The sequence below is a fragment of the Eucyclogobius newberryi genome, unplaced genomic scaffold (genome assembly GCF_026437365.1).
Source record: "Eucyclogobius newberryi isolate DKJ021-1_F unplaced genomic scaffold, fEucNew1.0.hap1 SCAF_2, whole genome shotgun sequence".
Taxonomy (NCBI): domain Eukaryota; kingdom Metazoa; phylum Chordata; class Actinopteri; order Gobiiformes; family Gobiidae; genus Eucyclogobius; species Eucyclogobius newberryi.
In genome coordinates, this window is record NW_027315834.1 from 18,123,950 (window position 1) to 18,266,095 (window position 142,146).

The 142,146-nt window shown below is 42.2% G+C and overlaps 9 protein-coding genes across 19 annotated transcripts; 4 read left to right on the forward strand and 5 right to left on the reverse strand.

Annotated features, from left to right (window-relative positions):
- Window positions 1-4,484: 4,484 nt before the first annotated feature.
- On the forward strand, window positions 4,485-11,026 carry dusp16 (dual specificity phosphatase 16). Its single transcript, XM_072453935.1, has 7 exons — window positions 4,485-4,670; window positions 5,614-6,242; window positions 6,516-6,654; window positions 7,053-7,216; window positions 8,329-8,488; window positions 8,563-8,686; window positions 8,988-11,026. The coding sequence occupies exons 2-7, from the start codon at window positions 5,964-5,966 to the stop codon at window positions 9,970-9,972; spliced, it is 1,851 nt and encodes a 616-aa protein (XP_072310036.1). The 5' UTR covers window positions 4,485-4,670; window positions 5,614-5,963; the 3' UTR covers window positions 9,973-11,026.
- Window positions 11,027-11,098: 72 nt separating this feature from the next.
- Window positions 11,099-23,772, reverse strand: eps8a (EGFR pathway substrate 8a, signaling adaptor). Its single transcript, XM_072453934.1, is given in 25 exon segments — window positions 11,099-12,849; window positions 14,494-14,626; window positions 14,711-14,891; window positions 15,516-15,774; window positions 16,048-16,071; window positions 16,335-16,370; window positions 16,455-16,595; window positions 16,663-16,774; window positions 17,055-17,074; window positions 17,076-17,183; window positions 17,259-17,442; window positions 17,610-17,758; window positions 17,860-17,934; window positions 18,008-18,096; window positions 18,187-18,313; window positions 18,597-18,664; window positions 18,739-18,875; window positions 19,055-19,137; window positions 19,205-19,354; window positions 19,465-19,626; window positions 19,704-19,771; window positions 19,987-20,043; window positions 20,372-20,436; window positions 20,952-21,030; window positions 23,661-23,772. Coding segments are annotated over 24 exon segments (2,598 nt in total). The 5' UTR covers window positions 21,011-21,030; window positions 23,661-23,772; the 3' UTR covers window positions 11,099-12,738.
- Window positions 23,773-34,553: 10,781 nt separating this feature from the next.
- ptpro (protein tyrosine phosphatase receptor type O) lies at window positions 34,554-58,003 on the reverse strand. 3 transcript variants are annotated; one of them, XM_072453937.1, is made up of 27 exons: window positions 57,625-58,003; window positions 50,691-50,952; window positions 49,952-50,107; window positions 49,355-49,507; window positions 48,159-48,653; window positions 47,827-47,988; window positions 47,564-47,760; window positions 47,201-47,321; window positions 46,940-47,133; window positions 46,742-46,853; window positions 46,495-46,658; window positions 43,172-43,292; window positions 42,723-42,856; window positions 42,509-42,647; window positions 42,086-42,206; window positions 41,585-41,653; window positions 40,453-40,536; window positions 39,342-39,377; window positions 38,898-38,979; window positions 38,743-38,833; window positions 38,590-38,666; window positions 38,322-38,456; window positions 38,106-38,228; window positions 37,867-38,021; window positions 37,529-37,664; window positions 37,321-37,444; window positions 34,554-36,955 (listed from the first exon to the last, which is right to left on the reverse strand). In XM_072453937.1, exons 1-26 carry the CDS (start codon window positions 57,733-57,735, stop codon window positions 37,343-37,345), a joined length of 3,732 nt encoding a protein of 1,243 aa, XP_072310038.1. In that variant the 5' UTR covers window positions 57,736-58,003; the 3' UTR covers window positions 34,554-36,955; window positions 37,321-37,342. The 3 variants fall into 3 exon arrangements, with proteins under 3 accessions (XP_072310038.1, XP_072310039.1, XP_072310040.1); XM_072453938.1 differs by lacking the exon at window positions 40,453-40,536; XM_072453939.1 differs by lacking the exons at window positions 39,342-39,377; window positions 40,453-40,536.
- Window positions 58,004-62,473: 4,470 nt separating this feature from the next.
- Window positions 62,474-64,702, reverse strand: cradd (CASP2 and RIPK1 domain containing adaptor with death domain). The gene is made up of 2 exons (XM_072453973.1): window positions 64,346-64,702; window positions 62,474-62,965 (listed from the first exon to the last, which is right to left on the reverse strand). The coding sequence occupies exons 1-2, from the start codon at window positions 64,638-64,640 to the stop codon at window positions 62,652-62,654; spliced, it is 609 nt and encodes a 202-aa protein (XP_072310074.1). The 5' UTR covers window positions 64,641-64,702; the 3' UTR covers window positions 62,474-62,651.
- A 755-nt stretch (window positions 64,703-65,457) lies between these two features.
- On the reverse strand, window positions 65,458-70,058 carry socs2 (suppressor of cytokine signaling 2). The gene is made up of 3 exons (XM_072453974.1): window positions 69,575-70,058; window positions 69,087-69,289; window positions 65,458-68,989 (listed from the first exon to the last, which is right to left on the reverse strand). Exons 2-3 carry the CDS (start codon window positions 69,202-69,204, stop codon window positions 68,514-68,516), a joined length of 594 nt encoding a protein of 197 aa, XP_072310075.1. The 5' UTR covers window positions 69,205-69,289; window positions 69,575-70,058; the 3' UTR covers window positions 65,458-68,513.
- Window positions 70,059-71,131: 1,073 nt separating this feature from the next.
- Window positions 71,132-74,891, forward strand: ncaph2 (non-SMC condensin II complex, subunit H2). Its single transcript, XM_072453577.1, has 19 exons — window positions 71,132-71,287; window positions 71,366-71,467; window positions 71,548-71,609; window positions 71,698-71,770; window positions 71,855-71,911; window positions 71,984-72,063; window positions 72,144-72,310; window positions 72,385-72,497; window positions 72,554-72,634; window positions 72,704-72,767; window positions 72,842-72,940; window positions 73,015-73,059; window positions 73,148-73,218; window positions 73,298-73,412; window positions 73,941-74,027; window positions 74,122-74,171; window positions 74,282-74,383; window positions 74,452-74,601; window positions 74,699-74,891. The coding sequence occupies exons 1-19, from the start codon at window positions 71,180-71,182 to the stop codon at window positions 74,828-74,830; spliced, it is 1,758 nt and encodes a 585-aa protein (XP_072309678.1). The 5' UTR covers window positions 71,132-71,179; the 3' UTR covers window positions 74,831-74,891.
- A 517-nt stretch (window positions 74,892-75,408) lies between these two features.
- On the reverse strand, window positions 75,409-77,432 carry sco2 (synthesis of cytochrome C oxidase 2). Its single transcript, XM_072454273.1, has 2 exons — window positions 77,313-77,432; window positions 75,409-76,310 (listed from the first exon to the last, which is right to left on the reverse strand). The coding sequence occupies exon 2, from the start codon at window positions 76,296-76,298 to the stop codon at window positions 75,489-75,491; it is 810 nt and encodes a 269-aa protein (XP_072310374.1). The 5' UTR covers window positions 76,299-76,310; window positions 77,313-77,432; the 3' UTR covers window positions 75,409-75,488.
- Window positions 77,433-78,973: 1,541 nt separating this feature from the next.
- LOC140367457 (coiled-coil domain-containing protein 136-like) lies at window positions 78,974-85,789 on the forward strand. 3 transcript variants are annotated; one of them, XM_072453940.1, is made up of 10 exons: window positions 78,974-79,128; window positions 79,479-79,659; window positions 80,096-80,389; window positions 80,711-80,785; window positions 80,867-81,166; window positions 81,240-81,360; window positions 81,458-81,656; window positions 81,736-81,870; window positions 82,680-82,794; window positions 84,023-85,789. In XM_072453940.1, exons 2-9 carry the CDS (start codon window positions 79,608-79,610, stop codon window positions 82,782-82,784), a joined length of 1,281 nt encoding a protein of 426 aa, XP_072310041.1. In that variant the 5' UTR covers window positions 78,974-79,128; window positions 79,479-79,607; the 3' UTR covers window positions 82,785-82,794; window positions 84,023-85,789. The 3 variants fall into 3 exon arrangements, with proteins under 3 accessions (XP_072310041.1, XP_072310042.1, XP_072310043.1); XM_072453941.1 differs by having other exon boundaries at window positions 81,243-81,360; XM_072453942.1 differs by lacking the exon at window positions 82,680-82,794.
- A 511-nt stretch (window positions 85,790-86,300) lies between these two features.
- On the forward strand, window positions 86,301-113,247 carry flncb (filamin C, gamma b (actin binding protein 280)). Of its 7 annotated transcripts, none has more exons than XM_072453950.1 (49): window positions 86,301-86,986; window positions 94,778-95,026; window positions 95,120-95,217; window positions 95,299-95,449; window positions 95,523-95,641; window positions 95,759-95,836; window positions 95,912-96,074; window positions 96,147-96,347; window positions 96,805-96,927; window positions 97,738-97,875; window positions 97,956-98,082; window positions 98,171-98,307; window positions 98,393-98,586; window positions 98,655-98,768; window positions 98,854-98,997; window positions 99,652-99,775; window positions 99,850-100,010; window positions 100,083-100,173; window positions 100,247-100,416; window positions 100,509-100,626; window positions 100,707-100,969; window positions 101,056-101,653; window positions 101,772-101,945; window positions 103,144-103,306; window positions 103,499-103,659; window positions 103,727-103,894; window positions 103,973-104,096; window positions 104,174-104,330; window positions 105,186-105,375; window positions 105,449-105,472; window positions 105,562-105,809; window positions 105,973-106,065; window positions 106,449-106,548; window positions 106,667-106,807; window positions 106,906-107,034; window positions 107,107-107,280; window positions 107,362-107,523; window positions 107,643-107,846; window positions 107,920-108,072; window positions 108,153-108,275; window positions 108,394-108,504; window positions 108,945-109,214; window positions 109,307-109,444; window positions 109,754-109,869; window positions 110,001-110,133; window positions 110,277-110,453; window positions 111,675-111,893; window positions 111,967-112,173; window positions 112,410-113,247. In XM_072453950.1, exons 1-49 carry the CDS (start codon window positions 86,614-86,616, stop codon window positions 112,595-112,597), a joined length of 8,181 nt encoding a protein of 2,726 aa, XP_072310051.1. In that variant the 5' UTR covers window positions 86,301-86,613; the 3' UTR covers window positions 112,598-113,247. The 7 variants fall into 7 exon arrangements, with proteins under 7 accessions (XP_072310051.1, XP_072310053.1, XP_072310047.1 ...); XM_072453946.1 differs by having other exon boundaries at window positions 86,302-86,986; window positions 107,920-108,049; window positions 108,157-108,275; window positions 108,394-108,651; XM_072453945.1 differs by having other exon boundaries at window positions 86,303-86,986; window positions 108,394-108,651.
- Window positions 113,248-142,146: the final 28,899 nt, after the last annotated feature.

The following is a 142,146-nucleotide window of genomic DNA, read 5'->3' on the forward strand; positions in this document are numbered from 1 at the left end:
GCGCCATTTTTTAACGAAAAAAAAAATGGCCCAGAAAAAATAAAATTTTTCGCCGATTCTGAATTTTGGGCAAAGTTTGGTGAGTTTTTGAGCATGTTCAGGGGGTCAAATTAGAGATCAAAGCGCTGAAGAAGAACAAGAAAAATAATAATAATAATATTTTTAGCAAAAACAATATAGCCGTTTTTACTATAACAACAAATGATACATCGTTTGAAAGCTCTAAGCCTTCCCGATGCCGCCATGGGGTGGAATTATCATTACGAGCGCTTACGCGCTCGTCACTCCCTATTCCGTCGGGATGCCCCGCCCACTCCCCATAGACTTCCATTGATTTGAGCAGATACAAGCATGGCCCATGCCTGCGGCATGGATTCTCGCATACGGGACGATGCCAGGAGGGTTTTTGGAGGAATGCAGCGCTTCGCGCTGCTGTTGTCAACAATTAGTGAATGGGCTACGCCCATTCACTAATTGTTGACTATTTCTGTCATAGCAGGAGTAAGTATGCATGATCCATGCCTTCGGCATGGGCTAGTTCACTGTACTTGCCAGGGGCGACGGGGTACCAAACATGCGGGCTGCGCCCGCATGTTTGGTCAGACAGTTGCAACGCTGCCTTTGGCAGCGTTGCGGGAGCAATAGGCCCTCCGCCCTGCTGGGGCTCGGGCCTAATAATAATAATATTTTTAGCAAAAACAATATAGCCGTTTCCACTATAACAACAAATTATACATCGTTTGAAAGCTCTAAGCCTTCCCGATGCCGCCATGGGGTGGAATCATCATTACGAGCGCTTACGCGCTCGTCACTCCCTATTCCGTCGGGATGCCCCGCCCACTCCCCATAGACTTCCATTGATTTGAGCAGATACAAGCATGGCCCATGCCTGCGGCATGGATTCTCGCGTACAGGACGATGCCAGGAGGGTTTTTGAAGGAATGCAGCGCTTCGCGCTGCTGTTGTCAACAATTAGTGAATGGGCTACGCCCATTCACTAATTGTTGACTATTTCTGTCATAGCAGGAGTAAGTATGCATGATCCATGCCTTCGGCATGGGCTAGTTCACTGTACTTGCCAGGGGCGACGGGGCACCAAACATGCGGGCTGCGCCCGCATGTTTGGTAAGACAGTTGCAACGGGAGCAATAGGCCCTCCGCCCTGCTGGGGCTCGGGCCTAATAATAATAATAATATTTTTAGCAAAAACAATATAGCCGTTTTCACTATAACAACAAATTATACATCGTTTGAAAGCTCTAAGCCTTCCCGATGCCGCCATGGGGTGGAATCATCATTACGAGCGCTTACGCGCTCGTCAGTCCCTATTCCGTCGAGATGCCCCGCCCACTCCCCATAGACTTCCATTGATTTGAGCAGATACAAGCATGGCCCATGCCTGCGGCATGGATTCTCGCGTACGGGACGATGCCAGGAGGGTTTTTGGAGGAATGCAGCGCTTCGCGCTGCTGTTGTCAACAATTAGTGAATGGGCTACGCCCATTCACTAATTGTTGACTATTTCTGTCATAGCAGGAGTAAGTATGCATGATCCATGCCTTCGGCATGGGCTAGTTCACTGTACTTGCCAGGGGCGACGGGGCACCAAACATGCGGGCTGCGCATTCACTAATTGTTGACTATTTCTGTCATAGCAGGGCACCAAACATGCGGGCTGCGCATTCACTAATTGTTGACTATTTCTGTCATAGCAGGAGTAAGTATGCATGATCCATGCCTTCGGCATGGGCTAGTTCACTGTACTTGCCAGGGGCGACGGGGTACCAAACATGCGGGCTGCGCCAACAGCAGCGCGAAGCGCTGCATTCCTCCAAAAACCCTCCTGGCATCGTCCCGTACGCGAGAATCCATGCCGCAGGCATGGGCCATGCTTGTATCTGCTCAAATCAATGGAAGTCTATGGGGAGTGGGCGGGGCATCCCGACGGAATAGGGAGTGACGAGCGCGTAAGCGCTCGTAATGATGATTCCACCCCATGGCGGCATCGGGAAGGCTTAGAGCTTTCAAACGATGTATAATTTGTTGTTATAGCATGGATCATGCATACTTACTCCTGCTATGACAGAAATAGTCAACAATAGCAGGAGTAAGTATGCATGATCCATGCCTTCGGCATGGGCTAGTTCACTGTACTTGCCAGGGGCAACAGACAGTTGCAACGCTGCCTTTGGCAGCGTTGCGGGAGCAATAGGCCCTCCGCCCTGCTGGGGCTCGGGCCTAAATAATATTCCGATGCGAAAACAATGTTTCCCATTTTTCAAATATCATAAACTATACATTTTCGGAAAGCGCGAGCGCTTTCCTACCTCATGGTGTGGGTCCCTGGTCACTGACGGGTACTTTCGTTAATTTTGAGTAGGCTCCGCCCACTTTGTGTTTTTGGCCCTCTATACAGTAATAATGTTCAATTTTTGCATTACATGCTTATATGCACGGAACATGCAAGAGATGGGGAACGTATTCGTGAGCTACTTAGGGCAAATGAGTGCTTCGCGGTCGTCATCCCAATGTAAAGTGCTCGTTTAGTGCGCACTTTTGCACGGGCTTCGCCCGTTTACAACGGTAATGTTCCATTTTCCTACTACTAATTAGTATGCACGGGGCGTGCGTGAGTGAAGGAGTGCGTTAGTGAGTGTTTGGAAGTGGGCGAGCGCTTTGCGCTCGATTTCATGCGCACTACGTGCACACTTTCGCAGCCGTGCTTTGCACGGCCTTACGAGATTAATAGGCCTCTCGCCAGCTTGTGGCGCTCGGGCCTAATAATGATAATAGAATAAAATAAAAATAGAACAAAATAAAGTAAAAATAGCTAGCACAAGACTAGGTAATACTATTAGCAGGTAAGTAAACCGTATAAAAAACAAAATAGAACATTCTTGTTTACAGGTATTGCACATGGTTGATTCAGTATTGCACATGAATATGATGGTATTGCACATGGTTACATCAGTATTGCACATGTTCAGGGCTAGCAGTGTGAAGTAAACAAAATAAAACACTCTTATTTACATCAGTTGTATGCACATGAATATGGCCTTAATTGCTTGTGAGTACGACAGTAATTGCACATGAATATGACGGTATTGCACATGGTTAATTCAGTATTGCACACATTAGACACCATTGTATTGATCCACAGGAGAAATTTAGAGCTGATCAAAGTCACAATTTCACATACCTTAACTACACAGAATAAGTTATAGAATGGTAATTTTATCCTGGGTCATCTCTTTTCTCATGAACACGCAATTGGAGTGGACTGACTGCCTATTTAGCCCTGGTACAATGTGTGTGTTGCTAAGAATCAATAAGGGTTAACACAGCAACATAGTTAAGTCCGGCCTGCCTAAAGGGGTCTTAGAAAGATGAGTCCTCTGCACACAATCAGGACACAGTATCACACATGTAGTTTAAGGAGACATTAAGAAGAAAAAAACCTAGGACGAGCTGGGCCCTGTCCAGGGTGAACCCCGCCCAAAGCTCCAGTCACCTGTGACCCCTAAAGGACCAAGTGGTGGAAGATGAATTAATTATCTGCTAAATAAACTTTCATGACAGCTTGACCTTGTTTTAACGGTGTTCCCTCGTCATATTTTATCCATAGTTGTATTTCTGCATTTGAGGTTTGAGCGCTCTGAACATTCCTGTTTTCACTTACCCCCTCTCTCCTGAGAGCCTGCAGCTCTGGACTCACTTGTGACGAGCCAATCAAAAATCAGACTCCGGGTCATACATTTAGGATTTCAACAATTAAAAGAACTGCTGCGTGGTACGACGAAATTCCATCACGACGGTAACTGCAGACCCATAGTTGCCTATTTAGGACCCTTTTCTATTATTGACTTATTTCAGATCAGGTTCTAATGGGCACAATGTAAAGTCGTGATCTATTCTTTTGTCTCCTTTAGATCATTTGCCCCGGCTGCCCTCCCACATGCAGGAGGGCAGAGCGGCTCCTGTCTGGTGTTGTGAGCAGCTCCTGTCTGGTGTTGTGAGCTGCTCCTGTCTGGTGTTGTAAGCTGCTCCTGTCTGGTGTTGTGAGCAGCTCCTGTCTGGTGTTGTGAGCTGCTCCTGTCTGGTGTTGTGAGCAGCTCCTGTCTGGTGTTGTGAGCAGCTCCTGTCCGGTGTTGTGAGCAGCTCCTGTCCGGTGTTGTGAGCAGCTCCTGTCCGGTGTTGTGAGCAGCTCCTGTCCGGTGTTGTGAGCAGCTCCTGTCCGGTGTTGTGAGCAGCTCCTGTCCGGTGTTGTGAGCAGCTCCTGTCCGGTGTTGTGAGCAGCTCCTGTCCGGTGTTGTGAGCAGCTCCTGTCCGGTGTTGTGAGCAGCTCCTGTCTGGTGTTGTGAGCAGCTCCTGTCTGGTGTTGTGAGCAGCTCCGTGTGATCCATGTGCTCGCTCTGGGGGCGCCTGTCCCTTTAAGAGGCGCGCGCTCTGCCCCTGTGACTGTGGCTCCGATGACGACATCAGTATTTTTAAACAGTGACCTCATCTCTTATGGCAGCGACAGGACCCCACTAAACCGTCTCGTCTCTTCACTTTAGCTCTTATTTCAGCGCCGTGTCCTCCAAACACACTCGCACAAAGCGGCCCGTGGTGTTGTTCTGAAGCGGACGATTTAAATGTGCTTTGTCTGCTCTGACGGCGACTTTTGGACGGTGAGTTTTCGAAAGTATCAAAGTGTAAATCAAACTGCGGCCGTTTACGAGGCCTTTAGAGTCCAAGTTTTCCTCTGCTCCGTCCCTCGGTTAACTTGAAGTTGTCTACACGTTTTACTTTTAGTTTGGGCTAATTTTACGGCCTGGTCAGTTTCCTGTCGACACATTTAACCCAGCTAAGCCCACAAAATGTCAGAAATAACTCGAGCGAGCTTTATCGAAAACTTAAACTGATATTATGTCGGTCCATGTTGTCCAAGGACACGGACATTTGTGTTATACAATCTATTACAAACACATTATTATTAACTGACAGTATTTAAAACTTTGGGAGCAATGAGCAAGTACATTTCAGAACAAGTGTCCACGTTAAAACCGCATTCATGTGATGTAATAATGGCTTAGTTAATCGAATAAGGCTGTTATGTTGTTTTATTGTGTTTGCAGCTGGTAATGCACTTTAACTTGTGATCAAGTTGAGACTTGGCCAGAGGCAAACTGCTGTTAAACAGTTAAAAACACGTTTATTTAACAGCCACTGCATACTAGTCTGTAATGTAAAAAGAAAAGCAAGAAAGTTAGAAAAGTACTGGCACAAATAGGCATCTTGTGGTCATGATGATCACTGAACACTTAGTGATGTTCAGTTCAATCTGGACTGAATCTGTTTTGTGACTTTAGTTTTTACACTTCATGTGTGAGACTCAGCTTTACAGAAGGAAAGTGCTTATCTCAATGACATAAAAGCTTTGAATAGTTCTCTGATGAAAAATCCCTAAACATTTGGCAAATTACTCCAGAGGGACATTTTTCCCCCCAAAATGTTGCTTCCAAAACAATGACAAATGACCTGCCACTTGCTAACAACTGTTCACAAAGTGACTTGTGTAGACGACGTGTGAATGTCTGTCTAAGTCCATGACTATAGTTTTGTCTCTTTCAGAGCTAACACTATGAGACCCAAGACAAAGGCACAGAGTGATGTCATTGATCCCAGGTGTCTCAAGTGGGCCGCAGTGTGCCTGAGCCCCTGCCCGCTCCACTAACTCACTCTTGTCACAAATACACTGTGGTACCGGACTTTGTCTCGTCGCTGGGCCGTTGCCTCTCTGTCTTTGGACTGGATCTGAGACTGCCAAACACCATGACATCATCCCTGGCTCACATAATGGTGCTCTTCATCTCCTGAGGGCCCTCGCCAGTTTGTGTCACTGCACTGCACAACCAGCTGGGCCGTTTTTAAGGCTACTGCGTCAAGAGGGGCAGCCTTCTTGCCCCACAGGGCTGGGAGGCATGTCGGGGGGTCCCGTGGCAGCAGTGAGTAGGTGCACCATTGCAGTAGGGATGCAGAGGCCTAGGATGGTGCGGCCCATTGGGGCTGAAGCTCTAGTGGCCCTGCGTGAAGGTAGCCTGGATCGAGTGGTGCTGATCGACAGCAGGCCCTTTGTGGATTATAACGCGTCTCACATCCTGGAGGCCGTTAATGTCAACTGCTCAAAGCTCATGAAGAGGAGGCTGCAGCAGGACAAGGTTCAGATTGCTGAACTTCTGCAACACTCAGCCAAGAAAAAGGTATTTTCATCACATCACTGACTATTGTGTCCTCCATTAACTCTTAAACATGATATCACATTCCTCGTTTAGTGTGTGCACTTCACCACAGCGTTCAGTCTCATCGTGTTTAACCCCAAGAGAATTCTGATTTATGATTCACTCAAGTTATTAAAACTGTGTGAAAAGGACTGACCAAAGTGGAAAACCGAGATGTTAGATTGAATTAAAACTCATTTAGCATAAAGCCTCACAATAAGTTTTCTGTCTATACTGATGTTATATTTTGGATAGTTGGAGTGGCGGGGCAATCAAGAAGTTGTTGTTTACGATCAAAGTTCTTCAGACCTGGCAGCTCTCAGCCCTGACTCGTTCCTTTGTGTGCTGCTGGTCAAGTTAGAGAAGACCTTTCCTTCAGTCCATCTACTCTCAGGTGAGTCTTGCATTACCAGCTGAACATGTGCACTAACTACAGAATAATACCTTCATTGAGAAAATACTACGGTCCATTTTGTTTCGAGTCAGACATGAAAAAGTGTCTTGTGATGTGGGTTTGAAGATCTTTGACTGTGACTCTTTTCTCTCTTTTACACTGATGGTGCTGTTATGTAAGCATGATGTCATGCTCTTACAAAGACTCCACCCTTTTAACGTTAAGAAAACAACTCTGAGACCACTCCAATAGCTGCTTGTAAATCTGCCTGTACATGAAAATAAAAAATGTGCACGTATTATCTAGTCAAGTTATTACAAAAGTGTCTTTAATAGATCTGTGGTGGTAATTTTTAGGCCTTGTGAAAGTCATCCTGTGTGCTTTTATCACCTCCTCAGGGGGTTTCTCTGAGTTCTGCCACCTGTTCCCGGGTCTGTGTGAAGGGAAAGCCACATGTATGCCCTTGTGTGTGTCCCAGCCCTGTCTGCCAGCCACCGGGTTAGGACCCACTCGCATCCTGTCTCATCTGTATTTGGGCTGCCAGAGGGACGTCTTGAACAAGGTACAACAGAAAACTAGCACTCGCCTGTCTCTGTGTTTAATAGACCCCTGCTCGTACCCCACATCTTATTTAGCCTCTTACTTACAGCAGTTCTGTGTTTGTCTGCTTATATCACTTCAATTTGTTTGTTTTACATAAAGAAGACATTATGATCTACTATTGGACTACAACCTATGGAAATATTGTTTTTATGTTTGTTGTAACACATTATTTATTTAGTAATAAACAAAAACGTAGGTAATTGTTTTACATTTTGTTCATTTTAAACTGCAATCTTGATGTAAACAGTTTGATAACAGAAACTGGTCCATTGAGTTCCAGTTCTAAACAGCATTTCACTGTAACAAGCAGCAGAATAACATTCATGTGTTTTTAATTGTTGAAATTGTTTTAACTTTAGATGTATTACAGAGCTGTGGGCGGAGATAGGGGGTAGGTGAAAACTGAGAGTCAGAGTAAGCTCATGATGAGGGAACAGTGGGTACACACTAGAATCATCAGATAATCCAATAATTAGATAATTAAAATAAATCTGACATGTGTCAGTTAATTTTTAGAGCAACGGTTTTATTTGAAAGATAAAGGCTAACATTTTAAACATTTTGGTTTAACATTTTTGTTTTTGTTACTTTAGTTTACCTTTTTGCATAAGCTTCTTTGATGTAAGTAGGTTGTTCACAGACAGTTAACATAACTCCAGAAATCAGATAATGAGCATATTTTTGAATAGCCAGTGTCGATCCCTCAGTCTTCCAGGGGAGATCCATTGTAGAAAAAAACATTACCGGGCTGAAATACTGGTTTCAGTTGATACTCAGTGTAAACAAAAACAAAAACAGGACAGTCTATTATCAGGAGGCTCCGCCCTAGTGGGCAGGGCTTACTCAGAGTAGGATAAGTATCCGAGTTCTCAGACTCGATCCACAGATTGAGAATGACTCTTGGACGAAACTCGAAACATCTTGTTTTTCTAAAACAGAGTCCAGATGATACAACTGAAGCTTTTTCTACATAGCCAATGTTATAATATTGTTTAAAGCTCATACAAGTAGATTTTTCATACTATATCCTCTTTAAAATCACAAAAAGTATTTCATACTGTGCGTGTGCAGGAGCTGATGCAACAGAATGAAATAGCATATGTCCTGAATGCCAGCAACACGTGCCCCAAGCCTGACTTCATCCCAGACTCTCACTTTCTGCGAGTTCCTGTCAACGACAGTTTTTGTGAGAAGATCCTGCCTTGGTTGGACAGATCAGTGGAGTTTATTGGTCAGCAGCATTTGCAAAATCATTAGAATCTTCTCTGTATGCATAATAGTTGAGATAACATTTTTGTCTTTCAGAGAAGGCCAAAGCTTGCAACGCACGAGTCTTGGTGCATTGTCTGGCTGGAATATCCCGATCTGCTACTATCGCCATTGCCTACATCATGATGAGAATGAACATGTCTCTGGACGAGGCATACAGGTCGGCTTTATCCTCAATGTGAAAGAGTTGAAATGTACCCTATTGTAGAACTATTATATTATATATTTTTATCACATATCTTATATAATTATCTTGTATGAATGTGTGCTGTAGTATAGACATTTTCAGAAGTAACTGCCTCAGTAGTTCGTAGACATGTTTGTGATCGTTTACATTCCCCAGCTCCAAACAGAACATCTTCGTAATGAGAGTGTCATTTAGCTTTAATTTGACTGTCAAAACTCATTACGCTGATGAAGCACTCTAATGAGCTCCACATTCCTCTTGTGCTTTGTGGCAGGTTTGTGAAAGAAAAGAGGCCAACCATATCACCAAACTTTAACTTCCTGGGTCAGCTCTTGGACTTTGAGAAGAGAATCAAAAACGTCCATGGTTTAGAGAACGCTCATGAAGCTCATGTGCCCTCCAGACCTGTGTGTGACCAAACCTGCTCCTCTGGTTCTGGGACTGTTCCTGAAACACTCCCTCTGCCCTGTTCCCTCACTGAGCCGACTGAAGAGCACCTGCTGGAGCACCTCAGCAGTGTGCACCTCTTTGACTGCCCGGAGGAGTGCGTCCGACTCAAGCGCTCCTTCTCACTGGACATTAAGTCGTACGTTGAACCAGCAGGAGCCAGTGGACACAGAGCGGACGCAGGAAGAGCCTCTGGTTTCAAAGAGACCACCAGTAAACCCTGCCAGTTCTCCCCAGTAGAGGAGGTGTCAGAGCAGTCCACCCCAGAGCAGAGCCCTGACAAAGAGGAGGCCAGTGCCTCTGAAGCAGTGGTTAAACCAGCCAAAAGCAGTGCCTCCACGCTTCAGCGCAGCGGCAGTGTGGAGGACAGTGGCAGCCGCGTGCCCATGGAACTGTCCTGCAGCCAACAGTTTAAGGGCGGCCCGGGCGGCGCTCTGAAGGGCTGGCATTCAGACATTCTGCTGGGCCCTGTCACTGTGTCCACATCCTCTTTGGCCGGCAGTTGGTTTCTGTCCTCTGAGTCCACTCGCTTTTACTCCACGTCAGCCATTTTAACTGGCGGCGGCTTCACCTACAACTACAGCCACGGCCTGGAGGCGGTGCGGCGCCGCAGCCGCCAGAGAACTGGTGATTGTGGCGACTCCCGCCGCAGTTGGCACGAGGAGAGCAGCTTTGAGAAGCAGCTGAAACGGCGCAGCTGTCAGATGGAGTTTGGGGATGGGATGCCGGTCAGCCACTCTCGAGAGGAAATGGTCAAAGTGGGCAGTCAGTCGAGCTTCTCTGGAAGCATGGAGGTGATCCAAGTGTCCTGAAGCAATCACATGATTGACACTCGACCAACATAAGAGTTAGGACTTCTCACGAACAAGCAATTACACCAACTAGCTTCTCAACTTTTAGAGTTACAGCTGTTTGAGTAAAGCATCAGCAATTACAAATGAAGATATAAAAATGTATTGTATAATCATGATGTAGCCTCATAACAGCAGCATTCAAACTGCGGCGTTGTTCCAAATAATAGCAGTCCAACATTAATTACAGATAAACTACCAATTTTGGTAGAAATCATTTTCCAACAGCCACAACGTGTTTGATTTTAAAACTGTGGTAATTTTGTTTTGTACAAGCTGAAAAATGCACGGCTCAGCTAAATTTTTTTGGGAAATGCATCTGAACACTTCTGTGAACAGATTCCAGCCCGAGACAATTGGACTACAGGCCACAGCTGAAACTGCACCTGACACGTTTTTAAAAGCATTGAGGTCCAGAGATCTCTATTGTTTTGATGGTTTGGAAATCAAGAAGTCAATCATTAGTGTGTTTGTGGCTTAAGCGTTATGCAACATGACCTCCCCAATTATTAAAAAGTCTCATGGCCTGGTTTTAATGGCTTTCTTTCCAATTATTACTACTATTACTCGTTAGTCATCAGCCATTTGGACAAAATACTTCTCCCAAAAACAAGGGACTTATCTGCTTTTGATGTTGGACTGCAATCATTTTGGACAACACCGCTTATCCTGATGACCTCTGACCTTGTGAATGTGATGAAAGGAACAGTGGATGTGAAGAGCCTCTGAATGTTTTGAATCTAGAGTTTATTTAGATGGAGGTGGTCAGGTGGACAGGCTGGTTGAAGGAGGCTCTTATGTGTCGGAGATGTTCACAGTTGAATCTTTGCACTATTTGTGGGCTGAAGAACCTGGTTAAGAGTGTTTGTGTTGTTGTTGCAGCCATACTTCAGGTTTGAAGATGTGAATGGGCATAATGTAGACTATTTTTTTAGTGAAATCGTTGATTGAAGCAACAGATTTATTGATGTGTCTTATAAGAATGACAGTTTAATTAAACAAGAGTTTGTAAGAGCCCTTTCCTGGACATTCTTTTCATTTCATGCCCGTTTGACATCACCAGTCGCCATAAACACAATCTACACAATTTTTCTGTAAATGATTTATTGTAGAATGGGCAAATCCAAAAGGAAAAGGCACCATGAAAAGTCTACAAACGCTTCATCAAATTAACAACTCTGATTGGCATCTGTGGTTTTACTAAACAGTCGTGCCCCTGTCATTATTATTCTGTATTGATAAATACACATATTTGAGCTACTACAAAATGGCTAATGCATCAATACCAGTGTTACAATTGTCACAAATGGTGACATTTTATTCTATGCCCCACATGTCGTGCACAATTACATACAGTAGCATTTTATTAAATACACAATTATACAGTTGTGTTACTCATGAGACTGATCAGACACAGATCAAACAGCCCTAGTTCATGTTTTTGCACTTTTGGAACAGTTTGTGGTCTTTTGTTCAGACCTAAAAAAAACTAACCTTCCAGACAAATACATTTTGTGGCAACTGGCAGTACTAACACCTGAGTGAAAATGAGTAGTTCTGCAACCCCAACCAATGTTCATTTCATGGTTTGTATGCCATTTATAAAGGATGTTCAAAGTGACATTACTGGGCATAAATAGTAAAGCAATTACAATCCTACTGCTTAAAAATGTTCACACATTCTAATGTCTCGGGCAAATCAGGCAGACAACGTTACATGCTAACAGGGATAACGGTTGCTTTTGGTGGAACTTGTACAAGAAGCAACTACATTCACTCAAATTGCACAATTACTTAAAGTTAAGATCCACAGATGATTAGATCAGGTACTTTTCTGTGCAAAAATGCTAAACTTATCTAAGTCTAAGAGAAAGGCCATTCCTCTCAAGACATTCATTTCTTAACATTTCAAATCAAGATAAAAATTATTAGATATAGTTTTCCTAAGAGCAAATGGTACATAAATATTAATTTATTGGTGAATATTTCGACTGTAGTTGGATATTCCCAGGACAATTGTCAACAACTGCCTGTTAGCTGACCTGTGAATGTGTGAATGCAAAACTATCAGTTCCAGTTTGTGCCTTTCAATTTGTGAGTTAACTTATTTTTTCATAAAAATATACGTGATCAGTCAAATTTGACTCACAAAGCACAAGTTGCTCTCACAATCAGAGACAGTATTCACTCTAAATGAAAGTACAGACAGACAAATCTTGTCCATGCAAGATCTCTGACTAAACTGTTTTTTTTTTGTTTTTTCTAAAGAAGATACTTGAGTCCTCACTTACATTTTAACCAGCCTTGGCTCAGCTTTGAACAAACTGAAGTAAATAAGAGGCTGAAGAATGGACTGAAGACGTTTCCATCGACATACAGTTGTCTATACAATGCAGTGATTAGGACATGTTTAGTGAATACAACCCACACGTGGCGATTCAGAGCCTGTTCATTTTGAAAAGGACAGGCACAAAGTGGAGCTTGCAGCCGTAATACTAAGTTGATGACAACCCACTGAGTAGCTTTCCTGCATCCTGTAGATTTCTTGGTCAGGTAAAGTTGGCGAGTGTTAGAACATCCTGGACGCTCCTCGTGTCGTCCTCATGGAGAAGAGCTGAGCAGCTCCTGTCGCCGCCGCATGACCTCCACAAAATGAGCGTGATCCTCTGCTGCCTAAGAACGGACGGCATGAGACAAAACTGCAGCTTTAAAATGTGAAAGGACGACTCAGTGGGTGCTGCCTTCATCAAAAGACTCCACCCCAGAGTCCCAGGTGGAGGTCGCTAGCTTCTCCTGCCTCCTCCTCATGATCTCCAGCAGCTCAGCGCCAGAGCCCCTCTGCAACACAAAACAAAATACAGGCATTCCCAAACAACCAACAAGCAAAACCAAACGTTTTAGGCCAGCTGCAAGCGTATTTCCATGGTCTTGCTACAATTCACAATAAACTACTTCAGCTTCAGCCTGTTTGTAAAAGTAGCTGGGTTGGGAGGAGCAAATATCATAATATGTAATGTATAATATATATTATCATATAATATGTAATGTATAATATATATTATCATATAATATGTAATGTATAATATATATTATATTCAGATGAAACGCCTTTTCCAATTAAATGGGGCAAAAGGTGTTTCCGAGCTAAAGCTTCAAATGTGCAGAAAACATTTTGAGCAGAATCAGGGTGCATGCTGGGTAAATTCAAAGCTGCAGTATACAGTGTGAGTATTTGCATCTGGTGTCACAAAGGTGCCCTAGGTGTAGGACAATGTATCAAACCTCTGAATAAGTTTATTACTCGAGTTTACTTTTATATCTTAGAAATGTGTTAAGTCAACAAGTTAGTGAGAGCTGCTGTGGGTCAGAACTTCTGCCAAAGACACAAACCTGTATCAAAACGGTTTAATTTTACTTACCAAAGCCAATTATGGATTGATGAAAAGACAAAGTGCGTCGTCATTTTTGAATGACTTATGAAGCAGACAGTTGAAATAGTGTAGCACAATGTGTTTGTTTTCAAATTGGCATAAATGATAAAACATTTGATGATTCTATTAATCTGATGGGATTTTGCCCTCATAATGTACAGTAAATGGGAAAATATTTCAGCATAGAGGTGAAAAACACACACAAAAATATTTTGATACTCATCCACATCCTCAAAAAATGATATGACATCATATCATTGGTGGAGAGTGACACCAGCTATAAAATCAAATCTACATTAACTTAGGGGAATAGAGGAGGTCCTATTACAATCTGCAGATTGTTTTGATAAACAAACACATTATGGACTGTTTGCATGTGAACCCGGTCAAATGTAACGGGTAAAACATGCACTAGTCCAACACTACTAAACCCACACAAGTTTGTCTCTTGATGTCTCCATGCAAGATACCAGCGACACTCTACAGTATGGACACTAGGGGGCGCAGTTGCTCATAGACGGGGCCAAAGTGATCATTTGGGATGGGAAGGATCTCTTACAGCAGCAACTACTCTTATAAAACTGCATGCTGATGGCCAGATTTACACTCTCGGAGCCGATGTTTAAGTTTGAGCAATCAACCATTAGATTGAAATAAAAACATACTATCACAGTTGGATACATCTTTAATAATGATAATGATAATGATAATGATAATAATGATAATGATAATGATAATGATAGGTGCATTAAATCTGACCAGCAGCATGGAGCAGTGAAAATCAGATTATGGACACAATACCTTAATATATGTTGTAACACATTCAGAAGATCAAAGGAGAGTCAGAAGAAAACCTGCAGTTGGGAAATAGACACCACACACCAGACCTTGCCAGAGTTTGGGGATAGAAAATGTGAAGACAAAGACCTAGACCTAGAGATGATGGCCTCACCACAAATGTTCAGATATCTGCTCTATCTGGTTAATATTTTCCATTATTATTTAGTCTAACATAATATTGCTGACCATGCCATAAGCGGCGTGCACTCACCTCCAGCGCCGCCTTCTGCACCATCACTTGACTGTAGACTCGCGCTCCATCGTCAGGACAAACAGTCTTCAGCTCCTCCTTATTCAGCGAGAAGAGCTGGGCACCAGTCAGAACCCCCAGGCTTGAGATAGTCCTACACGTAAATATGAACCATAAACCTAGGAGGTACAAGTAGTAGCATGTGTTTTTTGGTTTTACAAAAGAAGGAATGACTTACACGGGACTGAAGCCTTTAGTCTCCAGCCAGCTCCTCACATCGTCTGGAGGAGAGTCGTACGAGATGTTCACAGTCTGGCCGTTGCCTCGACAGGGAACCTGAAACTTCTTCTGAGTACTTCGTCCCAGAGTCAGTCTGTGCATGAGCTCATCTTGCACCTCCTCCATGTTGGATTTCCTCCCTACATTAAGATAAACATTTGCCATCATACATAACAATTCATTATACTAATGACATCCTCGATCGTAAATAAACTCTGATGTCCAGTCTTTTACCAATCAAAAACATAAGACTAAATATAGCACACAAAAGTCAAAAGTTTAAACAAACCGTATGCAACGTGTTTTTTTTAAAATGTTTTGTGTTCTGAATTACAAAATATTGGTCTTGAAGTTTTTTGTTATAATTTGGTGTTTTGGTTCAAGGGAAGAACAATCAGCAAATTGTCAAGAGTCAGAATCAAACTCTCAATGTTGCACCTGAACAGAACCTGGCATGAGTGCACTGGGTTGCCAGTATCAATACTAATATCCTGTTGGTTTAAACTATAAAAGTCCTCTCTCTGATCTGAATAGTCACTACCTAAAGCCCGGCTCCTGCACCAATCATGAGTCAGTGCAGCCTCTGCAGCTCAGTGAGCCTGGCATTCTGGAGCTTCTGAGCTGAACATGACCCATGGCCTGTCCATAAACCTACATTATAACAGAAATTATTCTGTTTAACCTCATTGATTACTGCACATAAAATGCATGACATATTTCACTCATCCTTCATTGAATACAATTCAAATTTCAAAAGGACTCACGGTTTGCAGGTACGGCCTGCTGAGCCTGGCTGTGCTCCCTCATGGTGACGTTGCCCTCGCTCGACGTGGTGCTGTTGTGGCGACTCACGGAGTTAATGTAGCTGCTGGGTTTGGTGGTCACACTGGTTGGGGGGGGCAGAGGCGGAGTAGGCAGGCCGACATGGGCGGGAGGAGGGGACGTGGGGGACATGGGGGACGTGGGTGTAGGTGGCATCGAAGTCACCACTGGTTTAGTGTGCTCTGGTCTGTTCGCTTGTTTCTGAAATCCAACAGGGACATTTTTTATTCTAACTACTAGCAACAATCTATATTTGAACAACCAACAACGAAAAAAGACAACAAAAAACAGTGTATGTTTGTATTATTAATGTTTTAGTCTTAAGTCTTAGGTCATACAATCACATTAATGAGAGTTGACGTAGTTAGCAGCTAAACTTAGTAAACCTCACAACATATACAATTATATATTTACACAACACACTAGAGGTTTACTAGACAATAATCAGTGTCTATGTGAAACACACCACTTTACCTCATTCAATTCTCCCAATAATTGCTGCCAAAAGAAGCAAGAAACAAATGTAAAATGATACAACAAAACATTTACATTTCTTTGTCACTGCATACACACAGCAGTAGTCCACAACAGGCTAATTTGAAAAATCAAAGTCACATTTCAACACAATTCAAGTTCAAGGGTAGAAAAGTCACATAAGAAGACTAAAGTGAATTGTGTCCTTATGTGAGACTGTTCTTTAAGGGCACACAGAAACAATACCTAAACTAGTCCTCAATCTAGAGACCACTGCCCTACTTTACCTTAAACAATTCAAACTCCTTCTTTGGCATCATGAGCTTTGGTTGATGGAAAATGGACATAAGAGACAATGATTGAGTGGTACGGGATGAAAAACAGTAGGTTTGTTTAGGGTCCCATACTTGGATAGTGTGGCTGTAGACGGGCTCTCCTCTACCCGACATGTCCACCGCTTTGGTGATCTCCAAGATGTTGTTTGGCACATAGCCGCACGCTCCGCAACCATTACGGACTTTCCACCACTGCTTTCTGTCATCAAGAACCTGACAAAACATAAAATGAATAACGCATTTGTCATACTGAAAAACAGCAATTAGATCTTTTATTTACCTCTAAAACTTCATCCTTCAAGACTGAAAGTTCTGTGTTATTCCTTGCAACAAAGTCATATTTTGATTTGGCAATCAGCTTAGTTTGACCTCCGCCATCAGCTTCATACCCCCTGACAACAAACAAAAACTGTCATGATAATGGATTAAGTAACCCAAAAAACAGAAGTATATAATTTACCCCTTCTACTTCAATAAATCACGTTTATTTTACAAAATTATGTTTGTTTTAGCAATGAGCCATGGAGAAGTGTCCAAAGCGAGCCAAGAACAGAGATCAGTCAGATGAAGCATTTTAATATTTTAGAAAAAGGAAACGCTTATGGATCAAGTGGGAAATTGAGTTTGAAGGAGGAGCAGTTCTCCAGGGCTTGATTTTTGACCTAAAGTTACCGGTCTACACAGCGGGTGACAAGCTTGCCTAAAAGGGGCCACGGCCATGTTCGGGTCCAAAACCTGCATGCGTTTGTAGGTGCTGTTGACATACCCATCTCCAGGGGGAAACCTCTGCATCGCTGCGTGCTACGAGACAGGACGCACAGTTATAACGATAGTAGGCAGATTGGAGACAAGGTCAAACGGTTTGCGGTATCTCACCTCTTGGGCAACTTGAAGGTTCAGCTCCTCGTTCCTCTGGATTTCAGCATTAACCAGGCTCTCGGCCAACTGGGCAAGCTCTTGTTCACGTGATGGGGGGACCATAGGAACAGCTGGAGGTTCCCAGCCGTCACGAAACTTCAGAACACAAGGAGGGAAATAGTGCTCTTTAGGCCACTCCAATCTGGAAAGAACAGAAAAACAAAAGCTTATATTCATTTTTTAACATCTATTTTTACATTTCACACGTCTTAAAATAAGACTCAAGCTAAAAATTCAGTGTCTTTTTAACTTGAAGTTGTTAACAGAATGTAAGAAACACTTCAATCAGTACAGACTGTCACAGCCCACCTGCACTTGGTCCAGGCGTCCCCCAGTGCCACCCACATGTGCCTCTCCTCAGCTGTTCCTGCTGAATGGAGGAAGTCAATGGCTTCTCTTGTGAGAAGAGGTACAATGACACTTCGAGCCAAATCCACACTGCCTGAGGCCTGGATCACCTGCAAGACAAATGCACCTTTTATTTGATCCAACAACAAAAGTCTATATGCTAAAAGAGACATAAAAGTAAGTATAGACTGAAACAATATAAAGGGCTGACCATCTTTAGTGGCATGAACAGGAAGTGAACGAGATCCACAGCACTCGGGTTCTGGATCTGGTCCTTCAGTGCTCCCTGCAGTAAAACATACTGTCAAACATTGAAATAAAATGCCTTGTGTGTGAACAGACAGTGGAGAGCCACGCACCAACTGGTTGAAGGCATGTTTGAATTTCTGCAAACAATCAACAAACTCTTCTTCACTTGGAGGCTTGGAGCGCAGAGTGAGGACGCCCTCTAGAGGATGCCATTACACAAAAAAATGACTTGCAGTAAATACTATTTAACTGGGTGAAGCAATAGAAATTCAGATAAAAACTGGATTACCTCCTGGATGTCTCCTTTTTCCTTTTTTGGTCTTTTTCCTCTTGGAAAGCTCATTGAAAGCCTCTGCTGCCTTTTGCAGTTTTGTTACAAAGAACTCAATGTCATCCAAAAGGTGGTTCAATATTTGCTGTAGCAAAAAGTAAATGATTAATTATTGAGAGTTATTTTGGACTTTATTTGAATAACAATGTTTAATATTTTCCAAGATAAAACCCAGGCTGGCTAAACATTTAGTCTGCTTTCTTTATGTAACCAGATTTGAGCTCAAACTCTGATGATACTCAAAGTCCAATCATCTTAAATCCGTTGTTGTCTATTGTGCTGTAAACCCAGCTGACCCACCACTTTGTGCTCAGAGCTAGAGCAGAAGTACATAACGTTCAGTCAAAATAAGTCTGTTAAAGACTGACCACTTCTCTGTCGACCCGGGCTGCAGTCATCTCCACTGAACCGTCCAGCTCGTACACACGCTTCTCATCTGACACAAAAAACAATCAATGAAAATCGTGACATCCCAACAGAGCCACAGAAGAGTGAGCAGTGACTACTCACAGTCTTGCTGCTCACTGGTCCAAGCAGACCAGGCTGCCACTCGACTCTTCACATCCACCTGAGTGTCAGCAGCGGGGGGCTCTGGGGCGGGGGCCGCAGGGGGCGGAGGGATGATCCCATCACTTTTTAGGATCATTCTACACACACACATAATTCAACATATTTATACACAGAGACTGATACAAATGAAGGCATTACGTCCAACAGTCATTTCTGTAGAAAAGTGAAACAACTGAAATCCAATAAAAATGGTCAATCTAACAACATCTCTGTGTAAACAAAAGAAGTTTTGAACATATGTTTAGACGACGCTTACTTTAGTGCCTCTGGCCTCTTCTTTACTTTTCCACCTTTGGCATCACTGATGGCACTGTCGATGTCTGCATGGACCAGGTTTGCCTGAAGGAAAAGCATCTCTGAAGTCTCTGTGTTTCAAGTTTAGATCAGTCATGAGTCTTGTTGTTACCTTGATGTCATCGCACTGGAAAAGGTGCAGGTCAGGTTTGAGCTGCCCAGATTCTTTACAGACCAACGCCAGAATGGAGTCATAACTGCAGGCATTGATCACAGCCTGGCAGTGTTGTATCGTCCCAATAGGAAAGTTTTCCAACTCATTCTGAAAAATATTCATTTCTAAACCTTATGTTTGTACAAATGTAGCACAGAGTTTCAAATGAATGAAATGCCTGTAATGTGATGCTTGAATTGAAAATGGTGCCTGCTGACCTTGGTCTCCAGGTCTATGAGGCTCACGGCCTTGTCCTCCACCTGCAGCAGCATCTCCTGAGTCCACACTTTGCCTTTGGCGTCCAGCAGGCGCAGCCGTCGAATCCCGTCATCAACTGTGACCATCCCATCTTTACGGTCCAGAACAAATGTGGTCAGGTGCTGAGGACGGACCAAACACAAGATGCCATAAACAATGGAACAGACAAGCTTTGAGGATGTGTTGGGACACGCATCACCTCGACATGATACTGTGAAGTGTCCGTCAGGCTGTTGATGCTGTTTTTTGTGTAGTGCCTTCTTTGTTCTGCAAGAAACAAAACAACATCATTTTAAATGAAATAAAACATGAAGGAGTAGTCACACTGCCAAGAAACTCACACAGAAACAAAAACATTACAGACAATCTGCATCACATAAACACCTCGACAAACCTGGATTGAATTTCAGATATTTTTCAAAAGCCCATGCATTAATCTCATTATTAATCAAAAACACAGATCACACGGTTCACTCGCTCACTTTGACTTTGCTTTTTGTTTTTGGCAGACGAGCGAAAGAAATACATTTCTTCTCTTCCTGTAAATATAAGAAAATCACTGAACTAACATTGTCCAAATTATACTAATAAATACTAAAAGTATCAAACTAATTTGAATGAAAACATTTTTCAGTCACAGATACATTTGGACCTGAGTAGTTGTATGTGGTCTTTATGCTGTATATCAGAACTAATATAAGACTGTAGGAATATTAAACTACTAATATTTTGTCTAGAAAACTACTGTACATTCTATACTACAAACATTTTTAAAAATAATGATTATGTTGCTATCACCAAATCTGTACTGTAAACCCACAGACGTTAGAAACACCAGCAGTGAGCGACAATAGAGGACAAACTCACCGTAAAGAGCTTTGGCACTGGACTTGGCTTTAGACTTTGGAGGCTCTGGAGATGAGCCATGGCCACTGCAATAGAAATCAAACAGAGAGCTTTTTTTATGTTGCCTGTAGGCACAAGTTATTTTATTTGTCGTTGCTTAAGATAGAAATTTGCAAATGTTTTTTTTTTTTTTTTTAAATATGAATGCATCGTATGTGTGTGTTTGTAGTTAAATACAGTACATCATGTATTGTTTCGCAGGAATTTAGCAATTAAGACACATTTTCTAATACATACACATTATTTGAATTTATTTTTATTTGTATTACTTTTATTAGTTTTGGGTCTATTGAAACAAGTTGAGAGGTCCCTTTTACCTTTTGAGGTCTACTGGAGACAGAACGGCTGAGAGCAGCTCGAGTGTCTGTGAAACGGGATATTTTCACACATTGGCTTGATTCTGACTGCTGACAGCATCAATATTTAATCGGACTGCTTAATGCTACGGAGCGCATCAAACGACCTCACTACTCACTCCCTGACCCGCAGCCACACACTTGTTTCGAATAAACAAAACAACCTGTGATGAGCAAAGTCTTACTTGATTTGGGAGCTTTGGGAGCCCAAGACATTGGAGGTCGGGGTGTCATAGCCGTTCATCCTGCCTCAGTGACAGTCAGCTGAAACAACATTATGGCCATTCAATACAAATCCAAGTCAACTTAAAGTGACAGACAATGACACATCAAAATGTCTCATACTGCTACAGAAAATATCAAGACAAATGATCATATTAAAACTATAAAGGTAGTTTACTGACAATAAATCATAACTAAAGCAGAATAATCCCAATAAACACATTTGTTAAAAAAAAACAGCAGCATAAAAAGCCGAATGAAACAATTTAGAAGTTAGTTAGTATCCATAATTAGTCACACAAGTTACTTATTCAACTCTAAAGCGCAGATCTTATCGTACTCCAATAAATAAACTAAAATGTCCCACTAGTATAAACAGTATAAACTCGTCCAGGGTTAGAGTGTTCCATTGAGTCCAGATGACTACAACTGAATCTTTTTCTACACTAGTATAAAGAAAATGTACACAAAAGAAACATTGAGCCTCCAAAAATATTGTTCCATCTTCAAATTATTGAATGAAAACTCGATGTAGTAATTAACTATAATTAGTTCTTGAAAAACAAACTTTAGAAGAACCTGAATGTATTGCCATCACATCATTTTGAATAAATTGAAATGTCTAACAATGTATTCTTAACACTAGTTGCAGCTCTTCCATATATTTGAGCAACGAGAATAATTGAAATGTCTTCATCACAAGCAGACACAAAACGCATAACAAATCTTTCTAAATGAAACTCAATCTTCTGCTTGTTCCTGTGAATGGAAATGAGTCAAAAGCGGGCGACATCGTGTTTGCTGAATACGGACAGTGTTGCAGCATGTACAGCGTGTGATTGCTTTTCCCAGGACTCCACTCGCCCTTATGTTTTATTCATCGGGGACTCTCTCTAATGTCCGACTCTGTAGCCACGGCAACGGGCATGAACAACGCAACAGTAAAATACCATTGTTAAATACAACACTTCAGATCTGTGATTGGCGACCGCCTTATTCTCTTATGTCCCCATCTGAAACTAAACAGACTTTATCTTGAAGAAAGGTTTGCTCAGGCCGTTTAAAGAGAATGTAACGTCCTACAGAGCGTGGCAGTAAATGTCAGACAAACGTATCAGTGCCAAACAGATGCTGGACATCACACTTTTGTTTGTTCTGCACATGTGGTGCTCAAACTGTGATGGAGTGGCACATCTAAGTAGTGACCTCTGCTACATCCTGGTTGAGGAGGAGTTTGACTCAGGCATTTTTAAAAACATAGATTTTAGTTTATTATATCCTTCTGGAGACTGTTCAAGCCAGAAGACAAAATATTTATCAACCCCAGCCAGGTACCAATATTGATACCAATATTTGCAATTGTAGCTCGTCATCTATTGTCTGTAAAGCTTCAGAAAGAGCCGGTATTTAGTTTGAGCTGAACACCTGAGAACAATCGATGTCGTCCCTCAATCGTCCGGAGTGAAGAACTGACTAAAGAAAATACATAATGAGGGACATTATCACAAAATAGTAACAGGGACAGATCAAGATCGATTCTCATTGTCATATCGCCCAGTCCAACGGTTTAAGCAGTAACTGAGTTAAGTCATTTTACATTATAACCTAAAAATGACAAAAAATGGCCCTACAAACAAGAACTTGATGAATTCTTCATGGTCTTTTCATAATGTCGAGGAAAAAGTCTCGATCCAAGTTTAGTCCATGTTCAGTTATAAGAATCCTAAATATTTTCTGATATGAAGACCACACAATATAATAATCCATGGGACCACAGCCCAATATAGTCTGGCTTTGGCTCTCAGGGTCCTAATGCCCTAGTCTTAGACCTCACACATGTATCAAGTCAAACGCTTGAGGGGAAGAACAGACTGTACAGACAGAAGGTCTCTTATCATCATTAGCATGTAGCAATACAAGGACCCGGTCCTTTGAGTCAAGTTCCTATTATTTGATATAGATAAAGATAGTTGTATAAATACTTTCAAGTCTTTATACAAAATTACCAAATACAGAAGAATCAGAGAATCAGCTCATAGGTTTGCAATGCATGTGATCCTTCTTTAAAAAAAAAGTATGGCACAACCTTCAATTTGTTCCTGTAAAATTAAACATTGAAGGTACATCAAACTAGCAACTGTAAAGAGAAAACAGATTTATTTTTTAAGGAAAAACATCAAGTCATCTCAAGTTCCAAGTCAAGTCCCGAGTTACAGGTCTTTAAGTCCAAGTCCAGTCTCAAGTCGTTGTCCATTTGAGTTTCTAGTTCAATTCTCAAGTCATCCAAACAGTGACTCCAATCTGACTGGAGTCCACAGCGCTGGTCTGTAGTATTTAAGGTGAGCATGAGGCCTACGACAGGGACACCGGGCTGCATCTGGTTGCTATGACAACAGCACATGGCATGCAGCTGACTGTGCACCCCACAAACGAGGAGCAGGGCAGTAAAGTGTTTCCACAACAGCAGAGTGGCTATATTTCTTTGGACTTTCTTTGGACATAACCTCAAACATCACAGAGCAAGAGCAAGAGCAGCAGCACGGGTACACAACCATGAAAATGATACAAGCAGACGACAAATTAATTATTTCCCGTCACTGTCCCTAATGTTTTATCAGCCTGAAAACTGTTTAAATATTAACCCGTGTCCAAATACACTGTTGTTGACTCACCAAAGAGGAACTGCTCCGTCATTGTTGCTCCACTTTAATAATGTGCACGTGAAAAAAAGCTGAAACTGTGTCAAACTAAGCCAGTCGTTTCCGTTCGTGTCGGACAAAGCCAGTCATCTCTGTTAGTGTCTGGCAGAAGAAAGTAAAGAGGATTTGTAAGAAGATTTACATCCATGCTGCCTGCGCACATAATCCTTCCTCTCATTGAGGGCTGGGGCTGTTGTCCATGACGACTTTCTTGTTTCATGTATGGAAATTAGGTTATGTATATTTGCACCACACAAGTTAAGTTCACAAACACCAGCTAAATCAGTGTCGAAAAGCCAGGCATCGAAAAGACTTCCCACAGAAGTCATTTGGTTTCTTACAGGAAGACAGCTAAATGTATGACACTTTAGCATCACATATCTAAGAGAAGGCTAATCCGCACGCAGTGGAGAGGAGCGCTTCATGTGGACAATTGTGCCGATGTTGATTGAGTGACCTCAGGGCACCGAGCGACTAATCAGGCGGCAGAATGAAAACACTGCTGCGGTTGGATTGATTCATTCGTGATCAGGAGGTCCAGGACAGTGAGCTCTGCCGGGAGTTTACACTAACCTATATACAACCAGCTCTGTGAACGTGAAGGGCCGAGGACACGCTGTGGACCACCAGCAACGCAGAGACACGCTGTACACCATCTGTCCAGACCACGCTTTCTGGTTTCTGACTAGAATTAGAATTAGAATGAATTGACTTCGAATTAGGGCTGCAAACAACCATTATTTTGGTAATCGATTAGCCTAGGAATTATTCTTTAATTTAATTATTGTAAGGCCTGCGAATACGAACCCTGGTTGAGAATAGTTAGACGAAAAAACACTAAATTTAGACATTTCCCCTTCTGTGCGAGTCCTGCCCTGTCGGAGTAATATATCCTCTTCTCTCAGCTCATGTTTCTGAGTCTGTGTATAGACTAGTTAACGATTATTAGCTGACGACCGTATTTCTATAATCGATTAGTTGCGATTAAATCACTTGTTGCAGCCCTTTACATGTAAAGCATCTCTACTAATGATCTACAGGTATTTTAATCTGGATCAAGCATCTTTAAACTGATGTAGTTTGTACTTTTAACTACTTTAAAAACAACACAGAGAACCTGCTGAGTTCTGATACTGGGAAAGCTTTGGATTGGTTTCCAGACACCATTGCACTTTCCTGCTTGTTATTTTAGTAATTTAACCAGAGTGTGTAAATAACAACAATGCCTAAAGGAGCACTCGTGAAACAGTCATCATCTCGCAGCTAGAAGATGAGAAGACCTACCTGGAACATGCGTTGTGCTTCATGTCTGGCAGATTACTGCAGCTAGTGGATTTGCGGTTGCAGGTTTTCCAGCATTGACGAGCTTACATGGCTAATTAATGAGTCATTTGGAGCAGTGGGCGGGGCCTCAGAGGCGGACAGGTGGCAGCGGAGAAAACACTGACAGGATTTAAAGATTGCACTTTACAACTCCATCTGTAGCTTGTTATGCCACTCGTGTCGTGGACGCACTTTCTATTGTACAATACGACTGAAAGGAGTGATCTATAATGTTCTTTTTCTTTAAGTAGTATTAACTGGCAATAAAATTAATGTTTCAACTTGAGTGGCAAAGAAAAGCAGCCCAATAGTTCAATTGTGTCAAAAAAATCCTAAAAATATTTTACCTACACAAACTAGGGATTAGATCAGGCCCAAACAATCTGGCCAGACCAATTAACTATAAATAACAGGCCTAAGCGCAAAGTAAACCAGACATAATTTGGGCCTAAATCATTATTTTTTTGTTGGTTATTTTACGTACAAATTGCAAAACTCTTTGTAGTATTACACAGGTGAGACTAACCAGCCACTACACAAAACTATCAACACAGAAGGCACATTCAGGGCCACAGAGCCCGTGCACCTTCATCTTAAAGCCACAAACCACTCGTTTGAAGACAGTCAGGTGAAGATTCTAAGCAGGAGAAATTACATTACAGGTTAGTTAGGTAACAAAGAAGATTAGTTTCAGGGGACACTTGAAACAATGCAAACAAATGGATAAACAGGACAGGCCATTATCAGGAGTTTCCGCTCGGTGGCCCACAGCCCACAGTAGGATACATATCCCAGTTCTCAGACAAGATCCTCAGATTGAGAATGACTCTTTGATGAGAGTCGAAACATCTTGTTCTTCAAAAACAGAGTCCAGATGATATAACTGAATCTTTTTCTACAATGTAACACTCCTGGGCGAATGAGGGACGACACGACTCTTTGTAAACTCTGCAGCCAAACCTCGTATCTCACAAGACCTCTTGACTGCCATTATTGTTTCCCTTATTTCTGGATAATTTTGCACAAGAGTCTTGGTATTCTGTCCATGACAAAGGACTGTATTAATAAGTTGATCAATGCAGGAAAGTCTCCAATAAGGCTCCAGAGCTTTAATAATGTTTCTCGCTTGATCTGTCACCCAAACTATTTTGAGAAGAGTGATGGGGTCCAGACTATAATATGCGCAGCAGCTCCTTCAGGATATTCTCGCCTCCTCTGCTAGAAAAATGGTAGTCGAGTGTTTATTTCAAGGAGTTGTAAATTATCATCAACAAAATGGCATGTTATTGCTGTGCAACTCATTTTTCTGTAATTGTTGGTCCACATGGCTGTGCTCTTTCCAACGTGACCATCCATAGGCTCGTTTAAGCCTTTCCTCCGCCCTTCTGTGGTGTGACAGGACTGACGCGCTGATATACGGCCGTAGGTTGAGCTAACATTGACTAGCTCTTGCGCGAGTCCCCTGAAGCCTTCCTCGATAACCAAACCACATGAAAAGGCCGTATGTCAAAAGTCAACACACTCATCAGTGATGGCCTGCTTTGCACTTTGTGGCACGTTTGAAGATTAACCAACGATGTCACAGAACTCTGACTTGTGTCTTTAGCTCTATTCACCTTCCCATGTGTGTGGAAAGTGTAGCTGTGCCAGTTTTTGCCGCAATATTCTAGCACTAAGCTACAGTTGCTACACTAAGTTATCGGTCCTTTCCCCCTCTATCTGCCTGCGTTGTAACACCAAAATTTCCCCATGTGTGGACAATAAAGGCCATCTTATCTTATCTTATCCTACACTGCGCGAAGCCGGTGCACGAGTTTCCCTCGTCAACCACCAGTTGAAATGTCTCCTATACCATTGAAGTTCTGTTAAAGCTGATGAACGAAAACGTTGCACTTTTAAGTTTTTGTTTAACATCGCTTCATTCTGTTGCTGTTACAGTCATTGACGCGGTCGTTGAGTGTTGACCATCACGTATCTATGGGTTACTCAGAGGACGAAAGGTGTGGTGTGCTCACTCAGATGACCAAACAGAAGACTGCCGTCTCTGCTCCTCTCCAGGGTAAAGAGCAGACTACAGCCCATAGACCTGCCTAAGCCAAAGCTGCTGAATATGTTCAGCTTCACTGTGTGTTTCAGGTCGAGCATGAGACTGTGTTTGATCAGTGTCAATCACAGGGCCAAGAAACACAGACATCATTAAGTCAAGAGTGTCCTATCTGCCATTGAACTCTGACCCTCATAGATAAACTATTGATTTAACATGCAAACTTAATCAAAGAAGAACATTCCATTTCAAAAAGTCACAATAACAATACTGAAAACATTCAATCCAATCATATTCTGACACTTAGATCTTTTGACCTTTATTTAACAAACTCTTCCTATGGTCAGTCTCCATTAAGCTTTGAGTGACAGATGCATTAAACCAATAACTGACATGTTAAGAAGAAGCTTCTTTTATAGCTCGAGTCACAACATAAATTTTTAGTGTTACAATTATTGTAGCGATTATTTACAATTGACTAAAGTAAAAGCGAAATCCTTAATTTTCTTTTGTTCCAATAGTTTGTGACCAGCTTTATAAACTCAAATGTTCTGAAGACAAAAGTTATTGTGACATTAACGGCTACTGTGCTTTTTTGGAGTATATATATTGAATTGAAATTACTTAATTTTGCCTTTGGTTTTTAGTCTCTACGATTATGTGACCTGAATATTCACCATAATCTCGACAAACCGAATGATCTGGAGTCACTTCTTAAAGCTAAGATTAACTCGTATCAAACCCAAGGCTCTATAAAAACAGTAGTTTGTTCATGCTTTTTACATAGATACATAAAAGACTGTTTGGTGTGGATATGAAGAACAAACAATAAAAACTGTCAACTGTCCATTTCACAGATGAAGCAGACAAGCTTTAGGGCTTTTAGAAGTCGACCTAGTCAGCGATTATGTTTTCCATTAGATGACTAGTCAAATATTAATTTCAATGAACAATGACATTTTATAAATACATTATCAACCAAATACATAATGATTTGTAGTGACTAAAGTCTTTTGGATAGAAAATATTTCTACCCCCCAGAATGTGACCCTTGCAATCCTTTAAATGGCCGTGAGCTCTTGTTCCACGGGCAAACCGGAGTGACACCCGGCAGATCTGGTTACATCAGTGTGTCATCAACAAGAGTCAGGAAACACCCTCCCCGAGAAACCCACCGCCCAAGCCAAGACGTGGAGTCTCTTTAGAGTCACCTAGAACCAAAAACAGGTGATAAAACCTCTTCACATGAACCTACGCCTTTCACAATCATCACTACATCGACTTAGGGTTTCAAAATGAGAGATGGAACAATATTGCTTATCTTCATATTGAGCGTGTGCACATTTTCATGGCATCGTCAGAGGAGAACTTTTTCTTATCAAATCTGAGCTGAAGAGAGTTGAACTTCTATGACACAGAACAGATAAAAGTGTTTCATTCTGCTGTTTATCTCTTGCTGCTGATGATGTTTTTGTGAACATTGTTTACTGGGATTATGCCGCTTTAGTCATATCAAGTCGGTGACATAAACTAGTCCCATTATTGTAGTTTCTCTCGTGATATATTCTGTGGCAGCGTATCACACTTCAAAATGTGTTATTGTGACAGGCCAATGTTAAGTCATGAGATCGTTCTGTGATATCTGTGTTTATTTTGTATTCTATTGCGTTCAAAATGAAGTCAAGAGTAAACATTTTGCACTATTACTACGTTCTATGAAGACTGGACACGGAAAACTCTGGAGGTTGGGAAAAGATGCTAAAAAAAAAAAAAAACAGGGCGAGGTCCCAAGACGCTCAGCAAGAGACATTTCCCATGAAGAGCCCAAAAAAAGAAAGAAGCGAAAAGAAATACAGAGGAGCAGCTGTGGACTTTAATCTGTCCTTATCAGACTAAAGCTGCAAGCGCCTTTCTTCAGCAAACACATGGAAAATCTTCAAATTGCACAACTTTCTGCTCAAAGGTCCTTCAAGTGTTCTGCATCAGTAAACTCGTTTCCACTAACATGCATTTTCAAAGAGAGATGCTGTGTATATAATTCAAAGTTTCAAAAGAAGCAGATTAAAAACGAAAAATAGTGTTTCAAATAAAAGCTGCACATCTGTGACTCATTTTAGAGACATTTCACATGCGTCTGACAGTAAAAAGGTCAACTAACAAGACTGACGAAATATATCATGGAGAAACTAGATTGTTGACAGGATCGGCCGTCCCTTTCTCAAACTGCCTCCCAACTCTTCACAATCGTGGACCCAGCGTGTTGTATTATGGGCCAAGGACAAGGTCACATTCATTTTTAGATCAACTTGACTGGAGGAAATGTAGAAACAAGGAGCAGAGCGAGAGAGGGAGAGTTAGTGCAGATGCTGAACCAAACCTATAAGAGAGCAGAGGTTTGTGCTGCTGCTGTTATTCTGGAGGTGACAGGGACAGCCGCCACCTGAGACCTGGCCTGTTCATAATAACACCAATTACAGGAGCACGGACTAATGAGAACTCTATAAATATCCGCAGGAGGAAGGAACACACTGTGCAAACTCTGCCTCTGGCCCGGCTGTGGATCCAGTGCAACATCGTGGTGCAGATAAGAGCCTGTTTTTAAAAAGAAGGCTGTGATAAAAACACCGCCGTGAACCAGACCCTGCGCTCACCCGGGGCCAAAAGGTGCGATCGCATCTCCATGGCAACAGCGCCTGGCTCTTTCAGCGGCTTCACCAAACAAAGCGCAGCGCGGCACGAGGGGCGGGGCCACGTGGGACACACCTACAGACCACCGGTGTGGACTGGGACCACTGCTGGGGACGGGGACTGGGACCACTGCTGGGGACGGGGACCACTGCAGGGGACTGGGACCACTGCTGGGGACGGGGACCACTGCTGGGGACTGGGACTGGGACCACTGCTGGGGACGGGGACCACTGCTGGGGACGGGGACCACTGCTGGGGACGGGGACCACTGCAGGGGACTGGGACTGGGACCACTGCTGGGGACGGGGACCACTGCAGGGTACTGGGACCACTGCTGGGGACGGGGACGGGGACCACTGCTGGGGACGGGGACCACTGCTGGGGACGGGGACTGGGACCACTGCTGGGGACAAGTTTTGTTCTATAATCACACATTTAACACATATTGTTTCTAAACCAAAAGCATGTGTAGGAGCAGGAGAGGAAACGGTGTCAAAAGGCATATTGTGACAGATAAACACACATGCTGAGCCAAACATCAGTGTGTTGTGGGCATTAAATGTTATATTTGAATAACTATATAAATGCAGCCTGCAGAGACAGACAGACACAGTCTCCACAACACGCATAAGCAGCGTAGTATTTGATTTATGGAGCAGCCTAATATTTCCAAACCTCGTGCAGTCCGGGCTCTGCTTACACCAGCTTCTCCTCCAACTGCACAAGGACAGATCACGTTGCCACGGGTTGAATTGACATCGGTGCGCGATGATGAACAATGGACCGGCTGTAACTCACCGCTTTCATCGTGCTACAAGAGACTATTTTCCATCAGGAACAATAAGCCACAAAGTCATTAAACAGAGCTGACCTGCAGGTGTGCGCCGTTTCAAACACTCCATGTCACACCGCTACCACATGGCGCGTCCTCCCTTTCACACGCTGTGTTCTTCCCATGCGAACAGCGGCGAGAGCAGCAGAGTGGAGCTGTTCAGTGTGAGCAGCTGGAGCTGGAGCTGGAGCTTCTGTGCACCGGACCTGACTTTGACTGGTGAGTGAGAGAACAGCGCCACGAGCTGAGCACGCACACAGACGCCCCGCCCCTTCAGGCTCAGAGGCCGCTGCTGCTCAGAGCTGCTGCTGCTCAGAGCTGCTGCTGCTCAGAGCTGCTGCTGCTCAGAGCTGCTGCTGCTCAGAGCTGCTGCTGCTCAGAGCTGCTGCTCAGAGGCCGCTGCTGCTCAGAGCTGCTGCTCAGAGGCTGAGGCCGCTGCTGCTCAGAGCTGCTGCTGCTCAGAGCTGCTGCTCAGAGGCCGCTGCTGCTCAGAGCTGCTGCTCAGAGGCCGCTGCTGCTCAGAGCTGCTGCTCAGAGGCCGCTGCTGCTCCGAGCTGCTGCTCAGGGGCTGAGGCCGCTGCTGCTCAGAGCTGCTGCTCAGGGGCTGAAGCCGCTGCTGCTCAGAGGCTGAGGCCGCTGCTCAGGGGCTGAGGCCGCTGCTGCTCAGGGGCTGAAGCCGCTGCTGCTCAGAGGCTGAGGCCGCTGCTCAGGGGCTGAGGCCGCTGCTGCTCAGGGGCTGAAGCCGCTGCTGCTCAGAGGCTGAGGCCGCTGCTCAGGGGCTGAGGCCGCTGCTGCTCAGGGGTTGAAGCCGCTGCTGCTCAGGGGCTGAAGCCGCTGCTGCTCAGAGGCTGAGGCCGCTGCTGCTCAGGGGTTGAAGCCGCTGCTGCTCAGGGGCTGAAGCCGCTGCTGCTCAGAGGCTGAGGCCGCTGCTGCTCAGGGGCTGAAGCCGCTGCTGCTCAGAGGCTGAAGCCGCTGCTCAGAGGCTGAGGCCGCTGCTCAGGGGCTGAGGCCGCTGCTCAGGGGCTGAAGCCGCTGCTGCTCAGAGGCTGAGGCCGCTGCTCAGGGGCTGAAGTCGCTGCTGCTTAGAGGCTGAAGCCGCTGGTGTTCAGAGGCTGAAGCCGCTGCTGCTCAGGGGCTGAAGCCGCTGGTGTTCAGAGGCTGAAGCCGCTGCTGCTCAGGGGCTGAAGCCGCTGGTGTTCAGAGGCTGAAGCCGCTGCTGCTCAGGGGCTGAAGCCGCTGCTGCTCAGAGGCTGAAGCCGCTGCTCAGAGGCTGAGGCCGCTGCTCAGGGGCTGAGGCCGCTGCTGCTCAGGGGCTGAAGCCGCTGCTGCTCAGAGGCTGAGGCCACTGCTCAGAGGCTGAGGCCGCTGCTCAGGGGCTGAGGCCGCTGCTCAGGGGCTGAAGCCGCTGCTGCTCAGAGGCTGAGGCTGCTGCTCAGGGGCTGAAGTCGCTGCTGCTCAGAGGCTGAGGCCGCTGCTCAGGGGTTGAAGCCGCTGCTGCTCAGGGGCTGAAGCCGCTGCTCAGTGTCTGGAGGCTGAAGCCGCTGCTGCTCAGGGGTTGAAGCCGCTGCTGCTCAGGGGCTGAAGCCGCTGCTCAGTGTCTGGAGGCTGAAGCCGCTGCTGCTCAGGGGTTGAAGCCGCTGCTGCTCAGAGGCTGAAGCCGCTGCTCAGAGGCTGAGGCCGCTGCTCAGGGGCTGAGGCCGCTGCTCAGGGGCTGAAGTCGCTGCTGCTTAGAGGCTGAAGCCGCTGGTGTTCAGAGGCTGAAGCCGCTGCTGCTCAGGGGCTGAAGCCGCTGGTGTTCAGAGGCTGAAGCCGCTGCTGCTCAGGGGCTGAAGCCGCTGGTGTTCAGAGGCTGAAGCCGCTGCTGCTCAGGGGCTGAAGCCGCTGCTGCTCAGAGGCTGAAGCCGCTGCTCAGAGGCTGAGGCCGCTGCTCAGGGGCTGAGGCCGCTGCTGCTCAGGGGCTGAAGCCGCTGCTGCTCAGAGGCTGAGGCCACTGCTCAGAGGCTGAGGCCGCTGCTCAGGGGCTGAGGCCGCTGCTCAGGGGCTGAAGCCGCTGCTGCTCAGAGGCTGAGGCTGCTGCTCAGGGGCTGAAGTCGCTGCTGCTCAGAGGCTGAGGCCGCTGCTCAGGGGTTGAAGCCGCTGCTGCTCAGGGGCTGAAGCCGCTGCTCAGTGTCTGGAGGCTGAAGCCGCTGCTGCTCAGGGGTTGAAGCCGCTGCTGCTCAGGGGCTGAAGCCGCTGCTCAGTGTCTGGAGGCTGAAGCCGCTGCTGCTCAGGGGTTGAAGCCGCTGCTGCTCAGAGGCTGAAGCCGCTGCTCAGAGGCTGAGGCCGCTGCTCAGGGGCTGAGGCCGCTGCTCAGGGGCTGAAGCCGCTGCTGCTCAGAGGCTGAGGCCGCTGCTCAGGGGCTGAAGTCGCTGCTGCTTAGAGGCTGAAGCCGCTGGTGTTCAGAGGCTGAAGCCGCTGCTGCTCAGGGGCTGAAGCCGCTGGTGTTCAGAGGCTGAAGCCGCTGCTGCTCAGGGGCTGAAGCCGCTGGTGTTCAGAGGCTGAAGCCGCTGCTGCTCAGGGGCTGAAGCCGCTGCTGCTCAGAGGCTGAAGCCGCTGCTCAGAGGCTGAGGCCGCTGCTCAGGGGCTGAGGCCGCTGCTGCTCAGGGGCTGAAGCCGCTGCTGCTCAGAGGCTGAGGCCACTGCTCAGAGGCTGAGGCCGCTGCTCAGGGGCTGAGGCCGCTGCTCAGGGGCTGAAGCCGCTGCTGCTCAGAGGCTGAGGCCGCTGCTCAGGGGCTGAAGTCGCTGCTGCTCAGAGGCTGAGGCCGCTGCTCAGGGGTTGAAGCCGCTGCTGCTCAGGGGCTGAAGCCGCTGCTCAGTGTCTGGAGACTGAAGCCGCTGCTGCTCAGGGGTTGAAGCCGCTGCTGCTCAGGGGCTGAAGCCGCTGCTCAGTGTCTGGAGGCTGAAGCCGCTGCTGCTCAGGGGTTGAAGCCGCTGCTGCTCAGGGGCTGAAGCCGCTGCTCAGTGTCTGGAGGCTGAAGCCGCTGCTGCTCAGGGGTTGAAGCCGCTGCTGCTCAGGGGCTGAAGCCGCTGCTCAGTGTCTGGAGGCTGAAGCCGCTGCTGCTCAGGGGTTGAAGCCGCTGCTGCTCAGGGGTTGAAGCCGCTGCTGCTCAGGGGCTGGAGGCTGAAGCCGCTGCTGCTCAGGGGTTGAAGCCGCTGCTGCTCAGGGGTTGAAGCCGCTGCTGCTCAGGGGCTGGAGGCTGAAGCCGCTGCTCAGAGGCTGAAGCTGCAGCTCACAGTCACAGGTTGAAGCTGCTGCTTTTTCTTTTTTTTATTATGTGCTGTTTATTATTTTGGTGGAACTTAACCTAGTCCATTATAATACAGCTCTACGTGGACCTAACTCGATGTTCTATTAAATCAAAGTCCAAAACAATAATTAAAATAATGAGAGAAACACATTTACCCAAAAGTGTCTCCACTGAGGCTTTTCTCAGTGGAGACTTTGATGACTAAAGGCTTTAGCGTCCTCTGCTGTCCTTTAATGTGAACTGCAGTAGGCCCTCATCTTATAATGTACCTTTTTACACCCTAAGATCATCTCTGCTTTTCTCATTCTCTTTGTCTCCTATGGGTTATATAACACACTATAATACAGTCTAATGTAGCCCAATATAAAAGAAGAGCTGCCGTTCAGACGCCATCACAACATAATAATCGTGCTTTTCAGCTCCGTTATGTATGCAACATTTTGAGGACTTTCTCACATTCAAAAGATGTACCAGCCTATCCTGTTTTAAATTGTTGATCTGTATAGGTCAATGATTAATACAGACGGGAGCAGCTAAAATGAATATTGTTAAAATACAGACTTTTGTTGTAATATGAAAAGTAAGAGAAACAATCAGGTTCAGACATTTCACAGCGAGATACAAATGTTCACAATAGAATCTGAAAACCACCAATATCAGTGATTATTCATGAATTACTGGTTCCTTCAAAGTAATTGCAACATTTTATTTAGTTAAACACACACACAAACTTTGTGACAGTAAGTCCAGATCTTCCCTCAAGTTTTAAGTGACACAAGAATGCACAAGAATGGCACAAATAAGACGGACATGTTTGACTGACACACATGAAGCAAGACAAAGTAATGGAACAAATGTGCAGTGCTAAGACTTCAGGATCTGTCCATTTGTCAGCGCGTGTTTTGTCAACAGTTGTAACAAAGTGCATTTCTTCAACTACAGATAAGTCCAGTAACACCAGAGTCAAAATAACCAAATGCTTGGCTCAGGTAATGATTCACATACACAACAAATTAAAACAAATCTAAAAGCAAAAGTCATTCCACAAGAATTACTCAATGATGATACGTAATGATCAGTAGAAACTGAATGGTATAGATAAAAGCGGTATATGTACAGTACATGTGATCTTTCATAGTGAAATGTGACCAAAGGGAACAGGTAACAAAGGCCACATCATGTGAACACTGACAAACCCAATGACCTTTAACCCGCAATCTGACTTGACCATGAAATACTGTGTGGTAAAAAGAAAACAACAACTACAATTCAATTAATTTTGGCCTCGCAAATTGAACCAAAAAATCAAATCCAAAATAAACTTAAAACTAGAATTGCAGTTCAAGTAAACACCATATATGGTTACGAGTTGGGTTTTGACATGACTCTGGTAAAGACGGGGCATTGCATTGGCACATTTAAAAAAGCTGTAATAAAAATAAACACGTTTGTGGCGCACACTCTGTAATGCTACATCCTGTAACCTTTAATCAGGTCAACTACTTTCTGCTCACTGACATTCGATCGTTACACATGAAACCTGGAGTCGTGACAAAAAAACAAAAACAAGGAATTGTCAAAGAGAGACTGTCTTTACAGTCGAGTTTCAGACTTGATATGAGCCAATCAGACGCAGTATTTACCCACACACGGTGCTATCGATGACGCATTGGGGGGCGCGATGGCATTTCTTTCAAAATTCACTGCTTTTCTTACACAACCTCAAATGTATGTCAGCTATAGACATGTCTTTCTTTCATAAACAGTAGAGGCACATCATATAAGCTTTCTAGAAATAAAATCACCAATATTCAAACACCAAATTCACGTCCTATTTATCATTTACTCGAACTACTTTGAGGCACTATTATGTCTTTTTGTTTGTTTTCTAACCTTTCTGCACGTTGTACCAATTATATCGCTTGAGTAAGTATCCAATGTGAAACCGTTTAATTTCAGTATTTGTTTATACATTCATTTCCAGTGACGCTTCGTGTAAAGTGCATTCGTGAGCCAATTACAGCCTTCGACCAAATGTGGTTCTGTAACAAAAGCAGAGAATATTTGAGGAGTCCTGGATATTTCTTAGTAGTTGGTACATTTTGAAAGGGTTAGGCCAGGGACTTTTTTGTAATACTTCAGTCTATGTTCAGTCTTTCAGTGTAGATTTATCAATTTCTCTTTTGAAATTGAAGTGTTCCTTCTTCTCCAAACAGGTCGGCTGTTGTGAGGAACATGTCTGTGCAGCATTGGACAGTCACAACATCAACAGCAGCACAAACTCTTCCCTTCTTCGGTCAGAAAATCGGACGGCCCCTTCTGCTCAGTGCAAAACCGACTACGTTTAAATACCCACGGTCATCACTGGCCCCACTTTCAGTTTGTTGTCTCAGCTTTCTTGTGCAGACCAAGCAAACATTCAGATTTTGTGGTAAGATGGGGGAAAAAAAGAAATGGAAAAAGCAGCATTTTGACAAACAAACAAAAAAATCTTCCAGTGTCAACTTCAAATCTTTGCGTTAAAAGCGTCGGTGCCAAAATGATTGTGCTCTGGACAATTGGTTCTCCCTTGAACACTTGTTTGCTGGATTGACTTTTACCATTGTAGCTGTTGTGGCAGTTCAATAGCAAGTTTCGAACACTATAGTTGGCATCGTTAGTCCCTTTCTGGGTGGCAGTGTAGCATATTGGCCACCGTGTCGGGAATGCTGCGTCCACACGAGACAAACCGAAGTCAAAAGTGAGGGTAGAGTTGATGCTTGACGGGCCAGTGTGCGAGCTGGTTTTCCAACGTCTCCTGAGATCGAAAATAACAACAAGAAATGCAGAATGCTGACTCTTCTCCGAATGTTTGTCACTTCAAGTTTTCTGAAAGAGTACGGACTGAGGAGACACCCAGAGCTGTGCCACAGTTGAGAGGGGCTGGTGGCGATCAGTGAAGGCTTCATAAGGCAAAGCTCCATATCCATGCGGTAACATCAATTCAACATAAAACGGATTTTAAATACATTTCTGCAATTTTCTGCTGTTTTGTTTTGGATGAAGCGATTCTTCTGCACAGAATGGATGCCTGAAGCACAGGAGGTCGGGCAGCCTAGAGGATGTACAGGGGAGAGAATTAGAAAAGAGGAATATATTCCACTAAAGTAACAAAAAGCAATCACAGACGGCAAAACAAAATCTTAGTTGAGAATATGTTTAAAGAGGTTTATTTTTAAGCAACCAACGTTTCAATCACTCACTCAGACCTAACCAGAGACCCCTGGAAACGGTCAGAAGAGCTAACGGAGGTGACTTTAGCTTTGTAATATCTAAAGATCCCGCAGGCAGCACTTATTCAGCCAATCAAACTACAGAGTGAACATAAATAAAGTAAATCAGAAAGTCCGAACAGGGCCCATGAAAACGTTATGTTAAAGGAGTAGCTCATGTGTGTTTGTAGTGCAATGATTTACTTACACGTGAGGGGAAAAGACCATCATTATGTCTTGCTAGCGTTCTCATAGATAACATCAGAAGTGATGGACTGTTTCTTCTTCTGCCACATTAGCAAAACACACTGATGGATGAACACAAACTGCTCCTATAAGACAGATTTTAACACTTATTTTGGTCAACATCCCAGTCAGGTCACGTCAGGCCAGGTTATGATGATGTGATCGCTTACTTCAGTCTGCACCATGGACAAACGATGTGATCTCATGTCAGAGACCATTCCCAGGATGTCCACAAACTCGTGCTCGCGGATGTGCTGCATCAGACGGTCCAGAGCAATAAAAGTTCCCGTCCTTCCGACTCCAGCACTAAAACACAAGTGCAGAAGCCAACGCACTTCAGACAGAAAGCTCTCAACAGAAGACTCACGTTTATTCATTGGGATTTATGAGACACACTCATATTTAATGGATTGCATTATGTCACAGACCATAATATAAATCTTACTTGGAGTAAGCGATGTGGTCTGACATACAAATTACATTTTCAGTTTAGAAATAAAGCGAGTACCTGCAGTGGACAATAACAGGGTCTTTGGTCCTGTTGGCCTGCTGGCGGACAATGTGGACAAACTGCAGGATGCTCTCGATGGCATTAACTGTGGGGACGCCGTGATCTGGCCACGACGTGTAATTCAGATGAAGCACATCTAGACTTTCATCCGCCTGCAGGGGGCAGTAGACACAAAGCGTGTTCAGGACATTTTCTTGGTAAGTACATCAGAACATCACATTTAATTAGATGCTCACATATCCCAGTCTGAACTTCCTGATGATCCACTCGGGTGACTCTGTTTCAGAAAGCATCTCTACACTGATCTCTCCGTACATGACAGGCTCGTCTGTGAAGGGCCAGTAGTGGTCACACTTAACCTGAAAACGCAAACACACGGCTCAAAAAGTAATGTCCATGGTAACTGGTAAAACATGTTGCCATCATTCTTTGCTTTAGAAAAACAGGCCTACCCTTCGTCTCTCGTTGCACTGTGTGAGCATGACTATGATTGGGGATTTCTGCTGCAGGACCATCTTCCAAAAATCGTTTCTGGTTTCCGGTAATGGACCTTGAGTGGCAATGTATTCCTTCCCATGCTTGTAACCCTGTATAACAAAAAATAAATAAGTTAACACTTTACAGCTGTGAATTATTTCTGTCTATGATATGAAACATGGAATACAGCCGACTTGATAAATGAATACATTTTAATACATATGTATAAATAAGTGGACTCACAGGGATGTAGTTGGCATTTATATAGTCTGAACCTTCATCGTTGAGCATAGTGATCAACTTCACTCGACTAAAATCATCTGCAGATCAAACAACACCATAAGACAATTCAAATATTGACTAGAAGTTATTGAACAGCGCGTGGCTAAATCTTACATGGAAGGATGTTTGTGTAGCGGTTCTTCGGCCTGTTAACTGGCAAGTCAGCGGCATCATGGGTAAGGTCTAATCCAACACTTTTGAGTTCCTACAAAACAATAATTTACCAATCAAGAGAAGGCCAAATGATTTGGTTCATGTCTGAACTGTACCTCAAACTGCAAAGAGAACTTGTAAGCCGAGTCTTTACTCATTTCTTTGAAATAGGCATCAAAGTCGTCCAGCTGCACTGGGCTGTGAACACAAACACGAGCCAATGTAATATATTAAGCATTTAGCACATCACAACATTAAATGTGCAAAAAAGCAGCAATTGTGGATTCATCCTATGCAGTAGAAACCAAAGTATAATAAATATAATAGAAATAAAATAGAACCCCTAACAGCGTAATGATGCCAGATTTGGACACGTCTGAAAGTGTAGCTGTCTGAGTCACTCGAAGTAGAAGTGCAGTTCAATTCAGCTGGTTTGGTTCAGTTAAATCATTTTGAAGGTTTTTAGTGAAATAGCGGACATTAAATGCAGTGAATGCAAAAATAAAAACAAAAAGCACAGATAGACAGCACAACATTATAGACAGTTTTAGTGGTGTTACCTTGTTAACTTCCGTTTCTTTAAAGCTGTCTTGCTCCTATAAAATATAGAATAAAGTCCTTATGTTGTTCATAATTGCTACAGTGGTATGACTATAGTGGCTGATGATGTAGAGTGTCAAATGTAAACTGTATACAATGTACATCAATAATCTATTAGATATCTATTATTGTGTATTTAAAAAGAAAACAAAGCAACATCAACTTTAAATGTCAAAGGTGTCATGTAAATATGTATGATATGTTGCTTGATATATTATATGCAATGTTTTTCAATATGTTTGACTATTATTTGGGTTGTACAACAGACAATGCCAGCCCCACACATGTGTACCATGCAGTGAAAGGCATGCAACAGCACATATAGTATTTATAGGAAGAATGATTGATCCGTCTCCTGTGTCTACTCAGTGTGGACTTGTTGCAAGGTGTATTACCATACTTCTTTAGCAAGGGATTCATCAGAAACATGCATAGGTAAACTAGAATAACCACAGTTCTACCATCTAAAGCTCTGTGTTATTTCTTCAGTGATTGCACAAAAAGGCAACATGCAGCAGTCAGAGTTAGCACTTAGCTTCAAGTTAGAGGACATACATGTAAGCAGTCAAGACAGACACACCAGTGGGACAACATGAAACATAAAAACTAGTTAAATTATTAATAAAATGATGTAAGTCTGGCGTTAGTCTTTATTGTCTCTCATCGATGACTTCCCAAACTTGACTCTGAATTTACTAAGAGATTGTAATAATATTTTAACCGATGTATAAAGGATTCGAATGCAAATGAAATGACAGACGACCAGAAATTCCAGAGGCCTCATTTAACTACTTCTGCAATCTTAAATGGTTTAATTATAGATTATCATGTGACCCGTGGAAAATTACCCACGCACTTTGCACAAAGTCCAATCGAACATGATGAAGTTTGACACCATGTAAACTACATACTCAAATGTTGTTAGACTACATTAAATCTAATATTGTCCATGTCATTTTGGGTCAAGGAAAAACATACAGGAAAAACACCAGACTTGAATATCTGTGGGTGGTGGCTCTGCTACAACATGCCCCTGAAGTGCAATGTTTTGGCCAGTAGTTGCTTACTTACCAAGGATTAATATAAAAAGCCAAAAGATAGTCAGTCCAAAGGCAGGATGGCAGTAGGGTAAGGAAGGCAAAGAGGCTCCTTCGCCTGAAGGGGGTTCAAATATACAAAATAAAATAAAATCACAAAAAATAGAGGGAAACAAACACCAGGGGGCGACAGGTTGGGGACAGAACATGACGTTCCATTAGTAAAAAGGCAAGAGCTTCACATTAGTGCTGAACACAAAGTTACAATGCATTACACTGCCTTTCAGAAAGTCCTCCTTGTCCTTGGGTCGGACAACAGGAATCTGTTTCTGCCAGACGTCAATGGCCACTCTGTCCAATTTTACAATCCCCAGCCTGACATTGAAATTACATCACAGGGTCCCCTCCAACTCGGCCCACAATGAACGGCCGTCTCTGAGGCCCTAGTCACTTTTAGGTGACAGCAGATACAGAGGTCAATTTGCTGACCCCACGGATCACCCCTAACTTGTGTGCTGATTGGTCAAGTCTCCAATGAATCAGATACTTTCACTAACTTGAGTTTAATCACTGTTCCACACACCGAATTGAATGTTTAAATATAATTTGACTCCACCTTCATAACATAATGACTTACGTTATCTGAGTCATTGGAGAGAACACTTCTGCAATGTAAAACAGTGAGATCTGCCAGCATGCACAAGTAAAGCAGAAACACAACTCGACTACCACATTCAGACACTTGATGGACATGTGCTTTTAGTGATGAGAGTTAAATTACAAGAGCAGATGGAAGCTGCCTTAACTGACCGTCTTTCAGCTGTTATATTAATCACCAATGCATCAGTTTAAACCTTTTTTCAACTGACTCACGAGCAGCACAATTAGACATTATAAGTAATTTCTACACAAAAATAACAATGAAAAAAAAAAAACTTGACATGAAAAATAAAGTCGCACTGTGAGTGGCTGCACGTATAAAATCTGTCAGCAACAAACGCAACGCAACATACTCAGACACTAATCTTCCTCCAACTCCTAACAGGGCTTAACTAAGCTTTACATCACTGGGTCTTTAACTGCAACACGCTTAACGACACACAAGAGCAACGCATCTTATAAACACACTTCAGCAGCAGTAAGATGCTTTAGTCATATTTCCCTACCAGTTATAAGGGAGTTTTCCATCTCTTTCAAATGAGGGGAAATTGACAAATGTTTCAGCTCCACAGTCCCTGAAATAGAAACAAAAAATGTTCGATGTCACAGCTGCAACAGCGAAGTCTACAATATTTGATGACTTGACTGATCAGTAAATAAGGGAAGTGAGGGACGAAAACTGAAAATGTTGTAATAATGCAATAATGCCACTCTCTTTTATTTATGTATATACTCTTTATAAAACTGTAACAAGATTACATGCCCATGAATAATGGAGTTTCTATTTTACAGACATAAGAAAGTTAACTGTTGAAAAAATAAAAATAACATTTAAAAGGGGAAGGTTTTAGTTACTATATTTAGAAATGCTAATTTCACAGTTTTGGCCAACACCAACTTATACATTTAAAATATACACTGTAATGTACTGTTCATATGCATAAGAAGCAGGAAAGTCTGCTCTAAAAATGGGCCTTCTTCTCCCTCATCATGAATGAGTGACATACCTGGTCATATGCAGATGTTTTTTGCGCAGCACAAGAAGGAAGAGCGCGAGCAGACTGATGAGAAGAATGCTGAGGACTGCCAGGGCAGAAATAGCTGCCACACTGGGGTTCATTTCTTTGGCTGCAATAGAGAAATAATATGACAAAACATCAAAGATATTCATACAAACAGAACAGACTTCTGAGTGAGGAAGCCTCTCCGCTTGCTCCCGTTAGAGGGCGCAGGGTTCTGAAGTGATAGATCCTGTCACTTATGTTACATTCAGAATGTCTTCCTTCACAGGACTGCTCCATTCTTTCAATGCTTTGAGACAGATTGTTTTCTGCTTTCCTGCTTTCTGCTTGTTGTCTGCTTTCAACATACTGGATATACAGTATATGGTTAACTTTCATGTGTACACAGATGAAGTATTTCAAACCAACCAATGGTCTTGATGGTGATGAAGGCAGGTTTGCTGGGAGTGCTGTAGCTGAAGCTGGTGACAGTGCAGTTGTATGTGGACGAGGGCAACAACCCTGAGACTGTCGCCACGTGAGAGTTCACAGTTTGAGGCTCACGGGACTGAAGAACAAAACAAGTCAGAGAGGATTTGATGTTTTAAGTGGTACAAATGTCACAATATTCAGGGTTTGTTACCTTAAACTCCTTGCTCGTTTTGTTAGGGTTGCAATAGATCTGGTAGTAGTCCACAACTCCGTCGTCAGTCCACAACAAAGTCACAGAAAAGTGAGTGGCATTTACTGCGTACAGAGACTTTGGTGGAGCCGGCTCTGAGCGGGAGAAAACTCAAATGTAAGATTTCCCTTCAAAACTTCCTCTTAAGCAAAAAGCTGCATGTGAGCAAGAGGAAGTAGACACACACTTAAAAATATATTGGTGAAAGCGAAAATACTTTTATGGGGTTATAACTGTAGCTTTTACAATTCCATTTTGTCATGAAAGAGACATATGTACAGTACATTTTAGAACTGAAACTGCAGATGTGTGCAATACACAGAGGAATACACTCCTGTATTCCTTTGTGTTTTCGAGCAGCTGCCGACTGCCGCGGCACATGAGTCGGAGGTTGTGTGTGTTGGACTGACCCAGTTTGATGATGTTGGGCATGGAAGTGTTTCTGCTGCGCTCCGTGCACGCCGTCACCGTCAAGTTGTAGATGTCTCCAGGAGGCAGGGGCAGACTGGCCCGCATCACGTTACGTGTCACCTACAAAGGATTCAACTTATTACTCCACCATTACTGAACATGCAAAGTCATACTAGTCACAGATGCCTTTTTAGACCAAATGTTTTGAAGATAGAAGTGTCAATTTTCAAGAAGTGTCTTGCCCAGGAATTCAACGACAGCGTGCAAAGGTGGGAGTGGGAATCAGACATTTATATGTTTTTTAGGGATCAGGAACTTCAACTAGTCCCAGAGTTTAAATATGAATTCCACAAACAAAAAACATGTCAAAATTAAATACAATATTTCCAATTTTAATCAAATTAGAATGATGTTTCTGCACTTTAAGGTCTTTTCCCATGTAAGATATTGTATAATGAGCTGGTCTCTGACAGGAGCAACAATATTGAAACCAATAAAGGGGATTTATAAAAAAGCATTGTAAGACCTAAAAACCTTTATTTTATCATCAATGTAGTATCGTTTCAAAGTATCATCTGTTGAGCTTTGAAAACTTTATAACATTTAAAAACGCCAGGCTTAAAAGTTTACATGTACTGGCTCCACCTCCTCTCAAAGAGCACATCAAATACAGGAGCACTGCGTGGAGACCCACCAGAGCCATAAGCAGGAGGGACTGTGAGGATCCTGCCAGAAAAGCTACTTTTGGTCCAAATGTTCTGTCCCACAAGGGCTGTGTTCAGTGGAACAATCTGCCCACTTTTGTGAGGGAGGCGCCACCTTCACAACCTTCAAAAGTCACTTAAAGGAGAGACTCATATCAGCACAAACCTGTGAGTACAAACCTTTGTGTCTAGATTAGCAAATAACAATACAAGAAACAACCTAAAAGATGACATGTTTTGAAGTATTAATCATATTTCAAGTAAACCTATGGCTAAAAGTTAATTAAATTAGTTAAATTATAAAACCTCATACCAAACCATACACAAACTCAACTTCACTGTGCCCAATGAACAAAACAATATATAAAACATATTTTTGGTTGAATAAATGCATTTTCTATTTGTCTACTACGGCCGGAACACACTACAGGATCATTTGTACTTAAAACAGCTGCAGACGGAAATTTGTGAGGGAGTAAAAAGTGGAGCTATAGTCACATACAGTCGAAGGTAATACGATAATGAACTCAGAATGCTGACATGACAAATCCTCTTCAGTCACATTGTGACCCCACAGCATGCCATCACTGTTCCATACAAATAGAAAACCTGCCAAAAGTATTACATTCAAATTAAGATCGCTTCACATGCTACAGCAGAATTAATATGCCATACTCCCAAACTGACGCATAGAAGTCTCATTCATGGAAAGCCTATGGGACCATTCAAAGTTACAGATTTCAGGAAAATAACTTGAACTTATAATAATTCAATTTATAATAATTTAATTTAACCTTCATTGATTTGCTTCAAACTTGGCACCGTTAATGTTGATGTACTAAATATTATCGGAGTGAAACTTTAGTCATGTCTCTTTATCAAAATCTGAGATTTGGGGGTTTAAAATGGGGCCAAAATCTTTCTTTAGTCACAGGATTGTTGGTGGAAAATTATTACATTTAATTATAACTCTTTATACTTTTTATTCAACGTTATATAATTCTTAGACAGTATGACTTCAATTTGTAAGACACGGTCAATGTAACATGAATTTAAAGCAACATCAGTGTAACAGTGAGGCATGTTCACTCGCCAACTAACTATTTACTGACATAATCTTGTATTTCTGAAGGATTTGGCCCGTAGGCTTTATTAGACAGGACAGCTTAGCGTGAAATGGGGATGAGAGAGAAGGGAGGACATGCAGGAAAATGTCAGAACTCACAACACTGCGGTCGCCTGCACATGGAGCCTGGCATATGTGCTGTGCCTTAACCACTCGACCACCGGGCAAGACCATTTCTATGTATTATCATTTCCTGTGGTCTCTGGTGCAACACTGTCTTTTGGGGCTTTTGGGCTTTTGGGGTCCTGGGACCAAACGAGGCCGAGTTGAAACAAAAGACTTGAACTAATAATGGCCTGAAACAAATCAATTATATAGGAGAGGGGCTGGCTCCTGGGTTATAGCATTTCGGATCAATACTGAACTGAATTTAGTCATTTCAAACAACAAATAGCATATTCAGAGCAGGCGATGCCGTGTTGTTTTGAATGTTTGTAGATGTGAAAAGAGCTACAGCCGTGTGACAACCGTGAAGAGTGCTGTACTCAACACTCAAAAGATTTTTAAATCTAACTAATTTAATTTTAAAAAATATACACAAAAAGAACAACAAAAAATGTGTCAATTCCTGTAGCGTGAGTATTTGTAATTACTACCGGTAGTTACTTTCCGCCCCTGGTGCTACAGCAAAAGCCAATAAAGCCCAGTGTCAGGTGCAGACAAAATGAGAGATACAGAGGAGCAGGACATAAACATGGGAAATGGAAAAAAGGACAAAAATGAATAGCATTAGCATCTATTTCTCTGCAAATTCATGATACCCAGAATATAAAACATAGCAAATAATCCAGTTTGAAGCGTTGTTTAAAAATAAAAAGTGAGAAAAAAGCAAAAGTAGACCATACCGGTAAATCCACACTGAGGATTGTTGATGCTGCTGCAGATTAGTTGCAGTGAACACAACAATAATCGCCAGTTTTCTGTGCTAAATATTTTTTCTGATAAACAATAGCACAGTTTTGACTAGAAGTGCAATGATCTGGAAAGCAAGTTGTTTATACTTCAGACAGGAAACAGCTGATGCTTGGTGCGCTCGTTTTGTTAAATCACAGCTCGGGATCATACGATTTTAAATCATACCATGCCTGTGGTCTTTCTCATGTTTGAAAATGTGTGCTAGTCTTTAATGTTCTTTAAAAACCTAATTAAAATATGATGCCAACATTAACACAGGACAAAATTAATGCATATTTTGTTTTATGTTGAAAAAAATATATATCTATATCTTACATTTCCTGTAAATGATAAAGACTTTTTCAAATGCACTTAAATACCTTTTCTGACATACGAGTAACATTGTGTTCGTCGTTTAATGGAGGAAAAGGAACAGTCGGCGCTATAGCGGTGGAGACACTACATCATTCTTCTGCACTAATTGAACCATACACTGTTCTCAGAAGAGATAATCAATAGCCAGCCAAATGCTAAGAGACAATTCCCACAATAGGTAGACAAGTAGGAAGTGCACAGACCAAAAGAATGAGTGACTCACATCAATAGAATAGCTTTTCTCAGGACCCTTCTTTCCAACAGCCACGATCTGCCAGTGCAACATCCTAGAGTGGGACAGGTCAATGAAGAGCTCCCCGTATGTCCAGCGAATGTACAGGACGCCATGGGAGTAATCCACTGATGAGATGTGAGGGGCTTCAGGAGCTGAGCAGCACAAAGACACACAACACACCATAACCCACAAGACCATTTTGACATTTACACATTTGATTTTCAGTCTGCTGTACCTGTTACAAAGCTCGCAGCTGAACTATCACAGCAGCTGAACGGCGGGTCACCCCACGTTACCATAGAAACACGGAAATTATAATACCAAGCGGGCAGCAGATCAGTTACTCTCTAGAAATACAATTAAAATCATTTTTGTAATTACCATAAAATGTTGATTTGGTTATCTATACAGTGAGCAGCGCATGAGCACTTACCACAGACGCAATGACAGAAGCGGTGGCAGCGATCTCATAGTACGTGGTCCACTCTGAGGTCAGGGTCACCGGGTTGAAGAAGAACGTCTGCAGCACGTACTTACGAAATGCTACATTGTACGGGCGCTGCCAGCTCAGGATAACTGCAGTGGGACTGAGTGGATAAACAGCCAACTCACGCACTCCTGTGGGCTCTGAAACATGCACAACTGCGTTCAGCATATACTTAATGAATAATGACAAAACATTGCATCTTCTGACCTATATCAATGATGACAGGTTCCGACGGGGGGCTGATGAGCGGCCCGTTAGTGTGATACACCACCACCCTGTACTGAGCCCCGGGCATCAGGTTGGTGATGATGTCACTCGTCGAGTTCTCCTGAGACGAAGCAAAAAGAAGTTTCAATCCAGATAATTCAAGATTAATTCAACCTAACCTAATTTCAGTTTAAGTATATATTTGAAAAAGAAAAGCTTAAGTGAAATTAAATCATATTCACTTATGTGTGGGGTACAGTTTGTCCTCTACAGTCAAAAAGCCCTCAGCTATAAATTCACAGTACAAACCTTCCTGTTTGGACATGCTCTGAGCGCACATGTGATAAAAGTGAAGGCGCGTACCTCACTGCAGTAGGTGTTCTCCATTCGCTGACTCAGACTGGGCTTCAGACAAGTGGTGGACATCACAGACACCACACTGCCATTGTGGTTCTCAGAAGACGGGGCCCAGGACACTGCAGCCGTGATCGAGTCCAGGAGCCGTACGCTGACCATCTGAGGGCGCTCCCTGAGTTCCTCCAGCAGCTCTCCACTGGGACCTGCGGCAGAGACCGTGTTAACCACAACACTTCAGCAGCCAACAGTGGATCGCAGACTGAACTCACTGAGGTAGAAGGTGAAGCCTGTGTCAGTGGCACTCTCTCTGGCCTCACATTCACCAGTGGTGCTCAGCGTTGTCACCTGCACATGGTACGTCCCTGCCTCTGTCAGCTCAGTGAAGAATTCATGAGTGTTTTCATCCACCGTGGCAGTTTCTGTGGAGTTTCCTGAGAATTGAATGAAAATAATTGTATAAAAACATAGAAAATACTGGTCAATTCAATCTGACATGCTACAGTGAACATGAGAACTGTGGAGTTAGATGCATTTTTAAAGGTTTACATGGGACAGTACAGTTCTGTAACATGATTTTTGTCAGAACACAAATATCTCTGACCATCTCTATAAATATAGATGTTAAAGCCGTCAAATGCAGTGGGAGGTCGGGGGGGCAGCCAGCGTAACTCCAGCAGGATGGGAAGGATCGGCAGTTTGGTGGACACGACAGAGGGCTCTAGGGGCAAACCCAAAGCTGAGCCTGGTTCATTTGAGTCCTCATAATCTGGAACAAGTGCATTAACAAACTCCTCCTCTTTATCCATCAAAGCAGGATCTTCAGTCTGAGGTTCCTCTGTTGTCTCAGTGGTGCTGACATTGTTACCGTCTGTGACGTTGAGACTCAAATTGAAAGGAACAGAAGTGACGGTCAAGACTGCTTCATCTAAACTGTTCTCATTGTGTTGGGCATCCTCAGTCTCTGGTGCCTCTCGACTGTGGCGCCTGTGTATCTGCTGGCTCCCGTCAGACAGCTCGGTCTTTGGGGTCAGGCTTGGCAGGGCACCCTGGCTCAGGTGGACAATTTTACGAGATATGTTCAGAGGAGGGAATGGCACTGTGGAGAAAACACAAGACACGGATGTCAGGTGACCAGCTGTGTAAGAGCAGTCGATGCCTTAGAAAACATCAAAAAGAAAACAACGTCCTGGTCCTTGAGCCCAGTTTAGCCCGGATGTATACTTGGTTTGGTCCTGATTTGGTCCTGGTTTGGTCCTGGTGTGGTCCTGGTTTGGTCCTGGTTTGGTCCTGGTTTGGTCCTGTTCTAGTTCTGTTCTATTCCTGTTTTAGCCCTGTTCTAGCCCTTTTCTGTCCCTGTTCTGTCCCTTTTCTGTCCCTGTTCAAGCCCTGTTCTAGCCCTTTTCTGTCCCTGTTCAAGCCCTGTTCTAGCCCTGTTCTAGCCCTTTTGTGGTCTTGTTCCGGCCCTGTTCGAGCCCTGTTCTGAACGTATCCTATTAGAACAAAAGCAAAAATGGACCTTCGGTGAATTAGGTCAAATGGACATTTTCCCTTTACATTTCTATTCATGCAGAATAGAAATAATACATATTCATCAACTATATCAGGTTTAACTGTAAATTGAGGTTTAACTGTAAACTCTCTCAGAGAGTTAATCACATCATTAAAACGTGCCTCTTCAGTATGGCTCATAATGATGGTTCGTTGCCTCGTCAGTGCGCTGCAGTGAATGCTCCCAGCTTCCAGGTGGCATTTACGACAATTAATAATGAACGAAGAATAAGGATTGGTCTTGCTCACCTGTCCTGTGATGCAATGTGGTGTGGGTGATGTCGCTGTGAGTGACCAGTGTGTTTTGGTACACAACGGCCTCAGAGATCAGTTGGAAGGTGATGTTACGGTAACACATTCCCGGTAACCAGTGTCTGAATACGGATTTTCCCCTGAAGAAATCTGCAAAAAAAAGAGGGATTTATGATTATTAGCATGTCTGCTGAACTACAGCACGTTCAGCTGAATGTTTCTTTCTGTTGTGAGCGAACAGCCACCAAAGACCTGAAACAGTACAGTGAATAAAACAAGAAACACTTAACACACTTCAAATACAACTGGAAATGCATGCATTTCAAAATAATTCACTGGTTAAATAATAGTGCAATTATTGTTATTGTAATATCTGAAAAGGCCATAACCACGTTCTATATTAGCTATAAATCAGACTTTGACCAACTGACTAGTATATATATATATATATTTTTAATCTGAGTGATTTGTTAGACATGAATTAAATAAGAATTAAGTTGAGGAATCAGAAAAAGTAATAACACAAACAGTGATTGCATTTCCAATAGTAAAAACTATTTTGATAACTAAGATAACTCAGCAGGTGAAACAAACCTTTGTAGAGCATGAAGCGCCTCTCCTGACCCTCTGTATAGCTGATGTTGACACGGCTGAAGACATTTCCAGGTGGAGGCTCAATCTGAAACACCACACCCGTCTCGGGAGACTCCTTATAATCAAATATTCGCACACTCCGCAGGGGCAGAGGCTCTGAGGATGAAAAGAGACGTTCACAAACTTAAATACAAAATAGGATGGGATTTAGGAAATTCTTTTGTCTTAAAAATGCAATACTTTGAATGTTTTTACAGTATGGCATTAAACTATGTTTACAGTGAGTGGGCTTCCCTCTCCACAGATCTGTGTCACCTGCTTGTCTGCATGGAGATAGACGCTGTGGATGCTGTGGAACATTCAAGTCCTAACAATAACATCCCCATGGAGACAAGCAGGTGGCAGATCCGCCAATAGAAAAGTTACATAGTGCACCTTTAAATGTATTATTTCACATAAGCATATGCACATTATCAAAGTCATGCATACTGGTGATGATACATGGACCCTTTAGCCACCGTGCCTCCAGTACGTTTGTCTGGAATATGAGTGTGCTTCTGGGAATGTGGGACAACCTGGATGTGTCTTACGTACAGGGCATCAAACATGTACTGCCCCAACCAAATAAACTATCATAATAGTAATAATAACTATTTTTTGTTTCTCTGAGCAACATTAAACTGCGGCACTCCACTTTCCCCTTGGTCATTGGATGAAACCGGGGTGTGTGGTCACTTACTTGTGAGGACAGGCACAGTCTTGATGGGTTTGGACCAGTACTGCCCTCGTCTGGTGAGCAGTCCCACAGTGTAACAGACCCCGTGGAGTGAGGTGTTGAACAGCAGTGGCTCACTGGTGTTCACGTACTGGACCACACTGATGCGTGGCTCTCCACTGAACTGAGCCGCATAAGATGTGATGTTCTCCTGTAAATCCGACGGCTCCAGACTTGCCGTGATCACACCTTCCTCATTTACTGTCACCAGGAAGGCCGGCGCACTCTGGATGTACACACAGAAAAGTAGACGCTCAAAGAAGTGGTCTTGTCTGTGGCTGAGCAGAATTGCAGTGTTGCATTTGTTAGCCAGACGTTCATGACTCATGAAGATAATTGAGCTAATAAATTGATAATGACACAGCATTTATACCAGCAAAATACATATAATCACTTAAATCTTTTTACCCCCACATTGTTTAGTTTTAAAAGAGGATCAAATTAACAGCCACCCAGCAGCTTCTTTCACTATCACAGACAAGACTCATGTCTAAATAATACATGATTTTGTCTCTTAAAACCCTTGCTGTCTCAAAGGTCATCTCCACGTTCCATCAATGCCGTTTAAATCTAAATAAACTGCCTCACTGATGGTTCCAGAGTGACGGAGCCCTTCCCCCTTCTCCTCCAAACTGCTTCCATCCACTGGCTGCGAGCTGAGTTTTGGGGGAGGAGAGCATAAGGGTATTTCTGAAAGAGGGAATTGGAAGCATCTTCAAAGAGACCTCGGGGGATTCCAGGGGAGAGAATCAGACACACTACTATGTGGGTTTATTAGCATGTTTGTAGAAAATAGACGGGAGCATTTGATAGCACTTGCGAGTAACCAGACACATACATATTAATGAAATAACCAACACAACTTTAGCAAATATTTCTAAATAGATATTCAAAATATTTGTCCAGATGTAACTAACCTGGCTATCACCAAAGCAAATAAATGGTAATAGCTTTGTAGGAATGTAAACAAGTAATCATGAGACATGTTCAGAATTAACCACCCTACTGGCATTAGAAGAAAATCTGAAAATTAAGTGGATTAAAAAAAAAATTGTCTCCAATTTGTCTCGTCAGTTTCTGAACCAGTTTATGGAGCCAACATTAATTACAGGCTCCCTGCAGGTGGATCTGGACCCCTGCTGCATTACATCACAATGGAGTCCACAATCAGGACATAGAGGTCACTCAGCTGACCTTTGTCACAGTGGCAGACGCCCACGTTTCACCGGGTTTAATGAGATGTTCAGCAAAACAAAATCAACAAGATACAATATGTGTCACAGTATTCTACAAAAAAGTAGTTCCGTCTTTAGTCCTTCCTTTACTGATGAAATATCTGATGGAAACAAACTTGTATATAAATACATCATCATCTCCAGTTCAATCTCAGATTTACAACACTGCAGCATATATGATATCACTCATAATACCACCATAATAGTAAATAATAATAAAAACAATATTAAAATGACGGTCAGTGCCAACAGCCAGTTTGTAACGAAAGGTCCATTCGCTCTTCATACAAGTCTCTATCTGTGGCCGTGAAACCAGACCCTGATAAACGTGTGTGGGCAGCAGCCCCCGCTCTGGAAAAATGAACTGGTCTTTACAGCTTCCCGTTGTGCAGGTGACGGTGATGCTATCTGCTGTTCTTTCATTAAAGTGAACAGTAGGAGAGTCTGAGTTGCAGTGAGGATCGTATGTTCAGCCAAAACACCACAGGAACAGGAAATAAGGATCGAGATAAAACAAATTTTCTGTAGGAGCTGTTTGCCTCTCCCCACATAAGGTCAGACAGTTGTAACAGCCTTAAAGAAACAAGACTGTTAAATGTGACAAATGAACGTTTAGCAGAAATGAATGTATGAACTGACCACTACATGAGGATAGTTAGGGTTTCCACATGTTTGCGTATGGACCCAGTAAAGGTTTGGACCAGTTACCCTCTGGTTGTCTCACACTCTACAATACCGTTTTTTAAGAATTGCAATAAAAACTGAAACACACACCGTGAAACGATGTTCGTTCCATTCAGGGAGTTGCCTGATGCCCAGCGTATGTAACATTATGTTTGGTTTGGCCTGTCAAGGTGTTGCTCTGGTGTAATTACAGCAGTGCCTTCTGAACCGAGGCAGCAAACGGGCGGAAAATAAGATGGTGAACAATTAGCTTCAGTTCAAGATCAAACATTTTAGAGAGCCAAATGGAAAAGCACTAACACATTAACACAAGAAACACTTGTCTATGTTGATCTTCCCTTCTAGGCGCATTGTGCATTACATGTAATGATTTAGCCAAATCATTGATTTGATATTACCGTATTCTCCAGACTATAAGTCACACCTTTTTTCATAGTTTTTGCCGGGGTGCGACTTATACTTATATTTATACTTATACTCCGAAGCGACTTAGATGTGATATTACTTGTTATTTTCACACTTGCAACTGCATTTCGTATTCGGAAAATACGGTACTATTGTTATACCAGCACATGCACCCTGACACAAGCCTCTACATATGGGATTCAGACAAAGGCTCAAACATTAAAGAAAAACATTAAGGAATAATATTATCACTCAAAAATATAAAAATATAAAATTATAATATTGCAATAACAATTTAATATTCTTGTAAACAGTGCTTATTTTGTAGGTCAACATCAGCACAAACAACAATAATTTCTGGCACATTTGCAGAAGTCTCAACTACAGAGTTGTGACACATGATATCTAGATCTCTCTCTATCGCTCATAGAAACCTAATAATCACACAAGAAACAAAACCGCACTCTCCTCAGGGGCGGAATTCAGGGCAGAGAGAGAGAGAGAGAGAGAGAGAGAAAGAAATATATACCAATTCACCCGATTCATGGGCGCTCAGTCGTCACCATGGCAACAGAGATGAAAGGAGGGACATGTTTGGGGAAGGAGGAGATGCTCGTTGGGTCTGTCTGAGTTAGGATTACCATGGACACAGAGCAGAGAGGAGCATGCTGATGCTGTATATCGGATAAAGGCTGATTCAGAAAAGAAGAATACTTTATACGTAATAAGTTTGAGGACAAGGTTCTAAACAAGTCAACAGCTAAATGTTATAACTACTTCTTGGTTACAGTTACTGCTAAATTGGCAAAACAGTTTCAATATTTCTTATGAAATGAACTTGCTTTTAGAACATGTGTAAATAAATGGACTAGATGTATACTTTCAGCAAAATATGTCTAATTTGGTGGCTTTGTATGGTGGTGCATTACAAGCCTGGCATGTGAGGACACACGCTCAATGCAAACACACAGGCGTTGTTCCACGAGAGGAGCCGGGGAATGAATGGAGCATGTGACCCTATGAATGGGCAGTGAGGGGAGGGTGGGGGGGTCAGGAGGCGGCACCCTCAGGCAGCTGCCAACATTATCATGCAAACCTTAACAGTTTTTGTTTTATAAATGGAGGAAGACGGGCCTCTGACAGCTCTGACCAAAGACCATTACCCTATGAATAAGACCAATGAGGTCCACCAGCCTGACTTGGCATTCACCCATCAATCTTCTGCCGTGCCAAGGGTACCTATGTATTTTTACTCAACTTTAGAGTCCCCTTGGAGTTACGTTTTATGTAAAATTCACAATTTGTCTAAATTCGCAAATTGACATTCGCAAATTGACTCTTGGATGAGAGTCGAAACGTTTTATTTTTCTCTAAAACTGAGTCCAGAGGAATAAAACTGAACCTTTTTCTACAATGGAACGCTCCTGGACAAATGAGGGACTACACCGATGTTTTATGTATATATCAAATTTGATCAGTACAGTACATTTGAAAAATAGATGAAAACGTTACAATTCAGTTCTGCAATTTAAGTTCAACACACACAAATTTGTCTCTAAATTAAAACACAGAAGTCTTCACTGATGCTGCTCCAAAGAGAACTTGATGTGTTTCCCATCAGAGTCATCCCAAAGACCTTGAGTCTCACTCATGATGCTTTCACGTGGTGTCGGCTAAACTGTAAATACTAAGTCGTTTGCGCTGACGACCCGAGTTGTGACGTAGTGATTGGTGGAATGCAAAGTAGAATTACGTAATTACAAATGAGACGGTTGCAAAATATTTCATATTAAGTGAGTGATACAATTTGAAGAACTACTTGCAAAGTATTGAGCATGTTCTCTACATCTGACCAAAAGCCCATGAACGCACACAGGTGAGCCAGCTCCGCCCATCGGAAGTGTTAGACAAGCACATGAAAGCAGCATTAATCCACACTGAGGTCTGGGATGACACTTGAATAAAACTATTATTATAATCAACTCTATTAGGCCAAAACCTTCACTTGCACAAACTGAGTGTCTTTAGGCTCAAGGTACTGATTTGAGATGTGGGCTGCCTTTTGAATGATCATTACTGAGAAAGGAGTGGAATGATGTTGTACTATCCAGATACAACACAACAGCATGATCATGTGTTTTAGACGGATGCACATTTTGAGTCATCTTTTTAAATCTTTCACAAGCCTCAGAAGACTATTGTTTGGTGAGTGTAATGCCATGGCTAAAGTTAAAGGGAATAATCTAATGTTGGGTTAATCTCTGGATGTGAAAGTGTACTACTAATCTGACCACAATCGTCATGCACTTGTGAAGAGTTCACAGTCTTTGCTCACACGAGACGAGGGTTGAATCAGGATAAATTCGGTATGTAGAAACACACTGAGCCTATTTGCACTGCTGAAAACTGTGGCCTGTATAACACTTATGTAAGCTGCCCTTAATAACACAGAAACCAACAGAAGTTAGCCTGAATATTTTGGGTTATTTGTTTTGTCCTTAAAGCTTTATAAGGAGAACTACCAGACAACACAAAGGAGTTTGGCAAGTTTAGATCTTTAAGTTCAGTCTTGGTTTAGCTTTGGTTTAGTCCTAGCTTAGCTCTGAAAAGTAACATATTTGGCATTGACTCCTACAACTTACGTTACAATGTTTGGGTATTGGATATTAGAAAATATGCTGAGATAAGATTACAATATTTCACGATACAGAGGTTTATGAGCAATATTAAATTATATTATCTGATTTAACAACTTGCAATCTGAAAATACACAGGAAAAAACATCCTTCTATAGCTCTGCCAGAAGGACTTCTGTCCAATACTAGTACTAGACATTGCCGCTGATCCAGTAAAAATGGCTGGGTATCAGTTCCGAATGAGTAGACGTCCTGTTTGGGCCTCTAAAATGATGAAATATAGACAACTGACGGCCTGATGTTGTCTTAGATCCTTTCAAACCATTAATACAGAGCTGATCTGTAGTACATGAAGTAGAAATAATGGTTACATAACATATTTGGATCAATTAAGTCTGTTTTATTAAGGAAATAAAAGCAATTTTCTGTTTCTAAAAGATATTTAAAGCCAAATTATTGATATCAGAACTGAAAAAAAAATGGATATGAGCATCTCTAATTGTGGCTCTATTTATCATATCAGATTATACGGTCATGAGGCGATGATGTGGACACACCATCAAACACAGCATGGAGGATCCGACAGGCACACTCTGACTTGCTTTGTACGCGGCCTGTCACATGCCACTTCAGCCGAGAACAGCATCACTCAGGAGGTTGCGTTCACTTATATACCGGTAGGTCAATAATATCCAATACATATGCAGGGCAGCTCAAATTAATAGTGCTAAAATGCAGATTTCTGTTGTAATACAATGAGATCTTAGGTCTAGACGCCAAGAGAAATCATCAGGTTCAACATTTGTGAATTCATGCAAAGTACAATGTTATGACTCAGAACAGTGGCTCTTGCATCTGAGGCGACCTATGGGATTGTTATCATAGAAATAATCCATCAGTTAACCCAATGTTAAACAAATGGTGATCTGAAAATGCTAATTACTAAACTCTGGTTCAAATCAGGTTTTTCCACTGCTTTATTGTGTGTTTTATCTTATTTCACATTGTTTTTGATAGCTCTAAACACTTCAGCATAAGTCTGTGATAAGATAAAAGTGCAGGCAAAGTTACAATCAACAAACGACTCTTCTGCTCTGACTGACGGTTGTGCTAAAATACTACATTTAAAAAGGCACGGCGTAACTTTCATGGAGATGATATTGCGTTGTCTTGAATATTGCACTCAACATAGCATTAAATCTATCCATCACCATGGAGACAAGCAGGTGACGAGTAGATGAGTGTAATGGCATTAGATTCCAGGCAAACCAGAGGCAGGTGGAGGAATGTCTAGCAGAAAAGTCACGCGGTGCACTTCATTTTATCCAGGCTGTAAAACACTTATTTGAAAGACAATCCCTGAAAATGTAACTAAAATTGCAGGCGTACACGTGTTATTGTCCCTGAGCTCTCCAGGCCTGTCTCTGACCTACTGGTCCAGGGGCTGTAAACTGACTGAGGAATCGGCCACATCCATCAACATTCGGTCGTTAACCTGAGGGATGCTGCGCTCCCGGTCTCCGGTCCCCGGTGATGCTGCGGCCCCAAGGAAGATGCGGTGAGTGCGACCCGCTGTGGAGCAGGGCCAGCCCGTACAGTGATGTCTGTGTGAGACAGACTCACGGAGAATGACAGACATAGAAGGAATCTCTGAGGCTGCAGCCGACTGACCCACTTTCCGCAGGACAAAACCAGCAGCTGCCTGACTTAACCAAGCTGCTCTGCTGTGCCACGGCGTCTCCACGTCCACATCCAACACGCACTCTTACAAACAAGACACATTTAATACAGCCATAATACCGGTCTTATTTTAGACAAAACCAAAAATAAAAAGAGCTTTATTTGCTCAAACAAAGCGGCGCTGCCGCTAGCCAACATGACACGAGCATAAGGACGGCGCGACATCCATAAGACGTTAGCGAGAAAAAGCGAGCTTACCTGAATAAACCAGTAGATATGAAAGACAACGATGAGCACTGAAGCCATTATGTCCTTGCGTCCAGCACACTTCAAGCACAATGTATGTTTTTTCCTCAGTCTGCTGCACATCCAAACAATGGCGATTTTTGCTGCATCGGAGCGCAGCGCGCTGCTCCTGCTGTGGCTCAAAGCGCACCGCGTTTACACATTTTCTCACAATGCGACTCCATCCTTTTGCCCCTCTTTGTCAGCCCGTGTGTGGAGTCAAGTATGGCGAGGAACCGAGGTCCATCCCGCGGGCTGGAGAGACGAGAGGTCGGCGTGGTGGTCTGGCAGCGCGGATCGGGAGCTCCCACCGTGAGGCTGTGGCCCCGCCCTTCTCCGGAGGCTGCGTGGACCCGGGTCCTGGTCTTCCTCAGCCTCCACCTCACCCCCATGAGGGTGTCACCCCCATGATGGTCTCACCCCCATGGCCTCACCCCAATGGTCTCACCCCCATGAGGGTCTCACCCCCATGGCCTCACCCCAATGGTCTCACCCCCATGAGGGTCTCACCCCCATGGCCTCACCCCAATGGTCTCACCCCCATGATGGTCTCACCCCCATGGCCTCACCCCCATGATGGTCTCACCCCCATGATGGTCTCACCCCCATGGCCTCACCCCAATGGTCTCACCCCCATGATGGTCTCACCCCCCATGGTCTCACCCCCATGATGGTCTCACCCCCATGGTCTCACCCCAATGGTCTCATGATGGTCTCACCCCCATGGTCTCACCCCCATGATGGTCTCACCCCCATGGTCTCACCCCAATGGTCTCATGATGGTCTCACCCCCATGGTCTCACCCCCATGATGGTCTCACCCCAATGGTCTCATGATGGTCTCACCCCCATGATGGTCTCACCCCCATGGCCTCACCCCAATGGTCTCACCCCCATGAGGGTCTCACCCCCATGGTCTCACCCCCATGATGGTCTCACCCCCATGATGGTCTCACCCCCATGGCCTCACCCCAATGGTCTCACCCCCATGATGGTCTCACCCCCATGATGGTCTCACCCCCATGGCCTCACCCCAATGGTCTCACCCCCATGATGGTCTCACCCCCCATGGTCTCACCCCCATGATGGTCTCACCCCCATGGTCTCACCCCAATGGTCTCATGATGGTCTCACCCCCATGGTCTCACCCCCATGATGGTCTCACCCCCATGGTCTCACCCCCATGGTCTCACCCCCATGATGGTCTCACCCCCCATGGTCTCACCCCCATGGTCTCACCCCCATGATGGTCTCACCCCCCATGGTCTCACCCCCATGGTCTCACCCCCATGATGGTCTCACCCCCCATGGTCTCACCCCCATGGTCTCACCCCCATGATGGTCTCACCCCCCATGGTCTCACCCCCATGATGGTCTCACCCCCCATGGTCTCACCCCCATGATGGTCTCACCCCCATGATGGTCTCATCCAAGTATGATGTCTGAGAAGAGGAGCCGGAGGACATACACTCTGGCTGTAGCTTATTTTATTACAGGCCACAAGAGAAATCCTTTGTCTGCAGAAGTCTCAAAAGAAGCTTGATTCATAAACATATGTGCAGCTGTCACGTTTCTGTTTATGCGATGGTAACTTAAAAAACGTGCTTGCTCTTAATAAAATTAGAAAATGTTCAAACATCCAGGCTTCTTGTCCATCTGGATTAGCTTGCTCACGTGCTGAGGTTTTATTTGTGAGTCCAGTCTGCTCTCTAGTGGCGAGACTGGTGAATGTTTACCGCCCCCTGCTGGGGAAATTAAATGAATGGATAATGTTTATACATAGCTGTTTATAGCTATGTATTATAATTTATTTTATTGTAGAAATGTTTTGGCATGTTGCTGTATCTTTCCGATACTGATAGGCACGTGGTTATTTACTGTTTTGAAAGCCTTATTTCATATATTTTACATTCATATAATTTCTCCTTTGCTCAGATTGACTGAGTTGAACTGTTGATGGGGTTTAAATGCACTCAAATACATTGTTAAACAGTTACCATAATGTATGTGCACAACAATGATGGTATTGCACTGGCTCCAGTGGCTCAGAGAATAGACTTTAAAGCAGCTCTGCTTGTGTACAAGTCTCTCCATGGCCCAGCACCAAAGTACATCTCAGACATGTTAGTGACATATGAACCATCTCGGACTTTGAGGACCTCAAGGACCGGCCTCCTGCTGGTGCCAGAGTCAGTACTAAACATGGACCGGCCTCCTGCTGGTGCCAGAGTCAGGACTAAACATGGACCGGCCTCCTGCTGGTGCCAGAGTCAGGACTAAACATGGACAGGCCTCCTGCTGGTGCCAGTCAGGACTAAACATATACCGGCCTCCTGCTGGTGCCAGAGTCAGGACTAAACACGGACCGGCCTCCTGCTGGTGCCAGAGTCAGGACTAAACATGGACAGGCCTCCTGCTGGTGCCAGTCAGGACTAAACATATACCGGCCTCCTGCTGGTGCCAGAGTCAGGACTAAACATGGACAGGCCTCCTGCTGGTGCCAGTCAGGACTAAACATATACCGGCCTCCTGCTGGTGCCAGAGTCAGGACTAAACATGGACCGGCCTCCTGCTGGTGCCAGAGTCAGGACTAAACATGGACCGACCTCCTGCTGGTGCCAGAGTCAGGACTAAACATGGACAGGCCTCCTGCTGGTGCCAATCAGGACTAAACATATACCGGCCTCCTGCTGGTGCCAGAGTCAGGACTAAACATGGACCGGCCTCCTGCTGGTGCCAGAGTCAGGACTAAACATGGACCGGCCTCCTGCTGGTGCCAGTCAGGACTAAACATGTACCGGCCTCCTGCTGGTGCCAGAGTCAGGACTAAACATGTACCGGCCTCCTGCTGGTGCCAGAGTCAGGACTAAACATGTACTGGCCTCCTGCCGGTGCCAGAGTCAGGACTAAACATGGACCGGCCTCCTGCTGGTGCCAGAGTCAGGACTAAACATGGACCGGCCTCCTGCTGGTGCCAGAGTCAGGACTAAACATGTACTGGCCTCCTGCCGGTGCCAGAGTCAGGACTAAACATGGACCGGCCTCCTGCTGGTGCCAGAGTCAGGACTAAACATGGACCGGCCTCCTGCTGGTGCCAGTCAGGACTAAACAGGGACCGGCCTCCTGCTGGTGCCAGAGTCAGGACTAAACATGGACCGGCCTCTTGCTGGTGCCAGAGTCAGGACTAAACATGGACCGGCCTCCTGCTGGTGCCAGAGTCAGGACTAAACATGGGGAATCTGCATTTCAGTTTTATGCAGCTGAAATCTGGAACAGTCTTCCTGAAGATGTGACTCTGACAATGTTCAAATCTAAGCTAAAAAACAGTTTGGTTTAGCTGTGCAAATGACTGAAAGGATTTTCTTTGTATTCTTCTCTTTAATGTCTTGAACTGTTTTGTGATTTCTGTTATGTCTGAGTGATTTGAATGCATTTTTTCGTGTATGAATTGTGCTCTACAAATAAACTTGCCTTGCCAATTATTCTGTTGCTTAACTCTCTGAGGGTTTCTCTGAATTGTAGAGATAATACATAATCACAATATATGAAACAAATTACTACTTTATCTGTTCACAAGGCTTCACATGTTTAAACTAAAACGTTTCATGTATGGATTACGACTATGGATAGACAATAGTATCAAGATACTAAAATGACAAATTGCATACCAAGTAAAAGGCTCAATACTTTATATAAATTCTAATATTGGATTAATATTGAGTATCAATATCAATTGATCACCTAAAATGTGTTTTTTAATAATATTAAATTAAACATTAATTTCACATTGTGGTTACACAAGTTCTGATGAAGATAAATAAATAGAAAAAATAAATGCAATCCAACTATCCATGAAAGGTACATTTTTGTTCAATGTATGTGATTTATTATTTATAAATCAATGTATGTGATTTATTTTTAGGATAAAGTACAAATATAGTTTCTATACCAGTTTTAGCATCAATCAGTATTTGAGCATCAATGTTTTGAACAACCCTGGTAGTACAGAATAGAATTCTATATGAAGTTTCAACCCTTATATGCAAACCAGAAAATAAGAGAAACTATGTGTCCCAGTTTGGAGGAGCAGGATAATAAAAGTCTCAGCAGCAGAAGCTTGTAAATGCTTTGTGTGAATATAAAGCTCAGTGTTCACAGCTTTCTGGGAAAGTCACAGGACTCACATGAAGTCGTCCGGTCACGCAAAAGAACCACTTTCTTTGTCTCTTTTGAGAGACTTAGCTTCAACCTTAAACTTAAATCTTTGTCTGTTCAAACATGGTTGTTTTTAATGACTGGTGTAGAATCTGTCTGGGGCCACCTTAAAAAAAAGCCTGACACAAACAGAAAGCCAGGAACTCCACCTCTTCAGACTGCTAAGAAATTAAAGTACATTATTAACAGGGGAAGACATACACTCACATACACAAATCTAAACTGCCTGCGAAAGTATTCCAAGGACATGTGGGTATTTGTTAATAGATGCAGTTCCACAGATTATAACAAATATTTAATACTCCTTTTATCACCGCACATACAAAACACTGGAGGCAAGGTGAGTGAAGTGTCGTGCCCAAAGACACAATGACAGTATCAAAGGTGGATAATACTTAGTTATATTTGCTTTTCAGTATTGTCTTCTAACACCATGCTTTTACCTCTACTTTAGAAATATTTAATTTGAGTAAAAGTTTTGGTTACTCTCCTACTGTGAGTACAGTAATAAAAGTGTAATAAAAGTGTTACATGAACAACATTATTTGCTTCAAACTCTTACCCACCTCTGAACAGTAGGCACTACAGCCACTAGTGACCACTATTCTCAATCAGTACAAACCAGTACAAACCAGGCCCAGCTCAGCTTATCTTCCGAGAGCTGACAAGATCCGAGTATTCTCAAGGTGGTATGCAGTAAGAGAGACAACCGCGGATACCAAAACATCTTCAGCCACAGCCAAAGTCAAAGAGAAGATATGTGACCCAACCTGTTCCTGCTAGAATTCACAGAGAGTTTGAATCGGTTTGAAGGGCGTCAATGAGCACAGACGGGTGGATATCTGCTGCCTCTAAACTCTTGATCAGTCGCTGGACAGTTGCCCTCTTCCCTTGTGCCCTTCTCCACTGCACAAGCCCCTCTAGAGCGGCCCCGTGCACGTCCCGCTGGTGGTCGTCTCGGCAGCGGTACAAGTCCTCTGTGGTGAGCTCAAGGTCCAAAAGCACAGCCTTCCACTGCCCCCCGAGGAGAGCCGCGATACGGGAAAGCTCGCGGTCTGTCGGCACTCTGTGGAGGATGTGGTCACTGAGACAAACATCGTCTGTGAAGAAAATAACAATGGATTGAGCTGCTTCATGAGTTAAGACAAATCCAAAATACACTGCCTGACAAAAAAATAGGTACAAGCCTCCTACTGGATAACTGCTGCATGGGTGATGATCTTTCAACTGCATAAACCCAACTGATGCAGGGAGTCGCTTCTGATTTCTGGAACAACCATGTGGAAAGACAAATCCCGTGGTCATGGAACAGATGTCAGTATGTTTGAGAAGGGTTAAATCATTGGCAACAAGCAGAGAACTCCAGTGAGTGTGTTTGGGACGAGCTGGAGAAGGCAACACAACAATGCCACAGCAAATGTGTGTGGTAATCAAAGATAAAGGCCATACAAAGAAATATTAGAGAGGCGTGGGACTTTTTTTTTGGTCAGGCAGTGTACATTTAAAGTGTTTTTGAAAAGTGACTCTTGAACTTTGCTCACCAAGTGCAGCCTCTAATATTATCAAGCACAATAAACGGACTTAACTAGAGACATTTTACTACTACAAACAACTACAAACATTTTCTTATATTGATTAAAAAGTTGATTTGTTTAAAAGTAATGTACATATGTATATATATACATGTGTGTATATATATATATATATATATATATATATATATATATACATTTTCTACCGCTTGTTCCCTTTTCGGGGTCGCGGGTGACTGGAGCCTATCCCAGTGACTTCGGGCCTTAGGCGGGGTACACCCTGGACAGTGGCCAACTTGTCGCAGGGCTGACACATGAGACAGAGACATAGACATTACAGACAGTTCACACTCACATTCATTCACTAGGGCCAATTTAGAGTCACCAATTTTTACCTAACACATGCATGTCTTTGGATGGTGGGAGGAAGCCGGAGAACCTGGAGAGAACCCACGGTAACACGGGGAGAACATGCAAACTCCACCCAGAGAGATCATGTGATGTTGGTCTGGTCCAGGAATCAAACCCATGATCTCCTTCTTGGGAGGCAAGAGCGCTAACCGTGCACCCTATATATATATATATATATATATATACATGTATATATGTGTGTATATATATATATATATATATATATATATATATATATATATACATGTATATATGTTTAGTATTAATTTACAACTATAAGCAGAACATGACATCATGGTTCCAAGAAGTAGTGTCTTTATCAACAAGATGTAGGTCTTGTAGCTCTTTGAGCAACTGATAATATAATAGATCCATGGGAGCAACCTATGCACCTACAAGAGTGCTTCTGCTAAAGGCAGAAAATATCTGCAGAAGTGTTTTTTATAAAAACTATTGTGGCAAATAAAATATGACCAGTTACAACCCCCTCTGACTTCAGGGGCGGTCATTAGTGACACGAGTCTGGTTTCCTCTGACCTGGGGCCCCCGGTTCATGCAGGGTCTGTAGGTCCCTCTGCAGTGTGTCTCGGACCCAGCTGAACTCGTCCAGAGATTGGAGAAACACGTGGAGGGCGCGGGGCCCTCGGGTGGACAGGATGTCCAGCAGCTTAAGGACTCGGTGTTTGTTACAGGCCTGGGACTCGACTACCTCCACATGAGCCTGGGTTAAAATGCCTTCTTGATATAAAAATTGCACGATAGTTTCGGACAGGAGCTGCTCAGACAGCCACAGTCTGTGTTTTCTTAATAACTCTATGTGTCGCTTGTCCATGATCGGATCAGGCAGTGAACCTAAGCTAACTGCTCCTGCTGTTGGCAGCGAGTTTGTTATTATGTCCGACTAGAAACAACGACCAAGTGGAACCATACATTCATTGATAATAACCAGTCTTATAGGAGCTACAATCAATATAAACGTTGGGTAACTGTCACCCGTGGGCTTCAAGTGGTCTCCCTTGTTTTTAAAACCGGGTTTTCTGTTTGGGGCTTGTCTGAAACCACCCACCCTGTTACCAGAAAGAGCTGTGACATTTCTGGGAAATGTTTTGATGTGAGTGAGTCTGAGACATATTAACCAACTATGAGGCAACAGCTTCGAGAGTTTTTTCTAAAATATTGGCTATCCAGATGATCCAAGTGTATAAATGGATTTGCATCAACTTAACACCAAAAAAAAAAAAAAAGTTGATCCTGAACTGACATATAAAGGAATGTTAAGTTTGTGCAAATTTTATTGAATAAAAAGAAACACAATAAATAAATAGGTATGCATATATATATATATATATATATACCCATACAATTTTACTATGATAACTATCACATCTCATACAATATTGCAGTTTTTGTTATTTTTTTATCCACACAAATGTTTTGGCTTTATATATATATATATATATATATATATATATATATATATATATATATATATATATATATATATATATATATATATTATATATATAAAGTAATATATATAGTAATATACAGAGTACATATCACTTTTGAAAAATTAAACTCAATCATCAAATCTTGTGACGCTTCAATGCATTGAACTGAAAAGGAGTTTTCTTGTTATCACAGAAGAGTTTCCTTTTGATTTATTTATTATTTATTTTTTCCAAGGAGTGACTACAACAAGCTGGACAAAGTCTACCATGACCAGTGGCTTGTGTATGTAAGCATGGGCTAGTGACGCATGATCAAATCAACAAACATGCGTGTTTTTCATTGACATACTCTCGAAACCTTATTCTGTGAATCACACAGTCACAAGTTCAACAATTAAAGGTGCACAATGTAACTTTTGTAGCAACAAATTACAAGTCAAATTTATGGCGAGGCGAGCACACACACGGTAAGTATTAGTGTTTTTACTTTTTCTTCAGAATCAGACAGTATTGCCATTGTCAATTAACAAGTTCACAAACTAGGAATTTGCTGAAGGATTTTTGGGCACATAGGCTTTACTAGACAGGACAGTGCAGTGTGAAATGAGGGTCAGAGAAGGGAGGACATTCAGCAAACTATTGGAGAGAGAGGAATCAAACGCACTATGAGGGTTTTTTTTTAGCAATAAAAAATGTAATATTGAATGAATGCAACATAGATAAGTTGATGCCATACTATGGGACATTATAGGCAAAGCAATAAAAACATTGGAGTCAAGCAGGAGGTAGACTCTCCACCCCAAAAATACATACATCGGTTCTGCTTAACTGAACAGCGCAGCCGTCGCCCAAAAACGATTAAATGTTGTTTTGTCTAATGCGCTACAAGCTTTTGTCACATAAATGACCTATTTTAACAAGGTAGACAATGGTTTGGAGAGGTCATCGTTCCGTAATGATCCGCGACAAAAGACTGTTTTGCAAATGGATTAATATGTTTTAATGTGAGATTTTTACTAAATTTTACACATGAAAGCTTAAGTAATGGTGCCTGGGGTGAAAATACTTTACTAGTACCATTATTTTAAAAAAAAAATTGTAATTACTTCTGTCTGATTCATACAAACGTATGCACTGTATAATCCAGATGATCATTATTTGATAACTACATCGTATGACGATTATTTAAATAATTAGATGACAATTCAATAATCATGTCCGTGTAATCCCTCATTCGTCCAGGAGTGTTCCATTGTAGAAAAATATTCAGTTGTTGTCATCTGGACTTTGTTTTTTTGATGGGTGTCGGATGAGTGCCAAAACTTTTTGTTTTTTCCTAAAAAAACAGAGTCCAGATGACAACAACTGAATCTTTTTCAATAATTGTCAACAACCAATTTAGTAATAAAATAATCGTTTCCTGGACTATACACAGACAAAACATGCCACGAGAAGATATTTTATGACTGAGACAAAGCAGCAATTACATTCAAATTGAGTCAATTTTTGTTGAAAACCCTTTTTTTGGTCTGCATTTCTCCATCAGGAGAGCGGAATCATCTGGGGCAAAACATTTTTATTGATTAGCAATCAGCCATTGATTATTATTGGTCATTATTTTATGTTGCACCAAATCACCAATTTTGTTCATTGGCAACGGCAATAAACCTTTTCTGATTAAAACATAGAATAAAATTGGAGCTACTTCATGCCACTGAAACAATAGCCCAAAAGCAGTAAACCTTATTTTAAAAAAGATGAGCTGCAAGAAATAAATAGCATCGTAAAACATGCAAAGTGTTAGTAAGGGATCATCTCAAAATGGGTTGAAGCTGAAAAGACTGGGGGGGGATTGAACCTACATTTCGTCTTTTTGTTGCTTTGAAGCTTCAATACATCGTTGTGGCAGTAATTGTTTTGAAATGCTAAAAAAGTCTTGTGCGTACGGGGAGCAAGGCGGATACGTGCGGGGGATCACGACACGCCGTGGCCAGCGCGAGGAGCGGGGCTGGTGCAGAAAAGTTGGAAAAGCTTTTTTGCGGAAAGACGCGGCACAGCAAATGATCAAGAGATTTGGCTCTAGTAACGTGCTACGCACTGCCCGGAAGAAAGAAACAAAACAAACCCCGCATGAGGTTTCGGCCAATCACAGAAGACGTGAGATTCTCACTCAGACAAAAGCGCATGTTCTGCTTCTGTCATTCAGACATATCTAAGGTCTAAACTCAGGCAATTGACAATTACAGGTTTTGACATGAAACATGAGTTTCTCACTCTCTCATCCTCTTGAGACCATCTCAATGTGGTCATCTCACAGTTTGGGTTGAATGGGACGATCGTAGGGCCCCTAGGGCGACAGGTGACATTATTTGGAGAGTTCATAACTTCTACTGATAAACAGTAGAAGGATGTTCAGGGATGTTCACTAGAGGTGAGCAGGGTCTATCAAACTACTATTGTTTTATCAACGCGTAAAATTTTATGTGAAGCCAGACAAAGTCTTCAACCTATTTTGAGATGATCCCTAAGTTAGTATCATTAATGAGCCATAGATTAGGGTGGACAATAAACAGAAATTTAGATGATTGCCAAAGTTGTTTTGAAGATGTACTCGCTATTGAAATCTTGCACATAATTTAAAGTAACAGCAACAGCAAATAGAGCAGTATAAAAATAAAAAGCTATGTTATAAACTTTCAAATAAGGTTATATTTCTGCCCTATTGTGAACAATTTTACTGATATTTAACATTTGTCTCAGAACTAAAACTCCATTAATAATATCGTTATTGTTACTAAGATACTCCAAGAAAGTAGTGAGATAATATTTTTTGTCAATATTGCCCACCCCAGTCGTAGATGTTAATTACTCAACTCATTCAATCAATCTATATCTTCAATATAGTAATTACCGTGGCAGCTCTAGGTGTTATGCTGTTTAAGTTGGAAAAGTCTTTGGATTTGTGAAGGCAAGTGAGCTTAAAAACACAGATGTAGATCATTTCTGTTTGCACTGTTTTCAAGTCTTATACAGTAAAATTATGACCAGCATTTTAAACATATAGTGTTCTACACAAAAATAACACAGTTTTACACAAGCTTGCAAACAAACCCTATTTTTAATTAATAAATACTTACTTAGAATGTGTCAACAGGTCCAAAAAGAATAAAAAGAAATAGCACTCGTTAAACCTCAGTTACACAATTGAATCCATTCTCCTACAGACCTGTGGCCCTGGCCCAAGATAGTTGTTGCTACACATTATAGGTGTAGTCCAGAAGGTAGTCCTTGAGTCGGTTGGGTAGGGGCAGAGCTGGGATCTGCCGTGTTGTCCTATTAATGGCAATGCGGCTGAGGTGCTGCAGTGATGGTGTGGCGGTGTACACAGGTTTGGTGAGGAGCAGCTGCACTGTTCCATTTGGAGGTGCTGATGATTGACAATCTGCAGTAGTCTTATCATCACTATTTCTGGACAACTTAAAATAGTGTTCTACCAGGTGAACAACACTGTCAAACTGTTTAAGTTTTGGCTTGACCAAAACAACAGAGTCCAATTTAAATTTTCCATGTTTATACTCTATGCGCAAGTTAGTGGGACCTGCCGATGTTACAGCGGAGATGGTGAATAAATAATCCCTCTGAGAGCTGTCCCGGACCAGGAATGTGCCTTCAGTGGCATCCTGGAGGATTTCTTTGGCTTCATTGGCAGTCAAACTGCCCCAGTACCAGCCTGAAATGGAAGACACAACACACTTGTTAAATACAGGAACTCATGTGAGTAAAGGTATTCTGAGGAAGCTGTAGGTCAAAATATCCTGTAAATTGACCTGTGTTTTTCAGTTCCTTCATGGCTAACGCAATGCGGCTCTCGTCTGATTCCACGGCCCTAGTGTTGGTGTCGGCTCGTCTGTCACTCTCCGGAGCCTCAAATGACTGGCAGGTCATCGAAAAGATCCAACCATCAGCCTTTTAGTGTCGGTCCTCTCACACCTCAGGGCTCATACTGCAGCAACAACTGCTCCTCTCTCCCCTGAAAGACAGTACAGATTAAAGTATCAAAATACACATAAGAATATACATAGATTTCATTTGTATTCATTATTATCTATTCTTACTCTTACTCTAGTCTTGTTTTAGTATTAGTAGTTGAATTAGAACGCCCTGTAATGTTAATGTTTCTTTTTATTACTTGGCCTTTATCCTGAATTCACTTTTTGCGGCATATCTTAGATTGCCTTCTTTATGTGCACACAATCGTTTGATGAGCAGTATTAATATAAAGAATGTCCATAACACTAGGGGGTCGTGCACTTACCTTGAGCGCTGGTCTGAAGCGTTGTCCGTCGTCCGCGTGGGTCACTCCTCCGTAACAATGACAGGCGACATGACACCAGCCCGAGCGCTGTTAAATGTGTTATATACACACATCGTTGCCAGGTTTGTTGGTTTGTTTCCCCGCGATAGTCGAGTCTAAATGGCCGACTTTCGTTACACACTACGACATTGCATCTATTGGGGACAACAGGGTGGCTGGATTAATCTTCTGTCCATAAAGAGCTTTGCGCAAAAACAACGTTAATTGCAAAGTCAAACCCTGAGCGCGTCCAAAACGTGATATGGTCCGTCCATGTTTCTGAAGGAACCTACTCCATCGAGCAGCACCCTGGTATCACAAATGAGCACACAAGAAACAAGCGTTTCCAGGAACTTTCCAGGAAAAAGGGCACGTGGGTCACACACACTGGGCGATTTAAGGTAGTCCAGATTACGCACAAGCGCCGTCACATGCAACATTATGCAGCTTTGAACCGTAACTGTGGCAAACGCGGAGGTCTGAGAAAGGGACGAGCGCATAGCCTGCTTTATAAAGTGCACACACAAAAAAAGAAAAAAAATATAATAATAATCGTGGTAGCGCGATGGCACTCAAAACAACTGTCAGCGCAAATCAAGCGCCGATGCTGGAAGTAGAACACTAGAGACAATCACCATGGCAATTTACAATAACAAATACCCTGTCATCCTGTTACTGTCAACATTATTCTCCCCCAATAGATGTACCATTAAAGATATACAGATAGATAGATGGATTATGTTCTATTTTTCCATGTTCTATGTTATACATATTTTTTGCCCTGCTTACAATTACAAGATGGCCGCCAAAATTGTCACGACAACAGAGTCCGTGCTATCTAGACTTTTTTATACCTTAGTGCTCGCCAAAACTTAGCCAAAACGCATTCCGGGCTATTATTAAGAACCAAATGTGTTCGTCTACAGTTCGTATCGTTAATGCAATATTTATTTCATCATCGTTTGACAAGCTTCCGGTTCTCTCGTGTTGGCCCATTGAGCCGCTTGTCAGTTAAATGGATCGAGACTTGTCAGTAGGGGGCAGCAAAGGGACTCATTTTGAACTTGCACAGGAAGATGAACATAGCGCGCGGGTTGTTTGAGTCGTCCTATGCTAACAGCAACACAACATTTAGCAGGCGCCCGGTCTGTCTTCACCGTAAGTATATTATATACCGTAAGTAACGTTAGATTTTAACACATTGCCCGCGAAGTTCTATTTACTCGAGTATTTACATCAGAATAAGGTTTTTTGCCACTGTCAATGAACAAAATTCACAAACATAGGAACTTGTCCTGTTGATTCGATGCAACACAAACAACACAACATTGAACAATTGATACAAAACATTGAACAATGAATAGCTACCAGATATATGAAAACAAATAAGTAAGTAAAGTTAAACACACATCACACAAACACCTAAAATGTTGTATTAACACTTCATTACTTTAGTAAACAGACACCCACAATTGACTAGTTGCAGCATGAGCATGTGTGTGAATATTAGTTTGTTGTTATGCATTGGTGTGAATATTGGTTTGCTGTGTATTTCCACAGTGAATCATGGAGTCCACAGAGAGTAGATTTGCTCACCTGCTGCAGCCCATCAGAGAACTCGCTAAGAACTGGGACGTGGACATAGCCTTGGAGTTAAATGATTATCTGGAAGAGGTGGAGTAATGGCTTCTTTGTTGTTATCATAGATTGTTTATATTTGTATTTTTCAATTTGAGTTGTGTTCTTCTGTAGCTTGATGAGATGTGCATCACATTTGATGAAGGTGAAATTAAGCTAAACTTTGCCGAGGCTGCCCTGCTAATTCAGGGATCTGCTTGTATCTACAGCAGAAAGGTTTGGAAAAGTGAATATTGTAATATCCCACCTTTTAAACTATGTGAATATGTACCGTATATTTTCACTGTCTTTTTAAGGTTGAGCTTCTGCATAGTTTGGTCTACCAAACCCTTGGGTACATTAATGACAAAAACAAAACGTGAGAAAGAATGCACTATTGTATAATAGTATATTAATAATAATATAAAATAATAATGAAATAAGTGTTGTTGTTTTTTCTTTTGTAGAAAAAACAAGCAGGCCGCACAATCACAGAATAGTGCGGAAGAAACGGAGCTCAATAATGATGACGATGCTTTGGTAAGTATTTTGTAAAGAATTTTTGATTTACATTCATAAAAATGCTTTACAGTGTAAATGCCATTGTCATTGTTTTCACTATAGTTTACAGAGTTTGAGATCAATCCTTCAAACTACAGTCAGAATGTGGATTCCTCCACAGTGAGTGTTCCATAGTCATTACATTATCAATCTGAAGTTGTAAGTTGATTCCTGTTCTGAACTTTTGTTTAGGCAATTAATGATGTTCCTCTTCCTCCTGAATGCCTGATTCCTCCAGACACCGGGGCCAAGCACAAGCTTCCCCTTATTAAGTCAGGACTTTTCTTTATGCGATGATGTAACCCTTTGTCAACAACATATTAAATCATAGTTTTTATTCATGTGTTTTTAGTCTCAAAGGTGAGGTTCTGTACAGCCAGAAAGACTTCAGGTTAATTACCTCAATTCCAGAAAATGATTCCATTCTACTTGACTTGGCCTCTGCTGTGTCAAGGGAATTAATGGAGGAAAATCTGCACTCTATGGGAGACTTTACAATGAGGCAACCCCAACCCAAAGGTACAAGTTTCTATCGCGTCGATCATAATGATAAAAGTGTCATTTTTACTGTAAGTCTGCGTCGCTGCTTGTAGAGGATGCTCCAGTTTGTGCAGATGTTGACGCAGAGGATGACTTTCTTCCTCTGGAGGATAATGGTGGCATGGAGGTGGACCATGGAACAAATGAGCATATTGAAAGGCATCAGGTCAGATTACACAATACATACAGTCTTGTTTCTCTTACTAACTCCTGTTTTTAAAGGCTCCATCTGAAGGTAGAATGATTAGAGAAAGACGCCAAGTAGGAGCCAATAAACCAAGGAATGAAGTACAGCCCCCTGAAGTACTTTTATTATTTTGATAGAGATTTTTGTTACTGTAGCCATGGTTTACTCATAGATTATTGCTTTAGGTATATGTGTGGGAACTCCATAACCCCTACGCAGCTCTTGTGGAAGAGAAGCCTTTTAAATCTGGTATTATTAAAACTTCATCTATCTCGTGACAGGAGAACAGGATACATTTTCAAATCTTTTTATTTTTTTTTCAGGCAAGTGCTACAAAGTTCCCGAAGGTTTAGATGATGGAGGGAAAAGGAAACGAAAACGTCCTGTAATACAGGACTTTCAGCGTTGGTTCAGAGGAATTTGTAAGTCTTAACCATTCCTTAACTTTTGTTAATTTTAATTTATATCAATATGGATTTTCTTGCTGTTTTTGTAGTTGATCCTCCAGCGCACAAATTGAAAAATGGTCCCTCCTTTATAGGTAATTTTTTTGCATATTTACCAATTTTATCTTTTTGTACAATTAAATCTTGGTTATAAAATGTTTTTTGTTTTGTTTTTCTTTACAGACCTAAACTACATTTACTTAACAACAGTCAAAGACAAACTTAAGACCAAAAAAAGGATCTGCAGGAAAGCGGTAAGGGGCCGGGGGTTTCTTTAAAAGGTCAAGATTTAATTATTCAAAGTAACAGTCCTTTTGTCAATTTTATTTATAGGGTGTAATGATTTCTGACGAAGAACTAAGACAAACCCTCCTGCAGGCAGCAGACACAGAAGAACAGAGAGATGGGGAGGATCCTGTAGATGAAGTCGTTCATCCAGGAATCCTGGGTAAAAGGAACAAACACATAATGCACAGGATATGCCCTGTATGTCATTTAGGGCACATTTTGCTTTGCTCATGTTCTGTTCATAGCTTCCATTGTTGCAACAATTGCATTGAGTTTGTCACAGTTAAAAACTCGTACTTTTTGCGTCTGAATTCAGAAAGTTTTCTGGTCAGTGAGAGAAAAAAGTTGTGCTGTAAACATCAATGAGATGGATGAGAGCTGAAAGCACCTGTTCTTCTATTCAGTGCACGGGAAATGTTTCTTTAGATTTCCCCAGCTGTGATGTTTATTATTGTGGCAGTTGTGAAAACGGTCTGATACTTTCATCATTATTATGATAGTGCCTCAGTGGTTGGACCTTTTGTCTACCGATGCAAAGGTCAGCAGTGCATAAGGTCTTTGTGTTAAGAAATTAATTATGCCCAAGATTAAGAGACATTGAACATTTGGAAAAATGTACAAGACTAACTAGATTAACAATGTTATTACACAAGGAACAACTGCTCATGTTTGTATGCATTTTTAAAAGGTGACGACAACTCTGACAATGAGCATGAAGGGTTTCTTGATGATGATCCAGTTGACTTTGGAGCTGTGCCTGACTTCATATCACCAGGTATGACACCTCTGCAACTTCAGCTAAAACGCATACTGTACAGTTTGTTTTGAAAGGTCTTAAGTTGAATGTTTCTTCTGTATATTATTTGCAGAAGATCCAAAAGATGATCTGAGTTATGAACAACTTGTGAAACTGCGCGTTGTGAGTAATAAATAATCCGCATGGTCTCATTTTACTGAAAGATATGCTCTTTGTCTGGCGAAACATGTATCTCCTGTAATACATGTGCACATTTACCTCTTGATGTGCAGGAGCAGCTAGTGGTGAACTCGAGGGGATACACTCAGGAAACCGAACTATCTCGTAGAATTAAAGAATGGGAGAACCAAATCAAACCTACGCTGGCTTTGCAGGTAACTATGAAGTCTAAAAGCAGTCCTAATAAAAACAGTCATACATTTGTTTCTCTTATTACTTTTAGGAAGAACGCCCGGCCTTTGATATCCATGATTACAGTGACAGGATTGTAAATGCATTTGATGGTGTTGGCCAACGCAGACCCTTTTCTTCTTTAGTCTCTGGATTGGACAACTTTGACGTGTGCAAATACTTGTTGTCCACCCTGCAACTGGTAAATACCAAACACCTGAATATTGTTTTAGTGTTCAGTATAATGTAGAAAATTGAATACAATCGAGATATTTACGCTCTGCTTGTTCTTTTGTTAGGCTAATGACTATACTGTGGAGATCGACAGTTTGGATGGACTGGAAAAGAGTGTAGATTCAATGGGATTGACTCTTCTTAGTGTTCACAGAGCCACCGAAAGGTTTAAAAACCTTCAAGCTGAATCATCATGACCCTATTATACATCCATATTTTGATATTTAAACTTCTGTATCGCGTGTCTGTTCAACGCTTTTTAATTATAGATTAAAGTAAATTAATGAAATTGTAAATTGCACCAATGTACCGCTTTAAAAAAAAAAAAAAAAGAAAACAAACCTGAACTGGACACTCAATTTGCCTTACTATAATGAACCATCAGCAATTAAATGCACTCATTCGTACGCCAGTGTAGAAATACTCTGGAAGTGTTTTGCTCAAGGAAACAGTAATACCAATTTGTGTTTGTTTTTTCTCACCAATTCAATAAATGAGAAAGTGTTGGAACTATAAGAGGAAAAAAAATAGATTTCAGTCAGAAATCCCCAGGCAAATAGTTTCTTCTGTAGTAGTATTTTCTATACAAATGTAGTCTTTATTTTCTGTAATTACATCCTACAATCCCTTCTAGTACTCTTAAAGCAATATTTTGTATTCAAATACTTGTTATTGATGCCATTTTTTTTATATTCAAACTATGAAACAAAATATAATCAGATTTTTATTTTGTGTTGAAACAAAATAAAGTATACACAATTTCACACAGTTCTGCACTAAAATCTTTTTTTAATGTATATCTTTTCTGGCCCAAAATATTTCCAGATCAGCCCTAATGTAATCAGATTTGTGTATTCAGATGGTAACATGTGTCTTCATGTGGTTTCTTATGCTTTCTGTTATTTGTTCCTGGCTCTTCATCCTATTGTAATAATCCAAGAACAGTCCATCTGGGCTTATGAGGTAGATGAGGATGGTATGATCCACGATGTAGTCTCCGTCCTCATCCTTGGGTCCAGGATTTGCATAGACCCTATAGTCCCTTCCTGCGTGCAGCACCTCCTCTGGTGTGCCAGTCAAACCAATCAGGCGCGAGTGAAAGTCTTTGACATATGCGGCCAGAGCTGGTACCGTGTCTCTCTCTGGGTCCACGGTGATGAAGAGTGGTTGTACTTTAGGCAACGACTGGTCCTGATCAAGCACAGACACAACAGCACTTAGCTTCTCTAGCTCATCAGGGCAGATGTCTGGACAGTGGGTGAATCCAAAATATAGCAGCACCCAACTCCCCAGAAAGTCTTGCTTGGTCCTGCGCTGCCCATTGTGGTCCACCAGACTGAAAGTACCTTGTCCCAGAGCCACTTGCTTCAGCTGATTTACACGCTGCAACCGCAGTTTTTCGTGTTTTTCTAAATACACATAGTACCAGGCTCCAAACAAGCCACCTCCAAAAAGTATTGTGACTAGCAGACGTGACGCAAGCTTTATTTTGGTCGCATTTCCAGATGGCCTTTGCTTTTGAGAGCAGAACCTTCTCTGGGCCTGGTTTTGGATTTGATGTGGATAAAACCTGACAAGCTGTGTGCCAATGGTGGGCATTCGCATGTAGGAACATCTCTGTAGTCCTCTGCACAGATGCCTCAGGATACATCTCACGCCCAACATGTCTTCACAAAGCTGCAAAACATAAAGGTCTGTTTACAAAGTTTGTACGGAATATACTGTATGGACCACAAAATGGCATGCAAACCTCAGTGATTCATGCAAGAGACAATGCAAGTTATTTATAAAGCACAATTTGTACACAAAGTAATAAAAGTAATTCAAAGCGCTTAACAGAAAGCTGTGCTGTAAAAATCCCAATACAAACGACAAAAAAAACATGATAAAAAGATGGACTATGTATCATTTCTACCTCTTAATGGAGACACAAGGTGTCACCGCAAGGTCATGTTATAGGTCAAATCTGTGGAGATTAGTAGCATTACGTATTGTTGAGGAATAACAACACCTTCATGAGATAAATACAGGATAGATGCGCCTAATGTCATACTTTGGATCATTTAATCTCCAAGAGACAAGGAGGGCCACCAGAGTTATATTGCACCATTAATTTTAATATTTATATTATAAATTTTAATATAGAGGCCTGTCACATCTTCAGGTAGACGGTTCCAGGTTGTAGCTGAATGAAACTTAAGTGCTGATTCCTCATGTTTAGTCCATACCCTGCAAGTCTTCAGAGGTTCATATGGTATGGCACTAATATCAGATAAATACATTGTACAAAAGCAGAGCTGCTTTTAAGTCTATTCTCTGAGCCACAGGAGCCAGTGCAGAGACCTGAGCACAGGACTAATGTGATCGTACTCCCTGGTTCTAGTCAGTATTACCATGTATTATAATCACAGGTCAGGACCGATCAGCATTGCTCTGGATGTACTCTTAACTGTCTGGTCTTGTTTGACATGCAGTGAGCAGACACGAGCTAACGTAACAAAAAGGTGAGGCCAAGTCAAGTAGAATGGAAAGGTGTCTTTACAGTTTGAAATGTTCAGCGAAAATGAACGCACAGAATAATAATAGGAATAATAGTAGGTATAGGATAGGATATAGGATTATAGGATATTATAGGATAATAATAGTAATAATAGGAAATAGAAACATGTCCAACCTTACCAGACAGATGAAAGTAACCTCAGCAGCACCAGTGTCATGCGGCCATGCAGCGTTATGTACCGGGTGACGTCAAACACGTACTGAGCATGCGCGTGAATGTAAATTGCATAAATTGGAAACGCTAGCAGATTCGACACATATTCATTTTAAATTATTTAAAATCGAATTTACAATACATTTGCATTACCTGTGTAAAATTCAATGATAATTAGTTATTGTAACTTCCCGAACTGCCCGCAAGTTTCGATGAGCCTCCACACCATTAATACGATTAAGAACATTAATATTAGGTTGGTACAACCTCACAATGTTTGAATGTTTTTACAGTAAAAAGTAATACTTTTTATTATTATTTACTATTTATCAGGAAGCCTGAGGGCCAACAAACATTGGTCTGAGGGTCGCAGCTCCCGTGCAACAGTTCGGACAACCTTGGTTTAGACAGCAATGTTTTGAGGAGTTCTTTGGTTTAGACAGCTTTGAGATGGGAGTGCTAACCCCAGAAGTTATGAAATATTCTGTGTAATCCCTCACTCATCCTCGTCCAGGAGTGCTCCATTGTAGAAAATCTGTTGTAGACACTGTTTTTAAAGAAACAAGATGTTTCCTCTCTCATCCAAGGGTCATTCTCAATCTGCAAATCTAGGCTGAGAACTCAGATATTATCCTACTGAGCAAGCCCTGTCACCCTCACAATTATAATAACGCACGAGAGTTGTGGCGGCTGCTCCAGCTGGTTGATCCCGTTTGGAGTTCACGAGCTTTACATTCGTGACCTCAGAGCAATTCGGGTAAAGTCGAACGCAAGTCTGCCCCGCGTGGCCGCGTTCAGATCAACGTCAATCAATCGGCACTTAATGGATCAGGTCATTTCCTCTCGAGGAGGAATGAAAGCCTGATTCTGATTAAAAAGCCATTTTAAGTTTATAATGTTAACCTAATGCCCTGTGTGTCAGAATGATAGAAAAGGAGGATTATTGGTTGCCATAGCAATTTAAAAGTACACAACGTTAAATAAATCCCACTTTTGAAAAGCAGATGGCATATTTTGGTGCACTTTACTATGTCTATGTTGTTTAGAACAGACGCTTTTTTATGACCACGGCAAGTGATCCAATAAAAAGTGGATAACTTGCCGTTTTAGAGACTTTATGAGCCCACTCTGCACTGGAAGTCAAAGCACTGGAAGAGGAACTTTTAGGACTACGACAAAGTCTGGGGAGTAAAGTCTGGTAATGCGACACTCGGCTGTCGACTGCCATAAAACAATAACAACAACAACTTAGTCCTCTCCCGGGACGATGTACCGTGTCCAGTTGTATGAAATTGGATTAGGCATAATTGCCTTGAAGGTGGACAGAGCTGGCAATAGGCGGGATCGAGTTTAGCTGCTGAAGGATTTCTGGAGGGCACTTATTATATGTAATTTATATCAATTTATATCTCAAACCAGCAGCAAGATAAGAGGAATTTGCGTCATCAATAGATTTTACTGGAGCTTGTCTAATGTCTAATATTCTTCTATTCGTGTTTCGTTATTTTTTGGTACAATTTTGTCTTTGTATTGACACTCAACTCTCTGCAGGAGTTACTCTGGGTTATGAAATAGTTAATAGAGAACGACACTGAGGCTCATTACATATTCATGTCAGGGTTTGTCTGTGTGTCTGTCTGTGCATCCAGTGACGTAGTCTCTGCATCACGCTGGTGCTGAGGAGGAAATGTGGGACAAGAGAGACAGATCTGCAGTGAAGACACAGGGAGGGAGCAGGCAGGAAGCAACATCAGTGCTGCAGGCTGCATCACACGAAACAAGGTATTTATACATCCTTTCTGTTCTTCAGCTGACACATGCTCTAGAAAAGATACTTTAGCAGTGAACAACAGACAGAGCAGAGCAGCTTTGTATGTCGTTCTGGAGGAAGGTCATACACTACTGGTGGCTACATCCATATGAGGTTTGACATTTGTTTATTGTTGACATTTAAAACTATTGATCAGCATAATAGCAATCACTTTTTTATGTTGCTAATGCTAGCAATAGCATCATTTTGGAATAGACGTCTTGAAATGGTTAAAACAGCAGCAAAATAGCAATAGCCTTGTGGTCTTTTACGAAACACTATCATGATGGACTCATTTGTTATGTTCCTGTCTCGGCAGCAGCATGAGAAGACCCAGTCTGCATCAAGTCTGAGGACCCCCGCCTCCCCTCAGCCTCAGCCAGTGTGTGCTCTTCACACCAGCACCTGCCTGTGTCCTGTCTGCGCCAGTGCTTCATCCATTGGCTCAAACATGGACGGATTTCGCCTGCCCCCAGTGATAGAGGAGATTGTTGACCCCTCTGGTTGGCCTGATTTTATTTGATATTAATCAAAATATTCAAGTGTATAATGATATGGAAAATAATTTATGAGCTTTTCAACTTCGAAAGCAATATTTTTACCAAAAGATATGTATTCCTTTTCAGCTGTAGACAGTAAAATGCTCTTAACATTCTATTTTTGTAAGGTAATTCTGAAATTTGTAAGTACCTTGATTGAAGGTGATGGCTATAATGAAGTGTGGAGACAGGAGGGTCATCTATTTATAGAATCAGCCATGACGACAGTAGAGAAAATCATGGGGATCATCATTACTGTCGAGACTGGAGTTAAAATGGTAACAAACAAACAAAAATAACAAATGGAGGACATTGTTTTGCACAGTTTTGGGAAGAGATATTTAGTAGTTGAAAAATGGATTAAAGTTCAGAAAAAACTTACTTCTCTGCTTTGCAATAGGTGACCTGTGTGAGCTAAAGGAGGAGAAGCCTATCATGCTGGGTGAGACGCTGACAGCCAAAGAGCGCGAGTCCCTTGAGGAGAAGGACATGCCAATGGATGAGGAGAAAGATGAGGAGGAGAAAGAGGTTAAGGACGAAAAATGTGAAGACACCATGGAAGGAAGAGAAGAAGACATGGACGAAGAGCAGGAGGTGGAGGAGCTCAAGGCCCAGGTGGTGCAACTACTGCTGGAGCTGGAGGAAACCAGAGAGGTGTCCCAGAGGCACGAGGAGAGTTTTCTGGAACTGCAGGGTACATATTTGGGATCATATTTAAAGAAGGCATATTATGTTTTATCTTGTAAATACAAAGAAGTATGATATAATGTATGATACTGTATTACTAAATAGTAATAACGTATCACATATAAGTTTACATTGAATAATTGAAAACCGCAATATTTTCTTTTCTAAAATGACTTACCGGTAATAGAAATGGATTCAGTGGCTTCTTGTTCTACATGATATTTTTTCAGGGCTCTGGGCGGGGCGAGGGAGTAGGAACTTTCTGAGCACTTGAGCCTCAAAGGCCAGTTCAGGATCACTCATGCATGAATACATCTGTCACTTTTAGGTCTTCTAGAGGAAGAAAGGCTAGCAAGTGCTCATCAGGCGGAGAGTTTCACCAGACAGATTCAGAGGCTACAAGGTGATTATTTTAAGTTGACAATGATTAAAGAATTACATTTTACATACCCTTTCTCTGCTTTGTCTTATGCTTGTTTTCTAGCTCAGCTGCGGTCTGTGCAGGAGGAGATGGATGGCATGGAGGAGGAGAAGGAGAGTGAGCTGGAGGAGGTGCAGGAGGAGCTGCGCTCTGCTCAGGAGGAGGTGCTGATACTGCAGCAGGCGGCAGAGGAGGCGGCAGCTGAGAGAGAGAACGACATTGCCTCACTACAGGAGGAGCTGTGTCGTGTTCGAGCTGAACTACAGCGCCTGTACGTCACCACGCAAGAGTATGAGCTGGAGATCACCTCTTTGAGGGCTGAGATCTGTATGAAGAGCCTAAGCCCCACAATGGAATCACATGGTCTGTGCATTTAGATACATGTCACTATTAATTTTATGATAACACACAATAAATAAAACATACTTTTGGACAGGAGACGTTACGCTGCTGAAGGATGAGGTTAAGTCTCTGAAAGATCAACATAAGTCATTAAATAATGACAACAAAGAGCTAAGTCTTAAAGTTGAGCACTTGCAGCAGCGACAAAGAGAGCTGTAAGTTTTTTTTAATCTCATGGGCCATGTTTTCAGAAACGTTGGACCATTACGAACGTCCCATGCATATCAGGTTGAACACTATTTTCTTTAACAGCCATGGAGAAGATGTCTACTTGGCTGTTCGGGAGGAGCGGACCCCTAAAGATGCATGTGAAAACCCACTGAAGTCTGACACGTATATCACTCTGCAACTGTCCTGTGACAAAGTGCCAGATGACTCCATTCAAACGCTCAGTGACCTGAGGGGGCAGCTGAAACGAGCAGAAGAAATTGCTCAGAAAGTACAGAAAGAAGTAATAATAGAAGCTCTAAACTTAATTTTACATTGATTGACTTGAGAAATGTGTCATCCATTTGTCACCTCCTTCACAGTGTGCGGGTTTAAAGGGGGAGCTAGTTGAGCTGCAGCAGCTCTATGACATCAGTCAGCATGAGCGAGCTACTCTGGAGCAAGAGTTACAGAGATGCAAGACCCAAATTCAACAAGTGGCAGGAAAGAAGTCCCAGGTAAGTCTTTTACAGTAGAAACTGCCCTCAGTTATTAGATGTGGAGATTTATTTTCCATAATGTGAGCTTGCATGTTGATTAAATAAGCTTGGCCACGTTATGGCACAAATGTAAGAGGTGGGCGATCTGACAATATTAAACTGACCCTGTAATGATCTTCCAATCAGAAGCAAAATAAAAATGCAATGAGGCATGAACCTATGGAACACGGTGTCTTTCCTATAGCTATAAGAATATGTTTTGCCAAATCGCCCAATCCTATGGCACATTGTCTGCATCAGCATTGTGGGAACACTTCCTGGCTCCAACTCAGAATTTTCTTAATGTCTCTCCCCTCTCTTTACCCCATTTCACTATATTATCCCATCAAAGAAGACTTTAATAGACTTGGGCAAATCTCCCCTCTTTGTTTTTAAAAAGTTTTTTTACACAGTAACATTTCTTTTGGTGTAATCTGTCTTCACTGGGCATGGATTTATGTATTTGTTTGTTTGTGTGTGTGTTGTATGTAAATTATATTGATTTGAAAATATGAAGAATAAAGTGAGACTTGGAGGACAAAGACATTTTTCACACCGTACTCCGTTTCCCACATTTGATTTTCATCAGAAATGTCCCCACATTATCCTGTTATTATATTGCTATTGCATGCTTCTTCTATTTCCAAATACATTTAGTGTCACTAATATTTGGTTTATGTTTGTATACTTGCTTGCTTGCTCTGTCATCGCATCTTCAAAGTTTTGTGATTATTTAGTTTCCCTCCTCGGCATCTCGTCCTACACTCCTCCTTTTGTCTTCTCTTCAGACCAGCACACGTCCGTGTGAGCCCCCTGTTCTTTCCATACCCCTCATAGGAATGATTGTTATTGTGGCCTTGATTTGGTGCTGGTTGGAGGAGCTGGCGTCATAGAGGGGACCAGGTATGGCCTTGTCCTTACTTCTCTATGGGGTGCAGTTTGTTTAATTCTTTGGTGAAAAACATTTTGTCATCTGTCACAGAAGTACATATCGAAGGACAGGGGGCTTCTGTAGTGTTCCCAGTCTAAGGCCTTAAGGGACTGAAGGTTTTTTTCCAATAATAATGGACAGAAATCAAAGTACTCAGCCAATCACGTCGTATGTGCCATTTATGCCCATAATCGTGTGCACATTGATAGACCTACTGTTAAAGTGCATATAACAGGTCAGATCACTCAATTTAGCAAATTGTCTATGATGCAACATATTTTTTTTATTATTTAAGATTTTGCATTTAACTCTAGTTTTCAATACAAAGTTTTGGAGAATTGTATGTTTATTTTACTTCCTGATTGGAAATGAACAGAAATGTGACATAAGTAGAGGTAATAGGTTGGGTTCATGTGACATCGAAACATTATCTACGCCCATAGTTTAAAATTGAGCTGGAGGACGGGTCAGAACTCTATGGTAGAAATCAAAATGCACAAGTTTTGTTTATGGTTAATATCTGAGGTTAATATACAGGGCCTATCCATCTAAACTAAAAACAGACAAAGTTTAATATTGTCCCTGTCAAAATGGGCCATAATTCAATCGCAACGTTTGTGTTATCATAAGAAAGAACTATAAGACACAAGATGAATATGTTTGTGAATGTGGACCGCTTGATTTGACTCCACATTGCCACAGAGTTATTAGCCCCGCCTCCATCTGAACGACACCATCAAATTCTAGTACGTGGACAGTAAAGGATTATCTTATCTTATAACTGTGACCATACTGCACAGAGTCAGAAACTTAATTTACTTAAATTATTGTTTAAAATAAAATTTCATATTACCTGTGCAGCACTTTTGAAAATGGCTGTATAAATAAAGTGGATTTGGATCTGTTCCGATTGGATGGAATCCCTCTACCTATGTCATCATCATAATTACCATCTCAGCGCTGCCTACTATATATATATATATATATATATATATATATATATATATTTATTTATTTATTTATTTATTTATTTATATATTTGTATGTTTTTGTTTGTACTGTTCTTTCTATATTTCACTTGCTGAATGTAAACCTGATTTATTTATTTATTTATCATGAGCCCACTAAATAGAAAAACATGAGCACATATGCAGGTTACGTCCTAACACTGGTCATGATGATGATGTGGTGTTTTTGCAGACAGACTCTGAAGGCTGGGCTCTGACAGTGGCGGTGGTTGCTGTGGCAGCGATTGCAGTTCTGGTCATCCCCAGTTTGACCAGAACCTGAGGACCAAAGACACCCAGCGAGTATCATCCAGTGCATTGCCCTCAAATACTCTGTGTGTCTGCTTCTTGCATTGCTCCGTTTGTGCACCACTGGTTAGGACACATGTAATGCTGTGGCCATAGGTCTCTGTGCTCCATTGAAGGCAATGTTGAAGTTCTTTGCACAGCTGATTGATACACGTCTTTTAAAATCACATTTAAAAATACACAAGCTACAAGGCTTACAGTAGCACAAACCTCAAATTATGTAAAATCTAGATTTTTACCACTAGAGGGCAATAATCTTCACCTCTACTTGGAACGAGGCAGTGCAGTAGTACAGTAGATTTGAATTGAATAGAATTCCGTGGCTAGTGGGTTTTATTGTTGAATACAAACTACCGGGTTTCAACCTTTATTGTTCCAATAATAGTTTGCACTTTTTTGTGCTTTCAGACGTGTAAGGCACTATAAGAGCACCAGAGTTTATGTGACGAGTTCCATTCATTTTTGTAGCAATTAAATGAGCAAGAAAAACAACTGGGTAAATAGCTTTATTTCTGTATTTTACATTGTATTTTTATCACTTTGTAGGTCTGATACTATATCTTAATGTTTACACTGACCTAGTAGCATGGATAATTAAAATACTCTTTATTTTCATCAAGAGATTGTTTATGATGACGGGTTTCACTGTGTCAGATTTTGGACCATTTATTAAACATTTCAGAGGGATATTTTTTAAATTATTATTATATAATTTGAGTTCAAATATGTAAATAAGTAGTGTTGAATAGGTTGATTAAGATAAGACTTTTTTTCTTCTTTTTTTTAAAAACATGCGCCATTTATTTAATTATTTTTAAGTTTAAGTTACACAAATGCTGACTTTTTGATGTTTACATATTATATTGCCACATTAGAAAATTACTAATTGAGCTGTGGAGATATTTATTTTAAGTATGGTCTATGATGAATTTTTGTAAATATCCTATAGTATGACACCACTGAAATGGTTAAGTACAGATGACTTCCCCTGAATGTAAATTATTAATGATAGATAGATATAAATAACATTTTGAGTTTGTGTATGGGTCAATTGTTTGTTTTAATTAATCTAATGGATAGTCTCTAAATTGCATAAAATATTCCTTTTAAGTTTCATCTTAATCACGTAGAGTTTCTTTGTGAGGAAATTCTGTTACTGTCCCTTGCCTTCCATGTTTTTAGTGCATGTTTTAAAGTTGTTCTAGAAGGTTTACGTTGCCTCTGGGAAATATTGTATGTTATGTTTGCAATTACAGTACTACATCTCTCAAGAACTTCATTAGACACCGCCTATGTTAAAATTGTCCTAATGTAGTTAGGTCAAATTATGACAAATGATTATGTGAAAATTACCAATTTTCTGTCACAATCTGTTGCATGTGACTCAGTGATTCTGCATGACCAAAGCCTGAGTGTAGCATGAGCACCCAATTCACTTTAGTGACTGCTTTATTACTTGTTTCGTCCAGGGAAATACATTACGCAGTTTTCTTGGCTTTTCCCCTGTATAATACGTTAAACTCCAATCATAGACCCAGCTCCAGAGTCTATGATGACGTGTTTGCTCTGTTCCGTCTGTTTGGGGTGGTGATTTTGTAATGTACTTTGTTGTAACTGAATTAAGGCCTAATAAAAGTCAAAGACTTTTGGAGATGTGTCTTTTCATAGGAAATCTAGGCGAAAGTCTGCTGGTCTCTTAGAACTATCTATATTGGTATTAAATGAATATTAAAAGGGAATAGCCTGTTCTGTTGCTTATCCCTGCAAGTCTTTTTGCCTGGTGTTTAGTCAAGGCCTACATAAAAAGACTATGTTATAATATAGCCTCTCTTTTTTCCCCTTAATGTGCTCATTTTGTATTAAAAATGGCTTTGATCAGTGAGTAGAGATGATTGTAGAGGAAGGTAGTCTTGTGCTGTCGTTGAACACAGATGACATCATGTTTCTTTTCACAGTTACTGAAAGCCCCCTCGGTCAGGAGCTCCTTAAAAACGTAGAGGTATTGCTCCAGTGTGGAGATCCCTGCTCCTGGGTTGGGGTCCAGGGGTGGTGCAGGGGTGGTGCAGGGGAAGTGGAGCGAGCCCGGAGGTCCCACGTGTTGCTCCTCTGCCCAATGGGCGCGTGTCTCCGTATCTCCGTGGGATTAGAGGATGCCCGGCTGGAGGTTTATATGGTCATGGAGGGGCCATTCCTGGGAGTCCAGTGAAGTGACGGCAGATTTTTAAGCGTCAGCTTGTCAGGGCACTTCAGTCCCTGCGCACAAGCTGCGCCTCAGCGCCCGAGGGGAAAGAACCGACTTTCTTTTAGTTTTCTTGTCTGAACTAACCACATGACTCGGCCGGTTGGGAGGACTAGTTGAGTGTTAGTTTATGTTTTAACTTTCTTTAAGTTTTCAACCGCTAACTGGATCACGGGCCTCTTTGCTTTTGTTTCTTGTTTTCCGCTGCGTTTTGCGCTTAAAAGGGAGGAACCATCATGAATAACGGGAGTTACTTCGAGCCGCAGCAGCCGCTGTTTTACCAGGGCACTGACATCGGCGACGAGGAGGAAGAGGAGATGCCGGCCACCGAGAAGGACCTGGCCGAGGACGCACCCTGGAAGAAGATCCAACAGAACACGTTCACCAGATGGTGCAACGAGCACCTCAAGTGCCTCAACAAGCGCATCAATGACCTGCAGAAAGACCTCAGCGACGGCCTCAAGCTCATCGGGCTGCTGGAGGTGCTCAGCCAGAAGAAGATGTATCGGAAGTATCACGCCAGACCCAACTTCAGGCAGATGAAGCTGGAGAACGTGTCCGTGGCGCTGGAGTTTTTAGAAAGGGAACACATAAAGCTTGTGTCCATAGGTGAGTACAAGAGACAACACACACGCACAGGGGGCATGGTCTATGGACCTGTCCCACCTCTGAGATACATAACGGGCCCTATTATTAGGCCTATGGGCTTTATGTTGTTTATGACACGTAGTGTTAGACCAAAGGACTAATTGGGACGTCAAAATCTTCATCAGAATCAGAATGTACAGAATGTTCAACACATTGTCCATGTTTAAATTATATCAGATTGAAATGGTGAGAATATTAAGTTTTCCAACAAAAATACATGTTTGCATTTCTAGTGTGGAGTGTAAGTTAGTTTGCTTGTCACATACAAAATAATTGTCTAGCCTCAAAATTGCATTTGAGCTTCACAAAATGTTGTCTATAATTTATGATGAACGGTTTTATAAAACTTTACACACAATGCCTATATAATAAACAATTATTGCAATTCAATGTTATTTCTAACCATGCAGCCAACCATGCAACATGTAGCTGAATTTTTCAATTTAAAAAAAGATATATTTTTGGCAAATCCCAAAATGTCAAACTCCATTTGAAATCACATGATGTATCACCTCACTTGTGCCTCTAGTTGCCTCCATTTGAGAATGTAATGTTTATGAACTTTTAAAGGGTCTATAATATATGTCTGAAGGGACTATCATCACTGGGAACATGATAACAAAGTCTTCAGTTCCTCCGAAAGGCTGTGTCACCCTAGAAGAAGGTTCAAATATAGTTTAGAAAGTTGCTTATAGGTTTTTTGTCTCCTTCTGTTATAAACCTCAGTGAATTGCAGCTGGGTTAGTGGTTTGTCCCCGAGGCTCCGGCCATGTGTTTGTGGTCGAATGAGGGACAACTGTGGGCACTGCATGTCGGCCTCAGCTGTCTCCTCTTTGCTGAAGTCTTCAGGCGGATGAGATAGGTTAGCTCAATACTTGATTGACATGGTGCCGCCTTGAACATTTCTCTTGCCTTAAAGAAAATATTTGCTTGATTGAAGCTATGATACATTGTTCAAGAGCAAACGATTAACTGGACGTTACAACCACAGATAAAGATAGGAATCTGTATTTTAAAAGTCATGACCACTTATTTTACTAGTCAATATGTTTAACACTCCAATACACTTATCATGTCAGACAATATGTATAGAAAAGTTAACTTCAATTAAAACAAATATTATTTATCAATAATAAACTTGTAACATAAAACATAGTTAGTATGATATAGGAAAATGTCAGCTCTTCATTCTAGTTCTAGTACTAGTTTGGACCTCTATGAGAGATGTTTCAATATTAAATTCCCTATTGTTGAAAATTAAGTACACAATAATAATAATGATATTGTGGATATTTATAAACTATGTGTAGTTAAATGGTTTTAATTAAGACATTAAGCTATGTATTCTCTGCTGATTACTCAACGCACTGGTCTTCTTTAGAAACAGCTTTGAGTGATTCTTGCATACTTTTAGGAGGGCCATGCCATCTTTATTATAAATGGTATGGTTGAAGGATTTGGTTGGATAAGTTCTAGTTATGTCAGGTGGCACTCCTTTCTGTGTGGAGTCTGCATGTTCTCTCCATGTTTGCGTAGGTTTCCTCTGGGTGCTCCCGTTTCCTCTACCACTAAAAACGTACGATCGGCTCCTCCCCTCTGAGGCCATTATATGCTACGTCTCAGTGGGACTTTCCTGGTTAAATAAAGGTCATTAAATAAATTAGAAACTAGAACTAGAAATTAAATACAATTCTTGATAAAGAAAATTATATTGGATAATTCATCTTTATTTTCACACACACAAACAAAAATGTGTTCAGCCCTTAAACTTTATGATGCATTCCTATGAGGTATCATTAAAAACAGAATAAATCGTTTACACTGTTAGAGGTTGTCAGCACTACTATGAGTCAGCCATGTTGTGGCTGGTCTGTGATCGGTGTGGTGTGGGGGTCCAGGCAGGGTACTATTCGCTGATTGATGGTAGGACAGCTGAACTCTGCGGTGCCTCTACCGACAGCTGCTCAAAATAGACTCACTGAATAGAAACCACAAAGACATCAGCTGAGCCGGATTTCACTCTGGCTCAAGCTTTCACTGAACCATAGTAAAACTTGCCTTGATGAGCAGCAATTGGTGATTTCCATTGGCTTAAGTGGGGGCAGATGTATTTAAACTATTACCACTTTTATATGTCTCTGCATAACATCATGACTAATATTTTTTTTTAACTTACTTCTCATTGTGTTTTTATAAATAGCCATTCCAATACATGTTTTGTATGATCTAAATCTGGAAGATGGTTGATATGTCAACCTGAGTGTCACTCCTTGTGGATTGATTTTTATAGCTCTCTCTAAACGGTCGATTTCTAAAATAAAAACCTGTTACAAAACTCATGTACCTGTGGGTCTACATTGGCCAAAACTACAAATCTCTTTTATTGTCTTGCGGCTGCTTCCTCGGCTCTGTAGATGTGTGTCAGTTTGGCTTTGGAGTCTCTTTTCTTGTATCTCTAATGATTTCCATGTGTTGTTGCAGTCAGCTCCGAAGAATGTTCATGCACACACTCCCCCGTGCTCAACCCTGACATTATTTCAAAACCATGCTGAGCTTGTCACTGTTCATTTCTGGACTGATGGGAAAAACTCATTGCGTTTGATTATATTGTCTCTGATGTTACTAATAGTCTTTCCTTGGTGTTATATTCATATGCCATTTGTCCAGGTTCAGACTGCTCTTAGTGCCCCAGCTGCCCTCAGGCACATGGGTCAGATCATGTTTCCACTAAAGCAAAGAAAACATACATTTTTGAACAGATATTTTAACCTTTTCCAAGTTGTTCAAGTTAATACAATTTAATTTACAAGTTTTGATACTTTTTTTACAAGCTTTTTGTGTGGACATTCAGGGCTGACTTATGAGGTCAAAGGTCAGGTTCATGGTGGTTCTAGGTTCAGAGATATCACATATTCACCAAGGCGACGGCTGTCTGGAACAGAAAGTCTTTATTATTAAAAATGTATTTGTTAGTCAAGACACAGGCAAAACTCCATTTATCTTACCCAGGGCCGGGTTGTGGGGGCAGCAGTCAAAGCAGGGACTCCCAGACTTCCCTCTCCCCAGATAATTCCTCACACTCCCCCGGGGGTGATCCCAAGGCGTTCCCGGGCCAGCCGAGAGACATAGTCCCTCCAGCGTGTCCTGGGTCTTTCCCGGGGTCTTTTCCCTGTTGGATGTGCTCAGGAAAAGGCCCCGGGGAAGACCCAGGACACGCCTGTGTATGTATCAACCTAAAGATGTTTTATTCTTTTATTGAATCTACTTCATCCATACATGTCTCTGTGACAAAGGTAACTTCAAATACATTTTTCTCCTCCAGAGATAAAGATCAGCTCCTAAAGTAGAACCAACACACACCAAATACAAGCAAAGGCAGTTTTGAGGGGCAGGGTAATTGCTGTCGCCTCGGCCAAAAAGAAATAAAGGCAGGAAAAATAGAAAAGACAAGAGGGGAGATAAATTATCTGGCCTCACAAAAATGAAGACATTATGAAAATGGTTCAAAATTCACTAAAATATTAGCTTTGAAAACAACAGACTGAAAGAACTATTTTTAAAATACGAGAGCAGAATAAGGTAATTTTAGACCAAGACCAAATACAATCAACGTTTGAATACAAAAAACTTTTCACCAAAATATCAGGAAAATAAAGAAAAATAAATAATAGTATTTTTTGGCCACTGTCAATTTACCCGCAGTAACTGAAGAGCAAAATAGAAAATTGTGAGATGAAATAACAACTACTGAAATACAAAGTGCAATCAAAAGACTCCGGGGAGTGACGGGTTCTTAAAGTGGTATAAAGCTTTAAAAGACACACTTACTCCTTTGCTTTTATCAACTTTCCACTTGGCCCTTAAAAATGCCCAGATCCCTCAGAGTTGGAAGGAAGCATTAATACTTGAAGAGGGGAAGGATCAACTGTGCCTCATACTCAATCTCAATTCTGAACGTGGACTATCATGTATACACCTCAAATGAATGGAACAAATACTCCCAAATTTGATTCACAATGATCAGACAGGATTTATTAACAAACAACAATAAGACCACTGTCAACATAAAAGATAAATACTGGTAATGTTCAGTCAAACGCATTTGCTTTGCTCGTACATCTGATATTTTATTGATTATGTTACTTTGTTCAGCAACGCAAAGGGATTGTGAACAAAAGGTAAAGGTTATACCATTGTGTTCATTATTGGTAACGCAAAAGTACTATAAAGCGTTACTTTTACAATGTGCAATAATAATACATTTATTAAAATAAAGTATCAGGAATATAATAGAAAAACAACTTGCTGTGCAACATATTGTTAAAGTGAGTTTTATACAAGGAGATGAGCGTTAACTTTTGTCTCAAGTAGGTATATTTTTTAGTCTAATGCCAATTTCTTTTTTGAATATAACTTTTGGCCTGTCCATATATTGTTATCTGTCCACTTCATTTTACAACCCTGGGCAGTTCATTGAGAGGGTTGAAGTGGGAGTTCCTCATGTGATCTGCTGACTGTCACGCTGTGTTCCTTCCCCCGCTCTTACGTTAAACAACAGGCCTGATTTCCCCCTGGTCTGGCCACAGTAGCCCACACGCTTCACCCATCTAGAGTGAGCGGAGCTGTGCGAGATTTGGTCAAGACTGACCCAGTCCTACTGCTGCTGAAATGCCTCACAACAGCTGTGACAACAGCTGACACTGCATTTACAATTACAAACTGTTCTGCCCTGATCGTGCTAGACCATTTGTTGTCATTTGGAGTTTAGCTTGACAAGTACGTATAATTGTTTGATGGATAATTGTGACTATTCCAGTTACAACAATTAACTAGAACTAGAAAATAATAATAATCGGGACAATTTTTGGAAACAAAATTAGGCCATCTCAATAAAAATTCTCCTTCAAAAATGTTTACCCAAACATAAAGTGCTTTATGTTTGGCTGTTTATGACACCTTAACTTAACTTAACTTTTTTTTTTTTTTTTTTTAAAGCCAGTCACATTCTAGAGTAGTAGTGAAAGTCTGTTGTTTGGTCATTTTGTCAATAACCAGAGGGCTTAATTGTGACATCCCTTGTGACCGAAACAAAATGTAAAATCTCTTCTACATAGTACTGTATCTGTGCCTTTACTTTTTAACTTTATTGGTCTGGTGGGAATGGTGATTGGGTTAGACTAATCTTTGTTCACATGGGCATTCAGCACTCGAGCTTCCAGCTGTTGTTTTTTTTCCACAGGTGTGTGTCTTTAAATAGTCCGATCTTCTTTCAGTCGAACCCTCATGGGTACATCAGTGTAAACAAAAACATTTGCATTTATACAGCTGTTGCCCACTTGCCAAGTCAGGCTTTTTGTTCATTGTCCTCTCCTTAGCTTGTACTTTGTGCACGAGAAAGAAAGGTTGTCAGTTTTGGCCATGTATGTTTTCTCCTCCAACTCTAGTGGAAACGAACTTAGCAGGTTAGAGGAAATGTTGGGCAAATGCTGTAATCATTCCACAGGAAAACTCAGCTGTTGCTAAGAGATTATTTTCCATGGATCAGCTCCCAGAAATTCCGTTCACAATAAAGTCATGAGTGGTCCATGTTACACAGTTCCTCTCAACATTGGTTGTAGTTATAGTTTAAGCATCTATAGTGTTTGTCCACAACACTATAGATGCAATAGAACATAATTTCATCACTAAGGAAACGGCTCGACACTCTATACCAGTTTGGAGACCACAATGATGACTAAATACTATTCTTTTTATACAATATAATGTTGTTTTTTTATGAATGTGGTCTTTGAATATAGAGCAACATCTTCTGTATGGATCATTGTTCTAATTAGTTTTAGTATTAGTATTAATTGTATAGTTTTTTACCAACTATATTTGCAATAAAGCTCGAACTTCAAATTGTTAAATCCTTGTCCAAGTTTTAAGACAATGGTGCTTTTTTTGGCATATATGTTAGTCACAACATGGGCTTGAAATAAAAGAACACTCTCTGTCAGTGAATGTGTTTGGTTGGTTTCTCAATCCAAATGCCCATTGCACGTTACACTCAAAAAGGCCAAAAGAAACACTGCCAGTCTCCTTCACTTTCAACAACTCAATTCTTCAGTTACAGCAAACTGGTCTCCAATGGTTACGAAACAAACAATCTTTTCAGAAACAATGCATGCTCAAAGAAAGGCTGCACTGTCTAGAGGAAAACAGGCGGCCTTCATCAGACCCCCCCTCACCAAGTGCACAGGCCCGAGGTGATGGAGAAACTGTGTAATGGTGACATTTATGGGACAGTATAGCAGAGGAAGCCATTGTGGGGGCTTGGAAAAAGTAAAACAGAGATTACAAAGAGAGGAAGGAATTATTTTTCTAGTGGCCTACTCCAGCTGGCTGAGCCAAAACATTTCAGAGAAATATTAGGTTGTTACATTAAGCTCCTATATTTTCTGCTTTCCCTTTCTGTATGAACACAGAATACTGTGTTATCTAACCGGGTGAAGAAGATATGAAAATACTTTAGTGTTATTTACTAAAGTATTTTATTCACTAGAAATAAACAGGGGAAAGTTGTTTCTAACCTGCAGTGCAAAAAAATATTATTACTTATTATCTCATGGATAGGTGGGACTAATCATTTAACAAAAATGTAACAATCTCACTGAAAGAAGCTGTTTAAGCTGCAGTTTATGCTCTTGTACCACTTTCCTGACAGTGAAAATAAGCATTTTTTTAGCATAATGATATTGCAATCTCCTTTTGACATTGATAATTGACAGTTTGTCATTTACAAAACATTATTATAATTTTTTAATCCAGGTTCAGTAACTGTAAGCACCTTAATTTACTGCAACCCTGTTCAGATTCCATAAAAAAAAGAAAGTTGACATACGTTACATGTTGAGAGCTCCAAGTAAACACATGCCCCTGCGCACTCTAGACACTCTAGCTCTAATAATACAGTTAGTCACTCATTCATTTAAATGTATCATCTCACGGGGGAATTTGACTCATCGGATGGTGAAAACATCATGATCTGAAAACCAGAGCACAAATCAGAACCACGAGTCACTGCTGCTTTGGACGGCTGTTGGACAGAGTCATCATTCCTGAGGATACAATGGAAACTCATGGAGTTTGTCTGGTGCTGAGATATACAACTCTGTGTCATGTGTTTCCTATTTAAACAACATTCCTCAGAGTGTATGACATCATCTTGGGCTGTCAATAGAAGGATCGCTCACATTGCTGAGCATGCTGACTACTGACAACAGGAAGATAAACAGTGTGATGCATCTATGTCTCACTTTGATGAGTGGAAATGAGAAATGACAACATTCTGTATTGAAGGCAGTGGAAGTGGCTCCTGGTTGGTTTAAGTTTAGGCCAGTTTTCTTGTTTAAATAGAGTTTCAAACGGCTTTCAATTGTTCAAAGTTGAAAGCGTTATGAAAACTGTTGACAACATCTGGGAAAATCATTAATGTTCACATTGCAGAGCTAACCACAGGCTGCCCTCCCACAGCTGTACTGCGCATGCTCCGCTGTTAGAAACCCTTCACATTTGTTTTATTACACGTGTGTTTCTCTGAACAGAAAGCAATTTGCTAAAAAAAATTAATTCTGAGACTGCTGTCCTGGCAAAATTTCTGCACTTGGCATGTTTGAGTAGATTATTTCCTGTGTGGTTTCATTGAAATTTATTTTCAGAATGTAATTGATGTTTATGATTTTATATCATCTGCATTGCTGTAATTTCCAGATTCTAAAGCTATCGTGGATGGCAACCTAAAGCTAATCCTGGGTCTAATCTGGACCCTGATCCTCCACTACTCTATCTCCATGCCCATGTGGGACGATGAAGATGATGAAGATGCCAAGAAGCTAACTCCAAAACAGCGTCTGCTGGGCTGGATCCAGAACAAAGTGCCTCAACTCCCCATCACTAACTTCCACCGAGACTGGAGGGATGGCAAGGCACTGGGAGCTCTGGTGGACAACTGTGCCCCAGGTATAAAGCAGGGAGATAATCATTTAACAAAAGGACACAAAGAGTGATAAAAGCATATACAGTATACTAACTACATTATTGTCTTTCAACCAGGTCTATGTCCAGACTGGGAAACCTGGGATCCCAGTCAGCCTGTGGAGAACGCCAGAGAGGCCATGCAGCAAGCTGATGACTGGCTTGGAGTGCCACAGGTAAAGTCACTTCAAACTCTCCCTAGTTGTGTATTTATCAGTAAAATATTTTCCCAGTGAGACGATACACTCTATTTTCAGGTCATTGCTCCTGAAGAAATTGTTGATCCTAATGTGGATGAGCATTCAGTCATGACATACCTGTCCCAGTTCCCCAAATCTAAATTGAAGCCTGGCGCTCCCCTGAAGGCAAAGATATTGCACCCCAAAAGGGCAAAAGCATACGGGCCAGGTGACCACAAACAATTTACATTTTTTAAGTTAGTCTTCGATGTTTTACTAATAACATTTCATTTCTTTCCCAGGTATCGAGCCATTAGGAAATATGGTTTTGAAGCCTGGTGAGTTTCTGGTGGAGACTGTGGAGGCCGGATTGGGAGAGGTTCTGGTCTATGTTGAAGACCCAGAAGGACACACTGAGGAGGTGGGATTAAATAAATGAATATAATTCCAGTTTGATGTAGTCAAATTGTAGTACAAATACTAATAGCAGTAGTAGTATTGATGCTTGTCACATCTTGCTATGTCTTTTGTTTTTCAGGCCAGAGTCATCCCAAACAATGACAAGAGCAGGTCCTATTCAGTGGTATATCTTCCCAAAGTTGAGGGATTGCATAAGGTAAAATTACATCTTAAGGTAAATATCACAAAAATACTGTCACTGCATTACCCTGGTTGTTCTGCATCCTCACAGGTAAAAGTATTATTTGCTGGACAAGACATAGATAGAAGTCCTTTCATGGTTACTGTGTCCAAAGCCATGGGTGACGCGACCAGAGTCCAGGCTCGTGGCCCGGGACTTCAGCCGACGGGCAATGTAGCCAACAAACCCACATATTTTGACATTTACACAGCAGGTAACTGATATATTCTTAAACATGGTACAAAGTGTTGAGAACCTTTGGCTCACTGTGCTTGGTGCACACCAGGAGCCGGAGCTGGAGATGTGGGCGTCATTATTGTGGACTCTAACGGACGCAGGGACACAGTTGAGATAGTTCTGGAGAACAAAGGGGACAGTATTTTCCGCTGCACCTATGTGCCTATTTTGGAAGGAGCTCACACAGTTTACGTGACTTTTGCTGGACAACAGATTCCTAAAAGTCCATTCACTGTCCACATCTCTGAAGGTAAGTTTATGATAGTGTGCATTTTTGATTTAATTATTTTGCTATTTGTTAATTTATTTGGACACGAGTATGTATGCAGTTTGCAGCAGATTTTTTGGGGGGCGGGGTTCTGTTCATCCCAGCCACATTGGCAATAGATAGACTTGTGTTGGTTGTTTTTGGATTGAACGTAATAACACTTTGCTTTTTTAATGACTGTTTGTGGACCTTGATTCTGAAAATGCCATTCTTCACCACAATCAATAACTACTGTAGGACTTGACTGGTAAGGTCTCCTGAAAAATATAGTTAGCTTTCAATATCTACAAGCCTCGACTGTTCAACATTACACAACATCACACAAAACAAGAAAACTAATTTGTTTGTACGTGCAGTATATATTTTGTATATACAAAAGTCTTCAGGTTGGCCTGGAGGCCTCAGTCTTCTAAATCATCATGACTCTTGCCTCCTCCAGTTTCACAGAGAAGCCCCTCAGCTGGGTCCCCTGTGCAGGCTTTGCCTGAGTCTGTGTGCACTCCACCCTCAGACAAGACCAGAAGAGCTCCCCCTCCAACCCCTCCCAAACCCAGGCGACCAAGTTAGTAAAGGGGCGGAGCATGTCACTGGAGCCTGCTGCGCTAGCCTACTTTCTTTTCACACTCAATCTGGCCTTGACTCCACTGAGGGTCCTCAGCTTTACAGCATGTGCTGGCGCCTGCTTCACTGAACAGTCCTCTGTTCTCAGTCTGAATGTAGATGTGTGAGTTCTGTTAGGGTGTCAGAATAAAAAAAGTACTCTACAAAACATCATACAAGAAATACATAATATTTTTCATTGAAATATGTATATTTTATGCAATAAAAGTTACAGCATTACACTGATTTAACATTCATTTAGTTTTATGATGAGTATTTGATTTATGGGGCGTTTTCATCAGCCCTACTTGGCTCTACACCGACTGGTGGAAATACACCATTATTCACTTTAATAGTAGTCTTATTGGTGAGCTTGACTTTCAAAAATTCATTTTTTTCAAGCTCAGAATTTGTAGATTTTTTCTTTAGATATTTCTTATAAAAAAAACTATCCCTCATTTAGAAAAATGCTTGTTTCTTGAAATTTTTGCCCAAATAATAATTTTGATGACCAAAGCTGTAAATGTTTTAAATCTACTGTGAATAACACTGTTTCAGTTGTTTTCTCTTATAACACACTCTTGCAGTTCTTAACAGCTTTCAACTATTTTTGCTGATTTTCCTTTTTCAGCAACAAACTGCTTCTCCCAGTTCTGGTCAGCTGACTAACTGCTGAGGCAGTCTGCAGCCATTTATCTAGTGTTGAATGTGCTGTGAAACAATATTTATTTGTTTTTCTATACTATCTAGTGTAATGTGTTTTTCCTCACAGCTTGTAATCCAAATGCCTGTCGGGCTTCTGGCAGAGGCCTGCAGCCGAAGGGTGTGAGGGTCAAGGAAGTGGCAGATTTCAAAGTTTACACAAAAGGAGCTGGCAGCGGCGAGCTCATAGTCTCTGTGAAAGGACCAAGTAAGACTTGAAAGCATTAAGGAATGTAGCAATTAATAAAATAAAACTATGCAAGCTTATGAGTGTTCATTTGATTGTAGAAGGGCTGGATGAACCAGTCAAGGTGTTGGAGTTGGAGACTGGGTTGTATGAGTGTAATTATTATCCCGTCAGCACTGGCAAATACATAGTTACAATAACATGGGGAGGACACAACATACCACGCAGGTGAGATACAGCCCATCAACATCTGTTTGGACCCTCACAAGTGTTACCTGTTGTGTCCATGTATTCATACAATGCATATAATTCACAGCCCGTTTGAGGTGCACGTCAGTGAGGAGGCTGGCCCTCAGAAAGTACGTGCTTGGGGTCCTGGTCTGGAAACAGGCATGGTGGGGAAAAGTGCTGACTTTGTGGTAGAAGCCATTGGTATGGAGGTTGGAACACTTGGTATGTGATTTTAATTTACTATACTTGATTTCCTTTTATAATTGTTTTATACCACGCCGTACACCAACACTTATCTGATTAAAAGGTTTCTCCATTGAGGGGCCTTCTCAAGCTAAGATAGAGTGTGACGATAAAGGGGATGGCTCATGTGACGTGCGCTACTGGCCCACTGAAGCTGGAGACTATGCTGTCCATGTCATATGTGACGATGAGGACATTAAAGACAGTCCTTTCATGGCACATATTCTTCCAGCTGTCAAAGATATCTTTACAGAAAAGGTTAGTTTATAAGGGTTTTTGTTTCTAATATTTATTGAATTGCTGATGATGTATATTATTTTCTTTAGATAAATTGCTATGGCCCAGGTCTGGAACCAATTGGCTGCATTGTCAATAAACCTGCAGATTTTACTATTGATACACATGGAGCTGGCGGAGGAGAATTGAGGCTATATGCCCAAGTAAGATGTCAATATGTGGTATATTTCATAACCAAGTGTAGACAAACACCTATAACCATCAGATGTTTTTTGTATTTTATTTTAGGATGCAGAAGGTTTTCCAATTGACATTCAGATCACAGATAATGGCAATGGCACCTACTTCTGTGTGTACATTCCTGCAAAGCCCATTAAACATACAATAATCATTACCTGGGGCGAAGTCAATGTCCCCAAAAGTCCCTTCAGGGTAAGAAAACACTAACCAATTTCAAAGACATTGTGGTTGTAGCCAACTGATAAAGAGCATAGGTTAGTATTAGATCTAACCCCAGCTGCCTCACAGAAGTCAGAATTGGCCCTCATGGCGGTCCAAAAAGACAATAATTATATGGCGGCCCTCGATACGCTTCAGACACTGGGTTAGGGACAAGAGAGCGGATTTGGACCCAAGAGAGAAATAGATTGCCTGAGCTGTATCAGCGGGACGCTGATACAGCCATGTTGGGGCCAGGAACTTCCATTTCAGTCGCCGCCATATTGGAATTCTGACTTTCGTGAGGCAGCGGGGGTTTGATCTAGACCTAACCAAAGAGCATAGGGTCTTAGGGAGATGGCTTTTGATCCTTAGCAGATCACAGGGTTTTTTGGATCTACCTTGTGCTGTTCGTATTTATATTGGGTTGACTATAAAAGCAAAAATGGGTGAGGTATTGGAGATTCTGATATATATATATATATATATATATATATATATATATATATATATATATATATATATATGTGCATGTATTGTTTTATATATCTTGATCTCAACAACCCACAATGAGAAACTGGTTGATGTATTGCTTCAAATAATTAAGGACATTTTATTTAATTTTACTTGCTTGTTTCTCAAAAACAGGTGACTATTGGAGAAGGTAGTCACCCTGAAAACGTGAAAGTTTATGGTCCAGGGGTTGAACAATTTGGACTAAAGGCTAATGAGCCGACTTATTTCACTGTGGACTGCAGCGAGGCTGGACAGGGTAAAATCTCATAGACAAGTGCATTATATTCGCTGTATTTTTTGGTTTGTTTAAATGCCTGTGTCTCTCTCTAGGTGATGTCAGCATTGGGATTAAGTGTGCTCCCGGGGTGGTTGGCCCTGCAGAGGCTGATATTGACTTTGACATAATTAAAAATGACAATGACACATTTACAGTGAAGTACATACCTCCAGGTCCTGGACAATACACCATTATGGTTCTGTTTGCTGACCAGGTAAGAAGATACACTTAATCTCTGAGAAAATAGGCAATTGATAAAGCACATATTATTCCATGTATGAAACAGGAAATTGCAGTCAGCCCCTTCAGAATAAAAGTAGATCCTTCTCATGATGCAGCAAAGGTTAGAGCTGAAGGACCAGGACTCAGCAAGATAGGTGGGTAATTGTGTAAAATTAGATTTATTAGTCAGCTGAAACTGGTTTGTTTATATGTTTTTATCTTTGTTAGGAGTTGAAGTAGGAAAACCGACTCACTTCAACATTTACACAAAAGGAGCAGGAAAAGCTATACCTGAAGTGTACTTCTCTGGGGCACTAAAGGGTGAAGCTGTGCGCGACTTTGAGATAATTGACAACCACGACTACTCTTACACTGTCCGCTACACTGCTATCCAACAGGTAACATCGGTCTGCGCGCTGCGGGCTGTTATGATTTCTCTAACTTTATGGATGGAACTTTATTAATTTAATGGATTTATGTTCTTTCAAAGGGTAACATGTGTATTACAGTGTGTCACGGTAGAGACCCTATCCCTAAAAGCCCATTCAACATCAGTGTGGCTCCTCCGCTTGACCTAAACAAGGTCAAAGTCCAAGGTCTAAATAACAGTAAGTACAAAAGTTGGTTGATATTTAACTGTAGATTAATATATATATTTTCTTAATGTATTTTTGTCATGTTCACAAAGAAGTGGATGTGGGAAAGGATCAGGAGTTCACTGTTTGTACTCGAGGAGCGGGAGGTCAAGGGACACTAGATGTGAGAATAACCTCTCCATCACGACGGCCAATTCCATGCAAACTTGAGTCTGGCACCAGTAATGAAACATACACAGTAAAGTACATCCCACCGGAAGAGGGCACCTACAGAGTGGACATCTCCTATGACGGGAACCCTATTCCAGGTAGCCCATTCACAGTGGAAGGGGTCATGCCTCCTGACCCTTCAAAGGTAAGAAAATAAATGTATCCCAATAGATTTCTTGGTTTTGAAGAGATAGTTTGGATTCCACAAGAAAATAACATTTTCTTCACCAGGTGCGAGCTTATGGTCCTGGACTTGAAGGTGGTGTGGTTGGTAAACCTGCACCATTCGCCATTGACACAAAAGGAGCTGGAACAGGGGGTCTCGGTCTGACAGTGGAGGGGCCTTGTGAAGCTAAAATTGAATGTCAGGACAATGGAGATGGGTCCTGCTCGGTGTCCTACCTGCCCACTGAGCCTGGAGAATATTCTATCAACATATTGTTTGCAGACCAGCATATCCCTGGGTCCCCTTTCAAAGCAACAGTGCTGCCAGAGTTTGACCCTAGCAAGGTGACCGCCAGTGGCCCAGGCTTGGAACGGGGCAAAGTTAATGAGGCTGGCTCCTTTACTGTGGACTGCTCAAAAGCTGGAGAGGCAGAGCTCACCATTGAGCTCATCTCAGACTCTGGGGTCAAAGCTGAAGTTCATGTGCAAAACAACAGCGATGGCACTTACTCCATCACATACATTCCACAGTTTCAGGGAATGTACACCATTACTATCAAATATGGAGGACAATCAGTGCCAAACTTCCCCACGCGGGTGCAGGTGGAGCCAGCCGTTGACACCAGTGGGGTCAGAGTGTACGGGCCAGGTGTTGAGCCTAGAGGTTAGCAATAACATTAAATTACAAATGCACACACTTAATGCATTTGCAGCACTGTTTTGACTTGCTATTAATACAGTCAAGCACATAAAGCAATTGAAGACCTTCTTTCTTTCTGCAGGTCTCTTAAAGGAGGTGACCACACATTTTATTGTAGATGCCAGAGTTACTTGCAAAACTGGGGGGAATCACATCAAGGTGGGCATCTCAAATCCCTCAGGCATCACCACAGATGCCTTCATAACAGACAAAGGCGATGGCACCTACAGAGTGGAGTATACGCCCTATGAGGATGGTAAGTATTATCACAGAGAGTTCAGGGTTTTTATTTTTATTCTCTAAGGAGACATATTTAATGCAACATCCACTTTCATAATTGTTTCCCTTCTCATTTGCGCACTCAATGTTATATTTAGAGTGATTCATGCATGTTTGAGTAATACACCCCCCAGACAATCCCACTGCTCTGTACTTATTTCCTTCTTTGGTTGTTGTTTTCTTAAATAGCATGATCCGGCCGAGCGGTATTTCATTGTGATGATATTTACAGCGACGTACTGTAAAGTGGCAGGCGGAAAGCAATGCCACAGTCTTCAACTGGAAGTCAGCTGACTCTTTTATTAATTGGCTTTGGATCAATATTGAGATTTAAAAGAGATTATAACTATATAGCATACAGTGCATAATAGGTAGTTATTAAGTAATAGAAACCAAAGCTATGTAGGTTTTTAGGATGTTTTTTATCCTGAGCTGTTGTTGGGAGCCTAGAAAAATACAAATCATCTACCACCATCAAGAAATATAATGCATTTTCTCTGTAAAATAAGTCTCAAATGACTGTACATTTATTGTCTTCTCTCTTGCTCAAATCAACAACTGATCAAATTTGTTTTTATTAAAAGAAAATACGTAATGCATACTGAAGCCAGCGCAATAAGTGGCAGAGGAAGGGAAAGAAGAGAGTCTGACTGGTATTAATAGCTGAGGCCAGATAGTTTTCGACTGATAGTAATGTGTGACATGTCAGAGCTCTGTATGGGGCAGAAATACTCACTATGGACCTCGCTCATGCTGGCCTTTTAATGATGGACAGAGCTTTCGTGCTTTCGTGTCCAAAAACAGCTACTTTACAGGTGGCACTTTAAATATTCTCTGGAAAATACATGTTGCTTATTTTTGTCCTTCATATTTTAATGGTAATAGCATAATATGCTTTTACTAAATTTATTTATTTATTTGTCTATGGGAGTTTTTATTTATTTATAGGAGATCTTCTACTGAAAGTGTTTTTCAGACTTCCTATAAGTGATCTGTTCTTCTGTATCTACCTCTGTATCTACCTGCGTTGCACCAATGAAATTTCCCCATGTGGGACAATAAAGGAATATCTTATCTTATCTTATCTTTATCTTGCAATAAAGGCCCTTATTTCTTTTGTGAATGTGTATTTGTAATATTTAAAAGTCCTACATGTTTTTTCTATCTTTCTATAGGTTTGCATCTTATCGAAGTGTCGTACGATGATGTGCAAATCCCAAACAGTCCATTCAGAGTTGGAGTCACTGAGGGTTGTGACCCCAGTCGTGTCCGTGCTTATGGTACCGGTCTGGAGGAGGGATTTGTGAACAAACCAAACAGCTTCACTGTGGAGACAAGGTAATGAGTTTGTGTTACTTTTATTGGGATGAACTGATGTAATAAACAAAATATTGTATATTTGACTTTGAATTGTTTGTGCATTAATTGTACCTTATAAATATATTTGCTTTACCTTTGCCTTAAAGTTTTTAAAAATGATTTGCAAAATGTTTCTCATTGTTTCTATTTATCGAATTGTGCCCTTCTCAGGGGTGCTGGTACTGGAGGTTTGGGCTTAGCCATTGAAGGTCCCTCTGAAGCAAAGATGTCGTGTAAGGACAACAAAGATGGCAGCTGCAGTGTGGAGTACATCCCCTTCACCCCTGGAGAATATGACGTCAACATCACCTTTGGGGGACTGCCTATCCCAGGTCAGAGAGCTTCAGGATTAAAGTGCGTGTTGTAGTCAACAATAAATATCTGTTTTCTTTGTTACAGGGAGTCCATTCAGGGTGCCTGTGAGAGAAGTGGTGGATCCAAGTAAAGTCCGGTGCTCAGGTCCAGGACTTGGAAGTGGTGTTCGGGCCCAGGTGCCCCAGACCTTTACTGTTGACACCAGTAAAGCTGGGATGGCCCCATTAGAGGTTCTTTTGTATGGGCCAACAGGTAAGGAAAGAATAGTATTTAGATTAGATTAGCTAATCCTTCAGTCTTGAGTGAGGTGGATTTCCTTCCTGCTCATAGGTCTGACAGAACCAGTGACAATCACGGACAATGGGGATGGTTCGTACACTGTGAACTACACACCTGCCCTTGATGGTCCATATACAATCTGTGTCAAATATGCTGACCAGGAAGTCCCACGCAGGTAGGCAGTTGAGTCTAGATTAATCACAGATATTCATGAAACCCATTGCTGTAATTTAATCTTTCATGTTTTCTTAGCCCTTTCAAAATAAAAACGTTGCCTGCTCATGATGCCAGTAAAGTTCGTGCTAGTGGTCCGGGCCTGAATTCATCAGGGGTCCCAGCCAGTTTACCTGTGGAGTTCACTATCGATGCTAGGGATGCAGGCGAGGGACTGCTTACTGTTCAAATACTGGTAAGTCCCATAAAACTAAAATCAATTAATGTCATTTCTTGTATCTCTCTCGTGTCTTTGTCTGTGTTACTCACTCTTGGTGTGATTCGATCTGTGCTTATCCCGTTTGTTGGTGTCCTGTTGGGTGGTGTCCCGCTGCAGGGTCCTGATGGGTGCACTCGCGAGGCCTCTGTTTATGTGGAGGACTGGGGCAGGAGGGTGTGGGAGACACATATAGTAAAAGGCACCATCCCCTTCCATATTCTTAAAAAAGGCAGCGTAAGGCTCCGACCCTCTCCCACTCACTTCTTCACCACGTCTCATGTCTCTATCCTTACCCCTCCTTCCAAAGTATTCAAGTATCCAAGCCATTGTTTTACCCTTTAAAACAAATTACACACGTATTTATATCTTCATTGTTTTCAGATTAAATATTATTTTAAAAAGCCCTTTTGTGGCATTGATGTTGACTTACCTTCATTGATTTTGCCTAATAAGCTAACAGTAGTATTTTTGTCTAACTGAGGACTGCTTCCAACTGTGTGTTGACCAAATGTTTGCTGCATTAGTTCCTGTGTGATTTCTTTTTGACGTATGTAGACATTCACATCACTGGTCTCGCATTGACAGGAGTTAAGTGTTCACTCTGGAGAAGTTTCAGTAAAGGGAAAACTGCTTTTACTATTTTAGAAAATATTATGCACTTATGCAATTCCACTGGTTTAAACATGAATATTACGTGTTGGAAATAAAGAGTGTCACATTTTTGTCTCTCTTGGCGCCACTGATCAGGAGTTTTGGCTCCTGCTACGAGACCAGTGATGGCCTTTTGACTGTTTGTACAAGTTAATATTACACTGCTACTCATGTCCGCAGGATCCAGAGGGGAAACCCAAGAAGGCAAATATACGAGACAACCGGGATGGGACATATACAGTGTCTTACGTCCCTGACATGACTGGGCGCTACACCATCACGATCAAGTATGGGGGGGATGAGATTCCTTATTCACCTTATCGCATCCATGCTGTCCCCTCAGGAGATGCCAGCAAATGTCTGGTCACAGGTCAGCCGAGCTAAATGCATTACATACTTTGATAAAGATAAACTGTGTAATGATAGGCTTTTCTGTCCTTCAGTGTCTATTGGAGAACATGGACCAGGTTGGTTCTTTTATATATTATACATGATTAATTGTTAAAATACCATATATAAAATAACAAATCTGATATTTTTTCATATATATCAAAAGGTTCAGGAGTCAGCCCCACCATTCAGATCGGCGAGGAGACAGTGATCACAGTGGATGCAAAAGCTGCTGGGAAAGGCAAAGTAACTTGTAAGGTGTCCACGCCTGACGGAGCCGAGCTGGATGTGGATGTAGTCGAGAACGCAGACGGGACATTTGACATTTACTATACAGCGCCAGAGCCTGGCAAATATGTGATCACAATTCGATTTGGAGGAGAACATATCCCCAACAGCCCCTTCCATGTAGTGGTGAGTCTGTCTGCTGTTATGAGAACAAGGATGACACCTGTTGGTGAATAGTTTACACTGAGAAATTCTAAACTCAGTATTGGTTTCCATATATTTATAATAACGTTAATAATATTCCCGTTATGGATTGCTTTAAAAACTTTATCTTGCTTCCCGTTGCCAGGCGTGTGAAACTATCCCAATGATTGAAGAACCATGTGACAAGCTTCAAATACATCCGCCCTACTCTCCTTATTTGGGCTTATCCCCTTCATGGGTACAATATTATCAACATTTCTTTCTGGCCACTCTGGCTCTTATAACCTGTTCATCCTCACCACAGTTCTGCAACTTGTCAGCCTTATAACTAATAGTCATATGGCTTTAGATTTTATGCTCAGCATGAATCTTGCATGACGATCTTGTCTACTGCTTCATGGTTGCCAACGCTAAGGCCAATGTCAACAAACATCCAATTTACTCTTATTTTCAGCCAGCATTTTAGTTCACGCTCAAAAAAAGATCTAATTACTGTTCTTTCTGGCCAATCTGTGCCTCACTGTGGCTCTCCTGCTGTGAAGGTTTCTCTTTCTTCTTTCTGGACACTGTCCCAGAACTCCCAGTATGTGACTAATGCCACTCATTCTGCCTTTGGTGTAGGCCACTGATGATCCCATGAGTGTTGTGGACAGGATGGAGGCTGTGCTCCGCCCTTTCAGCCTGGTAATTCCTTTCACTGTGCAAAAGGGAGAGATCACAGGTAATTCTGTAACAAAATTGTAGCTTCAGCAGTATTACAGCAGTACTACCGGTACTTGACAACGTAAAGGATTCCACATAAATATAGGATGCTTGTGCAATGTTTAAATGTTGTTTAGGTGTCGTACGAATGCCTTCTGGTCGTACTGCCAGCCCCTTCATCTCGGACAACAAAGATGGAACTGTAACTGTGAATTACTCTCCTACTGAACGAGGACTGCATGAGATGGACATCAGATATGATGGAAACCACATTCCAGGTAAATTAAAATGTACCTGTATTTAAGTTTTTCACAACTGTATTTATATTATATATTATTATTTATTATAGTCTTATTTGTCATTTTCTTGGTTGTAGGAAGTCCACTCCAGTTTTACGTGGATGCCATTAACAGTGGTCACGTCACAGCTTATGGTCCAGGTCTAAGTCATGGTATGGTAAACAGAGCAGCTGCTTTCACCATTGTGACCAAGGACGCAGGGGAAGGTAATACCGGACATAATAGCGACTATTGTTTTAAAATCAAACTATTCATTTTAATATCTTTTTTTTTTGTAGGTGGTCTGTCACTGGCTGTGGAAGGTCCCTCCAAAGCAGAAATCAGCTGTAAAGACAACAAAGATGGAACATGCACTGTTTCTTACATGCCCACTGTACCTGGAGACTACAACATTATTGTCAAGTTTGATGACAAACACATCCCGGGCAGTCCCTTCACTGCTAAGATCACAGGTGCAAACTCACTAGTTGTCACACTTTTGATTAACCCTTTTTATATGTATTTGAACTTACCCTGTGGTTTGTGATATCCAGGTGATGACTCAATGAGAATGTCTCAGCTGAACGTGGGCGCATCCACAGATGTGTCCCTGAAGATCACAGAGACAGACTTGAGCAGTCTGACCACCTTCATCAGAGCTCCATCTGGAAACGAGGAGCCGTGTCTGCTCAAAAGGCTGCCCAACCGCCACATTGGTAAGTTATTCACTGTTAATGTAATTTATAATAATTTATTTAATAATATCACCCTAATAATGTTGGCTATCACGTTCAAAAGCACAAAGAAGAATTTAAAGAAATATTTTTACCCGTAGGCATTTCTTTCACACCAAAAGAGGTGGGTGAACATGTGGTGAGTGTAAAGAAGAATGGGAAACATGTTACCAACAGCCCATTTAAAATCATGGTTGGACAATCAGAGATTGGTGACGCAAGCAAGGTCAAAGTGTACGGCCAGGGCTTAGTGGAGGGCCACACTCTGGAGATGGCAGAGTTCATTGTTGATACCAGAAGTGCAGGTAACACACCAATATTCGACAAGTTTAAACAGATAAGTAGTTATACTCTCTATGAACTATAACTGTATTGCAGGCTATGGCGGTTTGGGGCTGTCTATTGAAGGTCCTAGTAAAGTGGACATTAACTGTGAGGATGTGGAGGACGGGACGTGTAAAGTCACCTACTGTCCCACTGAGCCTGGAAACTACATCATTAACATTAAGTTTGCTGACCAGCACGTTCCAGGTTGGACACTCTGCCCAAACAGTGTCCTTTCTTGATTAATGATTGTTAGCCTTTGTTTACAAAGTGGTTTTGGCCTACAGGAAGTCCTTTCACTGTAAAAGTGTTTGGAGAGGGTCGGATGAAGGAAAGCATCACCAGAAGACGACAGGCTCCTTCTATTGCCACTGTGGGCAGCACCTGCGACCTCAACCTGAAAATCCCAGGTGAGCTGCGAATTCACGGCATCCTGTTCATACTTCCTGTCCTTTCTGTTCCTTCTTTTTCCCATGACGCTCCTCAGCCCTGGTTCTTTCCCTTGCTCACTTCCTGCTTCATTTGTAGGGAACTGGTTTCAGATGGTTTCAGCTCAAGAGCGTCTGACCCGGACGTTCACTCGCAGCAGCCACACATACACGCGCACAGAGAGGACAGAGATCAGTAAAACCCATGGAGGTGAGACCAAGAGGGAGGTGCGAGTGGAGGAGAGCACCCAGGTGGGAGGTGACCCCTTCAGGGACGTGTTTGGAGACTTCCTTGGCCGTGATGCTCTGAGTGGATTCAGCGGGATGCCAGCTGGTGGCAGGCCACAACTGCAGGATGGTGTGTGGACAAGTGTGTGGTGTTGTATTCAGCTGTTTTTTTAGGGGTGACAGAGGTGATCACATAAGAGGACTAAGAATTAACATGATCAACCAGCATGCTTCTAATTTGCATGATTATTTTTACCTGCCTTCTTCCTTTCCAAAATGACATTCTCTGTTTGCAAGTATACTACTGCTTGGCTTGGAATCTATGCACATCTTTTGTGTTTAGTAAACTGTGTATTTTCCATATACTTGATGTTTGCCTATTTTATGCATTTAACATGTGTTTTCGTTGGACCTCTCTTGCAGGTGAGGCAGCAAACCAAGAAATGACAGCTCAGGTGACCAGCCCCAGCGGCAAAACTGAGGAAGCTGAGATCATCCGAGGAGAGGACAGCACATACAGCGTCCGCTTCATCCCTCAGGAAATGGGTCCTCACACAGTCAATGTCAAATACAGGGGTCAACACGTTCCCGGCAGCCCCTTCCAATTCACTGTAGGGCCCCTGGGTGAGGGAGGGGCCCATAAAGTCCGCGCAGGGGGTACTGGTCTGGACAGAGGAGTAGCAGGGATCCCAGGTACACTCTTATGTACCCAAACGTTAGCGTTTTACGTCATTGTCTCTGTAATGTGATCCAGTGATTAATGAGCTAGTCTTGTTGTTCTGCAGCTGAGTTCAGTATTTGGACCCGAGAGGCAGGAGCTGGAGGTCTGTCCATCGCTGTGGAGGGACCCAGCAAGGCCGAGATCACCTTTGAAGATAGAAAGGACGGATCGTGTGGTGTGTCCTATGTAGTTCAAGAGCCTGGTGAGAATTTAATTCAGGGGAAATAATAGTAGAATACTTTGGAGATGTGCTGTCCGGTGGTCGAGGGGTTAAGGCACAGCTGGACTCCAAATGCAGCCGGCCGCAGTGTCGTTAGTTTGATTCTCGACTCTGACAATGTACTGCATGTCCCCCCCTCCTCTCTCATTCCCCATTTCCTTTCTAGTAATGTCTTTGGGACCAAACATCCTTAAAAAGAAAAAACAAAACAAACGAGATATTCACATCACATTTTTGTCATGTATAAAGTACAACAACATGTATCATGTGCTATTGTTTTGTGTGTTTCAGGCGATTATGAGGTATCTATTAAATTCAATGATGAGCAAATCCCAGATTCTCCTTTTATCGTCCCTGTTGCTACACTGTCAGATGAGGCCCGTCGCCTCACTGTTACCAGTTTGCAGGTGAGAAAACGTGAATATTATCTATCCATCCCTATAAAATGCTTTTCCATTTACCTCAAATACGGGTATCCGTGTTTGTTTTTATCTGAATATATGCCCTCTCCTTTCTGATCGATTAATGTGTCCCGTAGGAGATGGGATTGGTGGTGGGGCAAGAAGCCTCCTTTGCGGTACAACTAAATGGAGTAAGAGGGCTGGTTGATGCCAAGATTCACACACCATCCGGAGCTATAGAAGAATGTTACATCACAGAGCTAGATAAAGGTAATAATCAATCATTTCTGTTCTATTATAGGCATCTATAATGTATACTACTTAGGCAATGCATGAATCATCCACACATTGTCAATCCAACAGGCAACATGTGGTTTAGCTTGATCTGTATTTTTTTGTATTTTTCTCTATAGATCAGTATGCTATCAGGTTTATCCCAAGAGAAAATGGGGTCCATTCCATCGATGTGCGCTTCAATGGAAGCCATATTCCTGGAAGTCCCTTTAAGATCCGAGTAGGAGACCTGGGACAAGTTGGTGATCCTGGGATGGTGTCTGCTTTTGGGCCTGGACTGGAGGGTGGAATCACAGGTATGCATAATACAATAGTAGAGAAAAATATCAGAAGAACAAAATCAAATTAAAGCCGCAAGCGGCAATGATCGGCCCTCGCCACGCCGCCACGCCGCAAGAGGAGGGGGCGCTAACGCGCCCCAATGGTCCTTTTATTACGCCTGTCACATCTTCTCCCCTTTGTTTTACCATCAAAAAGCAATTCTATTTTGAATTCTTGGCAAAATGTGCGGCTTTGCCGCACAGAGACCGTGACTTTTTGAATAAAAATGTGGATACCTTTTGATGGTCCACCCCTGAAGATGAGTCTCACCAAATTTCACGTTGATAGGGCTAACGCCTTGGGAGGAGTTGGTGAAAGTATAAAGTGTAAATATGTTCTGGCGATTTCCCCATTGGAATAACATGGGAGGTTTTGGTCATCGCTACGGCAAAGCCATAACAATTATGACATGGGTCTCATTGACTTTTTTGATGGGGATGCTAAAATTGAGTTGTTTGTAAAATTTCATATAATTTCGCAAAACTAAACATTTAACCTCCATATAAAATCTGTAGGGGGCGCTGTGGCGCCAAATTAATTTATTTCACTTCAAGTAGGTTTAGGGCAAAGAGTATAACTGATTCTAATTTGACGCAATTCGGACTTTATCTGCGCAAACGGCAGAAATGTTAAATTTGTGAGATTTCTGAAATTCTAGCTACAGTTTGCGGCTTCGCCGCTCAGAGACCGTGACAGGTATCAATGTAATTTGGATAACTTTTGATGTCCCACTCCTCAGTAGCATTTTCACCAAATTTCAGCTTTTTAGGACCAACGCCCTGGGAGGAGTTTGTAAAAGTACGACGTTTGGAAAAACTCCCAAGTCATAATTAGCCATTTTTGAAGCAATATGGCCGACATTTGGTTGGGCGGACGGCGTTGCCGTAATAATATTTTTACTTCTCTTGTCACCATCTACCTCTGCGCCAAATTTCATGATTCTACGATCAGATGCTCGTTTAGTGCGCACTTTTGCACGGGCTTCGCCCGTTTACAACGGTAATGTTCCACTTTCCTACTACTAATTAGTATGCACGGGGCGTGCGTGAGTGAAGGAGTGCGTTAGTGAGTGTTTGGAAGTGGGCGAGCGCACTTTTGCAGCCGTGCTTCGCACGGCCTTACGAGATTAATAGGCCTCTCGCCAGCTTGTGGCGCTCGGGCCTAATTATGACGATAATTTGCTTCTATTCCTGCAGGTGTGGCAGCTGAGTTTGTCGTAAACACTTGTAATGCGGGCGCAGGAGCTCTGTCTGTGACTATTGACGGACCGTCCAAAGTGAAGATGGACTGCCAAGAGTGTCCTGAGGGCTACAAGGTCTTCTACACGCCCATGGCTCCAGGGAGCTATCTGATCTCTATTAAATATGGCGGACCTCAGCACATTGTGGGTAGTCCATTCAAAGCTAAAGTTACAGGTATGAGGACTAAACTTGAAACAGGGAGTGCACAGATAGGCTTAATAAGTCATTGTACTTTCATTCTTCACAGGATCACGTCTTTCTGGTGGCCATAGTCTTCACGAAACCTCCTCAGTTCTGGTGGAAACTGTCTCCAAGTCCTCAACAGTGGGTGGGGCTTTCAGCTCTTTGCCCACATTCTCTTCAGATGCTATTAAGGTCATCTCTAGAGGCGCTGGACTTTCAAAAGCTTTTGTTGGTCAAAAGAATGCATTTACAGTGGACTGCAGCAAAGCAGGTAAAGGCATAAAACAAAATGTAACATAATTGTTCCATACTACTAGGGTTAATTAAACATTTAGAAAAAACAATCTCAATAGAAAAGGGGGGGAATCAAGGTTCTGGTTATAAAATAATGCCATTTACAAAGAGCTCTTAGCATGCCATGTAAATAAAATAAAATCAGTTACTGCGTGTGATGTGAACTTTGTCTACAGTGTTATATTGTGTGTTCTCTTTGCTTTTCCATCCCAGGTACAAACATGTTGATGGTTGGTGTGCATGGGCCAAAGACTCCCTGTGAGGAGGTTTATGTGAAGCACATGGGCAACAGGATGTACAATGTCACCTACACAGTCAAAGAGCAGGGCAGCTACATCCTCATTGTCAAGTGGGGTGACGAGAACATCCCAGGAAGCCCCTTCCATGTTACTGTCCCTTGAAAGCTTTGGTCTTTCTCTGAGACTCGATGAACACTATGTTGTCCTTTCCATGGAGACTGTTATTACTGCTGTAGGGCACTGCACCGGTTTGTAGTGTCTGTCAGATGGAATTAAAATGTGGAAGAGGATTCATCAATTCGCTCATTTCAATTTGAGCTCAATCCATGTTTTCACATCTACAATACAAGTCTGGTCACATCAGCATTCCTGCCACAACTTTAAATATTGTAGTTCAACCGGCAGCAGTGAATGATTGAGAAGAGGCAACTCATTATATGTGAGGCCAATGATATTTGAGTAGTTTCATACTTCTTTGGACAAATCAGAAAATTCTCCTTAATTTTCACAAATCTCTTTAAATGAATGTCAGACCTGAGTGTAAATCAATAATCCTGAGCTGTGACTTAAATAATCTGTTGATTTTTTAATTTTATTTATTTTCAGAATTTGTTGGTCTTATTTGAAGAATGTAAGCAGATTTTTTGCCGAAGTGAAAGCTGATGGCTTCACCTTATGTTGAAAATGTGATGTTGCGTCAAAATGATTAGAGAGTGACATTTTATAGTTATTTTCTATGTATCAAAATCTGTGAATTCTGAAGTCTGGTGAGATTGTGCAGGCATAATAAAGGTTTATTTGCTTACTAAAAATGTTTGACTATTTGCCATTCCTTGAGTATGTGTCCCCCATTTCCAATTCTCTCATTATGTGGACCTTGGTAGAATCTGAATTGCAGAAATGTTTGAACTTCTGTCAAATATCTGTTTCTGACCATTTAAACATGTTTAGATTGTGGTCAAAAGCTCCCCTGAACTTGAGCTTGTCCTTGCTGGGTCTTTAAGGGCTTAGCCAGGTCTGGTTCAATGTTGCACAATAATAAAACAATTGCTGTAGCTGGTGGTTAACATGTTGGAATCGTAGACTGAATTGACTATATAATTTTATGCCACCAGGTGGCAGCAGAATACAGAACAGAGCACAAGCACTTTTCAGATCTACCCAAGTAAGAGCACGTGTTTTGCCTAATGTAAACGTATGTATACATTTTGTTAATGTCGTCTGTTAAGATTTGTGATTCTTTTGTGTAAAAATTGTAGTTTGAAAACTAAACTGACTTCAAAGCACTATCAAGCTATCTTTTGTTATTTTATGGTAGTTTCATAATTTTATTATAATTTAAATTACAATAGGTACTCTATACATTTAGTAGCCTACTGGATTCCAGATGAGAGAAAGTGTACTACATAGTAAACTATTCAAGACATATCTATTAGACAAAGTTGAGCCTCATCATTTCTGTGACATGGTTCTTGACATACTTTACTTTACGACATGCATAATGGTATTTTACATCTGAAACTAAATTATTTAGAAAAGGGCAGAGGTTCACAAATCTCTTTTGTTTTTGCAAAATGTATAGAATATGTGGTTTATGTCACCCTTATTCAAGTGTCATGGCTGAAGACCAGTTCAAAGACTCTACCATTGGGTCAAACGCTCTTAAAGGTGATACCGCCCGCAAACACAAATCAATATAAACAGGTGTGGCACAAATACACAGCTGCCATTTGTTTTACCAATTTATTGTTGAGCTTGTTTTAGACTGTGGAGGAGAAAATTACCTCATTCAAGTTTTTTTATGGTTTACAAACATGCATTTCTACTGGGAGCAGGGTCACCTGGTGGCGTCATCTGATCTCCAAGGTAGATAAGTTTAATGTTGCACCGCCCGATATTCCAGGCAAAAAAATGATCCACCAGAAACATTACATAGTGCCCCTTTAATGCTAAAAACGGAATACTCCTGTACTATATGGTGCATGTGCAGTGTAGGACCAGATAATTGTAGAAGGAAAGGTTCAAGGCTTAGAACGCTGTCCTAAATAACTCTTTCCCTTTCTAGTTTGTAATGGATCAAGTAAAAAATTATTGTTTAGTGAAAGATATTAGATAACAGCCTGATGCAGCGTGGGATGTGGGTGTGGGGCCTTCAGGATTAGAAACCCGGATGGTTAAATTAGTAGAAGATATTTTTGGCTGGTGCCTCTCTGTGACAGCCCCTCCCTCTTTCAGGCATTAATTATCTGTTCAGACTGGACTAATAATACCTCTGCTAACTGCTCACTTCAGATGCTCAGTGCTCTTCCTGCAAGAACATTACATACTGTACAAAGACACACAATGTAGGAGACAAATGAAAATGACTCTCAGTTGTGTAGTTCTATTTTTAACCTAGTTTAGCCCTTGTTTAGACATAGACACTTGAATATCAATATACAGTATCTAAGCTTCACCAGGTGTGGCACAAATACACAGCAGCAATTTGTTTTACCAATTTATTGCTGATCTTGTTTTAGACTGTGGAGGTTCTATCTGGAAGACAGGAAGTACTTTGTTGAAATTGATGTTTGTGTCTCAGACCACAGACCCCTGACCTATGGGGTGCCCCAAGGGTCAGGGTCAACCTCTACATGCTGCCGTTAGGTCAGCTGATACGCAGCGAAAATGTGTCCTATCACAATTATGCAGACGACACTCAGATCTATGTTTCACTGTCGGCAGGTGAATCCAACAGATCAGTGTGTGGATGAAAAACAACTTTCTCCAACTGAACACTGACTAAACTGAAAAAACATTAGAAATCTGGGGGTAATAATGGACTCAGACTTGAACTATAACAGCCACATCAAATCAATAACATCAGCAGCTTTTTACCAAAATCAAAAATATAGTGTCTAAACCAGACGTATCCATGCTATGGATTTATCCATGCATTTGTCTCCAGTAGATTAGACCACTGTAACAGCCTGCTCACTGGCCTCTCCAAATGAGCTGTAAAACATTCAACGCTGCTGCTCGGGTCCTGACTAGAACCAGGAAGTATGATCACATTAGTCCTGTTCTCAGGTCTCTGCACTGGCTCCTGTGGCTCAGAGAATAGACTTTAAAGCAGCTCTGCTTGTGTACAAGTCTCTCCATGGCCCAGCACCAAAGTACATCTTGGATATGTTAGTGCCAAATGAACCATCTCAGACTCTGAGGACCTCAGGGACCGGCCTCCTGCTGGTGCCCAGAGTCAGGACTAAACATGGACCGGCCTCCTGCTGGTGCCAGAGTCAGGACTAAACATGGACCGGCCTCCTGCTGGTGCCAGAGTCAGGACTAAACATGGACCGGCCTCCTGCTGGTGCCCAGAGTCAGGACTAAACATGGACCGGCCTCCTGCTGGTGCCAGAGTCAGGACTAAACATGGACCGGCCTCCTGCTGGTGCCAGAGTCAGGACTAAACATGGACCGGCCTCCTGCTGGTGCCAGAGTCAGGACTAAACATGGACCGGCCTCCTGCTGGTGCCAGAGTCAGGACTAAACATGTACCGGCCTCCTGCTGGTGCCAGAGTCAGGACTAAACATGGACCGGCCTCCTGCTGGTGCCAGAGTCAGGACTAAACATGGACCGGCCTCCTGCTGGTGCCAGAGTCAGGACTAAACATGGACCGGCCTCCTGCTGGTGCCAGAGTCAGGACTAAACATGGACCGGCCTCCTGCTGGTGCCAGAGTCAGGACTAAACATGGGGAATCTGCATTTCAGTTTTATGCTGCTAAAATCTGGAACAGTCTTCCTGAAGATCTGAGACAGGCTTCTAAAAACAGTTTTGTTTAGCTGTGCAATTGACTGAAATTATTTTCTTTGCACTCTTTTCTTTTATGTCTTTAACTGTTGTGATTGTGTGAACTTGTGATTACTGTAATTTCTTTGTGATTTGAATGCATTTTTTGTGAAGTGTGAAGCACTTTGAATTGCCTTGTGTATGAAATGTGCTCTACAAATAAACTTCCCTTGCCTATTCACCAGATAAGTAGTGGAACTAAACCAAGACAAAACCTTTAATGGAGCCTGGACTGGACCATAACCATAAACCAGGATTAGTACAGGCCCAAACTAAATATATATGACTAGGCTTGGCTCAATTTAGGACCAAATAACAAATGTGAACACAGCCTTAGTTAAGTTACTTTAGGGAACTTTGTCTTAGATGAGTAGAGAAAATGAAACAAACAAAAATACAGAAAGAGTTAGTGCAGACTCTTGCAATCAACATGATCCATAAAAATAATAATAAAAAAAAAAAAAAGACAGAAAAAAATTATAATTATTTCCCCTAGTTGGGGAGGTCGGTCCGATCCCACCACCATCATTGTGCTCCCTTAACTGCACAGGTTTTGTACCTAATATTTACAGTCAATGGTAACTACTACTACTAACCTTTTTATTTCAGTGCCGGTACTAAAACGATACCTGGTTTACAATACTTTTTGGTACATTTACAAGTAATTATCTATACAAATTTGTAATAAATGATGACAAACGTTAGTTTTTATGATTCATCTGTTTTGAAACTACCTAATAACTTTCTAAAGTGGTATAAAACCTGCTTACCTGTTTTATGGAAGTAAAGCGGGCAGCCTAGGGGTGGGGCGATAATGACAAAAGTTAATGTCTAATACTCGAGTACCGCAATAACAACAATAATGAAAAACATTTTGGCTGATAGAAATGTGGTAAAATGTGTCTGAAAATGTATTAGTTTAGGTTTTAGATAAATGTGATACATGTTTAATCAGTTCTTTTCAGCATTTAAAAAAAAAAAATATTTACCTGATATTCAGAAACTGCATATTTTCTAAACAACATTGACAATAATATTGATCAGGGCTGCCCCGAGGCATAAATTATTTAAGCAGTTGTTTAGGACCACAACCACAGGAGGGCCACATATAATCTGGTGACTGAGGAGAGAACGAGCTGTGGAAAAACTCTCTCGGAGAAAGAGGCAGGATGCCTGCAAAATGTGTTACATTATAGTGTGATTAGACACGGAGCAAGTGTCTTGTTTGTAGTAATAGCTAGAATGTACTGTAAAAACCTAAAAGTAGCTTATCCTCAAATTCAGACTTAGTAGAGTAAACAATAACAATACTTTGTGTTGTCTATCCAAATAATGAGTCAATATGTCAATATGTTGTATCTAAAATGCACTAGAATAAAGGGATATCCTCACAAATCACACATACATATGTACATACATACATATATGTACATATATATATATATATATATATGTATATATATATATATATATATATATATATATATATATATATATATATATATATATATATATATATAAGATATATATATACATTTAAAATACATGTGGGGTACTTATGTGGCACGGAAAGGCAAGTTTATTTGTGGAGCACAATTTGTACACAAGGCAATTCAAAGTGATTCACATTGCGGAGAAAAAGGCATAAAAATCACAAACAGATGAAGACATAAAAGAGAAGAGTGCACATAACATAAATGTGTGTTCCCACTTTCTCCCCTGATTATGTGTGTTCAGTTTAGGGCCACCAAATGCCTAGAGGTTCAAAATTATTTAATATATTGCCCAACTCTAAAGCTAACATTTATTAAGCAACTTTTGTGACACAATATTTGACTGACCATGTGAGTACAGTGCTGTCCTGTGAGTTTTAATATGCTTTTGGCAACACGCAGTTGGCGTTAATATTCAGCCTGTACATTTTGTTCATCTCTCTGCATAAACATAACTGACACTGACTTGATTGAATGTTTGATGCATTTTTCTGCTTCACTGACCACGGTCTTGCCCCGGCCCTCTATAATAGTGCAGACAGACAGGGCAGAAATACACTTTTCATCTTCTCATTATCGTCTGAGCTTTGTGGAAACAAACCTCTTGTGCCTGTGCGCCTCTTATAATGCCAGCATTAGTGTGACTACATAGTGCTCTTGAATAAAGGGCTGGGGGCTACTTGTATGAGAGCTCTATGTATAGACCATCTTCTGCTCCACAACCCGGGCTGTTTTTGTGTTGTTGTCGATGTCACTAATGCTCTTTGAACTGACGGCTTTTTGTTCATGTTATTTCTCTTGGGACGGCAGTGTATGTAGGACTCTGTAAATAAATACTCTTATATAACACGTCATTTAATCTCATCTGGAGAAAATAACCTCTGTACCCTCAGACAACACGTTCAATTGTATATTAGAAAAGTCCTTTTCAGTTGACTTGGAAGAGTGGTGTAGAAAAACAACATGTTTACAAGATGCCAGTAAAAATGTTGCTTAATATTTAAATTTTTTCACTTCGCCTACTGTTTGGCTGGATTGAATAAAGGCTTAATAACATAGTTTTTGAATGCAGTATAACCTTTTGAATTAATTACAACTTAATCAAGTAGTGATACAATCTTCTTCTACTGACAGGTCTATGTACATACAGCAATAATAATAATCATCATCAACATTAAATATTCAGCATGATCTTGTACCATCATCTTCCATTATAATTTGCATAATCCATGTCTCAGATTGGCTGCTGCAGTGCCTGACTGATGACCACAAGGTGCTGATCTTAGAGTCTCTTTACACACATCGCCCCGGGCTGTTCATTATCTGACCGCCACTCTCTGCAGGGAAGAGATGATGGTGATTGGTCAAAGTGTGAAGAACATGAATAAACGGAGTGAGGAGGGGAGAGATGGTGCACTGACTGCTTGATGCTACATTTTGTTGGTTTTAGTCTACACTTTTTATATTATCTCATAAGTGAGAGTGTGTATACGTGTAGATAAAGGATACATGATTTATGGTTTACGCTTATAGTTAATACTAGGAGCTATTTTTAGCTCTCACAGTAGCGCCTGTAAACAAACACAAACCTCATTTTCAAACACATCATTAAAATTTGCTTCTAAAAACACATGCAGTTACAACAAAGAAGAAATTAAGGTTGTTAAAGATGTTTCAAAAGTTATTTGAAACATCTTTATTCTATTATTTTGGTGTTTTGTCAGCACCAGCTCACCTCAAACATGTACACTCTACATTGTATATGGATTGCACACACATTGTGCTGTTGAAGGCTGACTCAAACCTTCAGCTCTGATGGATTTAGTGCTGATTATTGAGGAAAGCCTCCAAAATTCATCCGTCACAATCCTCCATTGCACGGCCCACTGTCCAAAAGCTCACACACAAGCCACAGGATGAAATATAACCAGTTTTATTTATGAAAGTAGAAAGAGGGTAGAAAGAGGTGTGCAGGGTTACTGTATGTATGTGGTACTTACACCACTGGGGAGTGTGTTTTTATTTGAGTGGTTGTGTTTTCAATGTTGTCACAGATCTATTATAGCTTAATGAAAACCACTGTAAATTGACAAACAGTAATTGTTAATCTCAAATTGTGTTTTCATAAACACATTTTGCCGACTAAAGAGGTCCGTGTAACATTGGTTTATTGACTTCTCAAATGCCTATTTTATTTTTTAATACTTAAAGTTCTTTGACTTTTTTGTGTACCTCAGAATCATTAATTGCATGACATTTTTCTGTGTTGATTCAATATTGCATTTACTTAAATCTAACATCAAAATGACCTCCACTTATCATTTCAGTTGCCAATGCAGAGAATAGGAAAAGATGTATGCAAGAAAGGAAAGTTCCAACTAGTGGACACTGAAAAAAAACCTGAAAGCCAGTTTCGTCATGTAATCATAACATTGAATTATCTATCAGCTTTTGCCTTATACAAGTGTTTCAATGTATAGCAATTTGAATAGTTTACAGGCCTCCGTAGTTCAGAGTTAAGTCATGTGTTTGCATGTCTGCTGTTGCCCCGTAATAAACAAAACAAGTGTAGCTCACAGATGTAATGATATACAATTTATCATTAGCTTCATAGCACACGAAAAGCCTGCTGGGACCTTAAACTCACATCACCATCACACATTCATATTCATCCATTGACGAGAGCATATGTTTTTTGCAGGAGTTCAAACGCAGTCCTCTGGGTAATCAGTGACATGGGCCTATGGAGATTATCTGGAGCTGGGGTCTCGGGTCTGCAGCTGCGTCCCTCCATCTGACTGACAGTGAGGTTGTGGACAAACAGAAAGATGATGCTGTGGGTTTCTTCTCCAAATGTGCCTCTGCTGCTGCTGCGTCCAGATGTGAGAAGCGTTTGGCAGCTGAGCTCATGCTGCAATGATGAAGGTGCCATTTCACTACTCGACCGCCTTCTAGGTATCGTGTACTTTCTCACTTGCATGCATGTCAAATTAGTTGTTAGTTGGATAAAATAGTATAAATGACAGATACATACAGGCATTTTATCACTTTTACCAATACTGTCTCGCAGAGTTACTTAGTAGATGTGGCTTCTATTGCAGTGGTTCCCAAGCGTTTAAAGGTTTCTTGTCTCGTCAAAAAGTCAACAAAAATATTTCACAAGTAATGCAGCAGTAAATTGTGGTGTTATGGTTTAATGGTTTTACTTTGAGATAATCTCAAATCTCAGCATTCACATTCGAATGATTTGTCTTCATATCTAGGAAAATGTTTGCTCTGTTTCAGTGTTGCTCAGGGATAATCAAACACTTGCTTATTTCTTTGATTTCTCATTTCCCCATGATTATCTTACAAACTTCAATCTTATTCTGGATCAACTTTACTAAATAGGACCATTTAAGGGAAGAGCTTTAAAAATTAACTTGCCTGGTGTCCTCGCGTACCCATTACATGTTAATTATCGCCGGCAGTCATGACTTTATCGCTGCATGTGAACATAAAGGTAATGAAGTTGACTACTCAGTGCTGGAGTTGATGAGTAAAGAATTGATGGGGGGAAACTAACACTAGTGAATGACCACTTTAGAGGCAATTAAGTTTAATGTGTTATTTTGTATCATACAGTTATTTCCCTAAAAACTAAAATCTAATAACAAATTATCGTCTTCTTGCCCAACCTCAAAAAATAATGGATTGTGTAAAAAAACGTTTCATCATCAACATAGCAGATAATAATTATCATTAGTAATGTAACCAGAAACCTCTTTTTCAAGGTGACTTGGACAAAGTGATACATTAGAAACACACAAATCACCACAAAACATTTAAAAGAGACATTTCACAAAAATTTAAACAGAACTACATTTAAAATCACAATCTTTGAAACTCCTTTGGACACATCCAGAAAGGAGAAAGAAACCCCTGCCACTTGAACACACAAATAATTGTTTAGAGGTTCAACCCTTCTTTTGGCTTGTAGGCTTTACAAACCTGCTTTAGCATGAAATGGGGATGAGAGAGAAGGAGGACATGCAATTGACCACTGGGCAGCACAAGGGGGGGGATCAATCCTTTCATAATGCTTTCAAACTGTGATTAAGTCTTTCAAACACAAACTCATGTTAACAGCCGCTGGTTAAGTCTCTATCTGACTTTTAGGTGTTTTTTTTCCAGCGTTTTGGATCATTGAATGGGTCACCTGAAAAGGCCAAACCTTTGTAGGACTCTGTGACCGTGTGCGGGCCGGGGTTGGTACTGCAATGTGTCCTTGTTATGGTGGGCGTTCCTCATTATCTCTCTGACCCTCCTTGTGGCAGGTTAATGGACAGGATGGCCTGTCTCTGTCCGGCAAAGGGGAATTGAGGGCACGCCCCCTCCTGCACGGCATGATGGGAAGGAAGAAGCAGCGTGCTCTAATGGAAACCCATTACCTGGTCATCGCAGTGCAGAAACTGAAGGCCCGAGGTGACACCAAGGTGAGAAGAAAAGAAAGGAATTGTGCATAGAGGGCGCAAATGGTAGCTCAAAGTATATAGGGCCTGAAACATACCTAGAAAATAATTATGTTTATCTGCTAGAAGACATTTATTTCAGATGATTGATCCAGTTGAACTTCAGTGTTTTGTGATTAGAGATGGCCTTTCCCCATAGTGAGATTCAAATCAAATTGAACAAACAATCAGGTCTGGGGATCAAGACCAGAATTGATCCAACGCAGCAGTGCACAAGTGGAGGTGTGGAGCTTTGACACCAACCGACTGACAAGTAACACTTACACATGAGAAGTAGAGTGGACACCCAATCTGTCAGTATCGCAAGGAGATACGAACTATCTTCTGTCCTGAAGACAGACGAATACATGAGTGACCAATTGACTGCATAAGAGATTGTATTTGGTTAAGTGGATTTTACTTAATGTTTTGTTTTAATTGTACAGCCATAGCCCTGGGTTTGTTTAACTTTGCCCAAAATATTGAACATTTTCAGGACACTGTAAGGCCGTGGCTGTCCAGCCGTGGGGCGGTCAAATGGCCCAGCAGTTTCAGGAACCGCGGCACTGCCATATAGCCTGCCTGGCTAACCCTAACCCTAATCTTAACCCTAACCCCTTACTCTAACCCTAACCCTAACCCTAACCCTAACCCTGACCCTGACCCTGACCCTAACCCTGTCCCTGACCCTGACCCTAACCCTAACCCCAATCCCAACCCTAACCCTAACCCCAATCCCAACCCTAACCCTAACCCCAATCCCAACCCTAACCCTAACCCTAACCCTAACCCCTAACCCTTACCCCTTACCCTAACCCTAACCCTAACCCTAACCCTAACCCTGACCCTGACCCTGACCCTAACCTTAACCCTAACCCTGACCCTGACCCTGACCCTGACCCTAACCTTAACCCTAACCCTAACCCTAACCCTGACCCTGACCCTAACCTTAACCCTAACCTTAACCCTAACCCTAACCCTAACCCTGACCCTGACCCTAACCTTAACCCTAACCCTAACCCTAACCCTAACCCTAACCCTAACCCTAACCCTAACCCTGACCCTAACCTTGACCTTAACCTTAACCCGGCGCGGTCTAAAACGGCGCCGCGGTCAGCAATTTCAGGAGCCGCGGCACAAAATAACATGGCAGTTTCGGCGGCGCGCCGCGGCTCTGTAGACACTCCCTTTTTGTAAAGCAAAGGGGAGATTGTGCAATAGCGCAACGGATTCGACAGTAGGTGTAATTAAAGGAGGAAGATTGTGGCGTGTTAGTGCCCGCTCCTCTTGCGTAGTGGTGGGGCGCACACGAGGGCTGATCATTGATCTCTGCAGCTATATTTTGATGTTCTTTTCAAATCTTGTGTGTGCTGTGAAAAATGACTGAGTATAGGACTCCCTTTGTTTCAGAGTCAGTACCTTGTTCTGTTGCTTGAAGCCTCCAGAAAGAAGCAGTGCATGACAAGCTACCCAGGACAGTTCCTATTTGTCGTGGTGTAGGGTGGTGAGGGAATGATCTCATCACGCCCTCGGACACAATGGCTTCATGAGTTGGACTTCTCTCTCTCCATCATGTACTGCTATGGTCGTTAGCAGGATGCACCTCTCCATCATCCTTGTGAAGGGCTCGGTTTCCCTGCTTCTCCTCCCATTCATGAGGCCTTCGGACTCGGTGCACTGAGCTCCTCCATCACTCTGTCAGTCTCCGGCAGTGCCAGAGCAGCGGAGATAAGATCCAACACTCACCTGAGTTCATCTTGAAATACAGATGCGATGGGACAGGCTAGTGATCTTGAAGAGCAGCCTGGGCCTTTCTGTGTGGAGTTGGCCCGTTTCTCCCTGTGTCTGGGTGGGTTTCGTCTCTGTTTTACGCCATACACCAAGATGTGCACAATTTATACTTTGCTGTGACATCACGCTGTATGTCTATGGAGGACAATTATACTGTTACCATGGTGACATAACGCACAAATAGCATTTGATTTAAAAAAAAAAAAAGGTGAGTGCCACCAACTGAACAGTTGGTAAATAGTAGCTTTTTAATGCTATTTGAAGGACTTGTTTAAAAGCACAAATCAAGCTCACCTGAAGTTTCAACTGGGTCTGTTCTTTATGATCAGATTGTGTTAAAACAAAGCATAGATTAAAGTTTAACTTGAGTCACAGAGCTTCAGACCGAGCAGTGTGTAGAGTTAGATTCAAACCAACTTACCCATCTTTTTGTCTGTAGTTTAAGAACTGTAAAACCTTCAAACAGCGGTCAATTTACCAAGTCAATATGAATAAATGTAGTTAATGATTTTTAATTAATTGACTGAGGTTCAGAAGGTGGACCACGCCTCAACCTCCTACTCCTCCTCCTGCAACCACTCCTCCACTCTTTAACCACACCTCTAATTACCCAGAAGCCCTATTTATACAGGCCTAGCCCAGCATCTCTGCTCTCTCGAGCCCACCCTCCCACCCCATATCTCTATCATCTTCTAATCGATCTATCATCTATCTATCATCACTATCATAAATGAACAATCTCTCATATTCCATTGTTGTTGCATGGTCCTTGCTAGTGAATATGCCATCATACAATTATTTTTTTAAAGGTTTTTTTTTGCCCATAGATTTTAGACGTGACTGTGCAGTGTGAAATGGGGATGAGAGAAGGAAAAACGTGCAGAGCCGGATTTAAAGGCACAACATTGCGGTGTGCTCACATAGAGCGCACGTGCTATCCAACTGACCAGCATGTCGTTATATTTTCACAAAGGGATTTGAATGTTTCTAACAGAACCGTGCAGGCCAATCTCTCCTCTCCTCTCCTCTTAAACCCTGATCACAGTCATATCATTTTTTCAATGTCTAATTTGTATATATATTGTATATGAATAACTAATCTTACTTTTTTGTCTCTTTTGAAAGAAAAAAGTGTAAAAGAAGTGGCATAAAGAAGGAGCTCAATTAAAGGGCACAAACACACAAATACACACACACACACACACACACACACACAAGGGCAGTCTTATTGCCCCATACATTACGTCCCATGGACAGCAGATAATGGCTCAAAGGCAGGACTCAGAGGACAGCGCCGCACCTATAAACAGTCCCGTAATTACACACACCTACACGCTCAGGCGGGCCCCTCTGGCCTCATTATTTATACTACTCTGGTCCCACCCACAGGGGCCCGCTCCGCAGGCTACCCTGAGCTAATGACAAATGAAACTCTACCTCTAAATCGCCCTTCACTGTGATGTCATCAGTGCCCACAGGCGTTACTTATTTAATCTAAACATTCTGTCAGCAAAAAGAAAAACATTACTAACGATGATGAGGCAAAAGTAAAAGTTATAGGGACTTCATCTTCAATGCACATTATGTAATGTAATTGTTTCTTCAAAATATATATATTTTTTAAGGATTTAAAGGACATTTTTGTATCGTGTTCCTTGTAGTCTAAAGTGCACCACAGTAATGATTGATAATGGGCCAAGAGCCGCCAGCTGCTTTATTAGAGAATACATCCAGGATAATGATGGAATAAAATGTGAATAAAGCATAGGTTTTATCATTGGTATCGATATATAACCATGAAAGTATAACCTCATAAGTGTTTCTCTTCTAATCCTTGCAGTGAAAGATGGTCAGAGAGGATCCATCTTTTTAGACATTAAATCAAGTTTGGGCAAAAGATATATTCTGTTTAAGCCTGGCCATGACAAGAAGCCGATGTTACTGTTTAGAATAGGACTTGTGAAAACTAACATTGTGTGTGTTTATCTTGAGACCATTAACCACATGTGTGGAGTGTCTTGTGAACTCTTGACCCTGGACTGCTAAACTCTCAAACCAATAAAACTAGGAGAGATGTGGAGAAGGGGCAGAGGATGTTTTGCGACGGGCTGAATAAGACCTCTCCAACATTCTCTCCTCGCGCGAGTAAAATGACTGCCTCCTGTGTCGTTCTAATTTTTGGGATGTTTGAGCTTAACTCTGACAGATAAGGATACAGAAGTTAAAATATGAACTTGAGAGCCTTGTATGTTTATACTAAATGCACATTTTTATCTTGCAAGTGTTTGAAGGTGGGAAAATGTCTTGCTGAGAACAAAGCTGTATTCTTTTGCGACAAAGTGACACCAGAACGCGACTTTGTGTTTATAAAAGATATGATGAAATAACTTTACTGTGCAAACAGTACAACATACTGTACATTCACATTGAGAACAAATGATTTATTATTATTCTGTTGGTTTCTTGGATGCCTAGTTGCTCATCAGTTTCAGAAAAGTTCCACAGGGGCCTGAGTTAGTTTAGTTTTGTTCATGGTTGGGAACAACACACGGCGATAGCTGTTCTTGCAACCCCCAAAAATGTCAGACAAAAGACAGGGATTAACATTAAAAATGTACAAGAAATAGAGTGGTAACAGATTTATTTAGATTCCTTGATAAATGTATACTTTATAATTTCTCTAGGCTTTGGGGGGTGCAATGGAAACATGTCATGTCATTCTATCTATGCTGTTATTGTGTGCGGATAATATACAAATATGGGACTGATAAATGTGGTCCAGCGCCTCTGTATCTGGGTTACCCATACTCTGTATCGTGAGGTCATGCGTCAGGACATGTCTTGAGGGTCAGGTCAACTTCGAAGGAGATGGCTCAAATCTTTGCATCTGTGATGGTTGTTCCATCTCTTTTGGAGCTGTTTAGATCATGATGATGTGCGTATGTCACTTTATGTCACTGCCTTTAAAAGGATGTGTATTGTCATTGTTCAGTAGGGTAGGGACAGAAACCTTTGTTAGGGACAGTGGTTATTTACTGCACACGAGTAAATAAACATTCACCTTTTGAGAAAGACAAACTCTGTTCTGCTTCATCTTTTCTTGGTGATTGTTTGTTGGGGGGGGGGCATCCCCACGGATCTAAATGTTGTTCAATATACAGTAGTTCAGTATTGTCCTGTTTAATTAAGTTGACTGCTCCCTAACCAACTGTAATCTTTTCAAGTTCACATACAATCTCTTTTTAAGACGCCCACCCAAAAATAAACCCCAATGCATTATGATGGAGCATATACAGTTATATTAGGATTAGATTTTGCATTTTGTAGTCTTTAATTGTGGTACTTGCTTTTGTATTTTTCTCATTACAGTGTATTATACAAGATTAGTGAACAGTAAATTAGACGTGCTGATGACGAGAAGTCGATGGTGAGAGTAAATGAACTCATTATAGGCCTTATGTTGTGTTTGGTGTGAAACAGAGTGTTCTTATAGTTCCACAACAACAGCTGCATCTGATGGTTTTCATTGAATTAGCAGAATAAATGCATTCAAGAAATAGATATTTGTTTGATTACGTCACACTGTTCGTTCGTTTACTCCACAGATTGGTTGGGCACTACTTAAAGCAGACTATTCTCTTTGCACTTATCATACATCTTGTTGTCATTAATAAACATTTAATATTATAATGCTTTAATAAACCTTTAATATTGTAATACAGGCTTCACATGCACACTGCAAATATTCTTGCACTGTCTTGCTTCTTTCTCATGAACTCAACTGTTATCTGTCTGAAGTAATACCACCTGTTTCCTGACCACAACATGACCATATTAGGAACCGGACTGATGAAGAAGATCTCTGTGGAAAACTACTGAGAGGCTACTGAGATTCAACCTTCATGAATGTTCATATTCTTTGTCTTAAGTGCGTGAGGGAAATTGTTCCAAGCAGATGGAACGTCATCGGTAATTGTTAGGAAATAAATTCTTCTTCATACAACCACGTCCTGTCTTGTTTTCTCAGATATAATGAATCTAATCATCTCAAAATGCCACTTTATTCACATAATTGCGAAAATATTAAACAAATGTCTGTGAAATTGTCATAGATTTACTTTTTTTCAAATAGCTTGCATTACCTGCCGATTAGTTTCTTTGCTTCACTGTACTGCAGTGAGCTGACTTTCTCTCCTACTTCTCCTGCTCAACTGAAGGTACTATTGTAATGAGCACCTGCAAATATGTGCTGCCTCTGCCGCGTTAGTGTCTGTCCAAATCCTCTGCAACGCGCCGAAGATCCAGTCTTAATGAAGTCTAAAAGGCGCACCCGTCACTGCCAGTCAAAGTCAAGGGCAAACAATACAGATGTTGCATTATGGGGAGGTTATGGGGAGACTTTACACTGAAATGTATGCATTCTAAATAAGTTCCAGAGATGAGTTTCTAATGCTTGCAGATGAAATGAAGAAAGATGTAATGTATTATAAACTAAATATATAACGGATTATTGATTGTGGAGGGCACTTTCAATGTCTCTGATTTGCATGTTAAAAGGGACTTTTAGGAGTTTTTAACCATGTTTCAAAGGTACAAAGTTGTGTTTCAATTGATTTATGCATGTTTGAGTAATGCTTTGGTGAATGATAGTGCTTAGAAAGCTACAGGTTCAAAAAAAGATTTACAGAGAGAAGTTGGGAACCAAGGAAAGATATTTTTATGATATAATTGGAAGCAGCAGTAACAACTTGCGTGTCCTGTTTGCCACAGTAAACGGATTAAGAAACTGTTAATATGCTATAAATCCCACAATGCAAAAAATAACCTAACCTAAAACCACCTAGAGCTAACTCACTTTGAACTGAGTTCATCCATATGCTGTCTCGATGTGTTACCCACCAGATTTTTGGTGGGTAACACATCGGAGCAGTTTGTTAGCACCACTCACTCACATAGAATTAGAAGCAACATAACATGTTGCTTCTATCTGGAACATTCCCAATGTCTTTGAAAACTGCGGTCATAAAGCCTCTCCTAAAGAAGAGCAGTCTTGAGCCGCAGTACTGAGTAATAACCGGCCCATCTCTAATCTGCCATTTTGGGACAAAGTCCTTGAAAGCTTGTTAACCAACAGCTCACAGATTTCCTCTAAATAAACAACTCATTTGATGTTTTTCAGGTTTTCAGGTTTTAGACCTCATCAAAGCACTGAGACTGCTCTTATCAAGGTGAAAAATGACATCCGCCTGAACACTGACACGGACAAAGCCTCAGTCTTAATTCTGTTAGATCTGAGTGCTGCTTTCGACACTGTCGATCATGGGATCCTCTTACAGAGACTAGAGGTGAGCATCACTGGCACTGCCCTAAACTGGCTAAGGTCCTATCTGGAAGACAGGAAGTACTTTGTTGAAATTGGTAACTGTGCCTCAGACCACATGACCCTGACCTGTGGAGTGCCCCAAGGGTAAATTCTGGGACCCCTTCTGTTCAACCTCTACATGCTGCCGTTAGGTCAATTGATACGCAGTGAAAATTATGTCCTATCACATTTATGCAGACGACACTCAGATCTATGTTTCACTGACGGCAGGTGAATATGGACCAATGGATTCACTGTGTCACTGCATCCAACAGATCAGTGTGTATCAGTGTGTTGTTAAAGAAACAAAGAGAAAGTGAAACCTTCAAACCAGGTTAGAAATCTGGGGGTAATAATGGACTCAGACTTGAATTTTAACAGCCGCATCAAATCAATAACATCAGCAGCTTTCTACCATCTTAAAAACATCAACATCAAAAGTATAATGTCTAAACCAGACTCAGAGAGACTTATCCATGCGTTTGTCTCCAGTAGATTAGACTAGTGTAACGGCCGGCTCACTGGCCTCTCCAAACGAGCTGTAAAACAGCTGCAGTACATCCAGAACGCTGCAGCTCGGGTCCTGACTAGAACCAGGAAGTATGATCACATTAGTCCTGTGCTCATGTCTCTGCACTGTCCTCCTGCTGGTGCCAGAGTCAGAACTAAACATTTGGAATCTGCATTTCAGTTTTATGCAGCTAAAATCTTCTTCCTGAAGATGTGAGACAGGCTTCTACTCTGACAATGTTCAAATCTAAGCTAAAAACAGTTATATTTAGCTGCATATGATTGAAATGATATTCTTTGCACTCTTCTCTTTTAGGTCTTGAAATGTTTTGTGATCTCTGTCATGTCTGTGTGATTTTTTTAATGTAATCTTTCAAAGAAAAGCTTATAAAAAAATAACACATTTCCAAAACATATATTATAGATAAGGTGACTTTCAGCTCCAAATAAATGCTTGTTCTGTTGGTTGCCCAACCAAAAATACTTAGACTGGGGACAAAGGTGTTACTAAACCTGAACATTTTGATTTCCCCCTGAGATGGTTGGTGTGCAAAGGTTGTTCATGTAGAGAAAACAGAAAGGGCACCTGAATGACTTGAATGACAGTATTTTTGAACACATAGAGAGCTGCTGTTGCTCAGGTGAAACTGATCAGATTCAACTGCTTTATTTCTCACATCAAAGCGATTAACTTCTCACATTGTAAATATGTAGCTTGTTCTTTTGTTACTTCAGCAGTATCAATAATATCAGCAACATTGGAAGTACTTTTCTTTGTACAATGAGTCAAAATCAGGTTTACACAATATTTATAAAACTCATAGTGTCTATCCAACACGCTGATACGCTGCTCCACTACAGTCTGTTCAGTTCAATTGACAAACTCAAATGTGTACCAGATTGATGATGTCATGAGAGCACTGGTGCAAATTTCCCTCTGAAGTGAACTGAATCACACACTCTGGGAATAAATAGATAAAAGAGAAGGGATTTTAACTATTTGAGTTTGCTTTTTAGTGAAATGTGTTGTCTAGACTTTAAAGTTGAGAGAGCAAACTGGCCTGTGCTATAATATACATTAGTGTTGCTATAGTAACATTTAAACAATGTTTTACTGTATGTGACGTGACTGTTATGCTACTAGACTCTTGAATTTCTGCCTGCCCAAATGGACTGAATCTATACCTTCATCCACTGACCCGATCAGCCATGACATTTATTATACATGACATTCCATCTGCTTCTACTCACTTTCTCTGCTCAACACCAGGATCAAACTGACAGGGTTTTGATCAGAGCTTGTTTAATGTCAGTGCTTAATGTCTTTCACTTGCACTTTTAAGCATCCTCAGGAGTTGAATCAAGGTGGATACAATACAAGGAAGAAACATGTATTACGGTACATTATTTAATTATTCAGTTGTATATGAGACTCACAAAAATAAGAAAATATTATTTTCAGCTCAACCCATTAAGTGACTCGCACAGTTAAAGTGGCAGTACAAGGAAGAAGTTACTTTCACTATATAGTTTGACATTGTTATTGTTGTTGAACTTTGTGACGTTCAAGTACAATTTGAAGACTTCTGTAGTATTTATGTATCAATTGTAATGTATATATGTGTAGGGTCTCAAACTACAGGTATTCAGTTTATGATTAAGGGAGATTTCTTAGCAGAAACGAGACAAGACGGGGCACCAGGGTAAAACCCAAAGAGCTAAGATACGGTCCTTAATCGCGCTCGTTAAAAAGGTCTGAAGGGTGTTTCACGATTCAGGGACTTACACATAGTCTAATCAAACAGTCAAAAAGTCAATAACTCTTTAGTGTAGTTTATTTATCCAAAGGGCAATCAAAAACACCGAAGCAGAAATGTGCACAGGTAAATCACAGGTGATGTTATATCAGATTTAACAGCAGATTTCATGCAGATAATGTTAAACCAGGGTTTTGCCTTTGATAACCAAACGTGTCTATGCTAATCTATATCAAAAAGAGGGAAAGTGAGAAGCTAAAGGGAGGAGGAACAGCTGAGCTCTACCCAAATCACGCCACACAAGAACCGCACACTGAACTCGGCTTACGGTTCGTAGAGACTCGGTCCGGCTGGTCCTTGTCCGCGGACGAGGTCCGTAGCGAGGCGTCGCGTGGAGCGGTGTGGCGGCGAAGGTTCGTGAAGCGGGTGGCGGCCGTGGAGCGGTGTGCTGCGACGTCCTTGAAGCGGCGGCGGCAACGGAGGCGATGTCCAGGAGTTCCTTAGCGGTAGAACGCTTTAGCGGCGTGTTAGCTCCTCACGCGGCCTTTACTCAGATGAGAACGTAGCGCTGATCCACGTAAACGGCGTAGATTACTTCAAAGAGGGAGAGAAACGAAGTAGCAAAGAAAGTCTCTGTCCGGTTTAGCGCTTAAGCTTAGTTCCAGGTAGTTCCAGGTGGTTTCAGAGTCCAGGGCTGGCATGGCCTTGTCTACCACGTGTCGGACGGATTTTGTTGAGACAAAGGAAAAAGTGAAAGGCTCGTCCGTGGAGACGGCTTCCAAGAGAAAAGACAAAGGGGATGAGAAGAGAAGAGAGCGTTTATAGCTTGGAGCGTCCTTTTGATACCTGGCCCGCAGGGCATGCTGGGAGCGAAAGGGGCGGGCGCTACTGCGCAGATTTCACGTTTAACATTTCCTGACCGAGAAAATAAAGCTAGAGTAACGTAAATAATGGCAAAACATTTAAACCCTGTTTTAACATTTACACGTTAAACACTTTTGGGCAGTTTGTACACATTATTTCTTGAGGTAGATACATTTTACATCTTCTTTCACCTGTGATGGGCACTTGAGTTAAAGCATTGGGAATATAAACCTTAAACAGTGGAAAAATACGTAACACAAGGTGAAACATGCGGTGTATGGAGTTGGTTCAGACGAACATTCATGGCATAATCACATAAAACATGGTTTTCATTGGGGCATCCTCCTGAAAGTCACTGGGGAGAAGGTCTGTTATCACAAAAAGTCACAGCAGCTCCCTGCGGTGAGGGAGAGAGGGAGAACGAAAACCCCCAATGTTCAAAGAGAGATTTTCTGTTATCTGGCCGTGGAATGTCCATCCCCATTCCCCTACATATGTTTATTTTAAACCCTTGTTTGCTTAAAATTACTATACAATATCTTGATTCTTCCTCTTATTTTCTGGGGTGCAACGCCGGAACATCATCACTTCTTAGTTCAGGGGCTGTTTTCAGGCATTTAAGTATTAACCAACAATATTTTTAATGGTACAGTTAGTATGCACATTCAAATGATACAACATTATTCTTCCAAAATTGTCATTTATTTTTAAGCTTAAAATCTGACTGATTTGGCAAGTAGACTATTAATTCTGTACAACTAAACCAACAACCAGCGGTAAACACAGATTATACAGTGTAGGCAATATTTCAGGTTACAAGAGCCTGTTGGTTTGTTTAAACTATGGATGGTTTTGACAGTAACTCACCACAGAGAGTGGATCAGTAGATTCTCCTGGACCAGCTGCTTTCAGTCACACATGGTTTGCCTTTTATTGCAGTCAAACTCAACTTGGCAGCAGCTTTACGGCTCATGCTTTGTGTCCCCGGGCTGGACTGACTGATTGCAGAATCACAAACATGACTGCCTCTTTGTGTCTGAAGCGATGCGGTGATGGAGCCGGTGACAGATACCACAGGATCTACCCTGGCAACCCGCAGCGCTACAGGGTCATCCGTGCAGAAAGGCAGTATTAGCTGGAAATGGGGAGGAATTCATGCGTGGTGTTTGGGAATGAATTGAAACCTGCAGCTATGGTATTGACTTTCTGCTCCTTCCTGCTCTTCCACTTGTAGTTTTACGTTTTTATTTTATTTTTTCTTCTATGTTTCTTCTAGCTCTGATAGGGTTCATTCATAGATGATGGAGAGTAAAGTAGTGACCTTTCACTTCTCGGCTTAACTTTAACTGCAGCTCAAAATGACTTGTCTGCCTGCCAGTTGGCGTTGGCACCCAAATCTGTGGCAGAGACAGATTACCATTGGCCACTGTTTTGTTCGCAAATATGAGAAAAATTTATTGTGTAGTCCTCAGTCAGCAGTTCTCCAAATTCAGCATGCACTGACACTGTGGAAATGTTACAGATCGTGACAACAAAAAGTGGCACATTTCGGTTTTATTCATAATTTAATTAAGTTGAAGGGACATTTGATTTCTGCGTTTAACTTGTTGTGGAAAATATATATTGATAATAATGATCCAATACGGAGCCTTACTGAGTTATGAAATAAGATAAGATAAGATATTCCTTTATTGTCCCACATGGGGAAATTTCATTGGTGCAACGCAGGTAGATACAGAGGTAGATACAGAAGAACAGATCACTTATAGGAAGTATGAAAAACACTTTCAGTAGAAGATCTCCTATAAATAAATAAAAACTCCCATAGACAAATAAATAAATACATACATACCATTGCATGTGATCCCGACAGTAATTGCACATGAATATGTGTCACGACAGCACATAGATTGCGCATGAATTTCCCAGTAATTGCACATGAATTGCACATGAATTCGAAATAGAAGTTTACAAGTTGAAATTACAAGTTTAGTCTTTGTTTCAAGAGATTTGGAAAGGACAAGGCCTGGTCCTGACCATGGACTGGCCTCCCGGCTTTCCACCAAAGTATTTTATACCAGTATTTTATACCTATGTTATACATACCTATGTTATACCTAAAGCTTCACGCATATTGAAGGAGAGGGACTTTTTCCGTTGCCACATGTTGATTAACTTTCACACTTGAAGGTAGATACAGTCAAACAAAGGGTGCTCGGTGCTTGTTAGCGCAAAGCGCAAGTGTTGTTTTTGTTTATTTGGTCAGTACAGTGCATGTTAATGAACATACATGATATACATGCTGTAAAGACGCAGGATTCTAGCCATGGGCTAATTTCCATCCATTGCCCTGCAACACTCTCTCATTCATACCAGCAAACTATTGTACATGTTTTTGGTGGGGGGGAGGGGGAACTTTGTGTACTCGCAGGACATTCTTGCTGTGAAGGAGGAGCGCTAAACGCTGCACTACCATGTCACGTTTACTACTTACATACTGTATGTTAATGTGTGGTCTGGTTTCTCTGGCAGAATCAAATACATTAACACAATAAGAACATAAATATTTATACATTTCCAGCAGAGATTAATTAGGCCCGAGCCCCAGCAGGGCGGAGGGCCTATTGCTCGCCCCTGGCAAGTACAGTGAACTAGCCCATGCCGAAGGCATGGATCATGCATACTTACTCCTGCTATGACAGAAATAGTCAACAATGAGTGAATGGGCGTAGTCCATTCACTCATTGTTGACAACAGCAGCGCGAAGCGCTGCATTCCTCCAAAAACCCTCCTGGCATCGTCCCGTACGCGAGAATCCATGCCGCAGGCATGGGCCATGCTTGTATCTGCTCAAATCAATGGAAGTCTATGGGGAGTGGGCGGGGCATCCCGACGGAATAGGGAGTGACGAGCGCGTAAGTGCTCGTAATGATGATTCCACCCTATGGAGGCATGGGGAAGGCTTAGAGCTTTCAAACGATGTATAATTTGTTGTTATAGTGGAAACGGCTATATTGTTTTTGCTAAAAATATTATTAGGCCCGAGCGCCACAAGCTGGCGAGAGGCCTATTAATCTCGTAAGGCCGTGCGAAGCACAGCTGCGAAAGTGCGCACGTAGTGCGCACGAAATCGAGCGCGAAGCGCTCGCCCACTTCCAAACACTCACTAACGCACTCCTTCACTCACGCACGCCCCGTGCATACTAATTAGTAGTAGGAAAATGGAACTTTACCGTTGTAAACGGGCAAAGCCCGTGCAAAAGTACGCACTAAACGAGCACTTTAAATTGTAAAATATAATATAAAGCACTCATTTGCGCTGAGTAGCTCACAAATACGTTCCCCATATCTTGCATGTTCCGTGCATATAAGCATGTAATGCAAAAATTGAACATTATTACTGTATAGAGGGCCAAAAACACAAAGTGGGCGGAGCCCACTCAAAATTAACGAAAGTACCCGTCAGTGACCAGGGACCCACACCATGAGGTAGGAAAGCGCTCGCGCTTTCCGAAAATGTATAGTTTATGATATTTGAAAAATGGGAAACATTGTTTTCGCATCGGAATAGTATTCCTTCTTCTTCTTCTTCTTCTTCTTCTTCTTCTTCTTCTTCTTCTTCTTCTTCTTCTTCTTCTTCTTCTTCTTCTTCTTCTTCTTCTTCTTCTTCTTCTTCTTCTTCTTCTTCTTCTTCTTCTTCTTCTTCTTCTTCTTCTTCTTCTTCTTCTTCTTCTTGGGACCAACCAACAATTTTTCACCCAGTGAACATTGACGAAAAGTCACAAAAATTGCACACCACTAAAAATCGTGCCTCTCTACATTCTGGCTATTTCCTTTTTCTAAAATTAAAAAAAATTGGCGCGTCAGCGCCCCCAAATGTACCAAAAATGCATTGAGAGATGGGAAATGACCCAAAAAAAATCTGATCGTAGAATCATGAAATTTGGCGCAGAGGTAGATGGTGACAAGAGAAGTAAAAAATATTATTACGGCAACGCCGTCCGCCCAACCAAATGTCGGCCATATTGCTTCAAAAATGGCTAAACATGACTTCGGAGTTTTTCCAATCGTGGTACTTTTACGAACTCCTCCCAGGGCGTTGGCCCTAAAAAGCTGAAATTTGGTGAAAATGCTACTGAGGAGTGGGACATCAAAAGTTATCCAAATTACATTGATACCTCTCACGGTCTCTGTGCGGCAAAGCCGCAAACTGTAGCAAGATTTTCAGAAATCTTCCAAATTTAACATTTCTGCCGTTTGCGCAGATAAAGTCCGAATTGCGTCAAATTAGAATCAGTTGTTAAACTCTTTGCCCTAAACCTACCTGAAGTGAAATAAATTCATTTGGAGCCACAGCGCCCCCTACAGATTTTATATGGAGGTTAAATATTTACCTCGCCCTGCTGGGGCTCGGGCCTTTTACAGGGCCCGGCCGGGCACAGCCCGAAAGAGCGACGTGGGGCCGCCCTCCCGTGGGCCCACCACCCGCAGGAGGATCCATAAGGGGCCGGTGCAGAGAGATCTGGGCGGCAGTCGACGGCAGGGGCCTCGGTGACCAGATCTCCAGACACAGAGACTAACTCTGGGGACATGGAATGTCACCTCGCTGGGGGGGAAAGAGCCTGAGCTTGTGCGGGAGGTTGAGCGATACCGACTAGATATAGTCGGCCTCACCTCCACGCACAGTTTGGGCTCTGGAACCCATCTCCTCGAGAGGGGCTGGACGCTCCACTTCTCTGGTGTTGCCCGCGGGGAGAGGCGGCGGGCTGGTGTGGGCTTGCTGATAGCCCCTCAGCTCAGCCGCCACGTGTTGGAGTTTACCCCGGTGAACGAGAGGGTCGCGTCCCTCCCCCTTCGGGTGGGGGACAGGTCTCTCACTGTTGTGGCGGCCTACGGGCCGAACAGCAGTGCAGAGTACCCGGCCTTCTTGGAGTCCTTGGGAGGGGTACTGGACAGTGCACCGACCGGGGACTCCGTTGTTCTACTGGGGGACTTCAACGCCCACGTGGGCAATGACAGTGACACCTGGAGAGGGGTGATCGGGAAGAACGGCTTCCCCGATCTGAACCCGAGCGGTGTTCAGTTATTGGACTTCTGTGCTAGCCACGGATTGTCCATAACGAACACCATGTTCAAGCACAAGGGTGTTCATCAGTGCACATGGCACCAGGACACCCTAGGCCGGAGGTCAATGATCGACTTTGTTGTCGTGTCATCAGACCTCCGGCCGCGTGTCTTGGACACTCGGGTGAAGAGAGGGGCAGAGTTGTCAACCGATCACCACCTGGTGGTGAGTTGGATTCGCTGGCGGAGGAGGAAGCCGGACATTGTGAGGGTCTGTTGGGAACGTCTAGTGGAGCCCTCTGTCAGTAGGGTATTCAACTCGTACCTCCGGGAGAGCTTCTCCCATGTCCCGGGGGAGGCTGGGGACATTGAGTCCGAGTGGACCATGTTCTCCGCCTCCATTGTTGATGCGGCTGCTCGGAGCTGTGGTCGCAAGGTCTCCGGTGCCTGTCGTGGCGGCAACCCCTGAACCCGGTGGTGGACACCGGAAGTAAGGGATGCCGTCAGACTGAAGAAGGAGGCCTATCAGGCCACTCTGGCTTGTAGGTCTCCGGAGGTCATCGACGGGTATCGGCAGGCCAAGCGAGCCGCGGCTCGTGCTGTCGCAGAGGCAAAAACCCGGGCCTGGGAGGAGTTCGGGGAGGCCATGGAGGAGGACTATCGGTCGGCACCAAAGAAATTCTGGCAAACCGTCCGGCGCCTCAGGAGGGGGAAGCAGTGTCTCACCAACACCGTTTACGGTGCGGGTGGAGGCCTGCTGACCTCGACTGGGGATGCCGTTGGACGGTGGAAGGAATACTTTGAGGATCTCCTTAATCCCTCAGTCACGTCTTCCGAAGAGGAAGTAGAGACCGGGGACTCGGAGGCTGGCTCATCCATCACCCAAGCTGAAGTCACTGAGGTTGTTCCAAACTCCTCGGTGGCAGGGCTCCGGGGGTGGATCAGATCCGCCCTGAGTACCTAAAGTATCTGGATGTTGTAGGACTGTCTTGGTTGACACGTCTCTGCAACATCGCGTGGCGTTCGGGGACCGTGCCTCTGGACTGGCAGACCGGGGTGGTGGTCCCTCTGTTCAAGAAGGGGGACCGGAGGGTGTGTTCCAACTACAGAGGGATCACACTCCTCAGCCTCCCAGGTAAGGTCTATTCCAAGGTACTGGAGAGGAGAATCCGACCGATAGTCGAACCTCGGATTCAGGAGGAGCAGAGTGGTTTTCGTCCCGGTCGTGGAACACTGGACCAGCTCTATACCCTCCATCGGATGCTCGAGGGTTCATGGGAGTTTGCCCAACCAGTCCACATGTGCTTTGTGGATCTGGAGAAGGCTTTCGACCGTGTCCCTCGGGGTGTCCTTTGGGGGGTGCTCCGGGAGTACGGGGTCCAGGGCCCTTTGCTCAGGGCTGTCCGGTCCCTGTATGACCGGAGCAGGAGCTGTGTTCGCATTGCCGGCAGTAGGTCAGACCTGTTCCCAGTGCATGTTGGACTCCGCCAGGGCTGCCCTTTGTCACCGGTTCTGTTCATAATTTTTATGGACAGAATTTCTAGGCGCAGTCGGGGGTCGGAGGGTGTCCGGTTTGGGGACCACAGGATCTCATCTCTGCTGTTTGCAGACGATGTTGTCCTGATGGCTCCATCAAACCCGGACCTGCAACATGCACTGGGACGGTTTGCAGCCGAGTGTGAAGCGGCTGGGATGAGAATCAGCACCTCCAAATCCGAGGCCATGGTTCTCGACCGGAGAAAGGTGGCTTGCCCTCTCCAGGTGGGTGGGGTGTCCTTGCCCCAAGTGGAGGAGTTCAAGTATCTCGGGGTCTTGTTCACGAGTGAGGGAAGGATGGAGCGTGAGATCGACAGGCGGATCGGTGCAGCGGCTGCAGTGATGCAGTCGCTGCATCGGACTGTTGTGGTGAAGAGGGAGCTGAGCCGAAAGGCAAAGCTCTCTATTTACCGGTCGGTCTACGTTCCTACCCTCACCTATGGTCATGAGCTTTGGGTAGTGACCGAAAGAACAAGATCGCGGATACAAGCGGTCGAAATGAGTTTCCTCCGCCGTGTGGCTGGGCGCTCCCTTAGAGATAAGGTGAGGAGCTCGGCCACACGGGGGGAGCTCGGAGTAGAGCCGCTGCTCCTCCACGTCGAGAGGAGCCAGCTGAGCACTTTACATTGAGATCCCCATATAAAGCACTCATTTGCGCTAAGTAGCTCACAAATACGTTCCCATCTCTTGCATGTTCCGTGCATATAAGCATGTAATGCAAAAATTGAACATTATTACTGTTTAGAGGGTACTTTCGTTAATTTTGAGTGGGCGGACTCAAAATTAATGAAAGTACCCGTCAGTGACCAGGGACCCACACCATGAGGTAGGAAAGCGCGAGCGCTTTCCGAAAATGTATAGTTTATGATATTTGAAAAATGGGAAACATTGTTTTCGCATCGGAATATTATTAGGCCCGAGCCCCAGCAGGGCGGAGGGCCTATTGCTCCCGCAACGCCGCCGAAGGCAGCGTTGCAACTGTCTGACCAAACATGCGGGTGCCCCGTCGCCCCTGGCAAGTACAGTGAACTAGCCCATGCCGAAGGCATGGATCATGCATACTTACTCTTGCTATGACAGAAATTGTTGACAACAGCAGCGCGAAGCGCTGCATTCCTCCAAAAACCCTCCTGGCATCGTCCCGTACGCGAGAATCCATGCCGCAGGCATGGGCCATGCTTGTATCTGCTCAAATCAATGGAAGTCTATGGGGAGTGGGCGGGGCATCCCGACGGAATAGGGAGTGACGAGCGCGTAAGCGCTCGTAATGATGATTCCACCCCATGGCGGCATGGGGAAGGCTTAGAGCTTTCAAACGATGTATAATTTGTTGTTATAGAAAAAACGGCTATATTGTTTTTGCTAAAAATATTATTATTTTTATTATTAGGCCCGAGCCCCAGCAGGGCGGAGGGCCTATTGCTCCCGCAACGCTGCCGAAGGCAGCGTTGCAACTGTCTGACCAAACATGCGGGCGCAGCCCGCATGTTTGGTGCCCTGTCGCCCCTGGCAAGTACAGTGAACTAGCCCATGCCGAAGGCATGGATCATGCATACTTACTCCTGCTATGACAGAAATAGTCAACAATTTGTGAATGGGCGTAGCCCATTCACAAATTGTTGACAACAGCAGCGCGAAGCGCTGCATTCCTCCAAAAACCCTCCTGGCATCGTCCCGTACGCGAGAATCCATGCCGCAGGCATGGGCCATGCTTGTTTCTGCTCAAATCAATGGAAGTCTATGGGGAGTGGGCGGGGCATCCCGACGAAATAGGGAGTGACGAGCGCGTAAGCGCTCGTAATGATGATTCCACCCCATGGCGGCATCGGGATGGCTTAGAGCTTTCAAACGATGTATAATTTGTTGTTATAGTGGAAACGGCTATATTGTTTTTGCTAAAAATATTATTATTATTTTTCTTGTTCTTCATCGCTTTGAACTCTAATTTGAGCCATTTGTTTGTTCACGTCAAACTTTGACGAACTCCTCCTAGGGCGTTTTGCCCACCAACTTCAAAATCGGCGTACGTTCTCTGGACAAGTGGGGCATCTAAAGTTATCCAATTTTTTGAGATACCTTTTACGGTCTGTGTGCGGCGCAGCCGCAAAGTTGGACAACTTATTTTGGAATATTGCAGATCTAAAAATTGCTCCCATTTGATCAAAACCAGTCCGATTAGGACCAAATTTGAATCAGTTGTTAAACGTTCTAGTTTGGACCAGTTTAGGCTGACAAAATTGAAATGGGCGCGATAGCGCCCCCTACAGAGTGACCTTTAAATTAACATTGAAGGTCAAAAATTAGTTTTACCAAAATTTTCTAAACTTTACCCAAAATTCTCTTTTGGCGTCCCGATCAAAAAAGCCTATCAGACAAATGCCTTAATTTTTACGGCGTAGTCGTAGCGATGACATAAATCTCCCATGTTATCCCTATGGGAAAACCGCTAAATCTCTCGAATATCCACATTTTTCTGTTTCAAACTTTGACGAACTCCTCCTAGTGCGTTTTGCCCACCAACCTCAAAATCGGTGTACGTCCTCTAGACAAGTGGGGCATCTAAAGTTATCCAAATTTTAAGGATAGCTTTTAAGGTCTCTGTGCGACGGAGCCTCAAACGTTTCCCAGAATTCTGACTATTTGGCCTTCAGAGTGGCCTATAAACAATAGAGTTTTTCCAAATGACATGATATTTTGCACAAAATTCTAATTTGCCATCCTGATCATAAAAGTATGAGAGACAAAGTCATATTTTGTACGGCGTAACCATAGCGTTGACAGAAACATCCCATGTTATCCTTATGGGAAAATCGTAGAATCGCTCAAATCACCACATTTTTACGCTTCACACTTTAACGAACTCCTGCTAGGGCGATTGTCCGATCAAGTTCATATTTGGAGAATATCATCTACACAAGCGGGGCATCAAAACTTACCCATATTTTGATTCTAAGTGCTACGGTCTCTGTGTGGCGGACCCGCAAATATATGTCAGAAATGGGAAAACAGCGAAA

Excerpts from the sequence above, each read along its gene's own strand:
- ncaph2 (XM_072453577.1), top strand. The coding sequence starts at position 71,180 with ATGGAGTCCACAGAGAGTAGATTTGCTCACCTGCTGCAGCCCATCAGA. Across the intron at positions 71,610-71,697 it reads ATTAATGACAAAAACAAAAC|AAAAAACAAGCAGGCCGCAC; the intron begins GTGAGAAAGAAT and ends TTTCTTTTGTAG. Across the intron at positions 74,602-74,698 it reads TGTTGTCCACCCTGCAACTG|GCTAATGACTATACTGTGGA; the intron begins GTAAATACCAAA and ends TTCTTTTGTTAG.
- socs2 (XM_072453974.1), bottom strand. The coding sequence starts at position 69,204 with ATGACCTGCCAGTCATTTGAGGCTCCGGAGAGTGACAGACGAGCCGAC. Across the intron at positions 68,990-69,086 it reads GAAGGAACTGAAAAACACAG|GCTGGTACTGGGGCAGTTTG; the intron begins GTCAATTTACAG and ends CTTCCATTTCAG.
- cradd (XM_072453973.1), bottom strand. The coding sequence starts at position 64,640 with ATGGACAAGCGACACATAGAGTTATTAAGAAAACACAGACTGTGGCTG. Across the intron at positions 62,966-64,345 it reads GCATGAACCGGGGGCCCCAG|ACGATGTTTGTCTCAGTGAC; the intron begins GTCAGAGGAAAC and ends TTTTCTTCACAG.
- ptpro (XM_072453937.1), bottom strand. The coding sequence starts at position 57,735 with ATGTGCAGCAGACTGAGGAAAAAACATACATTGTGCTTGAAGTGTGCT. Across the intron at positions 50,108-50,690 it reads GACTGTGCCTGTCCTCACAA|AGCCTCTGCCCCTGCGGAGT; the intron begins GTAAGTGACCAC and ends TTTCATCCTCAG. Across the intron at positions 42,207-42,508 it reads CATCACCATCAAGACCATTG|CCAAAGAAATGAACCCCAGT; the intron begins GTTGGTTTGAAA and ends TCTCTATTGCAG.
- dusp16 (XM_072453935.1), top strand. The coding sequence starts at position 5,964 with ATGTCGGGGGGTCCCGTGGCAGCAGTGAGTAGGTGCACCATTGCAGTA. Across the intron at positions 6,655-7,052 it reads TTCAGTCCATCTACTCTCAG|GGGGTTTCTCTGAGTTCTGC; the intron begins GTGAGTCTTGCA and ends TCACCTCCTCAG. Across the intron at positions 8,489-8,562 it reads CAGATCAGTGGAGTTTATTG|AGAAGGCCAAAGCTTGCAAC; the intron begins GTCAGCAGCATT and ends TTTGTCTTTCAG.
- sco2 (XM_072454273.1), bottom strand. The coding sequence starts at position 76,298 with ATGTTGGGCGTGAGATGTATCCTGAGGCATCTGTGCAGAGGACTACAG.
- LOC140367457 (XM_072453940.1), top strand. The coding sequence starts at position 79,608 with ATGGACGGATTTCGCCTGCCCCCAGTGATAGAGGAGATTGTTGACCCC. Across the intron at positions 81,361-81,457 it reads CAGCAGCGACAAAGAGAGCT|CCATGGAGAAGATGTCTACT; the intron begins GTAAGTTTTTTT and ends TTTCTTTAACAG. Across the intron at positions 81,657-81,735 it reads CTCAGAAAGTACAGAAAGAA|TGTGCGGGTTTAAAGGGGGA; the intron begins GTAATAATAGAA and ends CCTCCTTCACAG.
- flncb (XM_072453945.1), top strand. The coding sequence starts at position 86,614 with ATGAATAACGGGAGTTACTTCGAGCCGCAGCAGCCGCTGTTTTACCAG. Across the intron at positions 98,998-99,651 it reads TCCCCAAAAGTCCCTTCAGG|GTGACTATTGGAGAAGGTAG; the intron begins GTAAGAAAACAC and ends TCTCAAAAACAG. Across the intron at positions 100,970-101,055 it reads TGCCTCCTGACCCTTCAAAG|GTGCGAGCTTATGGTCCTGG; the intron begins GTAAGAAAATAA and ends TTTCTTCACCAG.